Here is a 144179-nt window from a genome sequence, read left to right on the forward strand (position 1 = left end):
TGAAGACATCAGAAAGTTCAAAACCTGATTCTAAACCCAACATTCAGAGAATGTTTTCCAGTTAGCTCCAGGAAAGCAGCAACAGCAATGACGAAGATAGAGCGAAACAGAACAACACTAACAATGAGAGAAAACCTTAAGTAAAATGCTCTATGTTTGTTGCATAAAATATACCACAATGACAAACATCCTCTGCACTCTTCTTTACATGGTCAAGCTGTTTTTGCTTGCAACACTAGGCAGGCTGCTGCTGCAAAAAATATGTCACCTTCTAGCAACAAGTTTAATACTATTCAGTTTGGGGGGAGTTCTGCCTTGGCTACAGCTAAAATGTGGAATAGTTTGCCTAGTGCAGTTGTGGAATCTTCTGATCTCCAAATATTTAAGCAAGTAGCAAATTCATTCCTGCTTTCTGCTGATGTCTGCTGAATATCAGTTATGTTTTATTTTCTATTCCCTCATATTTATTTATTTATCACCTTTTCCTATAATCTGTCTCTCTCTGCAGGTTGATTACTTTGTGGAAGCCCTCCTGGGTTTTCAGCTTGAGATTTAAGAAATAAAGACAGAAAGAAAAGAAAAATACTAAACTTGCAGCTCCATAACTCAGTATGGCTGAGTTTGCAACACTGGACTGTACATTTTTCTCAGATGGAAGAAGTCTCTTTTCCTTCCCTAACTTTCTGAGGGGAGAATATAAACTCTAGCATTCAGATTTCTGCAATTTGCATAAGAAGTGGCTTAAAAATCTTTTTATATACACTTAGTGTTTTGTATGAAAAGTACATCACTTTTACAAAAATGTTAATTCAAACATACTACTATCACAGAAATAATTATGAGGATATGCAATTCAGTGGAAGAAATGTGTGATTTGAATAGATCTATCTTTAAAAAAATAGGTCTGACAGCATTGTCAGCTACAAAAAGACATACTACCACCATATGTACACATAAATGCAAAAAATAAATAAATGAATAAAGAAATAAATAAATAAATAGGGTAACATTAATAGCCAGATAGAAAATTCACATCTACTGTATCTATAGGCACTATAGGAACTGAGTCAAAATCCACTGACTTTTAGTTTGGTAGATATTTCTGAACTTTTTGAAGCACTGTAGTATGTTTTTAGACAACTTTATCTGTCAAGAAACATAAGGGAAATAATGTGCCCCGTGAACAAAACATGTATCAAATATCCCCAATGGATGCAATTTACCCAGTTGGCCAAATGCACCCAGTGCACTAAAAGTATCCAGAGAACAAAATCTACATAATAAAATATTACCTATTGAACACAATTAACCAATAGCCAAAACTTACCCAACACACAACACATATTATATAGGCCAGTGTACCCAATGAACAAAACGCAATAGACAAAATGTGTCCAGTGAACAAGACATATTATATAGGCCAGTGTACCCAATGAACAAAACGCAATAGACAAAATGTGTCCAGTGAACAAGATGTTCCCAATTAACAAAAAGCACTCATCTGATATATTCATTACATCAATTGGGCACAATTTTTTCACATGTTGCATTTGGCCCCTTTGGGTTATGTTTTGTCAACTGGGTAAATTTTGTTTGCTGTACTTTTTGTCTATAGGGTACATTTTGTTTATTGGCTTTCTCAGCAGGGACCGCTGGTTAAAAAATAACATTGGAGACTGGGAGCTTGGCATATTGCTTCTACAAGTTTGAAAATATCTCCACTCATCAAAACCAGTGGCTTTTAACTCAACTTCTGATAGTTTAACAGATATATTCATTCCTTCTATCAAGAAAGTACTGCTCCTTGATATATACAATTGTTTACATTCAACAACGAAAATCACGATTACAGATGGCACTAGTTTGTGTCTCAATGTCAGTTGAACTATGTTCATTCTGTATCAAAAATTTTAAAAACAAACCTACACTAACAGATTGCAAAAAAAAAAACATCCCATGGGGTACATACCTCATAAAAGTCCAACATATTTCCCCTACAAGACTCTTGGACTTAATATTAGTAACTGAATTTATCTATGAGACTTGAGTGGGGCAGTTCTTAGTCACTTGTCAACCTTCCCTGAAATTTTTATAAAATTCATTGAAAATCAATACTTTTATTGCTTTATTTATTTATAAAAATTCATCACACTGAAAATATCCATCATACTAATTTTATTTTTTTGTAAAAATTCATCTGCAATAAAAACCTATCACATTGAATTTTTTTGTCATAAGCTCATCATGTAGACTTTTCTCAACAAAACAAATACTTCAATATAATTTCATAATGAATTTTTTTTTTTGCAAAAAACTTATTTACAAAAGGTGAAAATTTCATGGAAATTCCCATCATGATTTCTTTTATATTAAAGGGCTCCCATTACTCAACAATTGAACAATGACTTTAGAAAGGAAGATCCTTCCAAAGTGTCTTTTCATTTCCTTACGGCAGGTCCCAGGGGCCACCTTTTCTGCATTCCTCTATAGCTTTGATAAACAACAAAAGCACTTGAGCCTGAGTCTTGATGGACACCAACATTTAACTCAAAACATATATCTGGTATGGTTCATAAAGGGTTCTTATATCTGCAGACATGTAATTTTATTGAAACATGCTTTAAGTCTAGACTAGACTGCTTAAAAGGTTTTCCATTTCATAATAATAATAATGATGTAGCCCATGGTCAAGAGATGTTACGTTGAGCCACCTTTTGTAAATAATATTTCAGTGTAGAACTTCAACTACCTTTTGGGCCAAGCTTCATGTTCTCCAGTGTCAACTTCCAATTACTGCTGAGGTATGATGAGGTTACACAGCCTTATGACAGTCTTTATTTCCTGTACTTCAAAAGTTTGGAAGTTTTATATTCAGTGTTCAGGATTTTGATGTTGATAAGCCTTAGGGAGACTGTAATGTCACTTTAAAAGGCCGTGCACCATTGTCATAGTTATTCCTTTACTTTATCCACCAAATGTCTATGCATACTTTATATATATATCTTTGGGTGAATCTTTTACCTTATTATCTTTATACAGTATTATTCTGCTGTGCTTCTCAACATTAGAATATTACTTCACATGTGAGGCTTCTATTTTGTATAAAATTCTTGTCAAATTGATATAGTAGCCTCGTTTTATACTTGCTCCATATGAATTGGTTCCTTTTTTATATAGGAAATATTGTCTTATACTAAATTCAATGTTTCCTATACCTTACAGCAGTGCTTATGCTGCAAATCTGTGAGCACTGCTGAGGATAAACAAACACTTGTACAGTTTTCAAATATTTATTAACAAAATATATTGCTACAAAGGATTACAGTACTCTTACCACATTAATACATGTGATTAAAGTTATTTCATCTTAGTAATATTAATTTTCCATTGTTTCCACCTTAGTCAAATTAAATAAACTAAATGCACTGAACTATATCACAGATGTTCATTAGTCACTGAATTGAAATCCTTTGTCTGTTAAAAAACATAATAAATAATACAGTATCACCATTTACGGATTGTTCCTTTTAGATCTTTTAGGTGATTTACCCGGAGTACCAACACTCTTCCTCTTACACTTTCGACCTCGTTGGCGTTGCCTCTGTCCTTGATGAGTCCTGAAGGTGATGCACTGGCAAAGGCAGAGATACTTTTATCCAGATCATTAAATAAACTGAGTACATGCTTATTATTATCATTATTCTGAAGGGTCTAACCAAACAAATGAATTGTTGATAGACTTATAAGGATCTTCTTTCGAATAAGGGGTATAAACTGGAGCAAAACAAAGTTAAAGAAGTTGGATAGCTAGTTGGGAAGATACTACAAGGAAATGATGAAAAAAGAGACAAAAATGTAGGTAGCTCGGAGCAAATGGGTGCTGCAAAGAACCTTCTGTAGCACATTGTGCATGGTCCCCCTACATAGATAGAACCAGCTTATCTCCGTACTAAATTTTCAATTTAAGACGACCTCAGCAACACAGACCCAGTGATTTATTAAAAAAAAAAAGTATATGAATAATCATCATGTAAGACTCAATAAAACTAGATGCAAATACCATAAAACTTATAAATATGCCCAACTTTTATCTTAAAATATTTCTCATTGATAATCAAACTCATTTGACTTCTGTACCAAAGCCAGTAAGTTCTTGGCAACATAGTAATCAGGCTAGATTTAATACAATATAATGGACATTAAATTACCATTTCAGTACTGTATAGGATGACCTAATATCTTATAAGATAGACATTTTCACCATCAAAATCTATTTTACAAAGAGAAGTTCATGATGTCCACATCAGGCACTTCAGTAAACTTTTAATTCTGTTTCCAAACAATGGCAAACCATTGTCTTAGGGAGGCTACTGGCAATGCTTTTGTATAATCTGGATGATTATTCAAGGCAGGAGTTTGTAACTACAAAACAGAAAATTCATTTTAAAAATTTTCATTGCCTAGAAGGTAGACCACCTTACAATGGTGGGAGACAAGCCCAGCTTCTTTGTTTGTTCCTGATGATGATGATGATGATTATTATTATAATTATTATTCAAAAGATGAACCCTATTCATATGGAACACGCCCAAAGGGCCACTGACTTGAAATTCCAAAGAATATGGTGCTCATTAGAAAGTAACAGAAAGTAAAGAAGTAAACACAGAAAAAAGAAAAAGAAAAATTAGCAAAAAGAAAAAGAAATTAGCAAATTAACAGATACGAAAGTCAGTATATTATTAAAATACAAGGAGAATTGTATTAGGGTAGTAATGCATTACATCTTTACTTGAATTTTGAAGTTCCAATTGCACGAATCTTCAAGGAGACTGTTCCACAGTCCAAAAGTGTGTGAAGAATAAAGGACCTCTGGAACTGAGAAGTTTGACAGCACGGCATATTTTCTACATACTGGTGCAGCTGTTCAGCAGATCTGGTTGCTCTCAGCACAAAAAAAGGGTCAGGGATCAATTGTGAATGTGGAATATCTCTGTTGAAATGCAACTGAATACTTGACAGATCTTATCTACAAGGCTCTGGCAAATTTGCTTAGGCATTTTGGTCATTTAAATAACAAAAGTACATATACCAAAGGCAATCACACACAGTGGACTCCCGCCTATTCGCGGTTACAGATTCACGGTTTCATCTATTCACGGATTTCTCTGTGGAACATATATACACATTATTCACGGAAAATTCGCATATTCAAGGTATTTTTCATAGAGAAATATTCACATATTACTGTATTTCATATAATTTTACTAAATGCACTTTTTGTGATGAAACTATTAAAATATTCATGTATAAGCATTTTTATGGTTTGTTTTGATGTTTTGAACTATCAAAATAGGCAGTTATAAGTGTCTTTAGAGGGTGTCAAGCATTCGTGGATTTTAGCTATTCATGGGGGTAGTGGTATGCATCCCCCATGAATACCGGGACTAGACTGTGTATATATGATCCTAAAAAAAAGAGCAATAGCAGCAATATTCAAAAGTCAAAACAAATGATTTAATAATGAGGTGAACAAAAAACTTAAATTGAGAAAAGGGCATTTTCAAAAAGGTGATAATAAAGTAGATTTACAAACCAAACAACAGCAGACTGAAGAAAAAGGGAAGAGAAAAAACAAATAAAAAGAAATTCCATAATTTCTCTTCAAAACAAAACTGGGGAGAATCCTAAAAGGATATCTCACGTTAATGGAAACACTCAAAAGATTGAATCCAGCAATTCCTTCCTCCCACTGGGTTAAACATGCACATACTGCCACTCTCTTAGTAATTTTTTTAGCTATCATCCATATGCTATACTTCAGAAGTTATGCATCTAGGAAATTCATCAATGTGAACTGAGGCTAATTATAACTGACTGGTTTGTTGTGAAACAATAAAAAATATGTTAAACAATTTCATTCTTCATGTATGCACCACCAATCTTAAAAATTTTGCAGTTTTCATGGCACAGAAATTGAATCCTTATGCCTTGCATTGCAGTAGTAGGAAGTTTCATACAGTCTATAGCAATGTCTTCAGCCTGACATGAGTACTTTGTACAGTTCTGTAAGTTTCAAAAATAATGATATACAAAATATTATGTACAATACTTTATCAAATACAGTTAATCCTGTAATACATACTTTAATACTACACCAACAGGAAAGGTACCTAGTATGAATAAAAAAAAGACAGAATAAACTACATAAGTGAGAGATAGCACGGGGAAAAAAATTAAGATATAAATTCTATAAAATGACATTCATGTGAACCTCCTCTATGAAAAAGCCATTGCACCAAGTTTGAACCTCTCAAGTTTCAACAATTCGGTTATGTGACTATGAAGATCATTTCATTATTTGGCCATAATTGGAATAATATTTCTTAAAAAAACAGTGAGGTACTGAACCTAACAGACAAGGCAAGGCAGTTGTAATTAACTGCACATCTAGTAATGTCTGGGAAGGTCTGAATGCAAAGGGACCCCAGAATTATGAAAAATTTTTATTAAATATGAGTACTGATCTAACTAAATGACAGTGCCAAAAATTAATAATAAGAGGAAGTCAAATTTTTATTCAACAATTTAAAGGATGAGTCAGCTACTGAAGATCAATCCAGAAATAAAGAATAAAAACATTTACCCATGATCGAAATGTCTTCAAAGATCTCGCAAGACTAGTGCACCAATTTTTTGTGCTATTGAAGAAGAGATGGATTAGATGTTTCCCTAATGAGAATTTAAGTTGAGAATGACACTTAAAATGCTGAATGAGTTACATTCTAGGTGAGAAGAGTTCAAGAGGAACTGATGAAAAGCACAACACACGAAGTACTCTACACTGCATCACATACAAAAAGCAGAATTGTTTTTGGCAGTGTTATGTAAATCAGTGTTATTCAAGTTTAATTGAAACTGTAGTGTTACTTTCAAATGCAATGATGCTCTTCCTTACTTTTCTGGTTTCTTTATTTCCCAGTGCCTATTCTTTTACATTCATTATCTACTTGAACACTGTTACTACAACTCTGATCTGCCTATAGTAAAAATGTAGATGCATGTGTTGAGGAAGACTGAACACTTAAAACTGTAGTTTAACTAACCACCTGGTCCAAAAATTTACATCCACATGTACATATTTTTTCCTTGACTGCTTCCCATAAGTCATAAATGTAAACCTTTTATTAGAGTTAAATAATAAACAATATAATTTTATTTCTATTTTTTATATTTTCCATTTTGTTTCCTCTATAACACTGTCTTCTCTATAATGTAATTACTTCTTCCTGTGTTATCAGATCTATTTGGTTAAATTTATCAGTACTTCTCTATACTTCTCATCTTTAGACACTGATTTTTTCCCTTATCACAAGTACAGACTATTTTGTGGCTACCACCTCAGTAACTTAATTTACTTTTTACATTTTCTACCTGAGGCCTACATGAATACTGCACACAAAAATTATCAAAGGATCATTATATTACCCTGAAAGCATAACCATTCAATAATTTGAGATTAACATGATTTACCTGAAGTAGAAAGGAAGCATAGGCTAAGGTCATATTCATAGTTCTTAGCAGACTTATCAACCAGACAGCACAGTAATCCAAAAATATTTCCTACTAAGCCCCAATAGAACTAACTGTTAATTCACAGCCTTGATTTCAACAACTTTTGTCAAAGCCACAAGATCATATGTCATGAATTTGACAAGAGGTGTTTCAAAAGTGCATTTACAAATTTTACCTTCTGTGTTTCACATGGAAAAAACATTTGACTAGTTTTAAACCAAACTCAAAGCTGACACCCTATGATTCAGTTTGTTGAGTACCTTATCTACTCACTCTCACATTGCACATAATGCTGGGGAACAATCTTAACTGACCAAGACATGTAATAGTACTGGCAGCAGCACTAACGATGCCTCAGATACTTTGCTGGCCATAGACATTCCTCAGAACAGCATCTGACAAACTGGACAGACAAGGCAATATCCATGAAAGCATTCCTTATCTCTTATCAAATACAATTAATATCAAGCTTAATGAAACCTAGGCATCTGCGGGCCAGGGAGAGTATGCCACCCCAAATCAGTACCAGTCCCAAGCCTGAATAAACAGGGATAGTTAGAGTCAAGACAGGCATCGGTCTGTAAAACACCTGCCAAAACCAACTGTGAAATGAGCTAAGATAGAAACTGCTGGAAGAGGCTCATTAACCCGACTGGACGTATCGTAAGTCGAATAAAATTGTCTGTCGGGTGACGAGTGGACGTACCGTACGTCGACTACAAAAAATTTCAACCTTCGGTCAACTTTGACTCGACCGAAATGGTTGAAAAATGCAATTGTAAGCTAAAACCCTTACATTCTAGTAATATTCAATCATTTACCTTCATTTTGCAACAAATTGGAAGTCTCTGGCACAATATTTTGATTTATGGTGAATTTTTGAAAAAAAGTTTTTCCTTACGTCCGCGCAAGGTAACGCGGCCGAAATTTTCAGAAATTCTTTCGTCATTTTGTCGTAATTTTTGCACCGTTTTGTATTAACCATTACATAAGTTTTATATATGAAAATGTGTGCAATTTCATGTAAAATACAACAAAAAACAACCCATGGTTGTAGCTTTTATCAGTTTGGAAATATTTTCATATAAATCACGATAAGTGCCAAAATTTCAACCTTCGGTCAACTTTGACTCGACCGAAATGGTTGAAAAACGCAATTGTAAGCTAAAACTCTTACATTCTAGTAATATTCAATCAATTACCTTCATTTTGCAATAAATTGGAAGTCTCTAGCACAATACTTCGATTTATGGTGAATTTTTGAAAAAAACTTTTTCCTTACGTCCGCGCACGGTAACTCGGCTGAACATCTCAGAAATTCTTTGGTCACTGTGTTGTAATGTTTGCACCGTTTTATATTAGTCGTTACATAAAGTTTTATATATGAAAATGGGTGCAATTTCATGTAGAATACAACAAAAAATAACTTATGGTTGTAGCTTTTATCAGTTTGGAAATATTTTCATATAAATCACGATGTGCCAAAATTTCAACCTTCGGTCAACTTTGACTCGACCGAAATGGTAGAAAAATGCAATTGTAAGCTAAAACTCTTACATTCTAGTAATATTCAATCATTTACCTTCATTTTGCAACAAATTGGAAGTCTCTAGCACAATATTTCGATTTATGGTGAATTTTTGAAAAAACAGTTTTTTCTTACGTCCGCGCGGTAACTCGGCCGAACTTCTCAGAAATTCTTTCGTCACTTTGTCGTAATGTTTGCACTGTTTTATATTAGTCGTTACATAAAGTTTTATATATGAAAATGTGTGCAATTTCATGTAGAATACAACAAAAAATAACTCATGGTTGTAGCTTTTATCAGTTTTGAAATATTTTCATATAAATCACGATAAATAGAAAAAATTCGACCTTCGGTCAACTTTAACTCGACCGAAATGGTCAAAAACTGCAATTTTAAGCTAAAACACTTACAGTCTAGTAATATTCAATCAATTACCTTCATTTTGCAATGAACGGGAAGTCTCTAGCACAATATTTCGATTTATGGTGAATTTTTGAAAAAAACTTTTTTTTACGTCCGCACGTTACGAATTCATGCATCATTTTGTGATAATATTTTCTCTGCGTTGCTTTGATCGTTTTACAATTTTCTCTATATCAAAATCATTGCATTTAGTATACAATACAAAGATAAAAAAATAACTCATTAGCTTTAACCGTTTTGCTCATAGCGCGATTTGTATACAATTATATATGAAATTTTTTTTTGCGCTGTCATATATTTCAATATTTATATATGATAATATTTTTTTTCATTTCTGATGGTTGCATACTAAACTTCAGGCAATGACAAAAAAAGGAGCCAAAAATGAACTCTTAATCTTAAAAACTAAGCGTGCTGTGATTTTTTTTAAAAAACTTTTTCCGCAGCGCTAACTCCCAACGCCGGCATACAGCAGACACTTTTTGTAAATAGAGGCTCGGCGTTTAAGGGTTAAAAACATCAACCCCAACTACAGATTAAGTGAGGATGATGGACAGATCAAGCTGGGTTAAGAAAGACTGAACAGTACCAGGCCAAACTAGAGATGTACAGGTCATAATCTGATCAGCTTGGAACAACAGTAGACATTCAGCAATGCCATAGACACAGGCTTCACTGATGTAGAGGCCTAGAAAATTAACTAAGAGCACTTTTAATTCAGGCAAGAAGTACTTAGTTTAATGGACTTGAGTAAAGGTAGGGGCATACCATAATTTTCTCCAGTTCAAGGAACTGTTTCTCAGAGCAGACTTAAGATGGACTATGTAGCATGCTACAAAATTAGTATGTATAAGAGAACAAATGTAAATCCAATTATCATTTTTATAACATCTCAACAAGACAGCTCTCTTACTTAACATCAATCACCACTAGCAGTTCAAACCAAGAATCCTTAACTCTGGATGCTCTGTATCAGGCCCTGACTGATTAAAAGTTTTACATTACACAGTACAATGGTTACTTTTAGAGTAAGGACTTGAAAATAACTAAATTTAATCTTTTTCTGTTGCAAGATTTAAGCTCTAGTTTCAATTCCTTACCTGATCATCAAGAATATCAAGAAGGCCTCTCATGTTGCATTTCACTCCATTAGCTTTAAGTGAAGCCTGTAAATCTTCTACGAAGAAGGGTTCATAAAGTAAGACTTTCTGGTGAAATTCTGGGTCACTTCTAATAAACTGGAGGACTTGGCTGGATAAGCAACCTGCACAAAAAATGTGAATAAGTTAATTTCTCTGGCGATTTGACCTATAATTCTACTTATGAAATCTCTGCGCCATGACAATCGTATTAGAATCATACATTTAAATAGCATGTTATGTCAGCAGTTCCCAACCCTGAGGTCGCGACCTAAATGAGGGTCGTGAGACTTTTTCTTAGGGTTGTCGGAGGGTCTTAACCCTCTGGTGATCTGATGACGCGAAACCACATCAATAAATTTTTTGCCGTAAGTGCTCCGATGACGCGATTTCCGCGTCATCTGAGTTATTTTCAGGGGGAATTCACCACAAAAAAAGTCATCCGAAGAAAACGAGACCTGCGCCATTGAGTGGGCAGATCTTGGATCTACAAGAAAACGTAAACAGGAAACCGATAGGTATCGACCATGCGCCACAGTCCTCCCCGAACTCAAGCACTTCACCTCCTGTTTTGACTGGGTTCAGCATGTCTTTTTAGCACTCTCACGTTTTTTGCTTTGTCGTCATTTATCTGCGTTTGTGAAGTGCTTTCTCTTTTGTTTTTGTTATAAAAGTGTTTGCAAGTGATTGTTAAGTATTTTGAATAATATTTCAAGCATTTTTTGATAAGATAAATAGTGAAGAATTTACTTTTTTTACATATATTTCTGTCTTTCAGCTTCAATTGCTCAATTTTTTCTGGGAACACTTATTGCTTTTATGTGGGCTATTTATAGAAATTTTATTCAGTTTTCCATTGCAATTTTCACTTTTTTCTTAACGTCATTCCTTACCAAGTAATTACAAAAAATGTAAGCGTAAATATGAGCACTCAAGAACCCAGTCGAGCCACGTAGTTCGGCCTAGGGTTTATGAGTGCATGAATAATTTTTTGCACGCCTGTTTGTGCATCTGTAAGTAACTTCAATGTGCATGTATTATATATCATTCGAACAGCCATTCTTTGTACTTTATCATGCTGAATGGCAAAATGTAAAAATATCAAAGTTTCTATATAAAAACCTTTAGCGAACAATTGACTTTACGTGAAAAAACAAAACTTACGTCTTTAAGCTTCAATTGCCTAATTATTTACTGGGAACACCTATTGATTTTAGGTAACATATATATAGGAAATTTATTCAGCTTTCCATAGCAGTTTTCACTTTTTTTCTAGCATTATTTATTACCGAGTAATTACGAAAAATGTCAGCAAATATATATGCATTGAACGCTGTAGTTCGGCCGGAATTTAAGTATGCATAGATAATTTTTTGTATGCCTGTTTGTGCATCTGTAAATAAGTTCAATGTGCATATACAATATTATATATCATTCTTTGTACTTTATCGTGCTGAACAGTAAAATTTAAAAATATCAACGTTTTCTATATAATAATCGTTGTTGTATATTTTCTTAGAAAAAAAAAAATTTTCCATAATCTAACGACAACTGCTCAATTTTATTCTAACAATACACATATCTTTCTTTTCTGTGTTTTATAGGAAATTTATTCAGCTTTCTAATGCCACCTTTATTTTTTTCTATCTTTATTCCTTACTTAGGTACAATAAGAAAAGTCAACATAAGTAGGTTGGGAAATCTGATAATTACACTCCATAAAAAATTAGCACTTTTTAATTGGTAACAGCTAATTAGCAAACATATTTATAGCAAAATGATTGCTTCCACGTGAAAGTTCAAACATTCCCACACAATTTACGTATAAAATAAACTCCCCAAACCTAATTATTATACTTTTCAAGATTTCAAAAAAATATCCATGATTTTTCTTAAAAATTTCACATTCATCACATCTTTTTTATTATTTCTAGGCCTTGCAAAGATTTTCTGATTGCTTTAGGAAAAAATTCAATCATTTGCCAACATCATAAAACAAACCAGAAGCCTATGTCAGTTATAGTTTGGATGTACTGATTTTTACGAAGAAACTTTTCCGCGCGAGCCCCACTTTTCCCTCCACGGCATAAGTCGCGTACCGGGTAGCACTATAGGAACCCCTGTAAGCACAAGAGGGTTAAAAAAAATATTATAATAATTCACAACTCATCACATTCTGATTTTTAGTAATGTAGCTGATTTACTTCAGTAGGACACCGTGAAGATTCTCCTAGACACATACTTTCAACAGAAGAGTGCTGAAAAAGCACCCATACCCGTGCAATTTCAAGGTAGCCACTGAGAAAACTTTTGAGTTTCTATAATTTGTTGTAGTCTTTCTTTCAATGTGGTCCCTGGTTATTCCCAAGGTATACTACTTGGGTCTTTCACTAGCCATTTTTTATATATGATTCACTGTATTAATTTTATGAATCACTGGAATTTATCAGCAAAGTATAAAAAGCTGTGATTGCTATCCACTGACAAAAATCTTATATGTTTTTTAACATTTGTTTTCTTTTCCTTTTCAAATTTATTCAAATTCATTGTGTTGGTAAATATAAACTAATATAAATAGAATAACGTTAACTCATAAACATTTGCAAGTATAACTGTAACATGAAAAGGGGTGGGTTTATTACTACATGTTCACACATTTAGGATTGCTGGCCCAGGTTAATTAACGACTGTATTTAGGGTCACAACGAAAAAAGGTTGGGAAACACTGTGTTATGTGTTTGAACCTTGTTACATTAACTATGAAAAATTTTTAAAATACAAATAAAAAAGCAATTTGTCTAAGGGCAGCAACATTATATCAATACTTCGGAAATTATATAATGTACTAGTTTATTTATATCAACAATCTGACAGTGATGTATGAAATAAAAATGAAAACTGAAATTCAATGTTCAATCATTAAGGAGTTTAATGTAATGCAAGTATTTTTCAGATGTCATAACAATCAAAAGAAAACGATGTATGAAAACATTTGCAGAGATAAAACAAACAAGCTTTTCTAACAGGAATATAATAACTTGCACCACCAACCTTGGTGAGTAGCACTAACGGCAATGTCATCATCGAGAGCGCCCAATAACATTGATTCCTCAACACACTCCAATTCAGATACCTCACTGCTGTTGAAAAAAAAAAAATGTATAAATAATGGGGACCGTATGTGAGCAAGTAGTCAAGATGTTAAATGGAAAGTACTACTACTTGACAGAGTAATTATCATGGGCTGAAATTTTTTTAGAATAACAACAAATGCAGAAATATTTTTCAACACACTTGCAGATAATCTGTATCACCTTTCATGTGGTCTGGATAAACAGAAAAAGAATGTTCTATGTGCACTCAACACTCATTCATTTAAACCTAATCCTGAATTCTAAAAAAGGCAATGTTTCCATACATACAAATTCATATTCTAATGTGTCTTTGTCTGTCACAGCTTATGAGACTAGGCCATTAAAAATTGACAAACAATACCATGTGGGTACCAACAGTGTTTCTTCATAGAGGTCCCGTTAGCAGGGTATCTTACACATTAGGGGCAGTAGTAGGGGAATTTTTAATGCCATCAATTCCCCGTTTCATTTGTTTCTACCTTTTACTTTTCCTTGTTTCTTTTGGTCTCTTCCCATTTGGCTGGCCAACTTCATAGCCAACTTAACTGCGATATGCTTCAATATCTACCCTTCATTTAAAAAAAAATTCCTTCAGCCACCCACAGGAGTATCTAATAATCATTCATTGGGCTTGTAAAATTATTTTATAATAATAATAATAATAATATAATAATAATAATGAGTGAAGTGGGGCTAACCAAAAGAATAATAATAATAATAATAATAATAATAATAATAATAATAATAATAATAATAATAATAATAATAATAATAATAATAATGAGTGAAGTGGGTTAACCAAAAGAATGAACCACTTGTTCATTCATATAGTCATGGATGCCCAAACAGCGTATCTGATAGTTTAGATAATTATTACTTTATCCATATATGAATTTACTGATGATTATGATACAACTCCTGAAGGAAAGAAGAACCCCACCTATTTTAGCGAAGAAGGAAATCTGTTAAAAGAATTTAATAAATTTGCTGGTAGGTTTGTAGTTTGCTGTGGACTGGTGTATTTTGCATGTAAATGGATGGATGAAGTGGGGTGTATGCCAGTGTTTTCTGTGACTGATGCAACTGGAATGCGTAAAGTTGTGCATGATGTGTGTGGACACATGGGAAAAATTCAAACCATGGAAATTTACGACAAGGATTTATACATAACATCCAAGTATCACAAACGGAAAGATCAGAGAAATTATATGTCTATCTATTCCATGATTACACATGTATATCTATTCCATGATTAAGTATGAATGAGTCATGTGAAATTATTGCTTCACTACCTGACTGCAACAGGATACGCAGGTATGGTGATAATGGCATACCCAGTTATCGGCACTATTATCGCAGATTTTCGGTTATTGGTGATTTTCGGTTGTCGTCAAGCCATCAGGAATGGAACCCCCGCTGATAACCAGGGACTTCCTGTACAGTACTTGTGAACAATAAGAGAGGGGAGAATATTGTGAGAGTAGTGAGACACTTTGTTACCAATGTGTGTGTGTGTAAGCCAATGAAAATGTTGAGTGGCAATGGTCCTGAGTTTGTAGGGAGAGTATTGAAGAACATGTTGCAAAAATTGAATGACGGAATAACTGATTTCAGCAGATTTAAAATATGTGAAAAGAGTGAGAGAATGGGGTAAACATGAAATTCTGGATGGATGTCAGATTATAATTAAAAGTGAATGATATTCTGATAATGAATGAATTGACTGAAGAGATGCAGTTAGTGGGTGCTGCATTAGGGGAATTAGAGGAAATTGCAGTGAGTAACTCTAATTGATTTGCACAAGAGGGAGACTTTTATGGCCTACAACTGGTGAGTTTGGAATGAGAAAGGCTGATAAGTTTGTAAAGAAAATGAAATGACATGAAAGAGTGGTGAATACACATAAGCTATCAAGATTATAAAGAATTTTCTTAACATCCCTAGAGCAAAATCCAGATTTTGTAACAACAGGTTCAGGATGACAAGTATCAGGTTAGATGGAAAGCTGGTTAAGCAAACACTAGTTATACTGGCAAGAACATTAATACATGTCTACCATAAATATTAGTCAAGAAGTGAGAGTTTTCAGCAGAAGAGAGGTGCAGGCTCCTCTAATGAAGGTCCCATTCATCTTTCAAGCACCAATTCACACACACTTTACCTTGTGATTCAGCATTTGGTTTGTCCGTCCTAGCTGGGTGTTAAGGCTTAGGTAAAAGTTCAGTCTTGTAATCTGTATGAAGATGACTAAATTAAACTAAGAAAACATCATGTATCTTAAAGCATACCTTGTGCTGGAGGACTGTGACAAATTTAGAGGACTGTCCTCTTCCTCCTCTTCTTCAATTCTGTCTTGAACGTTGACAACCTGGGACACTTTGTTGTTTTTAGTTTTTGTGGCTGTATTCTTCTTTGGCTTATCATCTGTATTTTTAGTCTTCTTGGAATTTTTTACTGCCAGCCCTTCTTGAAGGGATGCAGTGACTTTCTGTTTACCTGTAATAAGGATTTAAACTGAGTAGTACTTCAGAATCATCTGTGAGAGATACATGACACTATGCTACAATGGATTTTGGAAATAATAAACTATCAACCACTCTGGCAAACATAGTACAAGGTTCCCAAAATAATCTATCACTAACCACAAGCTAGGAAATTCACAAAGCACCTAAAATCTGAGAATGAATAAATCTTACTCTGGAACCCAAGTGTTGCAAAAATACTACTGAGTTTCCTAAATTAAGATTTAGTTCAAATTAATAAAACCTTTTAAAAATTTCCTTAAAAATATATCACAATACACATAAATCTATGTAAACTCCATAAAACTGCATCATTTTAAAAGGCTGGTAAAATAAAAATACTGATAACTAAAAAACATCTATAGCTCATGATGAAAATTTTTTCAGAAACCAGAATATACCAGTAACTGAAAGCAACTTTTTCTATAAGTATCCAAAGATAAAGATGATTGCCATCCTCATCTCAGCACTCTGAGAGAACTGACAAGACTGGGGATGCTCAGCAAACTTACGCCTCACAGCCAAATAGCCTATGCATCATGAATCAATACTCAAGGACTTACCATAATTTATAAGGGCATAACCTATCCCCACCTGATGCATTCCATCAGAGAATCAACCTAGTAATTTAATGCCTTTTATGGTCGCCACAAAAAAACTTTCTTACGAGTCAAGTGTTCCTTATTTTCATCTTAATTGGAAAAAGTCCATACTTAGGAAAAGAATTTCTTTATAAAATTACACTGCTGAGTGGTTTGTTCTTTACTATCTACCCACGGCAGATGAACTAGCGCCTAACCAACACTTCATTTCCTTGCTTATAGACTTCAACAATAATGGGCCCTGTAGTGTCTAAATGCTTAAGATTCAGTTTTCTCATGGACTGCAATACATTTCTGTAACCGCAAAAATATTTTAGCATTTTTTCTTTGTCTGGTAAAGTTTTTTGGTAACAAAACAAAACTATCAATTTAGCAATAAAAAATAAAGATCATCTGCAGATCTCAAACTGAGTATGGAAATGTAGATTTTGAGGAACTATATGTGTTCAATAACAGTTCTGAATGTTTCAACAGCTTTACCTACCCAGATTCTAACATTTCAAATTGAGTTTATGGCTTCATAATTAAAGGAGCTGGAAGATGTCAAAGACACATATGATAATTTTGGTAAAGGTAATATCTTCTGTTACTTCATCATTACAGAAAAATGAATAGGCCACCAAGTGTACGACTTCACACATAGCATTCATATAAACCTGAAAGGAAGTCCAGGAACTATGGGCTGCTCCAAAAGCAAGAGCTCATACTGTCATAAGGCCAGCTTAATCTAAAGCAACAACAACAACTCCAAGAAAGTCTTACTGAATAAACACCTATGAACTTTATGCTGTGATTAAGAAACTCTTTGTTTATTTACAAAGAGGTCTGAATGAACACCTCTTACAAGACATAAATGAACCACTAGTAATATTGTACCTGATAATCTGCAGGTTTGCTTTTCTGTTGTTATAACTTTAATTTGCTTGTAAATAAGTTGCAATTCTACTACTGCCATCTACAAAACATGTGAGAAAAAGTCATGGAAATCTTGAATTTTTAAAATGTATCCTAAGAGATAATCTTCACAGTGATACTTATTCCTTATTAAAAGTTTACCCAAAACAACCATAAAATCATTAGAGAACTACTCAGCAAATACTTTTACATGCTGTATACTGGCACATATATTTTTGCAAGTAAAAGACATGCATAGACCTTTATCATAACAAATCAGCTTGCTGACTTTTATTGAAAGAAAAAAAAAAGGATCTACAAACAGAAGGTTCTGCAAGCTTTAGTTACCTCAATATGCAAAAACTCACATTACCCTTCAAAAGCACACACCAAATTTATAAGTATACTGCACAGTAATACCCTTGGTGATTGTAAAATAAATACAACATACAATAGAATACAAAACAATAAATCAAATTGCAACACTGAAGTACCAGATCTAATGGCGATCAAGAGGGTGATACAAAATGGAAGTATTACGAGCACTTGATTGGTCACCAATGAAAGTTAGTAAAAACAATCTTCTTTGGCAGGTGTTACCATTACTATGAATTAGTTTAATGAGAACACCAAGTCAAATTTCTAATCTATCAGAGGGTCATCTGAAGGGACATTATAATGAGCTTAGGCTATTTGCTGACACCAAGAGGTATATATAATGTCATAACAAAATTTCTATTATTATTAGTTTAATCAGACAGGAAGTAAAATTCTAAGTTTTATTGCAAATTCAAGTAATTATTTCTTTTATTGCTACAAAACAGACATTAACTGAAAGCTTAATACAGGGGCTGTGTTTCTCTTTTATCCAGTCTTGGGGATCAACCTAGTTTCTGACGTTTTATACCTGTTCCCCAACCCGCCCCCCACAAAAGAGAACAGATAAAAAGTCAAGGCTTTGGTAAGTCATCTTCTATTATGGGGACAGGAAACTAGATTATCCCCAAGACTCAATAAAGAGTAATGCTGAACTTTGAGTTAGTGTCTGTTTTTTTAATAGAAAAAACTGAATTAAAATAACTATTGGAATTTCCAACAAAGCTTAGCTTTTTCCCTCTCGTCTGGTTAAACTAATAATATTAATACATTTTGTAATGGCAGTATTTATACCTCTTGCTATCAACTTATACCATAAGCTCAGTAAAATGTCTCTGTGAAAACAGCTTTATACTGCATGGTTTAACTGCATAAATACAAGATTGTCTTAGCTATGGGAGGAATATCCTTTCTAGTATGCCTCAATATGACAATTACTTCTTCATTTTTGACAAACACCAGAGATTTTGTAAAGCAAGGCATGTCTATAAAAGGCAAAATCAGCTTACAATACATATTAATGATATAAATAACAGACATAGAGCATACTATCATTATTACTCAAGCTGAACAGCATGCACCACTAACCTAAGGAAGTTAAATAGATAAATTTACCAGTTTTTGTCTTAGCATGTTGTGGCTGTAATGGAGTATCACAGTAACTACTATCAGCCTCACTATCAGTAACCAGTGGATGAGTCTTTTCATAGACGTGTTCCAGTATAACAATTGCTTTCTTCCGGCTAATGGGCTTAATCCCATATCTCTTGAGCTCTTTCTGAAAAATCATCCAAGATATTATAATAAGAATTTGAAAAGGTAGGTATTAGAGCTAAATTAATAAAAAATGACATTTTTATAATAAAATAAAGTTTTATATATACTTACCCAGTAATTACATAGCTATTAGTTTCTTTTAACTGGCAGCTCAAAATTTTGAAATTGCTGGTCCGCTAGTTTGTTATGGTTATGGCAACAAGCCCCGCCCACTTTCCGGTGTAAGAGAAGGTACAACACAGCAAAGAGCCTCAATTTGTTTATGCCCTTATGTCCAAGTGAGGGGAGGCAGGTGGTCTTCGATTATGTAATTACTGGATAAGTATATATAAAACTTTATTATAAAAATGTCATTTTTATATAAGTAACTTACCCAGTAATTACATAGCTGATTCCCACATTGAATGGAGGTAGGAATGTTGGGCATATCTACCCCAAAACACCATTAACAGTAATGAGTTTGAGAACAGAAATTTGCTAACATTGAATCAATGTTGTTGAACCTTTCCTGATAAGAGAGTTGCTACTGTAAGATACTGCCTCTGGTTGGCGCTCATCTTATCAAGTAGAGGCGAGGCGGTAAAGCCTTGAGAGCCTACTATTACAGTGGGTGCTTTGTAGCGATGGACTAAATTCCGACGGCTAGCAAAGTACAACAAGATGCCCCTGCCCAGGGCACAGTACCACACGAAATAACCAGAGTAAATAGTCACCATAACCACCAAAAACCAAATTAAAAACACCAATACCCAACCATACCACCAAAAGAATGGAGGGTACTCCAGGTACATACTACTCCCAGGCTCCCCAAAACTCAACACCCTAGGCAAGGCAGAGACTGAAGAAAGGACATTGCTTTCTATGTTTCCTTCCCCAACACCACTCCAGCCGCGTAAAACGGACCCAAGGTACTGCATTAATCATAAGTCGTCTTGATATCCCTTAAAATAATGCGATGCAAACACCGACTTGCACTTCCAAAACATCGCTTGTACAATTGACGTAAGGGACAGATTGCGCTTAAACGCCAAAGACTTAGCAACTGCTCTTATCTCGTGGGTTTTATCTTTAAAGATGAGAGTGAGTCTTCGTTCACTATGGAATGTGCTTCAGAAATCAGATTCCTCAGAAAAATGCCAGGGCATTCTTAGACAGGGGTCTAGAGGGATATTTCACAGAACACCAAAGGTTTCTTGAAGTACCACAAATGTCCTTCGTTCTGGGAAGATAAAACTTAAGGGCCCTTACTGGACAGAGAGTTCTTTCTTCTTCAGACAGACCCACTATCTCGGACAAGTTCTTGATCATAAAAGAACAAGGCCATGGATTCGATGGTGATTAGTTCTTAGCCAGAAAGTCTAGGGAAAAGGAGCAAACTGCCCTCCCCTGAGAAAATCCTGTGTTTTCTGTCTAAAGCATGGATTTCACTGGACCTCTTAGCGGTGGCCAGGGCGACCAGAAAAAGGTCTTCCTGGTTAGATCCCTTAAAGAGATAGATTACATGGGCTCATCACTTCGAACAACTTAAAAATATTTTTTAGAAGGTGCGCAAGTTCCGAGGCCAAGAACATAATTTTCTACTTCCTCCAGTGCCTTCTTAGCTGAAGAGGGAATAGCTGGCGAGAAGCAGCTTGGATAAGTTGCTAGCAGGAACCTCAACAGTGCCAAGTACACCTATGAAGGTGGATCTTGATCGGGAACAACCTCTTCCTCAGAAGAGACAGGAGAAAGCGATAAGTCCGCTGTTGTCTGAGCTGTAGGAGGAGCCTTCTGAAGCAAACTGAGAATATATCCAGTTTGCTCTGAATCGGGTCAACTGGAGTAGGAACAATGTCCAAAACGGCACTACTAAGAAGCGGTGGAGGAGCAGGCGCCAAGGGGCACTCAGGGGCGCTGTGGAGATGGGAGCCAGTAGCGAAACTTGTCCAAGAACGGGCGCCAATGGGTGCTCGGGGGGGGTTTGCTGTGGAGACAGAAGCCAGTAGCAAAACTTGTTGAAGAACGGGCACCCATGGGTGCTCAGGGGACGCTGTGGAGACGGGAGCCAGTAACGAAACTTGTCAAAGAACGGGCACCAATGGGCGCTGTGGAGACAGGAGCCAGTAGCGAAACTTGTTGATGAATAGGCGCCAGTGGACACTCAATCGCAAATGGGAGTTTGGGTGCTTCGACACTAGTTGCTGGTGTAGCTGATTGTAGAGATGGAGGTGCTAAGTGGGCAACTCCTGATGCAGTAGCTCCTTTATTCGATGACAAACGTCTCCGCGCCACAAGGCGCTTAGGAGCCAATTTACGACCATCGTCAGAAGAAGCAGAAGAGAATTGTTCTGGGGTATCCCAGTGACTACACGATGGGCACGCTGAATCCTTGCCCTTCTTAAAAGGAACAGGGGAAGAAATCTCAAACTCCACTGCATGCCACCTTAGCAGGTGGGACTTGTCCGCATATCGCCGTGCGTGCCTGGGACTAAAATCTTCAGAGCTGGAGGACATACAGTGAGCACTCACTTGAAGACTTTTCCAGTGGCCTTTGGCTGCAGTCTGGGATTCATCAACAGACTGAACCGAGGGGGAACTGCTTGGGGGCAGATGCCACCGACCTCTCTTAGGCTGCCAGTATGACTCCTCCCAGGTGCTGGGGAGTATGACAGGGAGCTTGGCCTGGGAGAATCAGCGGGCCGAACAGCCACCTCCTCCACTACCACTGCAATTGCAGTGGGCGCCACAAGGTGCTCTGACTCACTTTCAGACTGAACTGAGGGGGCAACTGCTCAGGGGCAGACCCCACCGACCTCCCTTAGGCTGCCAGTTTGCCTCCTCCCAGGTGCTGGGGAGTATGACAGGGACCTTTGGCCTAGGAGAATTGGCGGGCCGAACAGCCACCTCCTCCATTACCACTGCACTTGCACTGGGCACCACGGGGCTCTCTGACTCGCTTTTATCCCTAAGCACTTGCACCAATGACACTAATTTAGCGATCGATTGCACAATCAATTCAAAGCGAGTGTTGATTTTCAACTCCAGACTGGCGATGGTGTTGGGGGTCGGAAACATGAAAGCCAGGTAAAGGAGATGGTTGCACAAATGGAGATGGGATGGGACTGGAAGAAATTACAGGTGCAATTGCATCTGACTTAGTGGATGAATCCTGACTAGATAAAGCTTTACTAGATTCCTTAGCAATAGCTTTCATCTTCCTATCTCTAGCTAGTTTCTGAGATGTGCATCTAAAGTCTTCCACTTCTTAATATCCCAGTCATTATACTCCTCACAACATAAAACTACTGAACATGTTTGTCCCCTACATGGAACACAAACAGTGTACGCCTAATGGTAGCACTATTAGTTGACATCCTAGAAAGTCTAATACAAGTCCAAAAAACGGGCAAAGAGTCGTCAATCAATTCAAAAGCCTAACACTATCTATGCCGAAATTAATCACCAATTAGTCAAACAACCACAAAGTATACTAGTTGTCAGACATCCTTCAACCACAGCTGGGAGAAGTCTACTTCTCTTATACAAGCCATAACCATAAAAAACGGGCAAAATTTTGAGCTCGATTCAATCAATAATCAAAATTCTTTGCCTAACACTATCTACAAAAAATTTCAATTATGTCAACTTTGACTCGACGAAATGGTCGAAAAAGGCTAAAACTCTTACATTCTAGTAATATTCAATAAATACAAATTGGAAGTTCTAGCACAATTTTGAAAGTCAAACAACCAGCATTTTATCGTAAAGTATAAACATAAAGTTTTATATATGAAAATGTGCGCAATTTCATGTACAATACAACAGAAAATTCTCACGGTTGTAGCTTTTATCAGTTTGCCATATAAATCACAGATAACTGCCAAAATTTCAAACCACAGCTGGTAAAAAGCAATTGTAAGCTAAAACTCTTACATTCTAGTAATATTCAATCATTTACCTTCATTTTGCAACAATTGGAAGTTTGCAATATTTCGATTTATTGAATTTTTGAAAAAACTTTTTCCTTACGTCCGCGCCAGAAATTCTCACTTAATGTTTGCACTGTTTTATATTAGTCGTTACATAAAGTTTTATATATGGAATGTGTGCAATTTCATGTAGAATACAACAGAAAATAACTCATGGTTGTAGCTTTTATCAGTTTTGAAATATTTTTCGCCGATAACCATCGACCGAAATGGTAAAAAACAATTATAAGCTAAAACTCTTACATTCTAGTAATATTCAATCATGTACCTTCATTTTGCAACAAACTGCAATTTCTGAAAAAAAATTTTTTTTTGAGAACATCTCAGAAATTCTTTTCGTCATGTTGTTGTAATGTTTGCATCGTTTACATTAAAAGAAACTTTTATATATGAAAATGTGTGCAATTTCATGTAATTAGCTCTGGTTGTAGCTTTTATCAGTTTTGAAATATTTTACATAAAAATTATAATTCCTTTCTTTAGTAATATTCAATCGTTTAACTTCATTTTGCAATAAATTTTCTAGCACAATATTTCGATTTATGGTGATTTTTTAAAAACATGAAAAGCGATAATTTCGCCAAACATTCAGAAACAGTGAGACGTTTTATACAGTCGTTACATAAAGTTTTATATATGAAAACGCAATTTCATTTACAATACAACAAAAAATAACTCATGGTTGTAGCTTTTATCAGTTTTGAAATATTTTCATATAAACGATAAATAGAAAAAAACATACTTTAACTTGCGAAGTAAAAGTTTAGTAAATTAATTTCTTCATTTTTGAATACTAAAATATTTTTTATGGTGAATTTTTGAAAAAAAAAAAAAATTTTTTAGGCAGTTTTTGCATCAATAATATTTTCTCTGTGTTACTTTGATCGTTTTAAAATTTGTTATATACCAAAATAATCGCAATTTAGTTACAATACAACTAAAAAAATTGTCATTAGTTTACATATTACAATTATTTTTTTCAATATTTATATATGATGATATTTTTTCACCATACTAAACTTCAGGCAATAAAATGAACTCAACGTGCTGTGATTTTTTGAAAAAAGACTAACTCCAAGCCACCAGTCGTTTTTGTAAATAGGGCTTCAGCGTTAAAGGGTTAATATAGTGAGACTACAGTACAGTATACTGTACACTATTGCTACCGACACTATAAAACATACACGCAGTAAAAGTTTGCAATTAATTTCTTCTGAATACTAAAATATTTTTGTCAAACTTAGGCAGTTTTAGAAAAATCTAGGTACCAATTTATGTACAAAGCTTTTCCAATGCAAGTACATATTAAATTTTTCTTCATGGTACCCTTAATAATGACCAACTGATAGACAATCCAAGGTCGTAAGGAGGTTGATAATTCCCCCAACTATGTGTTCTGATCTAGTCTTGATACCCCCAGCGATCAAATCTGTTTATTTTGTCAACTTTAGTTAGCCAGTCAGAATTCACCACTATATTTGTGCAGTTAAACCATCCTGTATAACTATTCCCAAAATAGTAATACTTGTTCTTAGTCTTCCCCAAGCTTATTGTGGAAAGTTTTATACTGGAATGTTCAACTGGACAGATACAATGGTAAATGCTAACTGGCTGTAGATCTACTGGATACCAAGTACATCTGTTTTCTTCTGTTGAGAAAATATACAGATCTTAACTATTTACACCTTAAAAGAACTAAATAAAATTTATAAAACTGAAAGCAAATGATAGCTGTATAAAGGCAGAACAGTCATGAAAGGAATAGCAACCACAGAATTGCAGCATGAGGCACTGCAGGCACAACAATATATTCTACAGCTACCAAGCCATACTGATTAGTACTCTTTTAAACTTACCTGAAGTTCTGGTGAAAGCATTTCTTTGTAATTTGGCAGTGGTGTTATCATATTCTTTGTTTTTGCTTTCTGTTTAGGAGTTTTCATCTTGTCATAACCCGACCATATTCCCTCTATCAGAACACTCCCTTTCTATCATTTGCTCATCTTCAAACACTGGCTCAAATTCTTCTTTCCATAAATTAGAATCATCCAAGTCTCCTGCTACTTTAGCCATTGTATCATCACTAATGGATGAAACGCAAGCACTGGCCTTTGTACATCCCTGGTCAAACCTGCTTGATTTTTGGTTATCCGTTGTACTGGCTGCAAAGTCCAAACTTCTCTGGTCTGATAAACTAGGGGGCGCCATAGGTAGAGATGATTTGAAAGTGTTGGACTGGGATTCACTGCCAATGATACGTTCGTTGTCCTTGGGATCAACAGCTCTTTCCTCCTTTTCAAGAGATGGCAAATCAAGGCAACTGACATTTTCAGCACTTTCATCTTTGTTAGGTGTCAGTGGCATACCAACAGAGATTCCAAATCCAGCATCATCAAAATCATCCCACACATTGCTTATGTAAGAATGATCATTTTCAGCTCTGCCAGATCTTGACTCTTCATGGTCATCTTTGTCACTAACAACACTGTTTGGAGACGGACATATGATGTCAATTGCTATTTCATTTCCTTTTCTAGCATCCTCGTTTTTATCATCGGTTTTGACTTGACAAGAAACTTCATCCACTTCCTTTTCACTTTCTTCACTTTCCATTAGCTTAAGAGGTTCCATATCCTCCTGAGAATATTCAGGTGTGGCCGTTTTGCTACTAATTGTAGTGTTATCCACAATGTCACCAACTGCACAAAAACTAGACTGTGAATCATCTGAGCTATCATTTGTCAGATCAATCACATTATCGTTTTTTGTCTCATCATTAGTATAACTATTGTCTTCAGTATTTAAAGACTTTGCTAAATCAAACAAATTCTCTTTCTTTGCGTCCGCATCTTTTGAAATATGACAGTTATCATCTTGACACTCATCCTGATTATGCAATACACCACTCTCATAATTTTGTCCTTGGTCGTTTCCAAGTTTAGAGCACACAGAACTCTCATCACACTGAACACTGAAACTATTTTGCAAATTTGGTGATTTCTTATGACTAGATAAAGAGTTTGAAATTCCAACTACATGATCATCAACAGAATCCTTCGAATGGCTTTTCACTGTTGTATCTTCAGGTGATGAAACTCCAAGTGGTGATTTTGCTGGCATGCTTATAAAACTAACATTTTCTTCCTGCACACTGGACTCAAACAGGTCTGGTGACTGTGACCCATAAATACTACAAGATTTTTTCTTGGGACTCTTGCTTGGTTTATCAGGTGAACTAATGTTATTTGTCCTCAACCCATCAACTTGATCATTCCCATCTGAATAAAGAACTGTTGGTGACAATGCTTTATCAATGGGAGATAGGTCAAGGCATCTCCTGGGGCCACACCTATTACTTCTGTCAGCTTTAGGAGTACTTAGGATAGAAAGATTTGTGCTTATCTCGAATTCATTACTCGTCTGCTGTGGTATGGCAATATCCTCAGCAGAGTTCATCTGTGATGGTCTGACTGCCGTGCTAGTTTTTCCTGGCTTCATCTTACTACTGGAAAAACTACTACGAATTTTGTCTGGTTCCTTCCTTCTCACCCCATCACCACCTATGAGAGTGTTTTCTATCATTCTTCCTGTTGATTCTAAATTTCCGGACAAGACTTCTGAAACACCAGAATCAGAACCCTTCTGTAACAAACTTTTTTCTTTAATGGGAGAATTCCCTATTTTATAGAGAGACTCAAGGAAACTAATGAGTTCTTCACTTTTATATTTCAAAGCAAGATCAAAAACATCCATCCAAAAAGGATCGTCTTTTGTTTTTATTCTGCAGTCACCAGTGTATAGATATGCTAGAAAGATGTACGCTCCATCATATGAAACTCCATTCCAAGTAAGTTGTCTTTTGCTATTTTTCACATCTGCATATAACTCGGGACATCGGGCTAAGAGGACAATAGAGTGAGCATTTAATTCTTCACCACCATTTGTTATGATAGTTACATCACTTTCTTCACCACTAGCTAAAAGGGAGCCCCAATCGTAAATAAGCCTTGTAAGCATGCTGCCTGATCTCTTGTTGATTTTTGAACTCTCTTTAGTACTACTCAGTTCAGGAGAAACATTTGAAGTGCTACTTTTTGTACCACAGTCCTTTAAACTTCTATTATCACCTTCCACACCTTGGCTCTCATGTTCTTCACTACTGTAGTTGGAATCATCCTCCATTAGCAAATTTTTGTCAATGACCACTGTTTTCTTGGAAGCACCGCAGTCCCCATGTTGGTGAAGGGCTGTGGTGTTTTTCTCACTTGAAGCTCCATACTCTAAGGTTTCATCCAAATCCAGTTCCTTGGCAGATTTAAGAGGAGTCATTTCCAGTAACTTTTCCACCATATCTTCAGACAATGTATCATCAAGCGAACTTGAATTCTTATCAGGCAGAGGTTCTTTTGCACTAACCCTATTTTTATACAGTATTGTGTCATTTGCTTTATTTGTTTCATTTAAATATCTGCTGGGTATGGTTTCTTCAAAGGCTTCAAGAATTTGATTAATAGCCTGTCTCTCCCGCTTTGCTGTACTCTTCAGTGGGTAAAGTTATGCCTAACTTTCCTTCTCTTGCTTCAGGATCTGAATTATCTTCACAGGCATTTTGTGGAGTTACTGCTTTTTTACTCAGACATTTATCCATGTTGGGTTGGTACATCACTGTACTATCATTGCAATGCCTAACAGTCTTGGAGTTAATATACATTCTGGTTTCATCCATATCAACTGCACATTGCAGAGATGAAGGAACATTTGTAACACCATTTTCATCTCGAAAGTCTAAAGACCCTTCTGAAAAAGTGTGGTGTTTGTTTATGGAACAAGAGTTCTTTGAAGCACAGGAGGTAACATTCACTTCTTTCTCTTTACCCTGGAATGGTGCAGCAGTTTCTAATTCACAAATACTTTCACAAGGTTCATCACTCGATGGCATAGGCAACATTCCGTCACCTGTATTTTCATCATATATGACAGTCCTGGCATCACCATCATCACTTTCACTATCATCTTTACAAGCTTCATCTTCTAACAACAATGGAGAATTACAGTCATCAGCAGAAATATCTTCTCTCTCGTCCGACTTTTCCTCAGTTGTTTCCATGGATACTAAACCTGACTTGCAGTTAAAACTTTTACTAGTTAATTCCCCACTTTTTCCTTGTTTTATATTTTGTTTCTTGTTTCTTTTTTAATAGAGGATCCATGATCTGACTCCCAAGCAACTGAATCCTGATTATTATTTCCCTTTGCTATGTTGAATATTTCTGTTCCGTCTGAGTCACATGAGTTATCTGATAGCTTCCCAACTTCATCAAGTGTCTCTTCCTCTACATTTTCTCTTGAACAAAGGGATTCCTTTTGGGATGATGTGTCACATTTTCTATGTAGAAAGGAGGTGGAATTTAATGAATGATAATCTGGTGAGCTATCACCTGCAAACACTTTGCCCACAGGTTCTCCTGACTGGTTGGGTTTCCCCTGTGATCTACTCAGTCTTTTTGGTAACCCTTGAGACCCTTTTGTGTCTTTATCAATAGTTGTGTCAAGTAAACACAATATTTCACTGTCTTGACTTTCAGCTAATTTTACTTCAGTTATCTCTTTGCTTATTACAGTTCTCTCACCACAAAGATTACTTTTATGGCTACTACAGGGTTTCTGCTCCTTACTACCATCACAGACTTGAGCCAACGAATCCTCTTCTTTTTGTGCATCGCTGTGTAAACTACTAAGAATGTGGCCAGACAAAGAGATGCAACACAGCTTCTTGGGAGAACTTACATTACGGAAAGATGAGAATAAACTATCATTTTTTCCACAGTTGGGTTCTGAATTAACAAAGTCCTCATTTTCAGAACAGGTTAAAGAGTTAACTAATGCCCCTTGTTCACTAACTGTTCTGCATCTGGAATCATCTGCATCTAATACAGGTTTTGAGGCTTCAGAAGAACAGAAATCGCTACTAAATTTATGAGCGCCATCTCCATCTATAGGTTTACTATCTTCCGCACATAATACCTTGGCTGAAATTTCACTTTCACCAATCACCTTTGCTCTGTTTTCTGTTAAAATATCATTTTCCTTACCAATAATCTGACTGTTACTACTTTCATGAGTCTTTTCAAAATCCACATGAGTGTTGGGGACTTTGCATGTATTGACTTCTGATTCTTCAGCTGTAGCAGTATCATTAGAGTCTTGTTTTGTTTCTGTTGGATGGATCAACCAGAAACCACTAGCAGCTTCTAGGGTAATGTTTGAACTAGGACCTTGAAGGTCACCAAGAGAAGATAAGTTTGGTGATGTAGGGCCATTGGCACGAGTTACGTTCAGTTCTTGAGAGCCTAGGAGTTCTGCCATGGCAAGCTGTGTGCAGTAATCATTAAGAACAGATGCTTCTTCTACATCAGATTCACTATCAGAGTTCTGGAAGGACAAGATAAAATAAACATTATTTTCCATAAAACTTTGCTACATATACATGAACACTAAACTTGAAATTTATACAAAACGGTTTCACAGATACAAAAAATTATAATAGTTCCAAATAATGCAAATGAAATAGTGAAATATAAAAAGCTCATCCAGCTTCTAGAAAGCTCCTCTGAACTTGTTCAATGAGGTTCATGTTTTATGGAATCTTATGTCAAGTATACTTAAACTGGACAGAAACCAACAGCCTTCTTTATATTCTTAAAAACATGTCTTGACTTTGAACATTTCACTAAAATTATTTAGGAGCTCTCATTCCACAAAACGCTGCTTGTACGTCACATTTTTATGGCTCTTAAAGAAGTACCTGGTTACAATTGAAAGTGATAAAGAAAAGATCTACTGATTTGCAGGTAACGACTGTATATACAAAGATACTTAATCTACCACTCCCTCATCCTTCTCTCTGACATGCACATAGCCCTCCAGCCAATCAGAAGGCAATTGTAAGAGTGATATTGAAGGCACATTTCTATACTCATAAGGGGCCACCTGAAGGATTTCCTCACAAGTGAGATAAATGAGAAGTGAAAATTTAAGCAAAGTAAAGTCAAAGAAATTGGACAGTTAGCTGGTAAGAGATCAAAGGTAGCATGCGAAAAGTTAAAGACAAAAATCAATGTAGCTAAGAATATTTAGAATAATCTACTTTCTTCTGCACAAGGCTCAAAATACATGGTAATATGAAAGGATTCAGTGCATTTACATGGCCAAATATCAACAGACAAACATAATTCTATGACACAGGATACAACCATGAAACTGACTGACAGGAGACATGGAAAGCATTTAGCTTTGAATGTTCCAAACCATCCATCAATCCTGCTTGGACTGATGCCACATTTCTGCAGGATGACTCATTTCAGGAATGTCTAAAGAGATCATACCAATTTATGACTGTACATTCTTTTCTTAGTTACTAAGGGGAAAAATTAATAATATACCGCACGACTGAAACACTTCTACAGTTGAAAAAATTCAAACAAATACTCTCGACATTTTTCAACTTCATTTTCTAAACTCCCTTTTTAAAGTTCTTATAAGCCCTCAGCAGTCCAGCTCTAATCCTGGCATGACAATATCTTGTGATGGAAGGAATCAGGAGTTTTAATTGATGATATAGACACCTAAGTACATATCAATCTGAAAATGAAACCTAAAAGCATGGGGATTTACTAAGTCAAGAAACCAGCGCAGATAAATTCCCTTTTAGTGCATCTGCACCATAAGCAGCAACGTTGTACAGCATAACTGGTGAAAACTTTAGAGGATGTTGAACACCATAACACAGTGATAGCTTCGAGTAATGCCTTGGAACCTGGTGAACAGTTACATGGGGGTGTCCTCCAGGTCTACAAATGAAAATTCCATGTTAATCCTGGATCAACTATCAAAAAGTACACCACTTCTTTGTTGATCGTGTAGACCAGTGTGGCAGGTGAAATCAAAGGCTGACATAAACAACTTAGTTTATTTACCTCGGAGATCCGACCTACCAAGTGCTTACATCGTGATGCTTCGCTCAGGCTGCCTCACAACATAAACATAAAAAAACGACGAGCGCGAAGCGCAAATTCAGACATTCTCAACAGAGTTAACACTCCTTCAAAATTTTTCAAGTGACCCCTGATGGCACTTAAGCAAACCCAGAGCTAAAAGCAACATTTTTCAGTCCAAAAACACACATTTCATATAAACCCATTAATCATAAGGGATTATGCTTTCCTCAAATCCTCATACTCATTCAATTCCCAGTAGCACCCAACAGAATAAGATACAAGTGATAGTAAGGTGTCTGCTGGACAGACCAGGTGCATTCTTTTCAGAAAATGGTTATACCAAGATGAGTTCTATGCAGAATAAGGCCACTTATGATTAATTACTATAATAAGTTAGCAATAAGTGTTTTTGAATTATAAAAAAAAATTAAGTTTCTATTATCAAATACGTGAAATTTCATAAACAAGATAACAATTACCTCATTAATGTTTTGCATAACAGTGACATTCAGTCGTCCTGGGATGTCTGACAGCCTCTTCAAAAGCCTCCCAACTTCAGCTTTTTTGGGCTTGATGTGTGACTCGAGATCAGCAACATAATATTTCTCAATGGGTTGCTCAAGATTACAAGATGATGCACTCCACAAAGTACAGTTCTGTGATGAGACAAATGAAATACACATACACTTTCCTTCCAAACCATCTCCCTAGGAAAGGCATACTCAATTCACATTGAAAATTTGTATGTGTGCATTAATATACTGGGAGGTGATTTACAAAGTACAGTACAATGCAACAGCCACAGAAATAAAAATTACTTAATGGTGCTTTGTTTGGAAGTCCCTTTCACAACTGATTGAACAGACTTATAAATTTCTCAAAAAGCACAAGGTATTACAAAATAATTACAATATTTGACATTTATATAACACACTAGAGATATGAAATACTGGAGGAATCAACGAAGCTATTTTATTAGTTTCTTGTGCAATATATTATCTCAAATCAAGACAATTACCACAAATGTGCACTTCATACCTGAAGTTACCTTTGGGGTATAATAATATAGTAAGGAAAATAGGCCTTATTTTATAGCATAACAGCTCAGTTTTATTATACTGTATAAGTTTTCCTCAGAGAATGATCGCTATCTACTGACAGAAAATCTACCTACATATAATTTCAAACTGATAATCAGACTTGTTTTTTGATGCTTGCCATGGTTTATCACACTATCAAATGTGAATAAATTTAACTGTGAATTGTCAACAACTATTCAATTATATATAACAAAAGCCACTATATTTACATGTCAAGAATACTTGTTCCCTAAGCAAATGGAACAAAATACATAAAACCAAAAACCCTTTGCTGACCTTATCCTGAAATTTGGCGAGGCACCCACGTCCTCCATGAGTGCTGTTTTCTTTCCAAGCCATATTAGTTGAAGCTTCACTGGCTAAAATAGTAGCAACTCTTTCACTTACAATCCTTTCCCTTTCTGCAACTGAACGAGTAGCTAGCACAGTATTATGGAAATTTCTCCGACCCCTTGACCCTCGACCCTTCTCTTTAATATTTGTCTTCATGGAATCTGCAATTAAAATCTCATTAAACGTAACAAATACGTACAACATCCACAAAAATAAAATTTTTTAAAAACTGGTTCTTTTCATACAAAGCTATCATTATATAAATCCACATCTGTGGCCTTCGAATGCCCCAGACATTGCATTCTTTTGCTTCATGGGACCACTTTGGGGACTTAGATAAGTAAGGAACCCAAGGCGGATTCATAATGAGGATGGACAAGCCCCTTTAGTGTGTATTTAGGGCACCTATAATATATGGTACACATGAAAAGAGGAACTGTACTATGTAAGACATAGATGCTAGTAGCCCCAGAAATCTATGTACCTAAGATGCCATATATAAATAAGCAGGATGAAAGAGAATCCCCAAATCACCAGGTAAAATCAAATAAAAGTAGACTTGAGATTTCCAGCTACCTGCATTTAAAATACTGTAGTATATTCAGATCCAAATTACAATTAAAAGCCAGAGTATTAGTGAGGGCTCTAATGTCATATCCCAGAACTTTTACATGTGCTACTTCAGCATCTCCCGCATTGCTTTAGCTCTAAATATAACCTGCTTGAGCCAGCAAGAGACTGTTTTTTGAGACCTGCTTCTTGGACTGACCTGTTGAAAGAAAAAGTCTATAGGTGCTGCTTCTGGAATCTTTGGTTTTCTTAAAGTAGTGGTGGACTTCTTTTAATAAGAAAAAATGATAATCATCTTCATTAACAGTGACAAGAGGCAAGGTAAGGGATGGTGCAGGGAGATTTGGAACAATCCTTGCTGATTAAAATCTTGGTCTCTGCCGTGATGTCAGCTGCAGAAGATAAAACCATAAAACTCTGACCTGAAGAGTGCAAGAAAATGCCAATTACAAAAACCATCTTCATTGTACGGAATGGGAGTGATAGCTACTGTAAAAGTTCATATTGGGACTAGATGAGACCCTTCAGCACTACGCAAAGATCTAAGTTTGGAGGTTGGATGATCTCTGAGGAAGATCCTTCTGAAAATGCTGGAAATTCCCTCTAAGTTCTACTGAAAAACCCAGATCTATGCCATAAAGCCTAAAAACTTGGCAGAGATATGGCCCTGGAGGTAAGCACAGACTTCTTCCTATGACATTTTTAAAAGAGACGGAGAAAATATGTAATAAGTAGCACTTTGCCTGGTAGAGGTTGATGGTCAAGTTCTGAAAAGTCTGGCAATAGCTTCACTTGCCTCTGCAGAAAATCCTTTGGCTCCTGAGACTGCTTATGGCTCCTAAGACCAATTCCTGCTTTTTTGCCATGGCCTTGAATTCCCATAAAAATCACTAGTTGTGCCATGAACCTGACTGATGGAAAAAATTCAGGATATGATAGAAGCAACGCAGTCAATGGTCCAGTAGCACAGAGAGGTGAAGGGTGGGCACAGGTCTTATCGTAACCCCTACCGGATCCTCTGCCCTTCATCTGCACTTTTATATCTATGACAGCATCCAAAGTTGCACTGCCAAAGGGTAAATTAAAAACACAATAAGCTGAGCCATCTTAAAACCGTTGGGCCTGGCTTCACAACTGAAACCTTCTCCTTTGGCTTCTAGTGCCTCTTCAAGTTGCAAGAGGTAATGTAATTACCTTTATTAGACATAATTTAGGACATAACCATAAGTAATAAAATCACACAAGCCACTATATATGTATATGTAGAACTAGACTCTTGACCAGGTAGAAGTGTTAAAATCATTTTTAAATGTGCAAAACTAACGCTACTACATACCTCCCACGAAGCTTTAAGTTTTTTTTTTTACATAGCTTGACAGTTTAACATTAAAAAAGTAACAGTAAGGTCAATGATGGACTACATATACACACAAGAGGTGCATGTGTATTTATAAAATTCTTGTGCCATCCATCAGTGTGTCCACTTTTAACAACCACAAGGTTTAAAGCAAATCCCAGTCATCAACGCCTTATAGTACCTGCAATTTAAAATTATATAAACGTGAACCCTAAGTCATACGTACCGTACAGTATACACTAATATACACTTAATTATCATAGCTAATATTAATATTAACATTCTATAATACATAACTAAATACCAATATTATACTACTGAGTCAGCATACCTAATGTACCTTCATAAGCTACATAGTATGGTTGTTACATATGAAAATAATTAATTATATTCACATGTATACAAAAAATATATGAGTGTATGAATGCTATATTTCAGATACTGGAGAACCTATTCAAGTAATCTAACTTACTGAAATTATAGTTATGCTGATACAGGCCTTCTTCAATTCAAATTCACTTGTAAGTTTTAATGTAACCATATTGAAAATTTATCACTTAACTGACAAAGTTGACAATTGAAAATATCTAAGAAGGCCCCTGTTGTATAAGGGTCATTATTGATTAAAGGAAACTTTAAGTACAGTACTCTAAGATATACTGGTTTAAAATCGACCTATCTCTATTACTTAATATTAGTAGATCATGTATAAACTTAAATGTATTTTTATATCTAAGTCTGTCTTCTAAGGGATTATTATGTAATAATTTAGATTCATAATAATGTAAGTATAAACTAGCACTGTTATGGCCAAAATTAGCACCAACAGGGATACAAATGGTTTTGCTTATATTTCTATTATCAAATTTAATTACTGTTAATATGGAATTTTAGTATTTTAACAAAGTTGATTTTACTAGCAGTAATTCTATAATTTTCAAGGTTTACCTCTAAATTTGAGTCAATATATTTATTATACATATAAAAGGCAAAAATGGATCACCATGTGGCAACATAGTATACAGTACACAGAATACGAAATTCTGTCTGTTGGTTTTGTGACCTTTTACTTTTAACAGTGTCTACTACGACTTCTGTAAAATAAAACTTATAAAGCACAGTGTGAGTACCATTGATGGTTGTGTATACATGAAATCAATTTTAAACTACAACCTCATCCAAAGTCCAGGTGTATTGGCAAAACTAGCAGCTTATAAGTTTTGGTGCCTGTGAGTTTTTGCTCCTGTTAGTTACAGTATTATATTTTTTTGTTATCTACAGTTTGCCTTATCAAAATTATTTTTCTCGCTTCATTATTTTATTTACCTATCCTTTTTCTATATAGTATATACTTACTTTATTTACTTAAATTACTTGCTTGACCTCATATAACTTTTTTCACTTATCTACTTACTTATGTTTGATGAGCTTAACACAACAGTGTAACTAGTCCTCCTACCTGACTGCCTTTACTTATATCCTTTTCTTCCTGTTCTACGGTTTCTGTTTCTTGTTATTATATACTGTTACTCTATGTTTTTCTTCTTTTATTACTCTTATTCCTTAAACAGTAAATCATCTAGCACTGATTATCAATGTTAGCTTGCCACTGTATATTTGCCAGTTACCACTAGGTAATTCTTTTACTGATAATTAGTCCTTATTAACTTCAATAGTTCCAATTAACATTTATATGTCTACTTTAGTTCTTTACTCTTCTTTTACTGTGTCTACTACTACTTAGCTCAAATTACTATCGCTTTCCTTTTATCTAGTTTTATCCTTATCCATACTGTTATATTTAGAATTCTGTTACTTCTACTTCTATAAAGTCCTTTACCTCTAAAAATATTTACTTACATGATGTTAAAGTGTAAACATAAAAGGTATAAGCCAAATCCACCTATCTCCAATACTAGGTATGTTAGTGATTATAATAATGTACCTGTATTTACCAGAACAAGAATTGTCTATTTAATTAAGTGCTGTTTATGTGGTATGAAATAAGCAAGGCCAACTGGTTCCCCTTTACACCTGAGAATTAACAATCATATGAATCTATGTACTGTACAGTATAACAACAACTACTTTGATAACGATAGCTATCAACAAATATGAATACCAATACTTTAAAGAACGTCCCTTTAAACGTGCAATTATTATTTTTATTGATATTGTTGATATTAACAATCTAGACTAGATGTAGAAAATTCCTATATTATAAAATTGAAAACTGCATATGCATATGGACTTAACAATAGATTTAATAATAGTTCTGTGACCTCAATTATTAATAAAATTTGTATTTATCACAATAATTTTGAACAAGAAGTCATAAATGAAATAACAAATTTGTTGATTTTAACAAATTATTACATGAAATTAACAATACACTCAGTCCCCGGTTTATGATGGGAGTTCTGTTCCTACGCCACGTCGTAAGCTGAAAAATCTTCGAAAATCGTCAAAAATCCTACAAAAACCTTACTTTTAATGCTTTGGGTATATTGAAAACAATGTAAACTGCATTTTTAATGAGTTTTTCATAAAAAAAACTCCAAATTTTGATTATTCTGCCGTTTTGTAGCCATATTTCTTCCGTCGGATCGGTGTCGTAACCCCTGAACATGCTTGTAAACTGGGAAATAATTTCTGATGAATATATTTGAAAAGCGCCGTAACCTCGGAATGTCGTGAGCCGGACATGTCATAACCCAGGGACTGCCTGTACTGCTCTTAAAAAATAACTTAGTAGAATTTGTTAAAGGTAAGATTTCTGGATAAAGATGCAGCAAAGCTAAAAAATGCAGTTTAACTACAGCCTCTTACAAGATTTAGAGCCTGATCTACCTAAATACAAACTTGTTGACGATATGTAGTACCGTAATTAATAATTAATTGTAAATTTTTATCACAAATTCAATTATCTTCTATATAAATGTGAATGTTTGTATGTTTGAATGTATATTTGTGCTACAAAAATCCGAACATCTTGACCGATCTACACAAAATTTGGCACGTGTCCATCATTTGACCCAACTTACATAACAGGCTATGTTTCAAACCCATACCCCCATGACAGACAAACATGAACAGACATAACAAGAGATCCAAAGAGATTCGCTTTCTGTAGTAACAAAAATGTGCTCTATAGAAATCCGAACCACTTGACCGATCTAGACAAAATTTTGCATGCGGCCCTCACTTGACCCCAGGAAGGTTTTCGCGTAGGTTTCAAACCCATAACCCAGCCCCCTTCCCCTTTGTAACTGATGCAGGTACATAAACTCTATGGGTTTATCATACCTCATTTCATGTTCTCAAGACCATACAGAATTATTAATCACAGGAAAGAAAAGCATTTTCAATAAAGAAATATATTAAAGAAAATGCTTTTCTTTCCTGTGATTAACAATTCTGTATCATGGTTTGTACTTAGGTTTAGTGGGGGGTGCCTTTAGGTTTAGTAGGGGTGTTTGTTCAGGTTTAGTGGGGATGTGTTTAGGTTTAGTGGGGATGTGCTTACGTTTAGTAGGGTATGTGTTTAGGTTTAGTGGGACTGTGTTTATGTTTCATAGGGATGTGTTTAGGTTTAGCAGTAGGTGTGTCTAGGTTTAGTGGGGATGTCTTAGGCTCAGTGGTCTGGTTAAACTAAGATATACTTTTTAGGCTTAGTGGGGGTGTCTTTAGGTTAAATGGGGGTGTTTAACTTTAGCAGGGGGTGTGTATTCAGGTTTAGTGAGGGGTGTGTGTTTAGGTTTAGTGGGGGAGTGAGTTTATGTACAGTAGGGGTGCATTAAGGATTAGTGAGGGTGCATTTAGATTTTGTGGATGGTGTATTTAGGTTTAGTGGAAGGGGTGTTTATATTTACTGAAGGATGTGTTTAGGTTTGGTGAGAGGGGTGTTTAGGTTTAGTGGTGGATGTGTTTAGGTTTAGTTAATGGGGGTGCATTTAGGTTTAGTGAGGGGTGTGTTTAGGTTTAGTGGGGGATGTGTGTTTAGGTTAAATAGGGTTGGTTCAGGTACAGTGGGAATGCATTTACTGTAGGTTTAGTGAGGGGTGTGTTTAGGTTTTGTGGGTGGTATGTTTAGGTTTAGTGGGAGGGATGTTTATATTTAGAAGAGGATGTGTTCAGGTCTGGTGGGAGGGATGTTTAGGTTTAGTGGTGCATATGTTTAGGTTTAGCGATGATGTGTTTTGGTTTTGTGGGGGTGCGTGTAGGTGTAGTGAGGGGATGTGTTTAGATTTAGTGGGGTGTGTTTCAATTTAGGGGTGTTTATGTTTAGTGGGAGTGTGTTTAGGTTTAGCTGGGGGTGTGTTTAGGTTTAGTGGGGGATGTATTTAGGTTTGGTGGGGGATGTATTTAGGTTAGTGGGGGGTGTGTTTAGATTTGGTGGGAAGGTGTGTTTAATGGATGATGTATTTTGGTTTAGTGGGGTGTTAGATTTAATGGGATATGTTTTTGGGAGTGTTTGGTTTAGTGGGGATGTATTTAGTGGGGATGTTTCAGTTTAGTGGGGTGTGTTTAGGTTTAGCTGGTGTGGGTTTAGTGGGGATGTATTTAGGTTTGGTGGGGATGATTTATTTGGGGGGTGTGTTTAGATTTGGTGGGAAGGGTGTTTAGGTTTAATGGATGATGTATTTTGGTTTAGTGGGGGTGTTAGATTTAATGGGATATGTTTAGGCAAGGTGGGAGTGTTTTGGTTTAGTGGGGATGTGCTTAAGTTTAGTGGGGATGTTTCAGTTTAGTGACGGGGTGTGTTTAGGTTTAGTATGGAGTGTGTTTTGATTTAGGGGGTGTCTATGTTTAGTGTGGGCACGTTAATCAAAACCAAACCATGTGTTACTTCCTTTCTAAGGTAAATGATTGGCTGTCACTCAGTTTTCCCGGGCAGTGCTGGGTTGGTCAGCTACTACTAATATTTCTAAATTAATTCACAGTCCTGAATTAATGTTGATTTTCCCCTAAAAAATGCATACCCCAAAATTATATTCAAATACTTACAAACCTCAGGTAAGATTGCATTCAATTATATGAAGGTTAAGAATTAAGATATGTAGTTGATGTGAAGATAGATGTAATGTCATATTTTTATACCTAAGTCTACCTTACACACACACATACATACATACATACGTGTGTGTGTGTGTGTGTGTAAGTTGAAATAAAAATGACCACATTACAAATATAATGACTGAATAACAGAGTTCTCCCTTACCACTTGTATAAGGAAGCAGCACAACAGGCTTCACTTTTCTATCTTCCTCAACAATATGATCCAACCCTAAAGCCAAGAGTTTCTCTTCCTCTGATGCTCTCTTCTCTGCCTCCTCCTCAGCAACTGATCTTGAGAGAGCTATGGCCATTGCTAAATCAGGATCTTTATTGTTAACTGGATTTTTTCCTCTTCTTTTACCCTGTGTAATTAGAGCTTCACTGTATTAAGTGTTTTCTACATCAATCAAAATACTCCAAGGTACAACTTGTTGCCATATATCAATAAACAGACTTGAATTACTAAACCTTATCATTACTTTCAGTCACTAGGACTCACCAAGTCCTATCTGTCCCAGAACCATAGCTGCTATGTGATATTTTACTTAGCATGCTTTCTATAAAACTACTATTCATGTTATGATACCCAATCAGGCGTTATTTCAGAGTAAAATACTTGTAATTTATTGTGGTATAATTTGTGAAATGAAAATTTTATTTATTGCGCCGTAAGGTATTTCTTTTATTATTATTCTGATGGGCTTCTATAGCATTTCTGGAGTTACTGACAATTACAAATTTCTGTATCTTTAATCATTTTGATGGCTGATCCTATTGTATACAATTCTGCTGTGAAAACAGAAACACTCTTAGGCAAGGAAAATTGGTATATTTTGTTGGGTGATATGACTGCAAATCCAACATTTGATGAACATTTGGAACAATCAGTTTATATTGCACAGGGTGAATTTCATATTGTATATATTTAGTCTTATCATCTTAAGTGTTCTATGTTGTTTATAATGTTCTGAGGTATATGTACAGTTTTGATAGTGTAACTACTGTTCATCCTTAAAGGAGTTACCCTTTTGATCCTGCCAGGGGTCCTAAGACAGACCGACAAATATCAAAAAATTCTCTCATAGTTGGTTTTGGCAAGAATAGTGCCAGTTGACACAGTGACTATATATAGACTCAAGACAGGAGGGCTCTATCCCCTACCTACAGTGATTACCTCAGTCGTTCCATTCACCTCTCTCACACAGATATAGCAACAGCACATGAGTTGGCCATGGTCTGCCAGGGAAGAAACACCAAGTTGGTGTACTCTTAAGTATCTCCTTATTCATAGTGCTTTATCAACAAGATGCTGGAGCTATCTGCTGAGGAAAGTTAAGTGCACCATCCTAAGCCCCCATAAAAATCTTCGCTCCTTAAGTTTTCAGCAGTTAGGCATAATTTTCATATTGCTGGTTAGCATTATCCCTCAAGGTGGGGATTCTGGATTAGGCTACTAGGCTAAGTCATGCTCTCTGTGTTTCCCTTGACTTCCTTTTTAAAATCACATTGATTAGAAATTGTGTTATCTAAAGGTGCTAATCAACGGTTTTTCACTATAGTCATATAATTTTAGTTTACAGTATAAGGAATAATGTTACAGCTTAGGAATAATGTTACAGCTTAACACTCCTCCTGAGTGAGGAAGTTCTGACCATCACTTACAGTCCCCGTAAGGGCTTAACTTCATGGCTTGTTTTAAACCAAGTGCCCTTTTTTCTTCTTAGAAACATTACAAAGGGTTTAGCATTACAACAATCACCACCACCCCTAAACCAACTTCAATATTGGGTTGTTTTTTGTATATATAAATGAATGAAAATAAGTTGAGGCAGATATAGTTTTGGTATGTATTACTCCTTGACATAGGGACATTACAAACTTGTTTAAATCTTTTATGGCTCCTTCTTAGATGGATATAGCAAATACTTTCCAACACAGGTTACTGAAATTAAACTGAAAGTTTCAATGATAAATTAGTAACCAAGTATAAAAGTAAGAGTCATAATCCTGTAATCTTTGCAAGACATAGTTAATCATAAATTGAAGTATAGTACCACCTAATGTAGCTTGTAAGTGTGGTATTTTAATGTTAATTTTTAGGCATGCTTCAACTGACTACAGACACTCCACACATCTTCAGTCTGTCAAGATCAGACCAAGATCTGAAATAAAATTTCCCCTTGCTCTGCAATGTCAGGCACTCCAGTTTTACAAAAGGAGAGGCAGGCCACTGAATTCCACCCTTTCCCAAAGTTTCAAGAGCAGAACTTTCCTTATCCATTTCATTTTAGTCTTCATCATAAAGTTTACTGTGACAGAAAGACAGAAATTTTAAATTGTTACTAAGTGAAAAAAAAAAAGCCTGCTACAATTTGTTAAGCAACCAGCTGAGTTGCAAGACTTCCAAGGTTTTGATGTTTAACATCATCAGAGCTTTCATTCAACATTACAAGAGATCATGGATTTTGGGGGTATGGTTAAACCTGCTGACAATCAAGAAAATGACTGTTTTAGTAACAAATTTCCGATATTTATGATTTACATCAAAAGAAAATTAACTGTTACTGAGCTACCTTTTTCATGAACATTAAATCCCTATTACACTGATTATCAAGAGACCTAGCTCAATGCGTTCACTACTACTGATCAAACACTAAACAATGGTATTTCTAGAAAATAGTGTCAACTGGCCATTTTCTTTCATGGTCAATGCTGTTTAAAAACATGGAAAACATTGTACATTGTATTGGCACAGTTAATAAACCTCTCAAATCTAAAAAAATTTACAATGCTTTCACTTACCCTCTCTGTTGCAGTTTCCTTTTCCTCATGATTGGATGACTGAACAGCAACAACTGGAAGTCCTAACTGAATTCTTTCTTCTGCTTGCTTTTCCTGAAGCCTTATGGCAGAAATAACTTTCTCGGTGCTTAATCCCTTACTTTGACCACAAGTTTTAATGTGGGACTGACGCTGCGACTTGCTTTTGAAGGACTGTAAGAAAAATATCTTCATAACTTTCTCACAAAAAAAATTTTCAGTTTCATTAGTGCAAGCTTTTAGAAAATAATACTAATGCTAGATGTACAGGCACTTCCCAGTTATCAGCAGGGTTCCGTTCTGAGGGTGTGATGATAACTGAAAATCGCCACTAACTGAAAAATGCCGCTAATCGAACCTGAATTTATTTTCGGCATTTTTTTGGAGATTTTCAGCGCTTATCAGAGCCAAAAAGTGTCTTTTTCGGTTATCGACGCCTCTGTTAGGTATGCATCGGCACCAATACCCAATTATCAGTGCCAATAAGTGGAATATGGCAATTTTTGGCACTGAAAATTGCTGATTTTCGTAGCTAGACAAGCATTGTAAAACTGGATGGCCGTTAACCGGGGACTGCCTATATTGGCAAAACACTGTAAAACTAACAGGTCAAGAGGCTTCCGAAAAATGATGACTGTCTAGCGCTGGACTGTTCCTTACAAAGTTAAATGTCATGACATTGATCATCATCAGTTTTGTACCATTACAACTTTCCAGAATCTTTTAACACAGAAATAAGACAAATTTTAAATAAATTCGTAAATTTTCTGGTGCTACCTGGAATCCGGATAAAAACGACACAAGGAGTTGGTGGCAACTGGCATCAGCCACCATCACATTCTAAAGGCAGTCATATTAAAAGATCTAGAACCTTAAATTCAATATCAATGTTCATTAACATACAGAACACTACTGTTATAGTGGGTTTGTAATTAAGAAACTTTATATTCTGCCAATTTTTTCATTTGTTTGTAATGATTATGTCATAGTCTGTCACTTAATTCTAATAATTATGATATTTGAGGTTTGAGAATGAACAGTTATGGATCCCAATTGTATCCTCATACGATTTAGTTAACCGGAACAGGGAGGACTGAGAGTTGGCAGTGGCCAGCTTGAGAAGGAAGGCTGAATTCTGTTAGCGTCATTTGCATGAGCCTCTTCTGCCACTTCTGGATGTGTACCTCTGAGGCAGTTGAGGTGTGCTACCATAGATACTCTTTGATTGACAGAGAAAGTTGTAACCTCGCTACTTAAGACACCATTTTTAGACATTATTATCACTGTTCCCTCAATGCATTACTACCCTAATGCTATTCTCCTTGCATTTGAATACATTTTATCCATTTATTAATTGATTTTTTTCTTTTTAATAACTGAGATCTCTTCTTTCTGTACTTCCCTTTACCTTATCTTACTTCCTAATGAGCACCATATTCTTTGGAAGCATGAATTTCATGTCAGTGACCCAAGGGTAAACAAAGCGCATTCTGTGGGATCTCCTCAGGTGACTTGTTCCATATGAATAGGTTCATCTTCTGAATAATAAGTAGAACAAATAAGTCTGTTAATAATAATAATAATAATAATAATAATAATAATAATAATAATAATAATAATAATAATAATAATAATATTAATAACAATAAACTGTTTATTGTTGACTGTATAGAAGACTACTAGTTACTGACCTGCCAAGTCTGTGATGTTGAGAGTTGGTTCTCCCAGAAAGTGGAGTATATTTTCAGAAAAACTATATCCTACCAGAAAACACTGATTTTGTGGTGACTAATAACATATTTGTTACTGACCTGCCAAGTCTGTGAAAGTTGGTTCTCCCAGAAAGTGGAGTATATTTTCAGAAAAACTATATCCTACCAACATTTTACACTGATTTTGTGGTGACTACTATGCATATTTGTAAATAAAATATTAATATAAGTATTAGTTAGTAAACAGAACATTATCATTTATAAAAATAGGCATTGTAAAAGAATACTGTTACTTGTAAAATGTTCGTATATGAGTACAGTACGAGTAAGTGAGCATAATATTTTTTTGCAAACTTTTCTTAGTATATGAGCACCAGCTGGATGATTGTAGGTGGTTTAAGTATTTGTGTATAAATTATTAATAAAGCTATGTCTTAAAAAAACTTCTTTTTTTCTTGTATAACTCCTAACATCACAATCCAGCCCCGCAATACCATCAGCTACCAAAAACACATTATGATTTGACACAAACCCTAGTGTGGTACCAACTAGGGATTCAAGAATATGGGTAGACACCTTTGAAGACGGGAAGGTAATAAACAAACGGTTCACTATGATTGTGAATTTACCTCTCATCATGAAATTCAATCCATGGGGCTGGATAGTAGGTCTTTTGTGCAAACAATTTGTTATGACATACAATATGTTTCATGTTCCATGAACATATACTGTATATCCATATCTTTTTATACAAATGTAAACAATTTACATTATATCTGTATTCCATAAATAGAGTAAAACCTCTAATTTTTGCTTATTCAATAAGCTAATACTCAGGAATCCCTGGCCCCAACTGCAGACACATTTACTTTTAACCTCTGTCTGCAGGAAACGGGTGTATACCTATCAAGTAGTTTGGAGATGAGCACTTAACAGACAAATGGGCTTATATTTCAAAGTCAGTTCCATTTCCTTGAATATTATTGGAGGCATCTTGAAGACACACGTACACACTAGGCCATGGAATGGTAGGGTCTGGAGGCTGGCTTCTTTCTCCTCTGCCTTTGTCTTCCAGCTAAGCTCGGGTACCAGTTTATATCTTGGTGGACTGTTTGAGCCACAGGCAGGGACTGAACTCTGAGACCTTGTGAATACCAGCTCAGCACTCTACCACTGACCCTTGCTGCCTCCCAGCTAGAACATAAAAGGGCAAAAACACATCTTGAAAACACTAAAGGTGGTACTGAAGGTTTATTACAACATACCTTATCCTGCAGTTGGATTGACTTTTGCCTTTTGCTTTCCTTTCAGTCAATGACAGAGGAGGAGATGAGTATATGAAGGCACAAGCAATGACTTGTCTGGTCTCTTTCCTGGCTATGTTATCCAAGATAGTAAGGACCAACTGAGGGCCAAGCATTCCTGATGCTGGCAATGCAGGGCAGCAGCCTCTTGACCTGGAATGACATTAGTGGATTGGAAGGGACACAGAACGTTCCCTCCTTTTCAGAATGACATTCATAGGAGTGAAGCTGTCTCACCAATGCCATCAGTAAAAGTGATTTTATCTCCCAAGTCTCATTGCCTACATGCTGATATTCTGGAGGAAGGGTTGATCTCATGTCTTTAACATTCTCCATAATAGCACCCTAAGACAAATCAGCAATAGAGCACATCTCCAAAACCACAAAAAAGATTTTGCTACGCTCTTCCACATCCACAGATGGCCAAGAAGACTTGACCAAACCTCCCTATGCTTCCTTTTTTGCAGAGTTTATGAAACTCAAAAATTCAGCATCCAAAAAGGGAGAAAAATGGGTAAGACATTTCTCCTGAGTGGTAAAAGTGTCTGCTTCAAAAACAGTGGAAGTGAAATGGAAGGGTTCTAAGATGAAGAACCCTTAGCTGTGAGAATATCTTCAATTGCCATAAACCTAGCCATGACAGCATTCATCAAGGATGGTCTGGGAATAGCAACTAAATACAGCTTGAAAACTTACAGTTACATGAATGTTAATCTTCAATCAGTTTTATTCACTTTATAATTCAACAATCCTACAACTGTATTCATTCATCAGAAGGGCTTTCAGCAACACATAAGAGTCTAAAAAATTTTCATGTTTGATCTAACCATAATGGCTAAAAATCTGGCTGTTTTACTGGCATCTTAAAGGCCTACTTGAATTGGAATCAAACACAGTTCCATAGTACAGTACTGGTATTTCATGAACAAAGACAGCTACTAAAAAGGCAAAATCACACAGTAAGCAGAGACCTCCAAGTGACTAATGCCAACCCTCAATAAGTACCACCAGCCTGATCACAATAATAGCTTGTAAACTGTAAAATATGAATGGTCTACCTTTTCTGCTTTCAGTAAATAAAAGCAAACAGTATGTAAAACACTAGGGTGTGTAATCAAGTGTAAGACCAGAAAATTGTATTACAAATAAGAGAAAATTCAATATGGGTTCATATGTGTATACAAATTAAAGATCTCATCCAAAACCAATTAAAATCTGGGAACACTACAAACCTTCAGACATAAGGGACAGGGTAAAATCTGCAGATTTTCCTTTTCCTGAGCTGCAGATGACTCCTTTTCTTCAAGCTTGCCTTCTTGATGACTTGAACAAGAAAGCACTGTCTCTGTGGTGGTTCTAGTGTTCTTATGCAATCTGAACTTTTGAAAGCATTCTTTCAAGTGATTCTTAAACATCTCCACTGGAACAATATGTTTGCAACTTCTACAAAGTTTTTCATCCTTGTTTAAAAATGACTCGTCTAGTTCCAAGTCACAATTACCGTCTTCAACAATGACTACATCTTGAGAGCTCTTCTCATCTGCGCTCACAGATGCTGCATCGCTAAAATCGTCCTCATCACACGTTTCTTTAGTGCTACACAGAGTTCTGCTCGACTGGCTTCTCTTCGCAGGTCGTCCACGGGGTCGTGTGGGAGCTAAAAGCTTTTCTACTTTAGATTTTTTAGGCAGCCTATAGAATAAGAAAGAAAGGTTTAAATTTCTTTACTGAAATACTGTAATCCTCAAAATCACATGTTGAAAGGACCACCAAATACCATTTCATTACTTAACCTTGTCACTTGTCATTAGATACAAATCTGGCATTATACTCAAGTATAATGTTTGGCTACATGTTGTCCTTTTTTATATAAGCAAACAAAGATGCCCAATGAAGCTACTTGTGTCATATGCATAGACTGCACACCACTTATGTGCAATTTTACTATCTCTTGACAGGAAATTTTCAATATGTCAATATGACTCCTTTTTAAAATCATGTGTGTTAGTTGCTTCTGGAAAAAATACCAAACACCTTTTTTTTGTCATTCCTGACCTATACTAATCCCTTTTGTATTTCTAAAGAGCAAAATGTAAAGCTAAAGAGAATCATTTTGACCAGAAATAGTAGTCTCCATTTTTACTAGCTGATCCCAAACATTATAGAAAAGTAAAAAACTGGTCCTTGCAGATAAACACTGCTTATTTCTATTACATATTCAAAACTCATCACATACATAACTGGTATGCATGTGCTGCAGCCTTTATATTCTTGGCAGGATACTTTTCCTAACTGGAACAAGTTTACAGTGTGTTACAAGGCCTTGGCTCCATGGCTTGACAAATAATAGGTATTTTAATATCTAAACAGTCTTTCATGAAGTGACTCTAAAGACTGTGCCATTACATTACCCCATGGCTATGCAAATGGTTAACTCAAGATTTGGTGAAAATTCTGGTGATTTTGTACGTATCTCCAAATACTTCTAGTGAAGCTGAAAAGTGGTGATAAGCAGGTTTTCCTACTATACTGTAAAGGGCACTTTGTCATCAGCAGGTTATAACCTCATAATGACTGAATACAATAGCTAACACATCAAACAATATATTAATATGACAGCAATGGTCACATGATCAAAGCACACCACTTGCTGAAAATTATCTACAGAAGCTACTGTCAAGTAGTCTGAAAACAATTTATACAACTTATGCCTACATATAACTCCCTCATACCTCAAAGGCCCATAAAAATAGTAAAAAGTTTAAACAGTCATTAAAAAATACAACAAATGAAACTGGAATGCTTCTTTAAAAATGATGAAAAATAATACATGACATTAAAAATAATTTACTCCCAGAGAACTGCAGAAAATATATCAAAAGGTTTCTAAGTGTACCTTCGGCCACTACCATACTTTTCATCCGTTCTTGATGTAAATCATCCATTTTAGAACAAACCTCATAGGTGAGCACCACTAGTCTAAAAACATCTCATTGGCCTCTATACAATTTTATATTAAGTAATAATTCAACATACTGTGATATGGTTATCAAAAACATGACAGCCTAATTTCTCATATTAAAAAAAATGGCAAAGGCATCTTTTGCTGGAACCCAGTAAAAATTACTTGTTTATTTTCTATGACGCGACAAAAAGCCAATTTAAAATCTGTAAAACTAATGGATGACTGAACTGAAATTTTTCATAATGAAAACACTGCACTCAAAGAATTATTATAAATAATAAAATTTATCTCATCACAACTCACTAATGCCTTCAAAACTATGAATACAACATGCCTTTACATATGGCACCACCCAGTTATATTTAGACTACAGCTAACACAAATGACGTGTCCTCTTAATAAATGACAAAAACTGAATTGAGACAAAGTCAAAGAAGTTGGACTGTTATATTGTACGTAATACCTCCCTCGAAGACAGCTCTGCTTGGTAACAAATCTTTGCATTCACAGGTTGCATTGATTTTATCACTTTTATAAATATATGAGGCCTTACAAACAATACCTAACCTTTGTGTGGGATTTGCTGAAACTTTCATTAGATGTTTCTCAAAAATTAGATGTCAAAAGTTACGCCTAGAATAGTTAAAGCTTCAGACTCATTCAGCAAAGTTCCATTCACTGAAGGAAGAATGTCTCCTAATTTTCAATTTAATACCATTCTGTATTGAACCTTATCTTCTATGGGCATCGCAGTTATGGGCACTCAGCATACTGTCTTGTTAGCGTGGATTTACATACAGATAAACTACTGCACCACATAACTTTGCTTTGATTCAGTAGGACCAACCAAATATTCAGTATAAAGAAAAGTCTCCTTCTCTATCAGGGTGAGATCCACCTCAAAAAGAATAAGACCCCAATACCTTTTACCCCTTATTAAAACTGCAGTTTGCATTACTTTAGTCTTTCCTTTTTGTTAATTTTTCTGGAAGCATATGTGTTGCTCTCTTTTCTAACAATTTTATACTGCTTAGCAATTCTCTTGTGGTTAATTTTCTTCCACAGTTATTATAAAAATGTAAATTTTTGTAAATAATGCCAATTGCTTGTTACCTGGCCCTGCTCGTTTACATTACTATGTTGGTACCAAAACTGAAGGTAGACCTTAGTGGTTTTACCTAAATTACGTTTTACTGCCTAAGAAATATTGGAGCTTTCCTAGATAGTGACCCCCAAGGGTTTTCAGGGGGTCGTTATCTCAGACTAATATATCTTGGGGTCATTATCTTTATGATATTTACAGTCTTTTGCTGATGTTTTTATGGTAATCCCCAACGAGCTTGTACTAAGCACGCCGCAGAGGTAGATACATACCAGGTTAAAACCTGTGGGGGTCACTATCTAGGGAAAAATCCAAAATATTGATACAACAGAAGCCTTAACTACTTATCTTTGATGGTTTACAGTGTTCCTCTATGTCAAATGCCCATTACAGTACTAAAGGGTTTTCAGGCCTAGCCAAAATAGGCTTTTGCTAGTATCAGACTCTACTAATAAACCTTTATGGTAGGCAGTTAAATTTTAGAAAGTAAATACTGTATGTAAATACTGTAGTTCGTACTTGTAAAAAAAAAAAATGTGTATTATACCACCTAACATAAGCATGATCACAGGAGACAGCACATGCCTTATCACAAACAATTCAATTTTTTTTATTTGTTTTTTGTATAGAAACCCATTACTTGATGACAGCCTGAATAGCTCTTTAGATGGAACAACTTTGGTATCCAGATTTTCTTGGGTAGAAAATACTTTTCTGTAGAGGTACTGTGTTACCACTGCTGTTGACTGAGAAAAGCGCATCTAATGGGAGTCTTGAGTCTAAAGCCATGTCCACACTAGCGGGCACTGTCTGACAGGCAAACATTGTTCCCATAACCCATTCCACTATACTGACCGACCTAGTATGGAACCAGAACGATGCAATTGTCTGGTAACACTGCTTCAGAAGTGAGAGAAAATATAAAGAGCTGGAAGTGCCCGACGGGCATACCCACTAGTGTGGACAGGACATTAGGGACCATGACTGGGCAAGGGTCTAATTGGTAAGATCACAGTTTGTAATTAGCTTTTAGCTTTCACTTTACCATAGAAAATCTATACCTAACAGTCAGAGGATAGCTTAATAAGGTTGTCTTCCTCACCACCACCCTCCAACTCCTCTTTAGACTATGATGCAACTCGATCTGCAGCCACTGCTGGACACACAGGGTATACTAATCCTTTAAGACTTAAATATTTCCTTTCGCATCTCAAATTTGTTAAAATTGCAAGGGGAACTCCACGTAGCCATATTCAAAACTCTATTAATACTTACATTTGACTTACAAGCCACTGAGGTTTGAATGGCTTTGACTATAAGAGCAGATGCCATAGACTCCAAGGTGGAAGCATATTTATATAAAATAAACTTAGCCTACAGGACACTGATTTTCAAAACCTCCACCTCCCACTAAATGCAGCTGGTAGATAAAACAATTGTGAACCACCCTTTCTAAACTATTTGATTCTTTTGAGGTAATACCTCACAACTGACATGGCATAAGGCAAGGTCTCCTTGGTTAAAGCAGACGAACTGCTAAGAACTGAAAAGTAAACACAGATGTTGGCAGAAGGAAAGCATTAGATGTTTGTGTTTTGGCCACACTAAGCCAGTTTTCAGAATGGGAAACTAGGCTAGTGTGGGCAAGAAGCAGTCTCCAGCATCAATTCCTTCAAGGAAGACTATGGGAAGGGCTCATAAATATCACTGAGTCTCTTAAGCACCAACAGTTTCAAACATCAGGGTGAAGACTATCTTTCAAAATGTCAACAGACATTCAAGGTTAACAGAATAGGATTAGTCACTCAGCCTTTGTATACCTGGGACAGAGCCAATCTGCATCCTTTTAATGCAGACAGACAACTCCTTTGAACTCTTTTCAAGGACAGCTGAAGTTCAGCCACTGCAAAAACAGTAGCCTGGAAAGGATAAACCCTTAATTGAACTGCAACAATTACAGAACATGTGCCCTTTGGATTGGTACAATCAATTCCTTTTCTGTTCTGGAAATAGCCTCTGCAAAATGATGAAATTCTTCCTCGAGATGTTGCTTGATAACCTATAAGCCTATAAGAAAAGGTTGGAGTTTCTGGCAAGCAACTGACATGGAATTGCCCTAGAGGCTTTAGTTCTGTGATGGAAGAGTTTTTGGAAGACCTTCCAGGAGGTTTAGAAGGTAAAGAAACTAAGCTCACTGTGGCCACAACAGTTCTATTAGGTTATTAAGACATTTACCAGTGTTTCCAGTTGATCCTGAACTGTACTGATTTATCTGATATGGAAGAAAGACGGAAAAAATATGAACCTCCTTGTTGACCCACAGAATCATAAAGGCAATTACCTGTCTGCCATGGCCCCTGATCTGATTTTTGGTGCTCATACCAAACCAATCAACTAATGGCGTGCCCAACAGCTTTCCTTCACCTCTCTGTAAAGGAACCACTCTCTTGACAGACCTGGGTCCCTCTGACTAGGGAAACTTTCCAGAATTTTGTTTCCCTGGCAAACCTTTTAATAAGGGTGACACTTCTTTCCACTACTCAAAGAAATATCTCCACTGTTATCTGGCAGAGAGAGGGACATTTGTACTTCCTTTTTTACTTTTTTGTTGGGCAAGTGGGTTTCGTTCTCAGATAGCATTCTGCTGGACGCGAGTTCGAATCTTCGACCGGCCAGTGAAGAAGAAGAGGAATTTATTTCTGGTGATAGATATTCATTTCTCGCTATAATGTGGTTCGGATTCCACAATAAGCTGTAGGTCCTGTTGCTAGGTAACCAACTGGTTCTTAGCCATGTAAAATAAATCCAATCCTTCGGGCCAGCCCTAGAAGAGCTGTTAATCAGCTCAGAGTTCTGGTTAAACTAAGATATACTTAACTTATTTTTTCCTTCATTGTGTTTGTGTTATTATGGTGAATCTGTTTGGTACTCCTAAAATTCAACGAGACAAGCAAAGGGGCTCACGTTTAATGTAACAGTATAGTTTATAGTCATCAGTTTGCTAAATTTATTCACTCAATGTGCTCCCCAGCATTTACACAGTACAGGCAGTCCTCGGTTATCGGCGGGGGTTCCATTCTGGGGGTGTGATGATAACTGAAAATCGCCACTAACTGAAAATCGGCGATTTTCGGGCTTATCAGCACTGAAAAGTGCCGATTTTCAGTTATCGGCGCCTCTGTTAGGTATGTATTGGCGCCAATACCCAATTATCGGCGCCGATAAGCGGAAATCAGTGATTTTCGGCGCTGAAAATTGACGATTTTCGTCACTAGACAAGCCCCATAAAACCAGATCGCCATTAACCGAGCCCGCCGTTAACTGGGGACTGCCTGTAACATAGGTACGTTATTTAGAAATAAAGCAAAAAGCCAAGCTATTCATGTGGGACAAAGAACTACCTCTTGTTAGGGTAATCATCTATAGACTTAATAGCATTTATAACTCAGGGTCCATCCAAAGTAATTTGCTTACCTTTATGTTCAAGTTTTGCTAAAGAGTAGGTTTGATTTCCCTGGTTTACAGCCAATTTGTATTGTTACCATTCAGGAGTAAATGGATACTTGATTGAAGATCACTCTTTGATGTGTTTTTGAGTTAATATTGTATTTTAAACTTATAGTCTGTGGAAAATCATATTTTGATATCACTATTAAATAGTTTAATAAGACCAGTAAGCTAACATTCAGGGTCAGCAAAAAGGGTTTGTTTGTAATAAATTATTAGATCCCATTAAATAAACAACTGATCAGATCCCATTAAATAAATAAGTCCTTAAAAAGTAGCAATGAGACAAATTTAAAATGTTGAAATTTGACAACATTTCTTTCTATGACTTGTTCACAGCACTTAAGATGTCCATTGCTGGTTGTAAACTGAATAATCCAATAAAATATGCTCAACTGTAAGTGTTGCTCTCCATCTAGTGGATTCTTAGATAAGGTCAAGAAAGTTATTCATCCAAGTCCCAGAGGTCAGATGAGTTTGAACATTTCAGAGATGAGATATTTCAGTGTGGTGCTCTCTCAGGAACAAAAAACACAAATCAAATCAAAATTGTGATTGCTCTACTTTATTTTTTATCAGATTCATCATTCCTCAAAGATGGCCTGCTTGAACAGGGATCTCACCCATGTCAGCATTTATATCAATTTCATAAAATTTGTGGAATGAAAACTTAATCTTTTAGGATATGATCTTTAGGACAATAACACTGAAAGGCTTCTAAAGCACTACCAATCACTGAAAATTACACATTAATAATCTTACATATTTAAGAGAGTTCTGCTGTGAAAACTGAAGCATATTTGGAAGCATATTTGGGCAAAGAGAATAGGCTTGTCCTATTAGATGATACTGAAGCCATCAGTCTAAACTGTATAATAAGGGCTTTTATGTTTTATAAGTACTACTGTGTGCTATTTATGATGTTCTGGAGGAAACGTTATAGTAATTACACTTACTGACTCAAGAATTCTGTTGAGTCTAAATGATAAAGGTAAACTTGTGACAATTTACTGTAATTGCTGGATACAGATTTGTTCTGTCAAAACCATCTTTACCTGGTAACGTCTGTACTGCCTGTAATGTTAGAAACAAAGCCTCGTTATACTATAAGGTTGTAACAGTGTATAGTATATATTAAATTTTATTTTTTAACTACAATATTTAAGATGTTCCCCTTTGATAAATTACTCCTTTGATACACTGTAAAAGTACAGTACAGTGTTTCATAAAAAAAAAAAAAAATTCCCTATTGTAAAATTTTAATATAATGACTAGACTGGTCACATGGCTTAAAACACGATTCCTGCCAGACAGACTTCAATACTGTATTCTCTTCCTGTCTGCTGTAAGAAAAGGCGGAAGCTCTTGGCGATGACTTCAATTAATAAGTCTTCGGGGTAAAGGGAGGAGGAAGGTAAACTGTATGTGTCTTGGCCTAAACTTAACAGTGATTATGTCAAGAATAGTACACTTTGAAAATTTCTATATTTTTGTATTACTCTGTGCATTTCTTAAAAGGGTTATATACACACATTTTGTTCAATATTCTATGTGACATGGAGGATGTTCAACCACACTGGGTGAAGAAATTGTAAATTTAGGACAGATGGCTGGATGTATAAAATTTAAGGGCGTAGCCCAAGCTCCTGGGACCCTAAGGTCATTCTGCACTAAATACCACAAAATGGTGAGATGACATGTTTTAAAACAATGAATACTTTAAAAACATTCTTTTCACTGGGCTTTCAATAATTATTCACGTTCCCTTCTCTAGTCATTCCTGCCACTTACGGCTGCTACATAAATAAAAATAACTAAATGAAAAATGAAGAGAAATTAAATTAGGAAAATGATGACATGGGTGGCCTACAATTGTAGTCACTGAAACATGACCCTAGACTTTACACATCAAATCCCATTTGATACAGAATCTCATGGTGGACAATTAGTTACGACTGAACATAATCCAACCATATTTTATCACTGAGGTAGAAAGCATCAAATAACTTACGCTTCTTGGGCAACATAATACCTGGGCCTAAATAAAGAGTATGCTCAGCTTTATAGGCTGTTTCTCATCTTAATTATTTACTGCACAAGTGACATTATCTCAAACCACTTTACATGTTACAATCACTTTTATAACCTATACAATGTAACAAAAGCCACAAAATACAAAGGGCAATAATGACACTATATGGATACAAATTTCCCAAATACCTTTCCCATGGTTAAGTAATATGAATGGCTTGGACAAGAAAAAATATTAAGTGCATGCTAACCACCTGACAAAGTGTTACTAGCTAGAGCATTAAAAAAAACATGGTTACCCCTTACCAATTCATAATCAAATTGTGAGCACACTTTCTTGTCACTGATAGCACTTCATCATAGCAAATCACAACCCAGACCTTGTGGCTTTATCTCATGTCAGGTTCGGTCGTTTCTTTGCGGGAATGATGTTAAAGTAGTTTCCGTTTCTCCTTCCCTCCAGTGTTTTCGTCAGATTGGCGAGTTTTCGTCTGTCACGGTGTGAGTGACAGCGGCAGTCAGGTTTTGGGTGGCAGACAGATCGGTTCTTGGCGACACTCAGCCAAGAAGGCAGCAGCAGCAGCATGTTTTGATAGAGCAGCGGGAAGTCACTTTGTTTGGTAGCAGGGGTTATGGACCTGTTTACTTCGGCGGGAGGATGAGGTCCTCTACATGTGTGATTTGACTTCTGGAGTAGCAGCGAGAGGATATTTCAACGGTAAAAGACCATCTCGACGAGTCGGCGAGTTCATCTGTGCTGAGGCTAATTGCTGTGTTCGATGAATCACCGATTACGTCTTCTGTTTATCCTGGTTGGCGGCAAAAGACTGCCTCGACAATTCTTTGGAATTTGATTTTGTTTTAAACTACCTTGGTGATATGTCACCATTATTGTTTGCTGCCTATCTTTGTATTTTATAATGATTTAATTGACCATGTTATGATTGTCTATTTCATTATTATTTAGTGGTGTAGAGCAAGTGTATGGCTCTGGAAATTTGCTGTTTACATTTACAGTATGTATTGAGTTTGATGTTTACTGATTTTTGACTACTGCTGTTAAGCATTTATTTGCATTTATAACTGTTGATTCTGTCTTTTGACTAATTTAAATTTAATGGTCACTTGTTTCTGCTTAAATGTTATGTTAATGACCATTTATTGTCTTTTTGCTACCTAAAACCTGAACTCAGTTGTAAATATGTAAATTTGTATGTAATAAATTAGACTTAAGGTATTTTTGGCATTTATTTTGCACCCTCCTCTGGCTTGTCCCTGGTCCCTCCAGCCATTCCAGTCCCATATGAGTAATTTTGTGTAATGGAACCTGTAGAACAAAAAGTGGTTCATAACACTCAGCAAATCTCTATCCAGCACTTGTGATTCTTTGCCAAAATCATACCAGGACAGACTTAATTCAATGATGTAAAGGAGGAAGAATGACAACAGATGGAGAAGCTCTTCTGTTATGTGTACCAGCCCAGAGAGCGACAGGATAGTTTTCTTTAAATAGAGCGACTGGATAGTTTTCTTTAAATAGAAATTCAGCAGCTGCTAATTATGGCTTTGAAATCATCAAGTAAAAGTAAACAAAGAGATTCCTCTATTGCAGCAAAAGTAATTTATGAGAATATTTTGTTGCATGCAAGTACCACATTCTTTATGACTTATAGAGATAAAAAAAAAAATAATGATAGATATAGATATTAAAAGTATAAAGGTTTATGGTGAAATAAAACATTCCCCTGTTTGTGAGTACCAGCAGAATAGTCTCTACAACAACCTCTACTGACAGTCATATGAAGCAGCACTAGTAGCTGTGATGTGGACAGAATATTTTTCTCAAGGTACAATTAAATGTTTTAAAGGTATTGATTTGACTGACCAGAAACTTTGTGACAGGTCACAGCATAAAAATTTTAGTATGCTAACTACTTGTACATTCAAGATGCAATACACTAAAAGAAATATATATACATATATGTCTTCTGCAAACTATGAGTGAAGAAATAACCGATGCAGTGGAAAGGTTTTCTTATAATTGTGTACAGTACAATACTAAAAAGGTTTTCTATATGGTACGAATTTTTAACTAACACCCTTAATCATAGCATTGATGATAAAGGCTGCAATTTGGTATGTTTGATGTTTGGAGGGTGGATGATCAACATACCAATTTGCAGCCCTCTAGCCTCAGTAGTTTTTAAGATCTGAGGGCAGACAGAAAAAGTGCGGATGGACAGACAAAGCCATCTCAACAGTTTTCTTTTACAGAAAACTAAAATGCATTAAATTTGTAGCTCCTGTGCTTGAATCACTACATCCATAACCTTACTACTTTAACAATTCAAGGACCCGAAAAGGTTGTGTTACCAGCCATCAATGCTCCACTTAACTCCAAGAATAATAAAGAAATTAAGTTACCTGAACACTGTCGATATATCTTCAAAATCATCCGTAATATCGTGCAATGCAGTGGCCAACTGAGACTGTGAACTATCTTCATTTTTCCTTTTCCGCGAGAGACGACCACTAGTTCCCCTACTGGCACTCATCTTGGGGATTGTGTTTTTAGTTTAGTTTATCCTTTATTTACACCTGTACAAGTCCATAAAAACTATACACTATCCATTCCATATATACACCATGTGCTACTTGAGGCTTAGGCAGGACCTCAACATGATCAGATAGTCTTTACCATAAAGCAACATATGTCCAGGATATATGTGAACCATATGGGCAACAAATGGAATAATCAACTGTGAAAAACGTAACAATGCCATATGGTGTAAAAAAACTCTCATCAGCCAGTATTTAACTCTTGTTGTATAATGAAACGAGTAGAAAAAATCTGGCGTTTTCACTATCTTTGTCTGCTGCATGGTATATTCTGCGAATGAAATGGCAATCTTCAAAGATGCTCAAGTAATTTTTCATGTTGTTCAGACTCTTTCTTGATTAGTTTTCAGATTCTGGTTCTTTTTCATTTTGTTCCTGAAGACGGTATGCAGCCCCAGTCAAACTTTCTTGAACTAAAAGGCGCCTGAGCTCAAACTCTTCAGTGTTTTTCTTACCAAACTCTTCAAGTTTATTTAGCACTAACTGGGTAGAGGGGAGGAAACTGAAAAGAAAAACCACTATTAATTCAGTTCTACCCCTGACAGCCTAACGATCATTCATCTTTAAAACTACCATGGTACTCGCAACAATGATTTTAATCACTGCAACTCTAGTCACACACACAGAAATGCACAAACACTAACAACAATTGTACACTGCAATGTTTAATAATTTGTTTAATAGCAAAGGTCACACTTTAATACCCAAAAGTAGAACAGACATTTAATTACTCCTGTAAACATTCTCAACTTCTTTGGATAACTTTAGTATTTCAAGTTTTCAGTTACGATGACAAAATAGGGACAGGTATGGCAAACCAAATCTACCTTTGTCACAGCAAAAACACGTAAAAGTACTTTTATGTTTCATAAACAAAAACCTCTCTACCTAAGTTAAACTGTCTAGTATGGAATGGTGTTATCTGAGAAAGGCATCATCGGCAGACAAAAGAAGTCTCAAGCCATATTCTTATCATCATTATAAAGTAAGGTAGTTCAACAACACCACCAAATCACATTTCTACCATTTTATAATGCTCGCTTGGACTTGCTGAGGAAGGTACATCCAGCTGAATAAGTTTAGATTTATGGGACATAAGTTATCTAAATGTTTACATACAAACAATGCACAAAATTTTTTTGTGCTACTTACCATTATTATTACTGTCAACCACTACGAACATTCAATACGAAAGAAGCCTTTAAAAACCTGAGATCGACTTCTTGGAATTTATCACCACATCCAAGTTGTGACACAGTTTGAGGAGACAACCTCTCATTAGATACCTCAATGACATATCCTGTGTGAATGGGCTCAGGCTGAAACCAGTGTGAACACTCACATGAAACAGTGGCCGGAACTGAAAGATCCCCCCCACCCCCTGGGTAAAGCAGAGGTACTTTCAAAAAGACTGATGGATGGGTATTTGAAAATAAGCATCCTTTAGGTCCACTGAAAGCATGGAATCTAACACTCAAAAAAAAGTTTCCATCTTGAACCAGGCCTGACAAATGAACCAGTTAAACAACTTTTTGCTTTCTCTACTAAGAACACACAGCTTGAAATGCCATTAGGCCGACTATGCACGACTTCTATTATGCCCTTCCTCAGCATCACGTTCACCTCCTCCCAAAGGGTGAGGTCCTCTGGGCTGGGAATGTACCTATGGAACTAGACTGGATTGAAAGTGAGGGGTGGTGGGTACTCGAAAAGTAGTACGTATCCTTCCCACAGGACATCCACTACCCAGGTCTCCGTTCCGTGTTGCTGCTATGTTGCCCAACAGATCAACAATACCCTCACCATCGGCAGCAAGCCTTGCCTCGCTTCCAAGACTGAACAGGGGGCTGCAAGGGGCGCAACCCCGCACCTCTCCTACTAGGGCAAAAGAAGGCAGGATTTCTCAACAAGGGGCAGAGGAAGTCTGGGACTTTCTCTGACCCAACAAGGAAGGGCCAGCCTCACCCAAAGGCTGGGCTGCAGTACCTCATGAAGACCAAGAGGTCTTTTATGACACTGCCTGATGGGAGCTAGTCATTATTCTTGACTCTATGCCTGTCCCCATGGCCTCCACCTCACTCTGAGGAAAGAGGGAGGCAGATCCCAGCGCCAGTCCATTCAAGTGCCAAAGCCAACTCTGGTCCAACATACTGAGAGAGCTGAGGCAAAATAGCATCTCACCTCTTCAACACCAGATTTGACCATAGGTTGGTTGTCTAATGGGCAAGGAAAGTGATCACCCCACCTCCAAACAGCAACAGTCTCTAAAGTGTGTTACCATGGCAGTCGACTCCAGTGCTGCAGACCCATCTGCAAAACGAGACTCCCTCCGCGCAGAGACAATCAAGTGCTAACACAGGACAGACGAGTCAAGTTGGGTCCGCCTGTTTGGTCAGCAGTATACCCTCAGATGGAACATAATACTTCCTCTGGTAAGCAAGAGGCAAAAGTAGTACCTTACTAGACCAGCTGGACCTAACCAAATTGTCTTACCCAGAAACAAGCGAATTCACCCGGTCCTAAACCCTTCTAGCAAGTCTAGCCCACAGCAGGTCTATTGGGGTCTTGGGTTCCTTCTGGGGACCCATAAAGGACTCAATGGCCAAGGGCCTATCTGCAGAACAAGCCACAGTCTCTTTCTCTAAGTCACCAAAGTGATGAATTAACCTTATGGCCTCTACAAAATGCCTCTGTAACTTGGGGGTGTCCAAGACCTGGAGTAGAGGACCCTCAGGTCCCTCTGGTACCCAATCCTCTCCAGTTACTCCCTTAGCAGTTGAGGGAAACTCACCAAACCCCCTGGAGATCTAACCACTCAGGCATAAGACCTGTCTGGCCATGAGGACAGCACCAGGAATGTATGCTTCCTTAGTAGGAGTGGGCTGGGATGGGATCAAGGACAGTCTCTGTCCCGGCCCTAAGACTCCTGGTAAACCCCAAAGAGGTGGAGGTGACAGCCTGGCAAAGACTGAAACCTTGCTAGGTAAGCGAAGCTATGGGCGATCATTAACCCACTCAGACAACATCGCATGGGTTGGGGAAAGCAGTCCCACTCATGTGAACATAAGCAGGTGTTATCCCTCAGTCATGCCCAGTTTTCCATGAAGCCATAGCTTCTACAGGCAGATGAGACTGATTGGGGGACCTCCTTTTGCTTGGCCTGGTAGATTGGGCCAGGCAGGCCAAATCACTATCCTGGGGGCACTGAACCACTCTCTTCGCAGAGAGGGAGGGGGTGAAGAAACACCTGCATACTCTCTTCATGTTCTCTGGCTGGGTAAATGTGAGACCTTTCTCTTTGTTCCAAGAGTGTCTGCCAGAGGAAAGCTCTCCCTCAGAGTGAAAGGAGGCTTCTCAAGAAATGCCAGAACAGGTGTCCTCTCCCCTTCAAAGGTTCTCCATCGAACATTCAATGGGAGTCAGCAAGGGGAAAACTGCTCCCTTAGGAGTAGTAACAGCAGGAGGAAGTTTTGCTGGTGGAAGGAAAATTACAAAGATGACCTTTATTGTCGCCCGCGGAGTAGAGGCAGTCCCCAGTTATCGTCAGGGTCAGTTATCGGTGATCCGGTTTTTCAGGGCTTGTCTAGCGACAATAATAACTAGATTTTCGGGGAAGATAGCCGGATTTTCAGCACCAATATTTGCTTATTGGTGCCAATAACCAGAGATCAGCCCCGATAAACACCTAATAGAGGTGATGATAACCACTTATCGGCACCGATAAGCACCGGAATCGTCGATTTCTGGTTATCGGTGATTTTTGGTTATCATCACGCCGTTGGGAACGGAACCCCCACCAATAACTGGGGACTGCCTGTAGTGAACTTCAATGACACAGAGGAGACTCTTATTTTCCTCTTCATAGCGAACTTCAACCACTGCTCAGATGGCCAGACACAAGACTCTGAACATGGACCATCCTTATTAAAAACATTCTCCTGCACGATGTACGCACAGTATGTGGGTTCACCTCCTTTAAAGAAAGGAACCTGTCACTCAGCGTGTCCTTCCCTAGGCAGTGCCTAAACATTGGGGGGTTCCCTCGGGAGGAAGGTGGAAGGCTGAGATGAGTGAAAATTGTCAATTTTCGTTGCTATACAAGCGCCGTAAACCGGAGCGCCGGTAACCGAGCCTGCAGATAACCGGGGACTGCCTGTATATAGCTTTTACTACCGCTGACGTGGAAATAAAAGCTATATTATGGAGAGATAAGGTTCATTTAAAAAAAAATTAAGTGGGGTTTATGTTATAACTGTCTCTGTGTCTAGAATCTTTTGTCCTTATGAATAGTTGACAGTTTTCTGTCATTAGCTATGGACATATTGGCACATGACGAATAGCCAATGGAGGATTTTATCTTGTTTCACTAAAGAGGGGGAAGATTTATATCTAAAACCTTAATTTCATGCCATTATTTCCCAAACAGCATGAGGCTTTAACCTAAAATTTTTTCAGTACAGTTGTATCGGGAACATACTAATTAACTGATTAAATGTCCACTGTTATGCCAATGGATGTACAGAAAAAGAACCTTTGATAAAAGAGAAGCCTGTTTCAGCAGGATCCAGCACAACAGAATATTAGCAGAACAAAAACATTTTTAATTAAGAGGTAATGTGGCAACTTTTCATTTTTCTTGTGGGACTGAAAATCAATAAATTGGCAAAAAAAAAACATATGGATATTTGTAACAAACTGTAACCTATTTGGTTTTTGTTACTATAGGAAGCTTTTAATTTAAAGCTATTGTCGTTATGACTATTGCAAGCATACTGTACACAATTATGCTACTTTAAATTTATATCTGTTTACACTTACCTCTTGACAACCGAACAGTGAATATTGTGAATAGCCTATTATCAGCCTAAATCAAAGCACCTCACGCTACCTTCATACCAGTGATATGTTTTTAGACTTTTCAATTGTCCACTAGTTTTCCTTTGCAAACACAATGCTGTCATATAACTGAGCAAATACCTTACTAAGATTTCCTTACTAATACAGGCTGTTCCCTGGTTATGGTGGGGGTTCCATTCCAGCGGCGTGCCGTAAGTTGGAAAACGCCATAACTCAGAGAGAGAGAGAGAGAGAGAGAGAGAGAGAGAGAGAGAGAGAGAGAGAGAGAGAGAGAGAGAGAGACTTATCATAAAGCTGGGGAAACAAGCAGATTTTTAAGCTTTGCCCTGGTATTAAACCAATTTTCTCCCATCCTTATAGGAGGGACCTCCTTATAGTGAACCCTCCAGGTGGCTACAGCTTCCTAAACCAGTTTTCTCACCTTGTTATAGTACCTACAGCTACGCCACTCACAATCCTAGTTACGGCACTTACAGCACTGTAATCCGGAACATCAGCTGTTACCCAGAACTGATTTTTTTATGAATATATTTGAAAAAGCACTGTAGGTCGGAGCCGCTGTAACCCCGAAGACTGCCTGTATTGGGGCTGTTGTGTCTGTAGACTATAAAGCATCCATGACTCTTGAATACCATGGATAAATTATCCTGACTTTCCTAACATTGCATTGTAGCCTACCTAAACTTTCCCAAGTTATCCATTTAAGAAATGATAGCAAATGCTAAACTTCCACAAAACCACATAGGCCTAGCCTAGACTTACACATATTTCTCTCAGTTGTCTAGCCTGATGATGTAGCCTACGCTTGGAAATGATGTTATCATCTTCACAGGGAAAACAGGTTTCTTTCTAAGTTATCAATTTTACATTAAACATAGCATTGAATATACTTATCACCCTTTTAGGCTAGACATGGACTAGCATAGCCCTAGGCTAGACATGGACTAGCGGATTTGCATAGCCTAGGCTACAAAACTAAGATTAATACGGGCAATCAAGCTGAAAACAACTCAATGCAGTTTAGCCTAAAGATCATCCTATTTATGAAAATAAATCATCTTACAGGTGACACCTGCTTAGACCAGGTGGGTTGAGGGATTCAAGAGGAGATGAAGGGAGATTAGTTATAAAAATTAGTAAGGGGGAAGGGCCTGTTATGGACCAAGTGGGTCACCATGCTGGTCTGTCGAAGCTTCTCCACCTTTCTCCACTTGAGCAGCACCTCCAAAATTTCATTGTTGTGTATGCTTAGATCTTTCTTCTGATGAAGGTTTCTCAACTTTTTCCCCAACAGGAACCAACTGGGGCACGGGAGATTGAGGAAGGGGATGGGGGTGAAGAGAAGGGCTCAACATGGGTTCCCTGGACATGTCTCTCTTCTGCTTGCTTCTCTCTCTCTCTCTCTCTCTCTCTCTCTCTCTCTCTCTCTCTCTCTCTCTCTCTCTCTCTCTCTCTCTCGCTTTCTTTTTTTTTTTTTATAGGTCCCGCTGGGGAGAAAGTCACCCCTCACATTCTACACATATGGAATCCTTTACACACTTACTTTCTCTACAAGAAATAGAAGCATAATGCCTGCCTACTGCCACTGGAGACAAAACTATTGTAGGCCTGTCCTTCCCTGCACAGTGATGAACCCTGAATTTTGCCTCCATACTTCCAATACATAACTAAAGTTCAAGTATGTGTCACACCTTTGTAGAACCTTATTTATGATCACACTAGCATTTATACAACACTACCTCACTGTTATATATCATAATCTCGTCACAAGATCAACCACAAGACACAAAAAGTACACACCAAAGGTCACTAGTATGTACATCATGCACAATATCCAATACATCTGAATGCAATCATGGCCAGAATCACAATGGGAAGGTAGGCTGGGAAAGTAGGCATCATGCCCTAGGCCTACCTGCATTGTTCTTAGTAAATGTAAAGCAGATAACCGCAAAATGATATACAGTAATTCATTAATATAATTTTTTACTGAAGAATGTATAAAAGGATGTACTTAATGCAGTACAGGTCAGGTAATTTGGGAAATATACCAGGATAATCTGAGGAATTTACTAAATCAAGAGAAATTTACCATCTTTTGCTTGTTTTTGCTTTCACCCCCATGGGGCTGGTCCTGAGCACGACACCCTGCAGAACTTTCTTACCGTCTCTGTAAATTTCTCAAATTATCTCACCTGTACTGCATTATATATACCATTTACATATTCTTCACTAATAAAAATATATTAGCCTAATAAACGATATCTTTGTGCAGCCGTCTCCTTCACATTTTCCTTGTTCTTTTGTATTCTCAGTTAGCATATGGCTATCTGCATAGCCTACAGTATACGCAGTAGGATGCCTCCATGTGAAAAGTGGAGGTTTGTACTCTGGTAGGAACAACTATAATTTAGTAAGAAGAAGTTATATCATCATTAACTATAAAAAATATTTAAAAGATTGGTAAAAGTTGAAACTAGGGTAAACGCTCGGGACATGAGACAATGCGACATTCCTCCACTATTTGGCCACTTCCAGAAAATGCATTCGAATGCACCCCCATCAGCATCAGTGAGACTTGTGGCCCCTCTACACAACGTGCCGAGACCTCTACGTTCCTATCAAAGTAACAGTTTTCTTCTAAATTATGAAATAATGGCATATTTCCAAATAAACAGAGGTTCGCTAAGATTTAGCCGTGCGTGGTGCTAACTTAGAAGCCATGACACTCAAAACTTTTACTTAAAACACTTTAAAAGTGGAGAGTGACGCCATCTTGATAGTTGCTGAGTCAGTTGCGTAAACAAACTGCCCATTTCCTATGTTAAATCTGCAAAATCTTTATACCCATAGACGCTGACACTGTTTCCTTGACATCAGTGGTACACGCTGGCACGTTTCGGGGCTTGGACGGGGAACTCTAGCGAATTTTCGGGACGCCAGAGCGCTAGATAATATTTAAAAAACTAGGCAGCTAAACACCAGAATAAGGTAATAAATTGAGTAAATGTATTACATGTTCATAATAATTCATTTGAAAATATTTGTTGTTGGAGCAAACCAGATTCCCGAGACAAATTTCAACGCTTTAGGTGTGAACATTATGATGTAACTATTTTTCGCGTTTTCCTATTTTTTCATCAATTAATATATATTACATAGTGTAATATATATATCACGTACACAGTGTAAGTTTTGTCAAATACAATGGTGTTTTAAGTGACAATTTTGGATTTAAAACCTTTATTTCAGTCGTGCATTTTGACGTCATGGCATCTTGACTCTCGTACCAGTTCTAGATAAATTGTCATACTCAACTTTCTTGCATTTTTGCCAAAGTGGAAATACTCATATGTACACAATACATGTCTCAGAAGTATACATAGTAATACTGACTTAAATAAATGAAAAGTCCTAACAACAAAATACTGTACTACATTTCTATTGTAAACAGTTCACTAATGCGTCGTCCACTATCGGATGTTTGTGGCAGCCAGATGTACTGTACAATAAGGCTGAAAAATTGTTCCCGCACAGTTTCACTACTTTGATGGAGTAAAGTACTGTAATCAAACAGTCTCACGTATTTTAAGTGGTATTGTGAGTGAATTAAGAACAAAATGTGCATAATTACAATCAAATAAGCACTGTGGAGCTTCAGTTGTGATGTACGTATGGATAAAACCACGGATTATAGGTAAAAATGTATTTCAATTCAACCACATGACAGACGGGAATTCCATGTCTCATATTTTCACTAGTATAGGCAACAAAATGTTATTGTATTGTGCTGATTACGACTAAAATCTTGAGTAATATCTATAAACATTACATATGTATGCAATTAGTGTCAGTAAACCGTTAAATGAGTGCTGGGAAGGATGTGTCCAATCACCATCCATTTTGTCACAGTACAGTATTAAGGAAGATGCCATATTGGATTCAAAATTGCCTTCAACACCTATTTTACAAAGACTTCACATGCTTATTTTAGTTTATTTAGCAGTTTCCTATAGCTCATTTTGTTAATGAAGCTTCAATCTTTTGAAATGTTTTCTCAGTTTTAATTTTTATGTTATTTCTCCAATTAAATATCGAGTGAAAAGCAAAAATTCTGCCACCCATGTGTCTCAACCCCGATCATTTACCCTACTTACGCAGCCTGGTTCCTGCTATTCGCCAACAGGGATATTTTCCACCTTTTGTCCATGTTTTTGTTAATGTTTTATATTTACCATTATTGTTTTATGTTTTATATTCATCCCCAAGGGGCTGGTGCTAAACACAGCGCCCATTTTGCACATAAACTGGAAGTTGCCAAACCTGGAAGGGTGCAGTGGGCTAGTAGCCTAGTTTCATATTTTATACTAGCCTAGTTTCACATTTTACTAACAGATTATAGCCTAGGTTATAGCCTAAGGTAAATCTAAGCCGGCTGTCCGCGGTGAGCTAGACTATGGCAGGTGACGTTTTCCTATGTTATTTTACTTGTTTTACAAGAATTTAAACTACACGACTTGAATTACCTAACGCGGGGTAGGTCTAAGCCGGCAGTCATGGCGAGCCACCACCCCCTCCATAGCTAATACAGCAAAATTGTAACCAGTAAACACCCTAAAAATACCAACCTAACGCATCGTAGGGATGTTTACTGTTTACAATCTTGCCGTATTAGCCATGGAGGGGGGTGGTGGGCTCGCCGCGGACTGCCGGCTTAGACCTACCCCGCGTTAGGTAATTCAAGTCGTGTAGTCTTCAAAGGTCAATTACAGTTTAGTTACAGCCGGCCGACAAAATATTACGCTAAATTCTTGTAAAGCAAGTAAAATAACATAGAAAAACGTCAATTGCCACAGTCTAGCTCACCGCGGACAGCCGGCTTAGAATTACCTAGCCTAATGAATCAGTGACGAACACAGCAAGACATCTACGCAAGTGACCCCGATGAAAAATTACTGGGATACCGAAAGGTGCGGCAAATGACCCCACACGCATCAACCCATGCCCATCATCAGTTAGGCCTAGGAACCTGGTTACAAACCTTCAACCACCTTAACATTTCTAGCTCACAAGGATGAGGTAGATTCAATCCTACATATAAAACGAACATCCATATCATCGCAAGACCAAAAATAACCCCTTGCAGGAGCACGTTCCACGGTACTATCCTAATACCGTTGACTAGCAAAAATCTTATGCTTACAATAACAGAAAAACTTATAAAAAAATATAATAACCACTTAGATAATAGTTTTCTAAAGGCATATAAACAACACTCCTTTAAAAACAGCAAACTCGTGTTACTTACTAGAAGCCGACTCCCACCAGACAGCTAACTCCCAAAAACGCAAATGAAATTAAATTTCGGAGGCGATGGAAAGGGGTGCCACGGATTCGACGATTATAATACGGGTCTTCCCTCGGATCAGTCATTTTATAACGGTGTAAACGGAGAATAAAGCCTTTCAAGCTGGTGTTTTCATATTATATAATAAAGCGAAATGGTTCTTGCAAGTGAGAGAGACAGATCACGACTTGTTTACTTTTCTGCGGCAAAGTTGTTCCAAATGCAGCCGCTCAGATGTAGAGTAGCTTTATAAATTAGTATTGTATCATATAAAACTACCCATTGTAAAACATTAAACGAGCAAAATTTCAACATTTATTAACCTTAGTTCATTTTATAGTATTTTTCAATATAATTTATTTATTAATTTATGTTATATATCGAACTTCATGGTTGAAATATTATTTTATCTGTGACACCCCTCTCATTTTCAAGGTCAACACCTTGGAGGGTATCAGGGTACGGTTATAATTGTTGGTTTGAACCAAGTTTGAACCGCACGTATAAGAGATGAGTTAAGTTAAATGGTAAGAATGTTCTATTATATTTATGCTGTCTAAATGTGGAAGCAAGGGAATAGAGTGGCTGCGAAAAAAAGATACAATACAAGCGTTAATAATCATGGGATATGTATTATTATTATTATTATTATTATTATTATTATTATTATTATTATTATTATTATTATTATTATTATTATTATTCCTGCAACCCCTGTTCGAAAAGCAGAATGCTACCAGCCTGAAGGCCCAGTAATGGCCCAATACGGAAGAAGAAATACAGGAGGATAAAATATTTGAGAAATAACAAATAAACAAACCAGAAATTAACCTCGCAAAAGTGACACATGTGCACCTGTTAAAAATGCGCCTTGTTTGAACACCTGAAGTTTCAACAGTTCAACTACACCCCCTAAGAAGACCATTCCAAAATCTGGTCACAGGCAGAATAAAATGAAATGGGCGTTTAAATTTTATGAGAAAACGGAAAAATATTGAAACTGGAGGTTGCTGGAAGTCATCAATAAGCACTGACTAATTTTATTGTAACGAAAAATGCGACGCAGCATAAACTTGGGAGAGGCACAACAAAGTGCTATAGTCCTTGTGTTAAAAATTGGATAAAAAGTCTATTAGTAAGAAAACGATAGCTGGTCTAATGAAAGTCACATTAATGTAAATGTAGAATAAAGAGTAAACTTCATGAAGAAGAAGTGAAGGGAAGGAAAACTATAAATAGATACAAGAAGGGTTACCGAGTTTGCGAATACATATGTTAAATATTACTGAGAATACTACAAAAAATTATTTCTTTTACATTGTTTTCAGTTTTATATATTGTTTTTCTATCTATGTCATTTTTTTCTTTTTAGTTTTTTGTAAAAGAAAACTATTGAGATGACTTTGTCTGTCCGTCCGCACTTTTCTGTCCGCACTTTTTCTGTCCGCCCTCAGATCTTAGAAACTACTGAAGCTAGAGGGCTGCAAACTGGGATGTTGATCATCCACCCTCCAATCATCAAACATACTAAATTGCAGCCCTCTAGCCACGGTAGTTTTTATTTTATTTAAGGTCAAAGTTAGCCATAATCGTGAGTCTGGCAACGTTATAGGACATGCCACCACTGGGCCGTGGCTGAAAGCTTCATGGGCCGCGGCTCATACAGAAAACTCAATTATACTGAAGAAACTTCAGCGCATTTTTTACTTGTTTATTGGAGGTTACCATATATTCATGACAATTACTAGGCTATACGTAGCCCAACAACCGGTAGCGTGTGGTTTGTGCTATGCATTTGTATCATCCAAACTGGTCTATATAGGCTGTCGGTATAAATAGCAATTCTAGCCTCTGCCTAGGTAGGCACAATTGAAAGATAATGTCTTTGCTGTAGCTGTCACTTATTATTATTATTATTATTATTATTATTATTATTATTATTATTATTATTATTATTCAGAAGATGAAACCCATTCTTATGGAACAAGCCCACAGAGGCCATTGACTTGAAATTCAAGCTTCCAAAGAGTATGGTGTTCATTAGGAAGAAGTGAGAGGTTGGAGACCAGTGAATCCTCACGTTCCAGGTTACTGCTTCTGTGCTCTAATGATATAATCTTCGTCATCCCTTTATGAAATTAATCTTTTATACCGCACATCCTCAACACCCTCTGCATTGCCTCACAATCGATTTTATTTTGAACTTCATCTAGGTCCGTCTACATTACATAAAACCTTTTTCCTTAACTTTCAAACTTCTCACACGGCTGCTCCATAACAAACATTCTATTCCCACACCCTCTTCCTTGTCTAAACTCACGCTGTTCTTCCCCATTAACCCTTCTGTCATCTTTCTTACTTTCTCAGTGAGAACCCTACCATACAACTTCACAGATAAATTAAAAAAAAAAAAACATTATTTCCCCATAAGTCTTACATTTTCATCTATCAATTTTACTCTTAAATAAAGAAACAATTATTATTCCTCTCAAACATTCGTTTGGAACTTTTTCCTCGTCCAGGTGTACCTTACACACACCAGTCGGCCACTCAGTCACATACTGAACAGTCACTTCCCAAAGAATTCACATCATTGCATTTCTTTTTTCCATTCTTGCATCATTCAGCTCTGCCTCTCCTCCATTTTCCAGGTTCAGCAAATCTTCAAAATATTTACTCCGTCGTCTAATAACTGCTTTATCTTCAGACAGCCTTTGCTCATCACCTTTATTTATTCTTGTAGAACAACATCTTATTTGCCTAAAAGACCTCACTCACCTTCTACTGCCCCTCCAATTTTTTTCATGCTTTGTTTTCCTCCTTTACCTTCTTCTTAACAACCTTATCCCTCCTCCATGATCTTCCCTTCTGTCTTGTAAACGCATTTCAAATAATCTGCTTTTAATCCCTCTTCTCACCTTCCCAACACCACAAATCTCCCTGCTGGAATTCTACACATTCTTCATCTATTCCTTGACCTTATGAGCCTTTACCCCAAGGTCAGTTTTCATCCATTTTCTCCCTGTGTTCTCCTGAATTCCTTCTTAGCCTAACAGTGCATTTGCACTGGTTCGTCTCCAGGTTAAACTTCCAACTGCATTAACTTTTGCTTCAATCAAAATAATGATCAAATATACCTCCAGCCACTCTTTGACATTACGTCCACCATTTGCTGTTCCATCTACTTTGTACTAATGCAGACCCTAATAAACTCAGAAGGAATAGTTCTAATACAATTGGTCATGGTAAATGAATTTATCATATAAGTTATAAATAATTTCGTTCGGGTGATGGTTATTCTAAATGTAGAATTAATTCGATATCAAGGGGTATTTGAGCCTTTACACACACATATGCACACACAATTCCAGCTAATGAAGGTTGCCTATAAAAACAAACAGAATACATTTTACAGCGTAAATTCTATCCTCTTTGGTTTTTTCTAGGCAACCTCTGCACACACACACACACACACACACACACACACACACACACACACACACACACACATATATATATATATATATATATATATATATATATATATATACACATATACAGAGAGAGAGAGAGAGAGAGAGAGAGAGAGAGAGAGATCCTTCAGAATTTTCGCAAAGGAGGAAGCGGTGTCCTTGCATGCCATTTAAAGCAGTGCTTGGTTCCGTTAATTTAATCTAATCGGATAAACGAAACCTTTAGCTCCTAATTACGTTATCTGGGCTCAATCTTTCTCCAATTAAGCCTGCAACGATCTCTGATAAAGAAGATAGGGCGAGAATTTTCTCTTTTTTTCTCTCTCTCTCTCTTTGTAAGTACGTAGGTATGTGTATGAATTGAATAAGCCAACACGTTCCTGTTGATATGTATCGACCTCACCTCTGCGGAAAGTGAGATGACGAGTAATTCATGTGTGATCGAACAAGTTTGGTTTCGTAGCATAATTTCCTTCGTCGATGAATATCACCTAAAATTATTGCCTCATTTACTTTTCTCTGCAACTCTTAAGGGCATTTCGAAAAAAAAATGGAGCCGTTAGGCCGCAGAAATAATGAACATCTCAAATGAGTTCCATACTTTTCGGATGGAAACAGTCAGCAAATGTGCCATTTCATATTATCATTTCGTTATCTGTGTTATGCGATAACACCTCAATGATAATACTTATCTCTTTTCCTGAGTTTTACGATGTTTTCCTTGTTCTGATTTATTCTTTTTTTTTGCGTGACTATGATCTAATTACCGAAAGTACTTACCTTAGTATGACATATTCTTATTTAGAAGAGCATTCTGTTGTCAAGACACAATGCCTTGATAACTGTTTAATTCCTATTTTTTCATTAAAATTCTAAAAGCATTCATCGTCTCCCTCTTGTTATTTGCACCTACTTTTCCTTTGACGTTTCTAGTTTTTCTTACGCAAAGAAACCGATAAACTTACTTAAATCAAAGTGCGAGTTATACATTGTACGAAAAGCAAAGTCGTCCAGCTGAAATTATGATGTCTTTTTCACGCCAGATTCGGATACCGGACGCAAGCGAGGAGCAAACGTTCCCCGACTTCTCCTACACTCAGGAGTTACACAGACGTCGGTTTGTTTATGCGATAGACCGTGTGGGTGGACTATAAACGTGTATGTACAGTATGTGCGTGCGTGCCTGTGTACCACATGACACGAGACTGATACGTCGTCTCAGAAGTGTTGCCATCCTGTAACGGCAAACCGCAGTCGTACTTAGGCAAGTGAAGTTGAGTTTTTCTCAAACAGTGGTTGTTGTTACAAGCTGCGGCAGATATGTGGCAACCTTGGTTGAGAGTGAGTCTCTTGTCACTCTTGGCGTTGATGCCGTCCATGTTGTCTGTGGTTTTGTTATGGTACTTCGAGGTATTAAACAGAGGAGGACCCCTGATTATAGTCCTACTTGTGCCAGCGCTGGGATGGTATGTCACACAACTTATCAAGATTAGTCACAGCCGAAGGGAAACAGGACAGGTATGTTATATGAGCAAGGTGCTGCACATACGCCATACTGTACATATGAATCACCCCATTTTATGTTGACTTTCTTGTACCGTGTCTTAACATTTCATTGGTCACCTTTTAGTGTTTTGTGTTTGTTAGTGAAGATGCACACATGTACTGAGAAAATCAACGTTTATTTCCCCCTTCAGATTGTAATCTACGAAGCAATTATTACGTGCCTTTGATGGTTTTGGTAAAACTTTAAATCCACCTCAAGGGTCTTATAATTCTTCCCAAGGTCTTCGCTAATGTTGTTATTCTCTGCTTCCTACATGCGTTACCCAGTGAATGTTTCCGCCAAATTTCATTCAAGTCCTTTATCGAAGCATTTTTTCTTTTTTCATTTTTTAAATAGACATACACACAGACGTAGGTGATAAAAGATTTGTGTTCTTAGGAGTTTGTACTAGTTGTGGTAAACACTCTTTTGCTGAACCTCGGTAGATTAATAGTTTTCGGTGGGTGTCAATGAGGATTTGATTATGTCGCCTGAATTCCGTGTATGTATTGGTATTGCTTTATGGACGAATGAAAACCGGAGTTTCAGCTCCATAGATTTTGTACCAGGGAATTAACAATAATAAAATTAAAACATTCGTAAATAATAAAATAATAGACACACGAGTACGTGGTGATTTATTCCGTGATAATGGCCTTTGTGGAAGTATGCTTTCTACTGGGTGCACTCGAGTCTTGCATTTGTCGTGTTCCTCATTAACATGGCGTTCAGTATTATGTTTTTTTTATCACAATTCTAATTTAATGTGGGGCTCAGAGTATCACGTTCGTGTTTTCTTTTTTTATCTAATTTTGTGTCAAGGAATAATTTTCGTCATGTTTCTCGTTTCTTTTTGAGTAGGATTACAGTTTTGTCATGTTTCTAATTTGATATTGAGTTAGATTACGTTTTTGTTATGTTAATAATTTGATTTGGAGTTCTTGATTACTTTGCTGACATGTTTTTCTTGTAATTTGGAATTATTACTTATGTCGTGTTTGTTATTTAAAATTTAATTCAGGACTGTATTACGTGTTTCACAATTGATTTAGAGTTCAAGAATGAATTTTTGTCATGTTGCTGATTCCACGCAGAGTTCAGAATAATGTTTTTTCGCGTTTCTTATTCCATACATAGTTTGTGATTACTTTTTTCATGTTTCTCATCAAATGTGGAGTTCGGGATTGAAGTTTTTTCATGTTTTTGTAGTTGGGAGTTCAAGATTATTTTGGTCATGTTTCTCATTTGGTATGGCAACAATCACTTTCTGGCAAGTCATTTAGAGCGAGTTCAGGATCAGGTTTTAGTTTTCTGTTAAAGAAAACTGTTGAGATGGCTGTTTGTCCGTCCGTCCGCTTTTTTTCTGTCCGCCCCCAGATCTTAAAAACTACTGAGGCTAGAGGGCTGCAAATTGGTAAGTTGATCATCCACCCTCCAATCATCAAACATACCAAATTGAAGCCCTCTAGCATCGGTAGTTTTGATTTTATTTAAGGTTAGCCATGAATCGTGCATCTGGCACCGCTATTGGTGTCAACAACACAGGCCACCACCGGCCACTCGATTGCGCCGAAGAAACTTCGGCGCAATTTTTACTTGTTTTTGTTATGTTTACCATTCAATATATACTGTATAGCAAAGACGAAGGTGGAAATTTCACCGGTACTTGCTAAATATTTTTACCGAGCAATTTTCTATTTCGTTGGCGTCATCGTTTGTTTAACCACTGAAACATGTTGAAATTTTGATAGACACATTTTCCTTCGGTAAAAGATTAATTCTTCGCCATGTATGAGCCTTTAGATTTCATGTGCAAGTAATCATGATTTTAATCATTCAGATCATCGATGAAGTCTGGCTATTCCGCAATACAAAACAAAATCTTACTTGATTCTGAACTATTTACAGTTTAAATAGAGTTCATTGTGCACAACTCAAACTATTCACAAATTAATAAACAAGAAAATTGTATCAGTTATTTTCTGTTATTTGTTTGTATCCTTTTTTCCCTTATGTACTCAGTGGTGTCGCTATGGGGGTGGCCAGGGGGTTGCCGGACCCCGCCAGACGGATGCTTGGCCCACCCCCCACCGGGCCCCCAGTAGAAATTCCCTCTGCAGCTAACTTTAACTCTTTGAGGGTCAAAAGCAGAATTACATTTACAGGTTTTAAACACAAATGACATGTTTGTTCATTATATTTTAATCCAACTTGATGTTATCAGCTTATGTATGAGTATAAAGTGATTGAAACTATAGATACAGTTTTGAATAAGTGCAATGCAATTTGCTATTGCTGCTTAGAGTTAATTTCCAGGGAGAGGAGATGAAGAAGAGGGAATGGGATACGTTGAAATTTTGAAGAGATTTTGGAGGGTCATAAGTCTTTTGTGTTATTGATGATATGCGCTATTTTGATCTATTTACATGGCAAGGGTATTACTATACTATAGTTGAAAATTAAAACTTGATAATAGAAATTAGGCTAGTGTTGAATATAAGGTTGAGGAAATTTACATTTATAGTAATTGATACATTTGCATATAGTAAGAGTTGAAAATTAATTGAAAATTGAGCTCTATCATTTCAAATACAGGTTTACTAATACTATTATTTTTCTTCATTTACATGGATATATGCATTCGAGAATAGTATATTTTACTAATTACAGAATTGGTACATTAGTTTTGTGTAATTTTCTTTGACCCCTCCCAACAAATATCTTGGCCCCACCAAGGCCCCCCACACTTATGGAATGCCAGCTACGCCACTGTATGTACTAAACCATTTTTAATTTTACTATTTAATTTTCTCATTCATTTCAGGTTGGGACGAGCTCGGATCCACCCCCGAAGTACGAGAAGGTCATGGCAGAGCCTCCACCCTACAGTGCCCTGTACTCTGAGAAGCCTCCTGCGAAGGCGTCGATTGCTAGCACCAAACCGGCCACAATTTCGGATAAACTGCGACCCGCTTATCGATTCTGCGACCCGGTAGCCACGATTTCCCTGGACAACACACATTTTTTCCCGCCAGAACCTAGCCACCATCGGATCTCGACGAGTGACTCCTCCGTCGAGGTGGAAAATGAGCCTCTTCTCGACAATACCTTCTTGGAAAGTGGCGTAGCGATTTCAGTTGTTGCTGTAGACGAGAAGCATGACCCAGATTTGCCCTCTTATCAGGATGCCGTTAGGACAGCTGCGGCACTGCCGTGAATACCCCGGGCCCTCTGAGAATGTGCCCAACTCTGTGTGTTTCGTCAGTGATGTTAGCTGAGAAATATCTCGGGTTTGGGGTAGTGTGCGTGACTCACTTGCATCCCAGAAGAGACGTGTGAATAGTTTTGTCTTTCGTATGGTGTAGCGGTGGACTCGATTTTACTTTGTTTTGTGTGTTTGTCGTGGAAAGGAATTAAAGACATTTATTTTTATACTGATGTCGGGATTAGAGGGCGTATCCACGCACGAGAACAAAGCACTTTGCTTTGTACATTGAGCAGGAGGTTACGTTCGAACATTAGTACATATTCAGAACGCTTGTTTACCCAAGTTCTGTGTAGCAGTGAAGCGTGATACAAAAGTGGGTTACAAAAAGATTAGTAGTATTAGTAGTCTCCTCTCGTTGAGTGTCTTATACTGCATGAAGAATATGCCTTAATAAATAATGTATTTTACGTATAATTCTTTACGCTCGTGGATGATATCTCAAATGTACCTGTATCTATTAGAAATAAGTTTGTTCCGTACTCAAAAATCACTTCCGGACGGAGAGGCGCTTCCTTTACCTAGATTATGGCCAAAAAATGTACAATAGGATAACACTGTCTTCATAGCTGTCGTAAAATAAGCAATAAAAATTTTTATGGTGCAGAAAAAACTCATTGATCTCCTGGAGCTGAAGGTAAGACAATTTTCGTGAAGAGTGATGGAAAAAAAAAAATTAGCCAGAGTTCTTGTAGGAGGTATTTAAGATCCCAACCATATCTTTGTATATGTGTACAAAAGGTAGGCTTTTATTGATTGTATGGACAGATGACAGACAAAATGGTAGGAGAAGAACAGTGAAGGCTTAGATAAGGAAGAAGGCGTGTGGATCAAGTGTTCGCTATGTGGAAAGTTTGAAACTAAAGGGGAAGGAGCAGTATCTGGCAAACATTAAAGTTGTTCTGAGACAAGGGTGTATTATTATGTTTCTATTGCCGTTTAACATCTTGATAGGTGGAGTGATGTGAGGAGTTAAAGAGATTACAGTAGGCAGGTGTACAGTTGTGGGATAAAAGAATGAATCATGAATGGTTTTTGCAGATGGTGCACTAGTGATCGGGGATAACGAAGAGAAACTACAGAAGCTAGTAAAAGACTGAAAGCGTTTGTAAGATGAAAAAGTAAAAAATGCACCGAAGTTTCTTTGGCTCAGTCGAGCTTTCTGTACAGCGTAAATGCTGTATGAGTTGCGTCCCATGAAATTTTCAGCCATGGGCCAGTGGTGGCCTGTCTTCCAGTGTTGCCAGACGCACGATCATGGCTAACTAACAAAAACTAACCAGGCTAGAGGGCTGCAATTTGGCATGTTTAGATTATTGGAGGGTGGATGATCGACATACCAATTTGCAGCCCTCTAGCCTCAGTAGTTTTTAAGATCTGAGGCCGGACAGAAAAAGTGCAGACGTACAGACAAATAGCCATCTCTATAATAGTTTTCTTTTACAGAAAACTAAAAGTAGAGAGTAATTATGAGCAAGAAAAGGATAAGGGAGATCAAAAGAAACCAGGAAGGTGAAGCAATAAAGTCTGATACGGATGGTCGAGGAATGGAAACGGTTAATTTGTAGAGGTATTTAGGGAGTAAATATAATTCGTACAGGTGGCATAAAAGAGGAAGCAGGGGAAGCAAAGAAAAAAAAGAAGGTAGCAGGATGTGTGCAAAATACTAGGAGGAAAACTGTTTGGAAGGAAAGTGGGAATGTGTGTATATAGGCCTATCGTTGAGCCAACTTTTCTTTATGGCTTAATCAGCGTTTATTCCAAACTGCTTTGCTACCAACTAGAGACCCCTTCAAGAAGGAAATCGAGTAGCAAAAATGTTCTTGATTTTGTCTCCCTGGAGAAGCGATTAGTCACAAAACTGTTAGCAAAAAAGTGCGGACGTTAAAAGTAAATAAAAGAATGGAGCCTGAAACCGTTGAAGTATGGCCCAGAGTGTTTTGAGATGGTCTAATAATGCAGAGAGAATGGAGGACAATAATGTAGTGATAAGAAGCTAGGCTTGGGAAGGAGAGGATGACCTTGAGAGCACTAGTTGACTGTTGTTGACAAAGGTATTAAAAAGGCAGAACCTTGATAACCAGGAAATGTCGGAGCGGGTCCAGGATAGATTTGAACGATGCACAGTGTTTAGGGGGTTCGACATGCTCCTGCTGAACCTTCTTTGCAAATGCATGAAGCTGCTAATTGTGTGGAAGTTTTCTGCACAGGGAACTCATTCACGAATGTATGCTTCTCGTTATTATATACTACGCATTATTAGTTCCTCGTTGGGAGACTGGGTGCCGTTCTCAGCTAGCACTCTGCTGGCCGCGAGTTCGAATCTCCGACCGGCCAATGAAGAATGAGAGGAATTTATCCCTGGTGATAGAAATTCATTTCTCGCTATAATGTGGTTCGGATTCCATAATAAGCTGTAGGTCCCGTTGCTAGGTAACCAATTGGTTCTTAGCCACGTAAAATAAATCTAACCCTTCGGGCCAGCCCTAGGAGAGCTGTTAATCAGCCCAGTGGTCTCTGGTTAAACTAGGGTATACTTCTTACACATTATTAGCTTCTCACTGGGAATCTGATTATTTTTTTAAAGTCTAAATTTGGAAATAATGAAAATTTATTCAAGAAAATTGTATATCGCTTTACCCTGCTGGTGACTCAACCAAAAAAAGCTCATACGACGCATTTCATGCTCACATTAGTATGTTCCTGTTGTCAAACGAAAACGGTTGCCCCAAATACTCTGCCGCGATAGTAATGAGCTAAAGTTGCTGAATGAAAGTTCGTCTTTAATATTGCTTTTACGCTGTAACGGATCACAAGCATTTTTCCTTGCACCTCGAATGTCCTATTATCCGTTAATGCCACCAGGTGTCAGCTCGGGCGTCCATTGTTTGCTCTCCCATGTCAAGTCGTACATCACCCATCACGCGAGGTGTTTGCTGCTTGCATTTTCATGGAGTCTGTCCTGAAATTCGAACACACGAAGTCACCTGAGAGAGAAAGAGAGGCAGAGGAAGACTGTAAACCAGGCCATTTGCCCGTCGTAATGACAGTTCAATTAGACAGAACAAAAAAATGGTCTGGAGGAATTAAATGGGTCACTAATGTAGAAGAGATTTACGAAAGGGATCCTGTTTGCTTCCTTTGCTCTCTAGAACGCTTTGTTTTCTTCCGTGTTCCCAGTGGACTATGATCTGCTGTTAATATACATAAATACAGAAGTACACATGCACACACACACACACGCGCAGTATGTGTGTATATATCACGAAAAATAGAACTAAAGTTTGAAATAACTGAATGTTATTTCTCTTGAAAGATGAAAGGTTAGAAGAGTCACGGAAAACAGAAGTAGGGACGAAATTCCGATGTTAGCTTGTTGGGGGAAGCAACAGTGCAGTTCAAGATTTACTGATCTCCACAGGAACTATGGGAAAGCACTTCCTGGCTTGTGCTCCGTAGAAGACCAAACAAAAAAAGAAGGAAAGACAATCTTCTTGAATTCAACAGAACAACAGCCAAAATACTACCTCCACCAAAAGCGACAGTGAGGCCACCTTTCGTCTTGGATGAAAACGAGTGAAACTTGGAGTTGCTGACCGGGTGAACTACAGGTCTCTGAAAAGAAGAGAAGAAGAAGATTGGACCTCTAGATGTTTTCCAGAATTAGTCACCAAAGGATCATATTTTTTCATCGAGAGACGGAATCAGGACACCAGATTTTCTCTTCCAACAAAATAAATAAATAAATAATATCTTCGAAGTAGATATGCACAACAACACCTAGCAGATATAAGAGGAGCGTGAGCAGACGATTCAACATTCGGTGGCCCAAAACAACAATCCCACAATAGAACATCAAGGCGAAAGGCTCGCAGGTTACTGCACTGATGAGCAGTAGATTTTATGTTTGTGTGTAAGAGTTTGATGACACTGCATTGTTGCGCAAAGTTTGATGACATTGCATGCTCATATATTAAGCCATAAATGCCCTTCATATAGACTTTCCTTTACTTCGGGAATAACTTAAACCCAGGGGGTTTTAAAGCGATATGTGATAAGTGCGTCTAGCCAGATACACTTGTCACTTAAAATTCCTTCTGGGTTCAAGTTATTCCCAAGGTAAAGTAAATTCGACTTGAAGGGGTATTTGTGGCTTAATATTTGGCAGTATAAAAAAAAGTCACGCGGAAAACAAAGACATACACACACACACACACACACACACACACACACACACACATATATATATATATATATATATATATATATATATATATATATATATATATATATATATATATAAATATATATATACACACTCCAAAAAAACACATTCATTGCATAAAAAGTTATTACTTTCACAGAGGACCTAAATGACACAGAAGATTCAAAAGCGGAGATTCTTTATTTCCAAGCTTTCAGAGGCCAGTCTGCCTCCATCGTCAAGGAATGAGACTAGTCTCTGAAAGTTTGGAAATAAAGAATCTCTGCTTTTGAACCTTCCGTATCATTAAACGCCTCTAACAAGATCCTTGTGAAACTATGGACTGAGACATGTAAGAATTATTCTAGATCTGAATGGGGGATTTTCCTCTTGAGAATATGATGTCCACTACCATCCACACTCTTGTACATACTTTATTATTTATATCCTCCTGTGTTATCTGTTATTTACTCACAGTCTCTCGCATGAAGGGGCATTATGGATTTGCTATGTAGATAACAATTTCTGCATTTTGCCTAATATTGCTGGTTTTCTAGACATATTCATTGCACGTGACCTCAACTTACGGTTAAAGAGGCATAAGGCTCAATGATGTACATCTAGATGCATAAGTCGACAGATACAACAAAGAGTATATATAAAAGTGTATATAAAAACCAATAAATATATGTTCTCATATCAATTATCCTCTGAGAATCACAGTTATGTTAAATCATTCCTTTTTCACGGTTTTAAGAATATTAAGAATTTCAGTCTAGAGTTTTTAGACACACTGACAGAATATAAATTGGAGAAAATTTTAATGGCCAGAGACCTTTATGGGCTAAACACATCATAATGTTATAGCTTTATTCGACCACAAATATCTTTATTACAAAAGTTGTTTGAGATGCTTTAACGTCAAATAGTCTTGAGAATATATTTGTAAAATAAGCCGCCCTTTCACCTAATGGGTATTTCTTATCATTTTATGTAGAGGTTTTGGAAAGAATTATATGGGGCAGACAGGGAAAAACTTACCCACTGGAGTACAGCAACATAAATACTCATAAATGCTCTTTGTATTTATCTCAGCTATTTTGATAATGCTGTTGACCGGATGAAAAAATATAAATTTTATTTTGTAACAAATACATTTGTGGAAGTGATCAAATCTGATTTGATAATGGAGTTCACTGAAAAACTGAATTTGAGCCTAAGTTTGTACGAAAATTAGATAATCTTGTTGTTGACATAATAGCAAAGAGTCCCAAGATAATTACGATTGCTTCTTGGTATAGGCAACAGCAAATATAATAACAATCGATTCTTATCGCAAGTTTAATGAGTATGGAAAAGAAACAAAACAGAGACACTTTAAAGACAATGGCGTGGACTAGAATCAGGTGTTGCCACACGAAAAAGAAGGCTTGGTAACCATTACATCCAGAATTACTTTAAATGAAAAAGCCACAATAGGCATTGTCGAAATATTTCCAGCATTTGAGTTGGTAAGTAGAAAGAGCTAACAGAGAGGTACAAAACACACACAATAGCAAATCAGTCCATGGGAATATAGGAGCGTTCTTCGTCTAAACATGGCATGATGAATCCAGTGTAACAAATTTCTTCATGCAGAGGATACCGTGGTTGAACTATATGTTTATTCTCGCGTGCAACTTGCTTGACGATGGAAATACTGGACGAAGCAGACACAGGGTTCAAAAATTGATGGGTTCATTCTATCTCACACACTTGAATGAAACATATTATACTTAAAAGGAAGCCTGATTTGACGATGAGGAAAACTCATGATCCGTAGAGCAGAACAGATCAAGATCATATCATTATTACACTGAATATCTTGATCAGCGTTCATAACAGCACACATTCTTTAAAAAATACGCAAAATTCCATGTACCGGCATTACAAGCCTCCAAAGAATAGAATTCCCTCATGTAAAATATGGGAAAAAGGGTAAAATGAAAAGGCTTAAGCAGTAAAGGGGCCAAGAATTAAGTAGATGCCTTATAAAGCAAATACAAAAAAGCTTTGATTTTACTGATTATTATTAAAGCAAGTAACAATAAATAAAATGAATATGTGTAATATGTAATGATAACGAGCAAATTACAAATATATTTGATGTGGTATGAAACAGGCACTTGAGTGTACCCTGTGGAAAGCCATGGAAAGCCCAAGGCCCTAGAATACAAATTGGTCACGTGTCCACCATACGTCATAAAGCAACTGAATGTAACAGTGACATCTGGATGGCATAACAATTGCAAACAGCAGCATACTGACTTTCTACAAATAAGCAAAACATAACTGACACGAGTGGGATGTTGAACGCCTTCGATTACCGCTTTACGCAGATAAATAGATGTGAAAGTAAATTTATTAAATTCTCATTATGATATGGGAAAATGAAGATTTAGGACATTGCTTATTAAACAAGTCCCTCATATGAAATATGAGAATGGAGAAGCAAATCCACAGTTATGTATGGGTACATATATTTGAAAATAAATCTCCACAGAAAGCTTCCGGGAATCGAACAGATTCATGAAAGCTCTATGTAGAGATAAATAACTGTCTTCTTCTTCTTCTTTTAACGTGCTTTTATTCCCATTTTTGTATGGGGTAAGCACGATGTATACATGCATAACTGTGGATTTGCCTCTCCATTTCAAGACTCATGCTACTCATGAGCCTACCTTAGTAGGAAGATAAAGAACTAACCATATCCAACACTCCTCTTTTTGCACCTCAGCAGCGAAGGAAAAAACCGAAGAAATAGCTAGGGTGCTTTGGAATCAGAACTGTGAAATAAGCACAGGTGCAATTTCAGACACGCGCGCAACCAAGCAGGCATGGAGCCGTTGCAAAGAGCAGCTTCACTACTACTTGCATTATACACGGGTAAAATATGCGCTGTAGTAAAAATATTATTTATTGACATTTTGCTATGTTTCTCCATCACTACTTTATGTTCTGCTCACTGGTATAATTACAAATTACCAGAGGCTAGCAGCTTCATACTATAATGATTCGGTATCCCTAAAGCATCAAATTTTATGAAACCGAAACTAAACACCAATACCACCAGCAACAGGAATTAGAGATTAACAAACAGTAATGAAACAAATATTATGACGAATAAACAAACAAACAAATAAATGCTGACACGACGTATGTCAGTTTTACAGTAAAGAGAACAGAAGACCTACGGTAAGTTAACTGGCAGCAAGACATTGTGTCATTTCATCAGAACTGCGCAGCCTGACGCTCTAAAGCTCTTTGTTACAATAAGTTATGAAGCATGGCCAAACGGGAAATCTTTTGGCATAGTTTATGTTGGTATATACGTTATTTATTTATCTCTTTTTATTTTATTTATCCATCTACTTATTATTCTACCTGTTCAGAGTTTAATTTCTTTACATGTGGCGTTTCTCTCCTATAGCAGATTTCTTTGCAAGTTGAAGGACTTCTAGGTTTGTTCCATGTATTGTAATAATAATAATAATAATAATAATAATAATAATAATAATAATAATAATAATAATAATAATAATAATAATGTGGCTATGTTTTCTTTTTCCATTACGTTAGGCGAATAGGAATAAGTTGTCTCCGAATGAAATGGTGTTTATTTTATCACAGTGAACCTCAGAAGCCCACTTTTATTAGAGTGCGTTTAGATTTAGCTTATAACTTCACTAAAACTTTTATTTCAGTCGTAATTATTGTTACGGAATAACTTACCCCTGTTCAAAATGTCAGACGGCTATGTTGAACTGTAATTAATACAAATACACACTATACTTCTTCTTTATCTTGTATCAAAAACGAATTTCAAGGCTCATCTACTTTTCACACCACGAAAGAGAATAAACTTGAATAAATTCATGCTCTTCGATATTTTGGAAACAAATTGTCAAAATATACGACTAAGGCATAGCTTTTTAACTAAGGCGTTCTTAATCATAATCATATTAATCATTCTCACCTCGCAAGGTTTCCGAGCTTAAGTGTGACCTGTTGTTATTCGCACTAGATTCCCAAAGGTATGTTGCAAGTTCAGTGGATGGGTAAACTTACAACTGAAGTAAAATAAATATATTAAACACTGAGTAAAAATGGTGATAACATTTCATAAGCTTATCATAACGTTATTTTAATCCTTATTGAAGTTAGCGAATAGGCTTGCCATTCAGCAATTAAAGTTACATTAACTCTTAACATAAGATTTGATTGATTCGCCCCAAGTCCCAATTCCAATACAAAGAAGAGAACCTAATAGTCAGCCATATTTGTTTACGATGACGTCACTTCCTCAACGTCATCTCCGACACCCGCCATCTTGCCCGGTCCACGCGGGATATTTCCGTTATTTTGGCTTTATTTATCCACCCTGAGGCCATTATTTCCATCATTAGCCTCAGTGAGAGATAAAAGAAGATGGACCCAAAAAAGCAACAGCTGCCGCCTAAGGAAAATGCGCTATTTAAGCGGATATTGGTGAGTATATACCAGGCATGGTCGACTCGGGATCCCCTCCTGCTGCAGCCAAAACAAATCTCAAAGTTTATATGATTGATGCCCCACCATTCAGCCGGTGCAGGGACGTCCTCCGACTACCCTACCGATCCTATGCTTTGACACGACTTTGTAGGGCAGGTCTGGTCATCCTCGAGTCGGTTGCTGGGCAGATGCGTGCTCGTGCTCGGCTGCGGGAGACCTCGGCATCTTCTGCTGCCGAAGTCGCGGAAAGTCGGGCCTCTCGGCGATGCCCTCGTGAATACGGGCATTTTCCTCCCATGTCATGGGCTCTTTACATTTAGGGAGTGACTGACCCACCACGACGATGATTTAAAATTGGATTATTCAGTCTGCCCTAGCCTACCTCTTGTATAAAGTACCTTGCCGTAGCCTAAGGTATCTCAAACCAGTCGCCTAGATTTTCGGGCCTAGCCCTATTTACTATGCCTAGATGAAGCGTAGTATTTGGTTACACTTTGCTCTGACGGGATTTGGTTGTAACTGTCGGGGTACAGCCTAACCTTATCCACCCGCAACATAACCTAATCTAGTATTCAAATTCATCTTGGAAGCAAGTGCCTGACTAAAGCATCTTGACGTCTAACTTGACTGAGCCAAGGACCCAGTTTATGCAGTTATCTGCCAGATATCACAATATAAAAATTAATTGACCTGTCCTCTTAGTCTGATGAAGCTAGGGAATGCACCAACTAATTATTCATATAGGTACTAGAGATTATTAGAAAAATATAATTTTCATTGTTATTGCTTTTAAGCTGAGCAGCCGAATCCACATGCCAGACAAATTTATCGTAAGGCGAAGGAATAGGCTACAGTTGCCCAACAAAATACAAATTAGGTTGTTAGGCACATCATGCTTAGGCAACTAATGGATGACCATGACAGCCCTTTTACAATATGCGAAAGCAAGGCTTGGGTTTTGAGATTCTATTTGCTTCTTGGTGTCCACCTAAAAATGTGCACAGATGGACAATTATTGACTTTTAGTTGGACAGATAGTTAAAATTAGGCTGGGGTAGTTTGCCCAACTCTGAACAAAAGCTATGTCCCTTGTCAACAATGATTAGTGTTACTTGTTGGGTGGGTGGGGCAAAGCCCCCCTGGCCAGGTTAGGGCATTGCACCCCACCCACAGACTGTTAAAATTGGGCTTTTTTATATAATCTGCTCAGCCTTTGACATCAGAATTCAGTGAAACACCCTGACGACAGTATGACACTTGACTGCGTTAGTCAGGTTAATGATCAGAAGCATCCTGGTACACATTTCCCAATGGGTTCCTTCTAAATTCATTAGAAACTGCACAGGGTAAAGTGTCAATGGGTAGTGTCAATTAGAATCTGATACCTAATGAGAATACGTGATTTATACAGAACCACCTTGAGTACTGACCACCCTTCCCCTTACAGCCTCAGAGGGCATTTTAATAACCAGAACAGTTAGTTTCTTAGTTATGTTGTTATCTAACCAAGCATGCACTTGCCATTTATCACTTATAAATTTGGCATGGTAATCCATCAGTAAAATATTAGAGTTTTCAGTTTCTGCCATGTTTTATCAAGTGCCTTTCAAATGTCAAAAGTGACACCAAAAGAAAATTAGTTCTTTATGTAATAATCCTAAAGGTGTTCAGATCCAGCTTTTGTGAGAATGCCACTTTTTTTTTTTTTTTTTTTTTTTACATGAACTTTTATCAATACCAAGAGGTCATAAAAGGTGACCTGTCAATATAATTGTTTGGTATTACTTTACTCTAGTGCCACAACCATGTATAGTTGTTTTGCAGAGTTCTGAAGTCTCCTTGATATGCTTAATATGAAAATTATATTAAAGTCCATTGCAAATTTACTGTTAGGGAAATATTTACCAACAAGTGTTTTTACTTTGGTTTTTTGTTTATGTCTCCATGGTCATGTGGTTGGTGCTCTTGACTAGATTTTGTTTTTCTTTGTGCAGTGTGGGTAAAGTTGGCTAGTGTATATAACATCTTTAGTTATTAGTGGAAAATATAGGTACTTGAACAAAGGTGAAAGCTGATAGGTTTTAAGTTTTACCAGTATAGTGCAGTTTCGGAATTCATGCATTCTTTGGAAAAACTGGCTTCAGTTCGCAGTCATTGTACTTTTCAAGCGGACATGTAACTCTTGCCTCTTGCATTTTTTTGTTTCTTGTATTTTAGTGTATCATACATTTCTGACATTCATATCTGTATATTATTAGCAGTTTAACGATAGAGGAAATCCTTTTACTCTAGAATTATGGGGGGACACGTTGGGAAATTGAGGTTTTTTAGGTAGTGGAAAATACAAAATGAGTTAACTGTAGCCACAGGAACAGCTTAAAAAATTTATAGTGCCAGTGATATTTACTTTTTACCCTGAGGATGTGTTGTTAATGCAAAAGTATTTGGCACTCTGTCTTTTCTTTTTAAACTTCACTGTGGCTTTATCTAATAATCAAATGGTGCATATCTGTGATTTTTTTTTAATTTTAGTAAAATGATGTAAATAACAAGGATGTATTCTTGACATTGCCATGATAGCCTACTTCTCCAAGTTCTGATTCTGATGAAGGTAAGGTCTGTTGAACATTTGGCGTTTTAATTTTTACTGTACACCATAATTGTAGTCTGGGATTGAAAGTACAATTTTTCTATGCTATAGTGTGTGTTTTGAACGTTTTGGATGTTCATTTTAGAAGCAAATTAGTAGGCTAGGCTTAATTTTAGAGGAACTTGCCCTAACAATTGTGGGGACCACAGAAGGGAACCAAGGTTTTTGGATTGGGAAAAATACAAAACAGTGAAATAGAAGGATGTATTCCATTATGCCCATGATACATCTGAAAGTTCTGATTGTGATTAAGACAAGGTTTATTGAATGTAAGGAAGGACCTGGTAACCAAGATTATGTTAGTGGTAGGTCTGAAGATCTGGCACCCTTAGTTCGGGTAAGTTGCAACTTTGTTATATATGATATTTTATTGTACCCTTGGTTAGGTTAGGTTGGGGAGAGTCCAGGAAGTGAAGCCTGTCCTTGACAAAGTAAGGACCTAGAGCCTTGGGTTAGGTAGGGGTGGGGGTCAAAGCCCACTGGATAGGTAAGGGCCTGGTCCCCTAGTTAAGGTTAGGTTGGGGTGGGTCCAAATTTCCCCCCACCCTCAACAAGGGTAAATCTATCTTTGCATTTCACTCACATTGAAAGCCCTGCTTTCCCACTGTGGTCCAGTCTTAAACTACTCATTTGGGAATGAAATGAATCTCAGAAACTTTCAGAGCACTTATTAAAACAGGAAAATCATATTTTCAACTCCAGAATGCAATTACAATGTAGAATAAAACTTTACTATATGTCTGATTTTTGCTGGAGTGATGTGTAAATATGAAATAATTAAAGCTTAAACTGAGAGTCATAAATGCAGTCACCATATATTTGACCCACAGCAGTTAACTAACAACTAGTATTCATTGCTTAGGTCAAGGGTGCATAGTGGATTGTAGGGATTCTTCCAATTCATCTTTTCCATGGTGGTTCAGGATTTGAATGCTGGTTATCTAGTTGAAAGCCAGATGCACCACAACTATGCTTTTGCAAAGAGAGAGAAAGACAGGAGCAATGATGAATGAGTGTTGTCAAATGTATGATTTTGAATATGGAATTATATTTAATCAGTTTATCGATAACTCTTTCATTCTTATTTTAGGGGTTATTACATACACCCCTGATTTGAAGAAAATTATGTGGGCAGTGTGTAACGTAATGCTGGTGTTTATTCTTTTTCTCTCCAGTAATGTTTTAAATTTATTCTTGAAGACTTCGGTGCTTACTCATTTTCTCTCCAGTAATATTTTAAATTTATTCTTGAAGACTTTAATGTGTAAGGAGAAATTAGAATTGATATTGCTATGGAAAGCTGGTAAGGGCTTACTGTTACAGTGAGAGTATTTCAAGTGGAATAGATTATTTAAAATGCACAAAGAATTATATAATTTCAGTGCTCTTATGTTTTCGCCTGTCTCCTGGTTTTCATGTGGTATTAAGCGTCAAGAAAGAGATAGAAAGGACATTTACATGAAATAAAGTATTACCGTATTTTTTTTTTTTTTTTTTTTTTTTTTTTTTTTGGAAAGAGGTACTAGACTGAGCTACATAGTATGAATTGGAACTCCAGTATGAACTCTTCAGTACAAATAGAGTCCATGGTATTTAATACACAATACTAGGAAAAGCTATAGAATGAAATGTGCAGTAAGAATTAGAAAATGCTGCTCATTTAATACATAGTACATTCAAAATGATGATTATAAAAAAAGGTAACAAATGGAAAGGTAGTAGGGGCTAGGCTATATGGGCTACTGGTTGTAGTTTGCTACAGTTTTGTGAAGCTCAGCAATTGGGAACCGTGGGATTTAGTTCTTGATTTATATTAGCAGTAAGATGTCATTAAACTTTTATCCATGCTTTATGGTTATTAACGTTTTAGTATAATGCCAGAAATTTAGTAAATACCAGCACCCTTGTATTGTTGTCTTGCCCAGATTTTTAGGGACCATTTTAAAGGCAAATTGTAGAAATTTTCAATTGTTTCGCTACTGAATTATTTAACGAAAGCAAACATTAAAGATCCAAGTAACTTTGCTGTAATTTATAGGAAAGTTAAGATATAATTTTTTGGTATTTGATAGATACATAGACTGTAGTTTGTAGCTGAAAGACAAGGATTAAACTTGTTGGGCTGACATTCAAGAGAGCTGGATCTCTAGGGCATTTGGAAAGCTATTTACATTTGGATTTGCTTCGGGGTGCATGTGGAGGTCTCTGAATTGCCTTCTTTGGTAACATAAACAGTTATTGCAAAGGAAGTAATCATTTACCATATTAAACAAAGAACAGTCAAAGGATAGGTAGAAATATGGATGTTATAGTGACCATTGGAGAGTGAAAGTTCAGCTAACCTAAAGGCTCTGTATGAGTATCAAATGGATTAAAACAGATTAATAAAAGCATGTAAGTGAGACTGGAGTGCAGGCATGAGTCAAAATATTCATTCCTACACTACAGTCAGCTAGGCTTACGCCATTGGCTTGCCAATGAAGTGACTAAAGGTTCATTTTTTAACTTTTATTATTATTTTGGCCTTCAGGGACTAGCAATCAAAATTACATAAGCGCATTCCTGACACTATCAACCCATATAGCTTTTAATTTGTTCAATAAAAGCAAGTTCACTGAAGTAAGATGCTTACAGTATTAAGAATTTGTTGATATCAATGTGGTCCCTCACAAAAGTCATGTAGCAAGCAGGTGTCATTACTGAGTTGAAGCTGTGATGTTATGAATCTTTAGTTAAATTTTTTGTTTCTGTGCAATTTGATGTCTAATTTTTATATTTGGATTAGCTTAACTGTAAAAATCACTCACTCGGACTATAATTAAGCTTAGTAGAATGTAATTGTTTGCATTCCAGTGGTTATGAACATGTCAGCATGGTTTAACTTTTTCTTGTCTAGTCTAATGAATTTACTTCCATTTCAGAAATGTTATGAGCAGAAACAATATAAAAATGGGCTCAAGTTTGCCAAGCAGATTCTCGCCAACTTTTCAGACCATGGTGGTAAGTACTTGTATAAAATAGTTATCCTAAGAAATGGTAATACTTGTTGATTTGTTATTTTGATTTTTGTGTCTGCAAATGTGTAATGTGAATTCATAAGAACAGTTGTCTGCAGAGTATAGGCATCCAACATTGTAGGAAATGATCTGAAATGTTTCACGTCAGAGCAGTCTCAGGACATGGTTTGTTGGATAATTTTTTATTACTTAATAGATTAATTTATGTAAAAGTTTTACTTAGTGAGAGGAGTAAAGGGCTGTAGAGTTGAGTATGGTAATCAGAGATTGACCACTAGTTAATGTGGGTGAAGCCTGTGGCTCGCCCCATGCGGTCAGCGCGTAATCGAAACTTGTCCATTATGAAGTATATTGTTATTAATTTTGATAATTGTGCCTCTGAGTCAACTTAATTTCAGTGTGTTTGTCATTTTTAGCCATAGCTATGGCTGATGACAGTTGAAGGATGCTTTATTAGACTTGATGGCACTGTTCTAGATGGATAGTCCAGAACTCTTGTAATTCTCAACTTGCTTTATATTTTTATACAGTCTTGTTTTTTAAGAATATGAGGGTGGACAAGGTAAAGGTTGGAAGGTGATTATGAAGTTTCAAAAACTGAAAAGGTTTGTGAATATAAGTAGCCATTCAAAAAGTCAAATCCATAGAAATAATGGGAGGAAGCTCAGTAGGGAGTCCCAGGAAATCATGGAGAAAGGACAGATGTCTGGTCAAGATGGGAATTCTGGCAGAAAGTAAACAAGACAGAAACTAGGAGCAACCATTGAAGTATGTTTTATGAAGCAAGAAATTATGTTTATTCTTGTTAATGACAAGCAGTAGATGTATTAATTATGCTAAATGGTGAAACATTAATGCCATAGGTAGGGCAATAAGCCACTGTTGGATGACACACAGTTCTTCAACACATCAGGGTGATAAATACTTCATGTACAGTTATAAATGTATTTTTGTTGGATAGGAAAAGCAGAAGTGTTGTAATTTGTTGGTACAGGCAGTCCCTGGTTAATGGCGGGCTCGGTTAACAGCAATCCAGTTTTATGGGGCTTGTCTAGCGATGAAAATCTGCAATTTTTGCTGCCAAAAATCACCGATTTCCTCTTATCGGCGCCGATAATTGGGTATTGGTGCCGATGCATACCTAACAGAGGCGCTGATAAGGCAAATTGGTGATTTTCGGCACCAATAACCCCAAAATCACCAAAAAGGCACCGAAAATTGCCGATTTTCGGTTGTTATCACACCCTCAGAAACGGAACCCCGCCAATAACCATGGACTGCCTGTAGTTGTTAAATTGCACCGGCCAAAGTATTTTGCAAGCTTCTGTCATATGTTTCTCCCAAGAGGATTTATGCTTCATTTTTTTTTGTTTTTATTTTTTTACCAAAAAAGTATATTTTTATTGCACTTTTGCGATCCTACAAAATGAAGAGATTGAATATAACAGGTACCAGTAGAGGATGCAGCATCTGAAAAGACTGGGAGACTTGATAAGCAGATCACAGCTGGTAAGGCTCAGACACTATCAGGGACAACAATCAACTTGTTTAAAGCATCAGGAGAACCTGTTATAATCAGAGAATTTTATATAAGTGACTTACCAAGTAATTACATACCTAACGTTTCTGGTATCAGCAGCTAAAATTTGAAACTCGCGGTAGTGATTCTTTTGTTTTGGTGTAGGTGTCTAGCCCCGCCCACTTTTGGGGAAGAAGAGGAACAGCTAAGCAGAAAGTTTCAATTTGTTTCTGCTGGCTTCTAACTCGGGTTGTGAGCAGCAGCTGGATTTACAACTCAATACTTTGCTATTTTTTGGTTGTATCTTAATTGGTGAAGTATTCTTTGCTTTCGGTAGCCTTTTTGCAAATAGATAGATAGGTTTTTAACATTAAGCCTTGGAATTTCATGTTTCATTATAATGACTACCAAAACACTGCAAAAGCTTTTATCTCTTTAAAATCGACACTTTAGATATAAATTTTCAAACTTTGTTTGTTTTGCGGAACAGTGTCAGGAGACATACCCATAAACCCAGGTCAGTATGAACATTCGCACGTCCGTCTACCTCAAACTGTTTGGGTTCCTTTGTCACTTGCATTTAGTTGTGGCGTCTCTCCTTTGTGAAGTACTCAATTGCCTGTTTATTTATCTAGCTAGCCTAGCTCTGGGAATTCGTAGCTATGTGATTCTCGGGATCCAGAGTTTTCAGGGAATTTGTGCTCCGCCAAACTAGTCTTTCGATCGCCATTCTTTGTGTACAGCATGAGGGGTCAAGAGTGTTCCCAGGAGAACACATGCAGTGAATGTATGGAATGGAGTCAGGAGTTTTGGCAAACATACAGTTCCCATCAGATAAAGCTGGTTGGGATCCAAAACAATGGAAGGCTATCATCTTTTTCGGTGGTAGCATTGGCGTCACCCTCCTCACCGGCTGTTCCTTCCTCCTCTCCTACCCCTCCTCTGACCGCTGCTCTTTCCCCTCTCATATTCCCCCTCTTCTTCACCAGCTTCCCAGTATGTTTTTTGCCCAGCCTCGAGGCTGATAAATCAGAATTCGTTCTTTTCAGAAATCAAATGGAAGCGCAAATGAACGGTTTCATGGAGTCGGGTCTTAAGTTTACAGTCTGGGACGGTGATGACGCCAGTGCTGGTGTTGGTGATGATATGTGGTTGTTCGCGATCGCGTTTCAGGAGTCTGCTCGCTTTTTCTGAATCTTTTGAGCAAAGGCAAGTTCGCCTTTGAGGCTAGAAGACAGTCCGGCGCTTAAAAGGTCAGAAATTATTGCCCACGAGCATTGTAGTCCTGGTAGCGGAAGTAGTAAGTTTGACTCACCTTCCGAAAGCTTCAGGGAGACGTGAAAGTGATCCATCGATGTTACCATCTCGCAGGATGGTGTCTTCATCAAGGCGGTCGAGTTTAGCTCTTCAGTGAGAGTAGCAGCAGTTCATCTTCAGTCTCTTCATATTCCAGCTCTTCGGACCCCAATGGGATCAGACCTCTCGGCCCTTAAAGAGGCATTCTCGGATAATTCCTGCCCTAGGGTTACTAAACTCTTCAAGAAAAGGACAGCCAGTCCTAACCTGGTTGCTTGGGGATCCAATCAAGAAGATACATTTCAGTACGCTTCCTCCCAGGTCATCTAGTGCAGTCAAGAGGCTAGCCTCTCCAGGAAGTTCAAGTGGCCCTCTTACTCCTCCTCCTACACGCCGAAGTGTCTGCACCTTTGGCTACATCCTCGCCTCCCAGGAGTCTATTCTGTTGGAAGGAAGCTAGAAAAGGTGCAAAGTCCTTGGTAAGAGATAAAGAAGTGTCGCTCCTCCTCAACTCCTAAGAGTGAAGTGTTCGTGGATGAGCTTGCTGCCTGTCCCGCTGATTCTCCTAGGCAAAGGTCCCTGGCATACTCCCCTAATCCTGGGAGAAGGCATACTGGAGGCCCAAGGGAGATTGGTGGAGTCCACCCATGAGTGGTCAACCCCTCATTCACACCTGTTGCAAAGTCCAAGGTGTCGACAGTGCATGACAGCCAGTGGGAAGGAGCTCTGTCACAGGCTCACCGTCTTTCTTCTAGTTTAGAGGCTTCCAGCCCTGAACAAAAGCGCCAATGGTGCTTCAGTGCCGTGTCAAGACCGCTGAAAAGTCTGCAGTGGAGTTGCATCGCTCGCCTCAGATACCGTGCAAAAAGGTGAAGGAGTCTTTCCCTTCTTGCGGTTTTTGGGATAGCCCGGAGCGTGTTTCCCCCAATCAACCCAACGTTCGCCGACGCAAGCGCCCAGCAGTGCCAGTTAGCACAACAGTGTCTGAGTACTTATCTCCTACCCCCGAAGTTCCTAGATTCAAGTGTCTAGTGGTGCCAATAGCTACAACAGCTTTCTTCTCCTGCTATGTCTCTCAACTCAACTCTCGTAAGTGCAATGAGCATAGCAGCTCCTGAGCGCCTATCGGCGTCTGAGTTACCAGTAACCCCTGGGCACCCAGTAGCACCCGAGCTTCCTTTGGCGCCAAAGTAGTCAGTAGCTGTCATATGCCCAGTCTCTTGAGCGCCCAGTGGCTGCCAAGCAGCCAGCAGCTTTCAAGCGCCCTTTAGCGCCCACTCGCTCACAAAGTCATTGTGTAACGCCTTCTGGTTATCCTGACACCTCTAGGTATTCGCCGCCAGCTCCTTCGACAACAGCGCCTTCTCTTCTGGAGCAGGCTTCGACTGCGTCAGATGAGTGGTCTTTCTAGTGAATCTACTGAGTTACCTAAGATGGTACTCTCCACCTCTGCAAGGAAAGCACTGAATGAGGTTGAGACTTGGCTTTCAGACAAAAGGGAGAAAGGGAAGGCTTGTTTCAGTTATCCCCTTACAAGGCTGTTGAACAGAAGGTATAAATGTTATGCCACCGAAGAAGCTCCTTCCCTGGGGGTTCCTGCCTCCTCCCAGAGCAACTTCCCCTGTCTCATTGACTCTTCTTGAAGATCAGCCTTTTCAGCAGCCAAGATAATGTTCTCTGCAGCTGAGCTAGACTATTTGCTGAAGAACATGTTTAAAGTGTTTGAAGTGGTCAAATTTTTAGACTGGATGGTGGACAGTCTAGCGTGTAAGATTCAGGAACACCCTATGGTGCCGTCGGATTTGTCTTCAGATCTTCTTGGAGTTCTCTCGTGCAGATAAGGGGGTTAGAGATAGTTCTCGTGAATTGGCCTCACTCTACACCATGGGGATTTTAAAGAAAAGGGAGCTTTGCTGCTCTTACATCCCAAAGGGAGTCACCACAGCTCAGAAATCCCCCTTCTCCTCTTCCCTCTGGTGTGCGAGTATTTGTTCCCACAATCAGTGGTGAATAATATTGCTTCGGCTTTGCAAAAGAAGTCGACGCAAGATATTTTGGTACATTCCTCAAGGCGTCCTAAGGGGCTTCCTCCTTTTAGCTCCAAGACATCTTCTCCTTTGCAGCCCTTTCCCTTTTGTGGGAACAAGTGAAGGGCTCAACCAAGAGGCCATGCGAACATGTGTTTCACCCTCACTCGATCAAGAAGTCTTCTTCCAAGTCTTCAGCCAAGAAATGATCCCAGTGTCCTCAGTGCCCCAGTAGGTGCCAGGCTCCTTCTCTTTTGGGAGATTTGGAAGGAGAAAGGGGTAGAACAATAGGTAGTGGAGGTTCTCAGGTGTGGCTACTCAATCCCATTCACAGATTGACCTCCCTTAATCAGGAAGCCCATCAGCTTGACTGCCTACTCCTTAGGCTCTAGGAGGTTTGCAGCCTATCAGCACCTCTTTGCTCAGGGATCTGACTAAGAAGACCCTCTTCCTGGTGGTTGGCAACAGCTAAGAGGGTTAGTGAGTTACAAGCAATAGATAGAAGGATTGGTTTCTCTGGAGGAGACGTGATCTGTTCTTGTATGCTAGGATTTCTCACAAAGATTGAGAATCCTTCTAAGCCCTGGCCTCGTTCTTTTAAGGTCAAGAATTTGGGTGAAATTCTAGGATCTGAGGAGGAAGATTGAGTTCTTTGCTGTGTAAGGGCATTAAAGTTTTATCTGAAGAGGACTGAGAAGTTAAGAGGGCCCTCAAGTAATCTGTGGACTTGAGTCAAGGATCCTTCATGTCCTCTTACGAAGAATGCCATACCTTTTCTTAAGGAACTCATCAGAGAAGCCCACTCTCAAGTAGAAGGTAAAAGCTCTTCTACCTTCAATGCAGGTTAAAACACATGAAATCAGGGTAGTGGCTACATCCTTAGTATTTAAACATAATCTCTGTCAGACATTCTCCAAGCAATGTTTTTGAGATGTAATTCAGTATTTCCATCCCACTATTTAAGGGACATGTAAACAGTTTTTAAGCGAATGCAGTAGTTTGGGTCCTTTGTTGGTGGCTGGCATGGTGTTGGGGGAGGGAATTTAGGAAGCATCCCTTCCATCCTTTCTCTTCGCCTTGACCTGTGGTGTTGAGTCCTAAGGGAGTCTGGGGATACCATGTACTTGGATACCCTCCAGGTTTTTTTTTTTTTTTTTATGTTTGGGGAATGGTGGTTTTTAATCTTTTTGGTGTAGGTAACAGCGTTGTTATCTGGTTGTCTTATGTTAGTATTGCGCCTGGGCAGGGGCAACTTTGCATAACTTACTGGCATTCGATGATGTCCTTTGCTGTAAGTCTCCTACTGATGTGGTAGGCAATCCAGGGTCATGCCCCCTCGCCTCTACTGAGTAAGATGAGTGCCAACCAGAGGCAGTATCTTCCTGCAGCAGCTCTCTCACAAGGTAAGGAAACAACAGCATTGTCCCAATGCTAGCAAATTTTCTGTTCTCAAATTCATTACAGTATACAATTTTTTGGGGGTAGATTAGTCCATGTATCCCACCTCCTATCAATGTAGAATCAGCTATATAATTACTTCGTAAGTCACTCACATAAAAATGACATTTTTATAATAAAGTTTTATATATAGTTACCAAGTAATTACAGAATGGGAGCCTGCCCTCCTCCCCTCACATGGACATAATGGCATAAACAAATTGAAGGCTTTTGCTTAGTTGTTCCTCTTCTTCCCTGAAAGTGGGCGGGGCTAGACACCTACGCCAAAACAAAAGAATCATTACTGCGAGTTTAAAATTTTAGCTGCTGTTACTAGAAACGTTAGCTATGTAATTACTTGGTAAGTATATGTAAAACTTTAATTTATTATAAAAATTTCATGTTTACAAGATTATATGGAAATAATGGAACCAGGAGAACAGGAGAAAATTATTACAATAAACCTTACTCTATTTTTACACCTTTGTTGTGAAAATATAGAAATTTCTTTAATTGGCAAAAGGCCTCATTGCAGAAAATCAGCTACAGGTAATCTTGTCAGTAAGGCAACAACTTAAAGTTGTCAGATTTGTATGAAGAAGGCTTTCAGCATACTTTAATAAATAAATAAGCAGTCAGATTGACAGTACAGAGCACAGGGTACCTGATAGACTCCTTGAATGAGTGATGGCAATGTATAATTCTTGAGCAAACACCAATAGAGTTGATCAGAGTAATGGATGGAGTGTAGAAAGGGAGACCCTTAAGGTTAATTGTTGTTAAGAATGGAATAAAAAAAAAAAGTCTTTAATATGTGAAAATCAGTGTAAGGTAAGCAAGGTACAGTGACAGGAAAGGAAACAAAGGAAGTGGTATAGTCTGAAAAGTGACCATTTTGATGCTGTGAATATGATGTAGGAGTGACTGCAGTGTCGTGTAGTGAATGTAACAGATGATGTCACAGGAGATGCTGAAGAATTAAGTTTGTCAGGTCTGGGATTTGACATGTAAAGCATGTTTAAGTGTCTAGCACATTTAAGATTCGATGGTAAATAGGTAAGAGGAGAAGGCTTGTGTTGTTATGGAGGGTTAACCTTAGGAGGAGGTAGAACAATAGGATTTTCATGCTTGAATTGAGAGTACAGTAAAAAAAAAAAAAAAAAAAGTAGCATATCCAGCCTTTTGAGATTCTTAGACAAGGTCACTATGTAAGGTTTTTATACAAAAATTCCCATGAATCACTGTATAATGTACTACATTGTACTACATTTCATTCTTTAACATCAAAAGGTCATGAATGAGTTTTTGGTCTCTCCTGTGACTGTAGGGCTATTTATTTGTGCCATGTTCTTGGCTATGGTGGATTCATTGGAAGTGAGAAAGCTAATAATGAGGCAAGAACTGCAGAATTATTGTATAACGTATAGGTCATGGAGAACCAACCGGTGCAATGTTCCAGACAATTTCATTAGCACCATATGCATCTCCAGGTTAAAAACTGAATAACCTAGCCAGATGTTCTAGTGCCAGGTTATCAGACAAGATTCATAAAACATCTGTAGGGTAAATCAGCAGCTGACATTTTTGGGAATTACTGTGATAGTGATGCCCTTATAGTTTGACTAGGTTGTCCAGTTAAAGAATAATTGATATCAGTAGAAACAAAATTAGAAATTTTATATAAGTGACTTACTAAGCAATTATATAGCTACTAGCTTTCAACATGGCAGTCTAACAAAATTAAAATTTTCTCAGTGGCCCTGCCATCGCTAGTTTAGGTGACAGGGTCCTGCCCACTTTGGGGACTGATAGGTACAACTCAGCATAGAGCTTCAATTTATTTTCTGCCAGCTCCCAGTTAACGTCGGTAATCCTGCACAGTCGCTTCTTCATCTATTTTTGATTTTTTGTCCTGTACTTTTGGTGAAGCATTCTCTCATTTCTTTGTTGTGGCTTTTCCTATCTTAGTAATATCGTTAGTTAACTTTATTTCTAAGATAGACAAATATGTCAGACTCCAGCTCTTCAAGCATTTGTCATTGCATTTAGGGGTGTACAATTAGACTTATTAAAGTGGCTTATGATTCACACACTAAGTGTGGCAAGTGTAGTGGGCAGGAATGTAGTAGAGAGCTTACATGTCCAGAGGGTCATGATTGGGAAGATAGCAAAGGGAAGCCCTTGAAATCCCATCTGGGTAACATAGACTGAGATAGGAAAAGGAAGGTGGCCCTTAGAACCGAAAGTAGCGCTAGACATGAGAATCCTCCTTTACCTGATGTGGTAGAAGATAGCTCTGTTTCTTCTCCTTTGATTCATGTCATGTCTCCCATGTACACATTTACCCCACAATCCTTTACCAGGTTCCCATGCTTCTGATCCCGACACTGTTGCCAGTCTCAAAGCAAAATCCTTACCAATACTGTTATGGAATTAACTTCCTCTTTCAGGGATTTTGTGTTGAATATGGCGCCCAGTATTAGTATTGTGCCCAGTGACAGTATTTTGAGTGTTGATGAGGTGGCTGTCCATCCCCAGGTGCTCCTAGATTAAGGTCACTGTCCTGCTCCCCCACAACGGGAGAAGACATACTGGAGGTCCAAGGGAGGCCAGTGGGGTTTGCCCTTGGGCAGTCCCCCCCTCCGTTGAGCCTGTTGCACAGTCCTAGGCTATGACAGAGTGCCACTGAAAAGGTGTCTTGTTCAGTGCTTCTCTTCTGTTGTCGGATTTGGAAGACTCTTTGTTGGACATGATGCGTCAGCGTTGTTGATCTTCCATCTCTCGGCCTTTGAAAAGACAATTCAACATGGTAGATAGCTCTCCTCCTTCTGTCAAGAGATATAAGGAGGCTAGTATTAGTGAGCCTTCCTGCAGTTTTGCTGTTCCTCCACCTCATCATTAACCTTCTTGGGAAGGTCCAGGACCTCTTTGAGTCATGACCGCCCATTTTTGTCTTTAAGTGACATGATACTTCACGTAAGCTCCTGTCACTGTCTGCTAAGCGCGCTCTCAGCATGGAGCACCCTTCTATTTTGACTTGCTTGGTGCCCGCTTTTGCACCTGACCACTCAGCGCCAACTGTGGAGGGTTTGACGCCAACATTTGCACACTCGGCGCCAACTGTGGAGCGTTCAGCGCCAACTGTGGAGTGTTTGGCACCAACATTTGTGTGCTTGGCACCTCTTCCTTCTTCATCAGCTCAGGAAAATTCTCCTTTAGCCCTGATTAAGTGTCAGCTTGAGGAACTTTTGGGCTTTTTAAAAAGAAACTATTGCTTCCAAGAGGACAAGGATGAACTGGAACAAGATACCACTTCTTCGTCTACTTATACTTTGTTGCTACGAATCTTTCTGGTGAATTTTCCAGAATTCTTCGAGTTTGGGGAGCCCTTCTAGGGAGTCAGAAGATCTCAAGGGTGTGGCCTGCAGATCAGAGAGCTCCACAGCTATGTGAAGGAACTAAGGGCCATTCGACTGAGTCTCCAGGTTTTTTCTTCTTTAGTGTCTGGCAAAGCAATAGTGGTTTACACTGACAACACCACGGTGCTGTCTTATGTCCGCAAACAAGGGGCACCCACTCCTTCTCTCTCTCTCCTTCGGGCCAGCCCTAGGAGAGCTGTTAATCAGCTCAGTGGTCTAGTTAAACTAAGATATACTTAACTTTTTCTATCTCTCTGCGAGTTGGCGAAAGACCTCATTCTATGGGCAGATCAGTACCAGTTGAAGATTATTACTCGCTTCTTGCGGGGAAAAATGAACATCATTGCAGATGAATTAAGTCATTGCAGTCAGATGTTGCTGATGGAGTGGACTCAGGACTCCCTCGTATGCAACAATTTCTGGAAACTTTGAGACAAACCAACTGTGGACCTCTTCGCAACATGGAGAAATGAGTTTGCCCTCTTGTTGCTCCCCAGTCCCAACCCTCTCACAAGGGCAACGGATGCCACCTTTCGGATTGAACAGGGAGGCAATCAACAAGTTCTTCTCTCACCAGAATGTCTCAATGACCTTGATCACTCTGTTCTGGCCCTGGAAGGAATGGTTTCTGGATCTACTGTGTCTGTTAATGGAATTCCCAAGACTTCTGCCACAAAGACAGTCATGTTCGAACAGCCTCACTTCCTCAGGTCCCATCAGGGATTGTCCTCTCTGGCCCTGACAGGTTTCAGACTATCAGGAGCCTCATCAGAATGAAAAGGCTTTTGCTAGGTGCAAAAGATCTGCTAGCAGGCTCTACCAGTCCAAGTGGTCAGTTTTTAAGAGGATGGTACCAACAAAATAACATCATCTGAAACCTCTATAAGCCAGTTAGCTGACTTTTTACCTTTCCTGAGAGCCGATAGGAAGTTGTCTCCCTCTACCATCAAGGGATATAGGTTATTGTTTCAAGATCTCAGCGACCTTATCAGTTCCTTCGGAACCTCCAAATTAGAAAAGCCTGGATTTCTCTCCTGGAATTTGGACATTGTTCTGAAGTGGCTTACAAGCTCAACTGTTTAACGCTTCAGCTTGACCTCTTTTAATAATCTCACGAGGGAGACCTCTTTCTTGTGGCATTAGTGATCACTAAACCAAACTCGTTAGCGAGCAGCAGGCCTTTAACATGACAGTAGGCTTTTCAAATGGAAATGCAGTATAAATGGAAATGCAGTATACTCTCTCTCTCTCTCTTGGTTCCTCACCCGGAATGAGGACGTTTCCAAGCCATGGTCTCGCTCTTTCGTTAATAAGAGAGTAACGGACATCCTCAGGCCAGAGGAGGAAGAGAGACTTCTTTGTCCTGTGGGAGCCTTGAAGTACTATTTTCAGAAGACTGAAAAGATCAGAGGACCCTCCAACAAGCTTTGGTGCTCATTGAAGAACCCTTCATGCCCTCTGTCAAAGAATGCACTTTTTCTTCCTGAGAAGTTCGATTACAGAAGTGCATTCTCAAGTTCAAGATGTTTTATCTTTCCTTAAGGTCAAAGCTCATGAGGTTCGAGTGCTCGCACTCAGCCTGGAGTGCCCCTCTTTTTCGACTCACTTGGCACCTGCTTCGTCAGTCTTCCGCACCCAACTGATTGGCGCCAACTTCTGACTGGATCGTTTGGCGCCAACATTTGGGTGCTCGACGCGAAACTCCTGGCGCTCGGCGCCAACTTCCACGATCTGTGTTTGGCATGGTTTGGAAAGGAAGCATAGGGGGCTCTCTGTCCTGCTACTGTCTCTTCTCCTTTCTGTAAAATCTTTGAGTTTAAGGGAAGCCTGGTGGTACAGTGTACCTGGAGTACCCACCAGTTTTTAATGGTTGGGGTGGTGGTTCTTAATTTTGGTTGTAGGTGACAGTGTTGTGTTTATTCTGGTCTGTGCCCAGGACAGGGGCGCTATTTTTTGTCTTTGTCAGCCTTCAGTGAACTGCCATGGCTGCAAAGTACCCAGTGAAGTAGGGGCGACTCCTCGCCAATACTGCCACGCCCTTTACAGGTTAAGATGAGGAACGACCAGAGGCGGTACCTGCCAGATAAGGTACAGCAAGCACTGACCCAGTGCTAGTAGCAACCTTTCTAGTTCAAAGTCATTATCTTTATTAATGTGTTGGATTAGAACATGTCCATGATTCCCACCTCCTCACAATTTGGAATCAGCTATGTAATTGCTTGATAAGTCACTTATATAAAAATGACAATTGTATGATAAAATAAAGTTTTATGTATACTTACCAAGCAATTACATAATTGGAGCCCACCCTCCTCCTCTTAATGGACATTTAGGCATCAAACGAATTGAATCTGTATGCTGAGCTGTACCTATCTGTCCCGAAAGTGGGCGGGACCCTGTTGCCTACACTAGCGATGACAGCGCCACCGTGAAAATTTGAATGACTTTAGACTGCCGTGTAGAAAGCTAGTAGCTATGCAATTGCTTGGTAAGTATATATAAAACTTTATTTTATCATAAAATGTCATTTTTCTATAGGTGGGATATTTGACAGAGTGAATATGAAGTTAAAATTTGTTTTAATTTTTTTTTTTTTTATACAAGTAACTTACCAAGTAATTACATAGCTATGAGCTCTCTACCTATGGCAGTCTAAAAATGCAAAATTCATGATAACACTAGCATTTGTTTTGGTGTAGGTATGTGCCCCGCCCACTATCAAGGACCGGGAGGAACAACTTAGCAGAGAGCTTCAATTTGTTTTCTGTCGGCCCCGGATCAACATTGGTGGTTTTTCCTGCAGTGTTTTTCACCGTTTTTGGATGTTTTAAAGTTTTCTTGGGGAAGTACTCTTTATTTGTTGTAGCCATCAAGCCTTAGCTATTGTGTTAGCTTTTGTTAACGCCAATTTTAGCAGGATTTTAACATGTCTGATTCTGTCTCTTCAAACATTAAATTTTGCTCTGAGGGATGTAGGACTAGACTTACTAAATCTTGTTATGATTCCCATACCAAGTGCATTAATTGTAGGGGGAAAGATTGTAATAAGGATAACACTTGCATTGAATGTCACGGTTGGAAAATTTGCAGTCCTATCTGGACAAATTAGATAAAGATAGGAAAAGGAAGGTGGCTGCTTGAGCCGAGAATAGGGCTAGCGTAGAAACTCTTCTTGTGACAAACTGTAGTGGACAGTGCTGTTTCCTCTCCTTTAATTCCTGTTGCATCCCCTATCCTTAGCCCTCCTACCTCTATTCCACGTACTCCTGTTCCAGGTTCCCGTGCTTCCAATCTTGACACCATTGGCAGTCTCGAATCTAGGTTTGACCAAAAGTTCGAGTTTTTGGCCAAGACAGTGATGGAGTTGGGGACCTCCTTTGTTGAAAAGTGCAATGCAAAAAGTGTTAGTGCAGTGCAGAGTGAGTGTGTTGAGTAGGTGGCTGCCCGTCCCACCGGAGCTCCTAGCTGAAGGTCCCTGTTCCTCTCCCCTGCACAAGGGAGAACACATACTGGAGGTCCAAGGGAGGCCAATGGGGTTTGCCCATGGGTAGTTGCCCCCTCCGTCAAGCCTGTTGCACGTTCCCAGGCTGCGACAGAGCGCCGCTGGAAAGGCATCTCTAACAGTGCACATCGTCTGTCATCGGACCCAGATGATTCCAGTCCTGGAAAGAAGCGTCAAGGGCGCTACCTCGTCGCTTGCACCCTTTGAAGAGGCATACCTTCTGTGTGGACAGCTCCCCTCTGCCTACTAAGAGATCCAAGGAGGCTAGTCTTAGCCCCCAGCCTTCTTGCAGTTTCACTGTTCTGCCTTCTACTTCTTCACTCATCTCCTGGGGTTGGCTTTGGACAGTTTGTAGTCGATTTCGTATTTTGACCACCCCTTTCTGGCTCCCAAGTGCCAGGAAGAGTCACACAAGAACCCATCTTCTTCGATGAAGCTTTGTCTCGCTCCTGAGCTCCCATCACCTCTTGGACATTTGATGCTTGCTTCTGTGCGCCAGCCTTGTGCTTCTGACTGATCGGCGCCAGCTCCTGGGCACCAGGTGCCATCGAGTGTTGGCTCTGCGCCAACCTTCCTGCCTCCTAGGCTGTGCTTGTTGGCGCAGGAAGACTCTTTGCTTGCTGCTGTTCAGCATCAGTTGTATGAACATATAAGTTTTTTGAAGAAAACTCCAGCAGTCCCTAAGCCTAAAGACACAACATTATCTCCTGATTCTTTGGACGAGGAGGATGCAGGATAAGACTGCATTGCTTAAATACTTCCTGGGTAATTATCCAGATTTTTTTTGCTCCTGCTGCCCCAGTTTCTCCTGCTTCAACTTTCCTCATGAGAAAACTCCAGGCTGACCACACCCCTCACAAAGTTGGTACTTTCCTCTTCTTCAAAGAAGGTGGTGCGAGAAGAGGAAGTCTGGCTAGCCTTTAAGAGGGAACAAGGTAAGGCTACTTTTGGTTTTCCTCCATGTAAATTTGTGAAGAAGAGCTACTGCTTTTACACCGCTGAGGAAGCTCCGTCTCTTGGAGTTTCTGCCTCCTCCCAAGGCGACTTCTCTGGCCTGGTCGACGCAACTTGTAGATCTGCTTTATCCTCGGCGACCACTTGACAAGGAATAGTTTTAAAGTTTTAGAAGTTTACAGCTTCCTTGACTGGACCTTTGGTATGTTAACCAGGAAGATTGAGGGTTGTCCAGTTCTGGCAGAAGATTTTGAAGCGGATTGGTTGGGCATTTTGTTGTGCGCCAATAAGCCTGTGAGAGATTGCTCCGCTGAACTTCCTTCCCTCTTTTCATTATGCATTCTTAAGAAGGAGAGTTGTGGTGCTCTTTCACCACTAAAGGGGGTACCACTACCCAGAAGTCGGCACTCCTGTTCTCTCCTCTGGACAGATCCCATCTTTTTCCTCAAGATGTCGTCACGGAAATTCTGTTGGCCTTACAGAAAAAGTCTACCAATGACCTTTTAGCTCAGTCTGTCAAGCGGCCGAGAGACTCTGCTTCTGTTCCTGCTAAAGTTTTTTCTCCGCTTCAACCTCAGCTCTATCGAGAAGGAAAACAGAAGACCCAAAGAAGACCTTGCACCAATTTACATCCTCCCTCAAAGTCAGTCAAGAAGTCCTCCTTCAAACCAGAGGTGTGGAACCCTGGCTGTTCAAGGTATTGAGAGGCGGCTATCCATTCTTTTCAAAGAGAGGCCCCTATAACCAAGTCGCCAATTGTCTTGCCAGCTTACTTGACAGTTCAGAGAAGTTTGGGCACCTTTCCCTAGATGTTGACTCTCTTCTGCGCAAAGGAGCTGTAGAGGTGGTCAGGGATCATGGGTCAGAGGGATTTTACATACGTCTCTTCGTGGTCCCCAAATCATCGGTGGGCTGGAGTCCCGTCCTGAACGTCAGTGCCCTGAATCAGTTCGTCATGAAAACGAAGTTTCACATGGAGACAAATCACTTGGTCATGTCGTCCATCCAACAGGGAGACTGGATGGTCACCCTGAACATGCCGGATGATTACTTTCATGTCCCCATACACCTGGACTCCAGAAAGTTTCTCTGAGTTGTCTTCCAGGGCAGGGTCCTCCAGTTGCGGGCCTTGTGCTTCGGCCTATCCACGGCCCGCAGGTTTTTACTCAGATTCTCACTCCTTTGGGCAAATGGCTGCATCTCCTAGGCATAAACCTTGTGCCTCTAATTAGAGAGAGAGAGAGAGACCTGACAAGTGATCCCTACTCAGAATCATCCCAAATTCTCTTTCCTCAAGACTTAGCTGGACTCTTCGTCTTCCCCATCTTGTCAGAGATCAAGCAGGGTCTTCATTGGTGGTTGTGCGAAGAAAGGCTTCTCGAGGGGAAGTCACTTCTTCCGTTGAGCCCAATCTAGACTTCTACTCCGACGCCATAGACCTGGGTTAGGGGCTCTTCTGGGATCTCACAAAGTGTCGGGCACGTGGTCAGAAGACCTGAAGAACTCCCATATCAACATAGAAGAGCTGAAAGCCGTTCATCTGGGTCTCCAGTCCTTTTCAACCCTGGTTTGTGGCAGAACAGTTGCAGTCCATGCCAACAACACGACAGCTCTGTCATATATTCGGAAACAGAGGCACCCAATCTTTCTCTCTTTCTATGAGTCAGCAAAGGAACTCCTCCTCTGGGCAGAGCAGAACCAGGTCTCAATCATGACTCACATCATCCGTGGGAAACTGAACATCTTAGCAGACGAATTGAGTCGGCTCAAACAGGCTGTTTCAATGGAGTGGACCTTGGATCCTCTTGTCTGCAGTGATCTATGGAGGTTGTGGGGCACGCCAGCCATAGATCTGTTTGCAACTTCGAGGAACCATCATCTTCCTTGCTTCTGTTCCCGTCCCGGACCCTCTCACATGGGCTACGGATGCCATGCTGGGTTGGACAGGTCTCGATGTCTACGGCTTCCCTCCCTTCGGGATGATCAGGGAGGTGCTCAACAATTTCACATCACACCAGGGTCTTGATGACCCTATTCTCTCCTTTTTGGCCAGGGAAGGAATGGTTCCCGGACCTGTTGTATCTGCTAGTAGACTATCCGAGGCTCCTGCCTCAAAAGAGGTCTCTGCTCAAACAACCCCACTTCCCTCAGTACCATCAAGGATTGCCCGCTCTGGCCCTGACAGGCTTCAGACTGTCAGGCTCCTTGTCAGAGCGAAGGGGTTTTCGAGACAGGCCGCACAAGCTGTTGCTGGACCCAGACAACCTTCTAGCTGTTTTCAGAAAATGGTGCAGATGATATAACATCTCTTCTTCTGAGACCTGTATAAGCTAGGTAGGTGACTTCCAGGAAGCTTTTGACCTCCACCATCAAGGGATATAGGTCTAGACCTGTCCTCTGACCAAGACCAAGTGATCTAATCAAGTCCTTCGATTCCATTAGACAAGAGAAGATGAACGTTGTCTCCTGGAATTTGGACATTGTTTTAAAACCATTCTCAGGTTTCCGCTACGAACCTCTTAGCTCTGCCTCTCTTAGGAACCTGAAAGACCCGCTTCCTTGTGGCTTTGGCTACTGCCAAAGGGATTAGAGAGCTCCAAGCTATTGGTAAGAGAGTTGGCTTTTCTCAGAGGGATGCAGTTTGCTCCTTCTCTCTTGGTTTCTTTGCCAAGAATGAGGACCTTCTAAGCCGTGGCCTCGTTCATTCACCATTAAAAACTTGATGGACATGCTCAAACTGGAAGAACAGGAGAGACTTCTCTGCCCCGGTGAGAGCCCTTCTTTATTACCTTCATCAGACAGAGATCAGAGGGCCATCCAACAACCTCTGGTGCTTGGTGAGGAGCCCTTTTCGTCCTCACTCAAAGAGTACTATTTCCTTCTTCTTGAAGCTTGATTTCCGAGTCTCACTCCCTGATTATTGAGGAAAATTTACTGGTCATTAAAGTGAAAGCCCCCAAGGTCAGGGCCATTGTTACCTCTTTGGCCTTCAAACACAATATGTCCCTGTTGAGTATTCTCCAGTCTAGCATTTGGAGGTACAGGTCAGTCTTTGCCACTCAGCACCTCAAGGATGTGGAAACTACTTAGGGCCTTTATCCGTGGCTGGCGTGGTGTTGGGAGAGGAAGGATAGGGGGGCCTTCTGTCCCTCTACTATACCTCACCTTGACTTAAGGTATTGAGTTCATGGGAAGCCTAGGGTACTCAATACCTAGAGTGCCCCCCAGATTTTAGTGTTTAGGGTGGTGGTCTTTTTTATTAAGGTGTAGGTGACAGCATTGCTGTTTAGTTCTGGTCTTTGCCCAGGGCAAGTGCATCTCTTAATTTTGCTAGCCACAGGTGCACTTCCCATGCTACAAAGATCCCCCTTATGTAGGGGCAACTCTAGGCTATACAGCCTTGCCCACTACAAGTCAAGAGGAGCATTGGCCAGAGGCAGTAATTATCTGCAGTTGCTCCCTTGGCAGGTAAGGAAACAACAAGCATTGTCTCAATGCTGGCAGTTGTTCTATGTCAAAGTCATTACCAAGTTTAATGGTTTGGTGTAGAATAGTGTCCATAGAGCCCACCTCCTTTCAATGTCGAATCAGCTATGTAAATACTTGGTAAGTTACTTACATAAAAATTACGTTTTTATAATAAAATAAAGTTTTATATATAATTACCAAGTAATTACATAATTGGAGCCCTCCCTCCTTCTCTCATATGGGCATATGGACAAAAACGAATTGAAGCTCTCTGCTGAGTTGTTCCTCCCTGTCCCCGATAGTGGGCGGGGCATGTACCTACACCAAAAGAAATGCTAGCGTTGCCGCTAATTTTGAATTTTTAGACTGCCGTAGGTAGAAAGCTCATAGCTATGTAATTACTTGGTAAGTATATATAAAACTTTATTTATCATAAAAATGTCATATTTTGGAGATTTTGAACAATCACCTCCTTACAGACTATACTGTATGATTCAATTTTGGTCTGCTCAATAGCATTTTTCTCCTCCAATACTAGGACATGCACAAGACGATAAAACTGCAACACAGTTATCTTGAAGCCTTGATCACAGGGGCTGCTCTGAGTTTAGAATCCCTCATTTTTAAAACCTAGCTTCAGATGTAAAGCAAAAATTTTAAATAATAAAAATTTTTTGCTTTATATCGGAAAGTTGTAGATTTTTGGACATTTTATCAGTGACCACCATAGAAAACGTTAAAATTTGGAACTTGTGAACCATTGATTTTCATTAAGGACTAAATCTATTGGTTTTGTTGGTCTACAAAGGGCCTTTTTACCATATTAATTTCATCCATGTAAAGCAATTAGTATAGGAGGCTGAGGCATAGTATGTTTTCAATAAAAAGTGAAAAATAAAGGTGTTTTGAGAATTGTATTTTTTATATTTTGGCTTAAATTTGATACAATACTAGAAATACTTGATAGTCTTGACCCTCCACTTGCAGTGATCTCTGCCTTGTAATTTGCTTTACATTTCATCTCATTTAAGAATAGATCCTGTTGTTGAGCATTTTAGAAGCTAAATGTGACCCAGTTATTGGTTAGAGTGGCTGTCATGTTTATCTCTTAATACAAAGAAGTTGAATGTTACTGTATTTGGCTTTGTAAAGCGACTGTATTTGTTGCCAAGGTTCACGTGACTCTACTTGAATGGTTTTTTAAGTGTTGGGTTTTGGTAAGTGCAAAGAATACAGTATTTTGTTTATTTTTTTTATGGTATGTCAAGAATAATTTTTTAATGTAAATCCATCGATATTATGCAGCTTGAAGTTCATGAAGTGCACAATATTTTTTTCTTTTTACAGAAACGTTAGCAATGAAAGGCCTTATCTTGAATTGTCTTGGGCGCAAAGAGGATGCATATAATTTTGTACGCCAAGGCTTACGCAACAATCTGAAGAGTCACGTTTGTTGGCATGTGTTTGGTCTTTTACAGCGTTCTGACAAAAAATATGATGAAGCCATCAAATGTTACCGAAATGCCCTTAAGTGGGACAAAGACAATTTACAGATCCTTCGAGATCTGTCTTTACTTCAGATTCAAATGAGAGATCTGGAAGGCTATAAGGTGAGGATCAAGTGAATGCCATAAGCACTTGCAAAATATCATTGTGGTTTGCAAAATACAGTAATGAGTTAAGAAGTTTTTGTATTAATCCCCTTGTTATGTATTGTGTGGAGTGAGTACTTTAAATTAATTACTTGCTACCAAAAATTTAGCAAAACCCTTCACAGTTAGCAAAAAATGTATTGTGTGTTGCAGCTCATTGATAAGGGTATATGCTGCATATATACTGTTCATGGATCTTCCATCTTACTTTTTCTCTCATCTATTCCTTCCCATTTTATATATTTATAAGTCTCTCTTTATTGCAGGACACACGGTACAAATTATTTGAATTACGACCAACCCAGCGAGCTTCATGGATTGGTTATGCCATGTCTTTCCATTTACTCAAGGACTATGATACAGCATTAAGGATATTAGAAGAATTTAGAAAAACTATTCAGGTTGGTTTTGTGATTTGTATAATTGTGCTTTCATTCATTAATCATGTACTACGTAGGGGGGTTAGTGCTGTGGGGTGCATTGCTAAAGGTTCTTTGCTGCGTCCTTTCGGCCCCTAGCTGCAACCCCTTTCATTCCTTTAACTGTACCTCCATTCATATTATCTTTCTTTCATCTTGCTATCCACCTTCTTTTAACAATTATTACATAGTGCAACTGCAAGGTTATACTCCTGTTACACCTTTCAACCCTACCTATTCTCAATTTCCTTTCCAGCGCTGAATGACGTCATAGGCCCAGTGCTTGGCCTTTGGCCTAAACTCCATATTCCAATCCATTACATTAATCATGTGAATTAGTATTATTTACCTGTCAGTGTCACACAAGAACAGATTGTCATGGTTGAGCCAGTATTTTTCTTATCCCCATTTCCAGCTAGTATTAATAGTATTGTATTGTGATAATAGGTGTAGGCTGGACCTATGTTTTAAAACTATTGTTTTACAGAATTTTAAATAATATGCAATCTTTAGGTGGTGGGTACACACTCCTCTTCATCCCAATAAAAAGATTACACAAAATTCACTGAAAATATTACTGTACGTATAAAAAAAACTGAAATAGGCATACGAGGAATGAAATTCATGTAATATGGGGAAGAAATGGAATAAGAGCAAACATTGTCCAGCATTGAAAGCTGATGTCATATGTATATATTGGAACACTAAACATTGTTTTCTATAGGCTTGAGAATTCTGCAGGTGGTGGTGCCATCAGTGCACCTCACATGGTGCACTGTAGGCATTACTTGAGATTCTTTGCAGCGTCCCTTCAGCCCTTAGCCTCATCCCCTTTCATTCCTTCTACTGTACCTCTTTTCAAATTCTCTTTCATCTTACTTTCCATCCTTTCCTAATAATTGTTTCATAGTGCAACTGCGAGGTTTTCCTCCTATTACACCTTTCAAATTTCTCAGTTTCCCTATCAGTGCTAAATGACCTCATAGGTCCCAGTGCTTGGCCTTCAGCCTACATTTTACATTCCATTGCATTCCATTCCATTCCATAGGATTGCATAGGAGACACTGCTGTACATCAAATTATGCAAGGACTCGTATGGATAAAATGTGTTTTATATTGGCATGATCTTTTATCCGTACACCAAAATTTTGAGATACCAGCATGTATATAATTTGGGAATTCCTCTCACCCAAAAACTGGAATAAAATCAGTTTCATATAAGTAAGATCTGAACCAGTAAAGATATCTGATTGATTCTTTTTCTTGCATAATCTTTACAGGAAACAAAGTCTGATTGATTCTTTTTCTTGCATAATCTTTACAATAAGCAAAGTTTAGTTGCTATATTGTCATTTTGTTTTTGCCAGCCTAGAGAAATTAACTTTTCTTGACTGCTGTGTAGATGATCGAAAAATCTGTGTAGACTAAAGAAAAATTAAAAGGCTTATGCATAATATTTTTCAGCTTTCAATTGATGGGCAAGTATAACATGAAGTTTGCCTTTGAAACTAAAATTTGGGTCTTGCCTGTGGTTAGGCTTATAAGTGTAACCTTACACTTTTTTGCCAGTACAGTATTCGGTAGTCCAATATAGTTAGAAAATGTTATTACAGTTTTTAACTTATTTATAAATCCTTATCTGTAGCTCTGAACATCATCATCACTTGCTTCAATGCTGTATGACCACAGTGCTTTGTGAAATTCCTCCATTCATATCTTTTCTGTGCCTTGTCTTCCACAAATTCCCATTAATCAACATCCTTTCATCTCATAGTACACATCCATGTAGGTCTGGGTCTTACAACTCTGGTATCTGCAGGAGCCCAGCTGACATTATCACGTGTTCTCTTGGGGGTTGTGCAAAGGGAGTGTTTAAGCTATCACCATCTTCATTATTATCTCGTCTATATATGGAACATCTGAGATTTTCCTTATGGTATCATTTCTCACAATTCTGCCGTGTGACTCCTAATCTTTTTAATATTCTTCCTGAAGGTTTATTGTCAGACCAACAAAATATTTTAGATTTAGTTCATTGTCATACGATGATTCATGTTCAGATATCAATACAGATTGCATTAGACTTAAAGTAAAATATTACTTTTGTATGTCATAGCAGTCTGTTTAATTTCCAAATTTTATTCAGCTTAGTGTTTGGTTTACCTTTTTTACTCACTAAATTCAAACTCAAGAACTACTGGATGTTATTTTTCTTAAATATTTAAAAGAGTCAGTCTCAATCCCTTTGCTTTCTAATTTTATTTGATTCCATTGAGCGTATTCTGCCCTCATTCTGTTTTTCTTAGATTTTTTGTGAGTTCCATCTCTTGATAGAAATGCATTCTATTAAGGAAGCTTTGTAAATCTTGTGTTTTGCCTATTAAAACAGCATCATTTGCATATTCCAAATGTTAAGTGTATATCATTACTTCAGTCTAAACGTGTTCCATCTTCCACCTTATTTTTCATTATAGGAATGGTAAAAAGCAAAGATGAAATTACATTTTCTTGTGCCCTCTGGTTATTGCAAATTTTGTAGTGTTGAGAAACTTTTATTGTTGAAATTCCATTGCAGTGTAACCCTCTAATAGATTGGCTTTAATTAGGCACTGAGATTGTTTAGGCTGAAATATTCAATAGTTATATTACTAATATATGCCTTTTTCCCCTTCAGAAAACTACATACGATTATGAGTACAGTGAGTTACTTCTGTATCAAAATCTTGTAATACGGGAAAGTGCCAACTTACAGGAAGCCTTGAAACACCTCAATACCTATGAAGCAAATATTTGTGATAAGGTCACACTCCAGGAGTTAAGAGGTATGTTGTCTGTCAGAGTCTTTAGCAAAAGGCTTTATTTGACCATGTAATTTTTCAACATGATAATGGTGTATCTATTACATTTCTGACATGGAAAATAGCATTTTGCAGAGCAACATGACAGGGAGAGTTTGAAGAACTGCAGTTGTTCCCACAAAATACACCTATGTTTTTCTTATAGAAATATTCCAAGGCTCCTGCAGGAATCAGTCACTGAAGATTGTATATTTGATTAACGGCAGAATGGTGAGGGATAGGGGTTGCCCTCAACTCACTGATTATGCAACTGACTTTTCTCCAACCACAGTATAGAGAGAGGAAACACTGCTGCTGTGGCACTGATTATTTATGTTGTCGGAGAGTTTTGTGAGACTGGATGAATTTTTTTTTTCTTAGTTGTGGCTTTGGCTTGTTTTTGTGGTGTTCTTTAAGTTTTCTTTGGATTTTGTTTGCAATATGGACAGCTCTTTGACAGAGGTTCTGACCAAGTATATGGTCACTTGTGTGTTATGTGTGATTGATTTAGATCCTCATTCTTTAGGCTCTTTTTGCAGAAGGCAAACTGAATTGCTGAGCTGACTTGTGAGAAGCTCTCCTGCTCTTCAAGCTGAGTTTGTCCCCTCTTGTTCTTTCTAGACTTCTCAGTCCCAGGGGGTAAACTTGGGAGGCTAAGAAAAGTATCATCTCTTGCCTTCCATTTTTGGTGAGAGACAAGTGACAGGTTGGTGTCCTTCCCCAGTACAGGTCTTGACCATGCACCAATGCCCAATACCTCTACCCCTGGATTTCTGGCTGCACCTTCTGTTCCATTGCAGTTGTGGGAGTCTTGTCTAAGGACTTCTTGATTGCTTTCACTGTCTGTCTTCCTGTCTTTAGCAAAGCATTTCATTGCAAATGCTGGTGTCCCTTTTCTTGCTCCTGCTCTGGTGATAGATGTAGCTGCTGGGGAAATGCATGATATGAAGTGTTAGCATCAGTGGCCTTGGTAGTCATGATGTATAACTTCTAATCATTCATTCATTCATGCCAAGTGTTTCATGGTTGCTGTCAGCACTTGCCTTGACAATTGCCACTGTTATAGTTGAAGCTGGAAGTAGAATGTGAAGTGGGAGCTTGGAGAATACGCACAAGTGTGCTCCATTTACCTCTTCCTCAAACTAATCATCTTCCTCCTCCTCCCTTGGTAAGAGGTCCTGTATGGCTTCCTTGGAGTGAGATGGATGAGAGTTCTTGAGCCTGCTTGTTCCTCCTTGTCTAATGTGATGTCCACCATGTGCCCACATATTAGTATTCACCCCTGCGCAGGTCTCCATGCAGTGCAGTGCACATGATATTCATGACCAGTTGCTCATACAGTAACAAAGAGTGCTCCTCTACCTGGGCACTTGCGATAGGTAACATTCATGGCTGCTATTCATAGTCCAGGATCAGTTCTCATAGATGCAGTTTTACTAAAGTGCTTTGGACAGGTGACAAGAATGTTGATTGTGCTTAGTCTGCACTAACATTTTGTGAGTGTGATATTATTAGTTCCATCAGCTTGTTGCCACAGCCCTGGAGGCAGTTAGCAGATGTGGTTGATCCTTTCTTGCCCTCTTATGTTGGGAGGGAGATGCTTGGACCAGAGGTTCTGATGCCCTCTGAGCCCTTACAGGCTTGAATTGGAAAGGCGTAATATATTCTCTGGGAAACTTTCACAGCAGTTCTTTTGTTCTTTTAAACCCAATCTTGTCTTTTGAGTATACATTAGAGTGCATTGTTAAAGTGAGACTGTTGTTCTACTGCACTGATAGGTGCTTGCCAGGGGAGTGAAGGAGCAAGTTAATGTGATCTCAGGGTCAGAAAGTTCTTTTGCATCCAGTTATTCCTCCAAGGTACCTCTCCTGCCTCTGATGCTTCAGCTAAGGTACTGCTTGTCAGAGGACTGGTGGTTGACAGATGACTTTCCCCCTTGCAGAATTAACATCTCTTCTAAGCAGGAGCCATGGAGTTGGATACTTTAGGCTCTTTCTAGGGAACATTGTGGTTATGACTAAGTGCATTAAAGGACTTACACCTTTACAGGAGTGTCCTCAGCTGAGGATAGTGGAGGTTCAGGAGCTTGTTAGTGGTGCAGGAAAGAAAGTGCTGCTGACAAGATGCAATGCTGTGCGGGACTACTCTCCAGAAAAGTTGCGGATTAGAGCGTACTCTGTCTTAGGTGGGTTAGTGTTGGACTGTTTGTTCTTTCCAAAGAGTTAGGTTGAGGTAGTGCTAATCCACCATGCAGTCACTCTCAAGTTCTTCCAGTGTTCTAGGGAAAGTACCTTGTTTGGTAGATGTACTTGCATTGTTAGGTTTAGGAAAGGCTCAGTCCTTCAAACCTCAGTAAAGAGTTCAGTTGTCTCCTTCCTCAAGAAAAGGCAAGAGCCTTCCCAGCTCATCCAACTTCTTCTTCAAGCTTGAGGAACAGGTAAGGGGAAGGAGTTGAGGTAAACATGAGTTCATCTCCAGCTGTCATGAATAGTTGGATGACTGTTATTTCAGTGGGTAATGTGAAGGTGACAGGGAGCAGAGACCTGGGTAGTTTTGTCCCAAACTACCATTCTTGGGGAAAATGCATCTCATGAGCCAACCCCATCCCCTGCCTACTTACCTTCATCACCCAAGGCTCTGACCTGATCAGTGGAGTTAAAAGGGGTTATTGGGGAAGAATGTGCTGAAAGTTTTAGACTAGTACTAGTCTTTGGGCTCCTCAGGTCAATTTTTCCTGGTGAGTTTGTTGGTAGTCTGGAGGCTGGTTAAAACATGTCAGCATTGAAGCAAGCTGGAAACCCCGCATTCTGTGTAGGCCTCCATGAGAGAGGGTGACTCCATACTTTCCATAGATTTAAAAGATGTCTTTTTGAACACTGTATCCACCCACCAAGCCTTCGGGAAATACTGCTTTGTTTCCAAAGGAACTTTTTACCAGTAAAATTGTGCATCTTGGACTGGAGAAGGACTTTAAGATGTTCTTATGAGCATTCAACCTGGTTTCTGCATGTGCCCATTTGCATAGGATATTGTTGTGTCGTATCTCAACAGTTGCTCAGTCCTGGCATTGTTGGAGTTGCAGTTAGTATGTAAATAGTGTAAATGATATTTTGCCTATTTATTTTGTCATGATCAGGGATGTTGATAGCTTGGAAGAAGTTGGATATCTTTCTCCAGGCAGCTGATGAAGCATCTTAAGATCTTGATAGACACTGCAGTAGTGAGAGACTTTTTCCCAAGGACTCTCGTTTCAGCAGGCTTATTTAGGTAACAGTACATTTCCTGTTTCATCAGTAACAACCAGCTCGGTTTGGCTGGTCATTCTCAGTCACGTGTCATCCTAGGAGAAGTTAACGTCTCATGGGTGACTCCAGCTGCTTTCGCTTTGGTGGTGCTTAAAGTTACACTGGATGGTTTACAGATCCTCCTGATCTCCCTCTGTCTCTCAGCCAAGAAATAAAGGATAATCTTAATTTGTAGCTAGAGGGCAAAGCAGGTGGGCGAGCCGCATGGTTCGATGTACAAAAGCTCAGGGTTCCCTCATTGTCTCATGCATCCTTGAGTTTGTGTCCAGTGTTGTTGTTACTTTTTTAGTACTGGCATGCACAAAAAGGCATTTTGAAATGATCAATCAGTCATACTGGCAAAACAACCTTTCATTCATGGCAAGAGCTCACAAAGGTAGGGCCATTGTGCCAGCATTTGTTTAGTAGTACCTATGGTGACTGCTCAACACGTGTAGCAATCCTAGTTCTTCGTGGATATAAAAGCATCTGGGCATGGGTTTTCATAATGCTGTAGTAAATGGAGGAATGACTTTCATGTCTTTTCACCTACCTCTTCTCCTTCAAAAACTACATGGTCAAGGGCATGTACAATGTAGGGTTGGTGAATTTCTCAACAGAATGTTCAATCTTAAGGTTGAACTCCTTTACTTACCAAGTAACAATGAGTATATGCAGATCATTATTTTCCTATATCATTTAAGATACTGACTATCCACCTTCCTACATCTCTCGTGTGCTTAGTAAGGGATGGGTTGTCTGATTTTTTTACTGTCAAGGTTTATCAGGATTTTTACTCTGTTACAGGTCCCTATCAGACCTGGCATAGGATGTTACAGGTCCCTATCAGACCTGGCATCTTATGCCAGGCTGTATATGTGGTCCAGGAGGTTTATTTTGTTTTATGTCTTGCTCATCATGTGTAAGAAAATAACTTTTTAAGGTGGTGAAGAAATTATATCAGCGACGTCCCACTAATTACTTCCCACCTAAGATTTTTTATTTATAGGAACAAATAAATTATTATCATTTTTATTTTCCTAAATTTACAAACCTGAAGTCTTTCATCATTAATCCACCTCAGACCAGACCTGCGTTGTCCTTGGTGCCAAAAGAAAGTGTGAGAATAGGCAGTAACGTGAGAGTACCCCCTGTCCCCAACCTTTCTGGCTGTAATTAACTGCTATTAACAATCTGAAACTTATTACAGCTGATGCCCTGCAGTATTTCCATACCTGGGCCGGGGTTTGTATATCTAGGAACTTTGCAACCTCATCGTTTGTTATGTTGTCATGTTAGGAGATTTATAATTATGCTTTTCTGTGTGGGAGCAAAACAACAGAAAAATTATTGTTAGCCTGAGGTGTTTAGAACTAAGGAGGCAACTTATTTGCTTTTATTTGTAATTATGTAAGCCATCCCTTTTGGTGATGAATTTTTTCAGCATTATGTTTTCAATCTTTGCTTTGTATGATTATGAAAATTAACCAGGTCTGTCATTGGAAGTCAGTCACAATGATAATACAAACCTCATATCTATATCTTACATCTTTAAATGTTCTATTTTGAGTTTGAAGTTCATTTTACTTTTAAAATAGTTTCTTGTATAATTATACTTTGTTATTGGTGTGCTTACTTTTAATTTTATTATAATCGAAATAACTCAAGTTACCTCAGGGAGATACATACATTATTTCCCATTGTATTCATTTTAGTTATAAGTACTGATTAGTACAGTGTTCATTTTTAGCCTTCATAATCAAGGGTGATGAAGTTTGGGTTTTCATTTATAGATGTGAAAGGCACATTTGAATCATTCCCATTGCAGGCATCTATCATTGTTTCTCCTTTTAATCCTTCGTGGTATTAGCCCATTTACATAGTTGTGGTCCTAATTGTACGGTATTTCATTTTCAGGCGAATTGTTGATGAAATTAGGCAGAAAAGATGAAGCTTCAGAAGTTTATAGAGGTTTGATAAAGCGTAATCCGGAAAACCGTAACTACTACCTCAATTTAGAAGAAGCCCTTGGCCTATCCACAGTTGAAGAAAGATTAAAATTATACGAAGAGCTCAAAGAGAAGTAAGTGCCGTATAACAGATGCATCTGTATAGCCTGTGGTTTGCAGTATTGCAGTTATACACAAGTAGTTTTACCTTTGTGCAATTCAAGCAACATAATGAGTGCTTATATGTTTTGAATACATCAGGCCAATGCTGTCAGCAGTGAATGCAGTAATCTGGTTTGGAGTGATAAGAGATATTGTTATAAAACTTAGTGTTGTAGAAAAAGTGGCTAGATCATAGATTGAATACAAATTCATTGATATGAAAGAGAAAATGTAGCACAGCAAGAACACACTTGTAGAATAGGTCTGATTAACTTAGTCAAGTGGGCTTGTGGTAGATACTTGCAAAATGTTTGAGTGAGTTGGAGGAAGTTAAAGAGTGGGAAATGTTGGCTCTGTTACCCAGGAAACAAAGAAGCCACCTCACAAGGTTAAATAGGAGAGTATTGGTTGCATTTGTTTGAGCATCCACCATGTCTTTTTGCTTATTAGATTATTCTGTTAAGTAATGAAATATTATTTTAATTCTTTCAGACTCAGACATAAGTGCCAAGTAATGAAATATAATAAGATGAAGGCTTAAGTTGAGATGCCAGTGTGAAAGTTTGTGCAGGGAATTGGGAACAACAATCACATAATTATTAGATAAAAACTCGTTCAGTGATGTTTTGTTTTTACTCATGTTGGTATAAATAAAATTTCAAATGCCTGTTGTATGAAAGAAGTTCGTTTGGTACAAGGACCTTGTTTATACCTTCAAACAATAATCATAACTTTTGTCAGAATCACAGGTTTTCTTAATTTAAAATTTCACCACTATAGATGTATTGTTTATGGATATTTATTGGTATTGGTTTAAAAATTGTGGAGGCTTAAGAGCTTTTAGTTATACATCTTAAGTTTTCAGGAGTAAGTATGTAAAAGTTTGAGCAGGTGACCTTGGGTTGATGTATTACAATGTAATTTGGCAAAGGTGTAAGGATAACTGGGGCTTTTGTATTGAATTTAGTGCCATTAGTGAATTTTTATTTTACTTTCAATAAAATTCGTCTTGATTTATCGTAACAGGCAATTAATTACGTCATACCTTTCAGTTTGTAAGGATGGGGATCCCTTAACTTTTGATGTATTTTGATGAAATACTCAGTTCAGAATGCCAAATACTGTGCACAAACTTTAGAATAATATCAAAAGGTTTAGGTAGGTTTTCCTTGGTTAACATTTTTTCAAATGGTTGCCAACCTTCAATTGAGAAAGTCACTTTTATCTCTCTGTTATTTGGAATATTTTGTTGCACTTCAAGAGTTTTGTGTAGTATTGCATGTTCTGCCATTCAAATTTTTATTAATGTAATGTTTTCCTTTCAGATTCCCCCGTGCTCAAGTGCCTAAACGATTACCACTCAATTATGCCAAGGGGGAAACATTAGAAAAACTTTTAGATCCATACTTACGAGCATCATTACAAAAGGGTGTGCCACCATTGTTCACAGATATACGGCCGCTTTACAATGACTCTGAGAGAGTACAGATAATTGAAAAACTCATGAACCGCTACCTTAAAAACCTTGAAGAGACGGGACATTTATGTGAAACAGGTAATAACCAGTTTACTTTGAGTAATACGATGGATATTAAAGCATATTGTTACTTAGTGTTTTTTCCAGTAATCTTTTGGGATATGATTATTTATTTCTATCCATTTAATGTTAATCATATTGACATTGTGTTGTTTGTGATAGTTGAATGAGGCTTAAACTATGAAAGTTCAGTGTAACTCAGTGAAAAAGGTACTTTTTAGAGATTAGCACTTTGCAAAACTTTGCAAAGAATTCATAAAATGTCAATTCATATTTTGTTGCCTTTCAGATAATGAATACAAAGAACCGGCATCTATATTATATGTTTTGATGTACCTGGCACAACATTACAGCTATTTAGGCGATTCAGAGAAGGCATTACAGTTAATAGATCGGGCATTAGATCATACTCCAACTCTCATAGAGTTGTATATAGTTAAAGGAAAAATACTAAAGGTGAGCTATTTGAAATTATATTCTTTTGAGAATTAGGATATTAGATTATTTAGATATATCAAACTGTAATACTGTTCATTAGAAATATGTTTCACTCTTGTATCCAGTACTTTCTTCTTGATGCATGAAAGTTTTTTTTTTTTTTTTTTTTACAAGAAACATTTTTTCTTGCTAACTCATTTGTCATATTGAGCCTTCATTTGTAATTTTGAATGTTGTTGGGCATGTGTTCTCTTATAATATATAAAACAGAAGTAGGCATTAAAGGAAGTGAAACTGATATAGCAGCCAGAGCTGGAAGTGTTATGACATACAGTGTAATCACAAACGGATATTCCTGTTAGTGATGACATATCCTTTAAAACTGACTATAAGCTACAAATGGCAGAGTACTGGGAACATGATAGTAACAAATTAAAACAGTTCAAGCCAATGTTGCAGTATGGAATGCTATCTAAATTTCATATACACACAGGTAATTTTAACACATCAGAAAGATTGGCCACTCTTGTTTGACCCATGGATGTTTGATGAATAGCCAACATAATCCAGTCCCTGTATATACAGACTGTAGGCTAGCAGTTGAACTTTTTTGAGAAAGCCCAAAATGATAAGCAAATGTTTGGTTTTGGAAAAAAATAAGAGAAATTTTGTTGTTCAACTAATCCAATTATGGAATTTTTAAAAAGAGCTTTAATTTAGTAAATAAAATCTAAACCTTCTCATTAATAAAGACGTCTTCAAGTCCTTCAGGCCACCCAGGCCAAGTGTGGGATAGCTAAATGAATTAGCTCAGTGGTCTCTGGTTAAACTACTTGATAACTGGAAGTAGCAAAAGACCTAAGTGACTGTGCATACATGAGCACCATAGACTCATCCTGGTTAGCAACTGTCCTTATAATTTGCATAGACTGGATGTGAAACTGCCAGAACAGGGGAGTGGAGGTGGCCACTCCATGTATGATTGATGAGTATGTTAGGAGGTCACAAACCTATTACAGTAGCCAATATTGGACCTGAATCACTCTGTTCTGACTTGATTACAAGCCTATGCTTTCATGAATGGAGTTACGCTTGCAAGGCATGTGAGGAACTGTATTTATGAAAGTGCACTTTTGTATCCTTGGTAAAATACAAATTTTTTTAATCAATTTGTATTTTTCATAGCTAACAAACCTGCGGTCTTAACTTATAGGGCCCACCTCTAGCCACCCCTCAAGTTTCCTGGGATGGAAGAAACTTGCGTGAAGGAACTTGATGGTTAGCACCTAGGCCTATCAGCCTACCTCGTTGCTGCCAATTCCTAGTTTGTTATTTTTACAAGTTTCCAGCTGGCGCTAGAATAATTATCCTTAAGTTAAGACTGCAGGTTTGTTAACTGTGAAAAATACAAATTGATTAAAAAAATTTGTCTTATTACATTTAAAATTTGTTACTTGAGGAGGGAGTTGTGAGTTCTAGATTCTTGCAAGTGTTCTGTGGATCCTGTCAGGCACTTGGGAACTGTTTGAGGTAGAAACCAATTGTTCAAGTTCTACTGGAACAAGTAATAAAAAATTGAAAATAAAACAAGAATTTTGTACTTGACAAGTTGTCAAAAAAGAATAGGTGCTAGCTAAATGTTCAGGTTAGACATAGAAGCACACAACCTTGGAAGACTGTCTTTTGAGGATGTATAAAGTATATAAAGGAGAAGGAAGTGGTGTCTTTTGAGGATGTATAAAGTATGTAAAGGAGAAGGAAGTTGATTGCCTTGCATTTTCCATCATTGGTGATAATTGTATTGCCTTGATTATTAGTCAAGCTCCACCCCATCCCTCTGTGTTTTACATGTCTGAGATGAAAATTGACAGTTGTAGTGTGGCATCTCCAGGTACCTGTCCGTGAAATGGCTGAAGGCTCAATAGTCCTCTTAAAAACTAAGGAAACCTAAGAGGTCCATGAACAGCATCTCTTGCCTTATTGACAAATTTTTATATATCTGCATAGGCTTGAAAAATGATTCTCAGCCAGAAGGGCACTTGCATAGAAATGTGGTTTCCCTGTTGGCCTGCGGGCAAGAAGTTTGGAGTTATTGCCTTTCATGTTTCACCTTCATGAAGTGGTAGATTGCTTGTATTGGGTAATGGTTCTCCAAATTTTCAGTTACAACCATAGCCTGGGATGGCAGATGGAACATGGTGCAGTAGATTGACAACTATGGAACTTGCAGGTGCAGGAAGAAATTAAAATCATGGGTTTGGATTAATGCCCCATTCACTGCATCAGATGCTGAATCCACCCCACCCTCGGTACAGGTTGATTGTCAAAGTTTGGTGAGACTGTGCATTGGGTGTAGCAGCAGGGTCTTCTAAAGAGCCCCAACCTATTGAACCTCTCTCACTCTTGGAGGACCATGGATACATGAAGTCCCCTGCTGTGATTCCTTCCAGTTTCATAAACCGAGGTACTGACAGAGACTGCATGGACAGTGTAGATATTACCTCAATTCCATTGCTATCTTCTGCATTACTAGCCTGTCATGTAGGTTTCTCCATAATTAGACTTGTCGCATTATTGCTAGGTCAAGACAAGGCACGAAACTGTAAATATCTTTTCCTTCCAGCAAGAGCAAAGTTATTTCTTGGGGTGGATATAATCCGTCTTGTAGGTCCAATACATTCAAGTGTGATAGACTACACTACTTACTCCATTTTCCATCCTGAAGGGATTTTGATGCTGAAGGCATTCAGTGATCTGAGGTTGATGACCAAATACCAACTCCCTCTCACCTTTAGGATTGAAAACAGATGCCTGTAAAATCTGGGCAATCTGTCTTGTGCTTGTTCTCTTGCTTTTTTTAGTCATCGACTTTACCTTGTTTTCCAAGGCCTTGAACTTCTGAGGGTCACCAGCACACATCTGTAATCCACTTCTGTTATGTGAGGGGGACGTTCTTCAGAAGGAGTAGCCAGTAACCAGGTATTACCCTAAATGTCCATTAACTCACAGCTCTGTGCCTTCCTCTTGCCAGGACCTCCAGTGTTTCTGGAGACAACCCCCCACTGGTGGGAAGAACTGTCTTTGGGCAGATGACCGTTCTTCTCATTTGAGTTGTAGAGTGATGAACAATAGTCATCCCTTCCTTGATCGAAAGGGCAGCCTGTGCTCAAAATGGTGTATGCATGGTAGACATCAAAAGATTCAACTTTTCTGGGTGGGGAAAATTCTGATGCTGATCTTGAGACTGAAGTTGAAGACTCAGAAATTGATGGAGGAGACACTCCCATGGAGCATGGCTGTCCCCTGGCATCTTGAAGTTCTCCACTTGAAGAAATGCAACCTGCCTCACAGGTGAAATTGTTAAAGCACACCTGTTGTTGGAAGCTACTCCACTTGAAGAAATGCAACCAATCTCACAGGTGAAATTGTTAAAGCACACCTGTTGTTGGAAGCTACTCCACTTGAAGAAATGCAACCAGTCTCACAGGTGAAATTGTTAAAGCACACCTGCTGTTGGAAGCTACTCCACTTGAAGAAATGCAACCTGTCTCACAGGTGAAATTGTTAAAGCACACCTGCTGTTGGAAGCTACTCCACTTGAAGAAATGCAACCAGTCTCACAGGTGAAATTGTTAAAGCACAGGTGAAATTGAAATACAGGTGAAATTGCACACCTGTTGTTGGAAGCTACTCCACTTGAAGAAATGCAACCAATCTCACAGGTGAAATTGTTAAAGCACACCTGTTGTTGGAAGCTACTCCACTTGAAGAAATGCCCCCAGTCTCACAGGTGAAATTGTTAAAGCACACTTGTTGGCAGCTACTCCCCTTGAAGAAATGCAACCTGTCTCACAGGTGAAATTGTTAGTTGGCAGCTACTACACAGCAGATGTGGGTTCATATATAGAGGTGACTTGAATGCAAAGCAAGATTACCCGGCAACCCCTTATGCATTTGCTGAGTATACTGTATATCAATGAAGGTCAGCAGATAAACAAAAGAATTAACCTGCACTGCTCAAAGTAATTCCAAATTCATATCGCAGACAAACCACTACCATTACATCATACACAAAGGTATTGTAGTATATTGAATAACAACTATTATAAAATAGGGTTAATTATAAAGATAGTTCATTATCACATAATGAAAAAAGAAGCACATAAAAGAAGGCATAATACAAAACAAACTGATTCATATTTAGCTTAATTAGTGAATGTAATACACTCATTAATACTAGGAAGGTGAAGCCTATAAACACTGCAAAATGCAGTACAAAAATTATGGATAAAGCTACCAAAATACAAATAAGATCAAAACTTTAGTATGGAGAAGCAAAATGCAGTATAAAAATTATGAATAAAACTACCAAAATACAAATAAGATCAAAACTTTAGCATGGAGAAATAAAGTCTCTTTGCTTACAGTACACCTAAATTTGAACTTGAACCAACTTTTCAAGCAGTAACTAGTTACTTGTCAGCTAGTGATCAGTAAATACTAAACCTGAATAAGTAGGATGCAAATGTGACAAAAATGCACACAAAAATACCAGTTGCAAAGAAGCATTGTTTTCAGAAGGCCCAGTTACTTATAACAAGTATGTGCTGTACTGCAAAGTGTATAATTCAAAACAGAGGCTGGCAATGAATAACTACCAACTTAGGTATAAAAATCACAGTTTTACCTTTTCCAAAGATGAGAAAGGAATGACAACCCTGTAAAGAATGAAATAAGAGGAATAAGTGAATTAATGAGTTAAGAATGTTGATGAACACTGGTGATCCTGTAAAGAAGACAACAATCTTGAGAATTCTACTTCAGGCTTAAAATTGTGAGGCTGGTGATTGATTTGTACTCGAGGCTTCATATGGTACAGGGTACCTGATGAGGCTTCAGGTGGTAAATATGCCACGCTCTGGTCTGTGTTAGACAAAAGGTTGCAGTTTGGGGGTATATGAAGCCTATGAACATGGCCATAAATGAAATCTTATATAATATGATTGTGGCAGATTGGGTTTTTTACAGTCTTACATGGTAAAGTATTTGCATTGTAATGTCAAGTTAGACTGGTTAGGCCTTTGTATAAATCTGTACCCTACTTTCTAGTTTGAATTAGTTGTGACATAAGTGGTTTGAATGATTTTTTTCTTTACTTTTTATAATATTAAGTATTCATATATATATAAGTATTAATATGTCATATCATATTATCATACAACAGCATGCTGGTGACTTTGTGGGAGCATACGAGGCCTTACAGGAAGCCCAAACATTAGATACTGCTGATAGATATGTCAACTCGAAAGCTGCCTCTTACCTTCTTAAAGCTAACTTGGTTAGACAAGCAGAGGAAATGTGTTCAAAATTTACTAGGGTAAGTGTGTTATCATAATTTAGCACTTTTCTTATATTAGTAAATTTTGATTGATTTATTTGGTGATTTTCTAATTAATACCGAAGTGTGGTGTTTATATAGATATTTTTTAAAGGATATAATAGTGAAACCATTTTTATCCATCTAAGGAGGGAGTGTCAGCCATGGAGAACCTTAATGAAATGCAGTGTATGTGGTTCCAAACTGAGTGCGCACAGGCATATTACCGTTTGGGGCAATTTGGGGACTCATTACGAAAGTGCCACGAAGTAGACCGACATTTCCAGGTAAGACGTGATTAAGAGAGTACACTTAGGAACATGCTCGTGTGTACTGAGTGTGTGAAAAGACTAGCTGGTATGAGATTTGTTTCATTATTCTTTATTAAAATTATTTTTAAAAATTCCTTTTGACATGACAAACCCATCATGTACCTTAGCCTGTATTGTGACCTTCCCAAAACCTTAATACACCTGAATAAAAAGAAAAATTAGTTTAATGTATACTGTTTGAGAGGGAAAGAAACTGGTTTTTATATCACATCTAAGAAAAGTATAAATGAATTCTGTTTGTGAAATAACTTGTCATTGATATTTAGCAGTATTTTTTTCTCCATTAAAATATATGTATACTGTTTGAGAGAGATAACTGAAGTATTTATATATCAAAGCACAGTACTAACTTGCTGGGGACGAGAATTCAGAGGCACTTATACTATGACTGGGATGAAAGTGATGAGAGTTGCTTATGTATGAAATTCTGATTTTAAATATCTTTACGGTCATTAAGAGATGAAACATCAAGTGATAAAATATTCTCTTGTGTAATGTTATAATATGTGATAATCATAGTCAACTAAATTTGTATTGAAATATGGTATAATAAATCTGACAAAGCAAAAATATGGTAACATTACCTCCTTGATCTGTTGTGAACTTGCTGGATTTGTTTATTTTCGTGTTTTTTTATGTTTATGGTACAGTAATTGATATTTTCATTAAAGGATTTGTACAGTACAGTACTCATATATTAGAGAGAGGAGAGAGAGATATTTTATACATTGTCACAGAAATATTGCTGCAGTAGTACTGAGGCCTGGATGTTTTGAGTTGCCTACATATGAAATATTGGATTTTAAATACTTTTATGGTGATTAGGTGAATACAGTATACGTACAGTAAGTGGATTCTGTAAGTGAAATAACATGTTACAGATGTTTTGCTGTGTTTTCCCATTAAAGTATATTTATACTGAGAGAGAGAGAGAGTGCAGAAGAATTTTTTAATAAATTTATGCATTACGACGTAAACCTAGAACTTACTGTAGTAAATAATTTTTTTTATCATGAATGTATTTTTACGTAATCACAAAAATACTAGGACAGTGAATATCATTTCAAAACCATCTTACAACAGAGGAAAATATCAATACTATACACAAAGTGTGTGCCCAGTGCATTACAGTATGCACAGAACAATGCACAAAGTTACGTAGACCACAGAAAACGTGCGTGTCTGAATGATAGGCTGGTACTTACTTCTGCAAATGACTTTGAAATGATGTTAGGGTGTTCTGGGATGATAGTTGGAGGTATGTTTTTGTTTGAACTGTCAAGTTTGGCGATGAACTGTGAAAATAGGCAGGTATAAACATTTTAGGGGTGTGTATAGCCTACTGCTCATGTGGTTTTCCAGAATGCAAGCTGCTAACATTTAATAGGAATAAGCCTTATCCCCTTCCTTATTTTTTTTCCCTCAGACCTTCAGTGCATCAAGGCATTGGATTTATTAAATCAGATGCTGCTATATTGAAAATAATTGTTTGCATTAACCCTTGTTCATAAGGGTATTTACTTACCTTTCTATGTTGATTTATCTGGAACATCCCCCTCTTTTGTGGCCTACTTAAGTTACCCTATATGCAGGTTGTAGTTTCTGGTCTTGTGTTTGCATCATTGGTCATGGTTTCACTTACTGATGTCAGGGTACTAGATCTTCCAAAAGGCTAGTGGTTCTGGTCTGTCATCATAGTTTTAGCATATTACATGAGCTTTTCCCTTTGTGCCGTTAGACACGAAGTGAGTTATAACAACTCTCTTGTGTCATGGTCAGTGTCAATTTCTCCCAAAGATTTCCATCATTTCTGGGTCATCTTGGCCTTTTCAGTGCTTTCCTGGTTGTTCTGATGTGTCTGTATTGATACTTTCCATATCTACCACTGTACTGACTGTTCTTCAACCCTTCACACCACATACAAATGATCTGTCTTTGAGATCTCTCATTGATATTTCAGTTGCTGGGCACTGCATTTTTCTGCAACTTCATGTATGATCTTCCAGTAACACAAAGGCCTTGACTCTTACTATCCAGTAGTTACAGCCGTTTAAAATCTTGTCCATATTGAATGTCAGGGTCATCATTTTTCCAGCTTGTGGTTGCGAAGTCTTATGTATTCATCATGTCTTTTCTCTCTAAAAATGAGATATTTATATTTACCAAGTGTAGCTGTCTCTATTTCATCCAGTGGGTTGCTACTCTTTTCTTACAGTCCAGTGTCTGTGTCTTCATGATTTCAAGGCCAGCATTCTTTTAATTGTGTGTACTAACATCAGGAAAGGTGATGTCAGAAATAGAAGTAAAAGTAGGCATAATAAGGCACTAGTGGTCATGAATTGATAAACATTGAATGGTTTTTGAGACGGGTAGATTCATTAAAGTTTTGTGTCAGAAATAATTTTGTTACCGTTAACAATGGGATTTATAGTAAAGAAATGAGAATCTTTATGATGCTATAATAGCTCTAATATTACCAGTTTTTATAAATCCAAATTTCTATTTAACTTTACCATCTAGTGAAGACTTGTTTATGTTCTGTTTTAGTAAGACTTCGGTATTTTCTTCAAATATACCATCTAGTGCACGTACTTGCTACACATGCTTTTTATTGTGGAGTGTAACACCATTAATCTTGTGTACAGGTAGGTACTCTTTTTAACCTTTTTTCCAGCCCATGCTCTAAATATGATGTACAGTACTCCATTTTATAGAAAATCTTTCCAGCCAGAAGGACAGCAGCTTATTGTTTATTCACAAAATGCATCAGTGTTTTTAATCAGGTGTTATTTTTTAGTTGCTTTTATTATTTTCAGGAGATAATCGAGGACCAATTCGACTTCCACACATACTGCATGAGAAAGATGACCTTGAGATCTTACGTTGAGCTGCTTAGGTTAGAAGATGTCTTGAGAAATAATAGGTTTTACTGGGATGCAGCGAGGATAGCCATTACCACATATCTACAGTAAGTTTGAAATCTTTATATTTATATTCCTATTGATGTGTTAAGGTTATTTGAAGTTTTTTCACAACAAGACCATCTTTACATGACCCCACATTTGAGGCATCTGGAGGTAAAGGGGTGACATTGCCAAATCAACGATTTTGGGTTAGTCAGAAAATTTTCTCTGATTTTCATAAACTGGCCAATCAGTATTGACCCTTAAAACCATTGAACAGAGGGGTGGCAGTCCACAGGTTTTCACATGTATTTCTTGGTTTCATGTTCTCCCTCTGGGAAGGAGAGGGCGAATATGTCCATGGTGTGCGAGCCAATGAGCAGCTCCCTTTCATCCAGACATGTTTATAGTTTCGCGCTCAACCAACCACAGCCCAAGCAGCACACCAGCACGGTAGTATTAAATAACCGACAATAATCAATGAACCATTTACATTGGGAACCAAGGTAAAAATACTGTAAATGTGTGGTATGTTAAAATTGCCAAGCTATAAAAACTCATAAAAAATTTGTTTTACTGAAAAATAGGGTTTGGCGATGTTGCCCCTTTACCTCCAGACACCTCATTTGTGGTCTTCACAAGTTCTATAAACATTCCTGTATTCTATAAACATTCATGTATCCTTGGGTTCCAGTCAGGTATGAGTCACCTTTTTGTGTCCTGCTAATTGTGTGTTCATAAACTTGGCTGTTTTCTGTACTGAAACAGACTGCTTTATAATTATTTAAAGAATTTTTTTGTTTTATTATTAGAAGAGTCAGCTGTGTCAAGTTTGCACCTGGGGAGTAAAATCTCTGTTTTTCCTTTATTTAAATATGCTTGTCTAATGGGGGCTCTGTTTTTCCTTTATTTAAATATGCTTGTCTAAGGGGGGTTAACGTTAACTAGTTAATGATTGGTAGGGAACATATTTGTTCTTAAATTGAAGTCTGTCTGTTGCTCTTCCTACTTTATATTGCATTTATTGTTTTAGCATTAATGGCATATTTCAGTGCTTTTAGTTCTGTTTAGTTCTGTATAACAATTGGTGATATACATCAATGCTTTTCAGTTGTAGCAGAAAATTTCTGCACTTTTCTGTTTTTGCCGTCACTTACCTTGGTAGTTTGAAGCTGATTAGTTGAGTACTTATTAACCACCATAATGTAGTGTTCCATTCGTCCGTGTGGAATAACTGATAATGTTATTTTGTGTGTGTGAATTATATGTAGTGTTATACTTCAGCATATGTTACTCTTGAGTCAATTTAATGAAACTGATAAACAGATTTATAAAGCTGATCATTATATACTTTCAATACCAAGTTTAGTTACAGGGGTTGATTACTTTTGGAATTCCTAAAATATTTTTATACATAGTTTTCAAGTACAGTTGCCAGTAAACATTAACCTTGAAGTTTTGTGAACATGAGTTGAGAACATTTTCATTTAATATTTATTGATTTTACACCACAGTAGAGACAGAAACATAAGTTGAGAACATTTTCCCTTTTATTTATTGATTTACACCACAGTAGAGACAGTTTATTATGTTACATTATTTCATGAACTGTGGACTTATTTGTTTGCAAAATCCTCAATGTTTATTGCACTATAATTTTAAATTCTGCTGTTTGCTAACAGCAAGTTGATGTGTTGTGGCATTATTAATCTCCTTCTTGCACTCAAGATCCAAGTGTGAAAAAGACATCAACAATCATGCATGTGTCAGGGATTGTTTGCACATCTGCCAGACGATTACTCTCTCTCTCTCTCTCTCTCTCTCTCTCTCTCTCTCTCTCTCTCTCTCTCTCTCTCTCTCTCTCTCTCTCTCTCTCTCTCTCTCTCAATTGACACACACACACACACAGGGGATCCTGTCTCTCCTCCTCAATCCTGGCACACACACACACACACACACACACACACACACACACACACACATTTTCCACCAGACAGCTTGATTGTAAATCGTGAATAAAATTGATTTTTTAACTTTCTACTTACAGGAAACAAAATTTTTCAAAAACTTAACTTCGTATAACAAAAATACAAATAACGAATCATTTGTATGCCGAGGAATCACTGTGCTTGGCAGTGTAATGCTTGTCAAGTTGATCAGAATTTGCCCCTTTATCACCTATGGGAGATGCCGATTTCAACCTCCCCTTCAGGTGAATGGGACTGCTGTGAATGAGTCTGAAGCTTTAACTATTCGTGGTGTAACTTGTGACACATCCTACTTTGGAGAAAAATCTAATGAAATTGTCAGGAAATGCTCCACACAGAAGTTAAGCATTTTATGTAAGGCTTCATATATTGAAAACAGTGATAAAATCCATGCAACCTGTTTTAGGTCATTTGTCCTTCCTCTCCTAGAATACTGTTCTCCAGTGTGGATGTCTGCTGCTGCCAGAGATTTTTCCCTTTTAGATGGAGTGGTTTGTGTTGGTAGGTTTCTGTTTCCTAATATTAGTAGTTATCACTTGGACCATCTCTTTTTTTTTTTTGTCAGATTTTCATGAGTTGTATTTTAAAAGCGATCTTTCACATTCAGAAATGATTTGTGATCCTCATTTCTTGCTGAGAGCAACCAAATTTACTGAACAGCAGCATGAATATGCAGTGAATGTGCCTTGCTGTTGAACTTATCAGTTCCAGAGGTCCTTTATTCCTCACACTATTGGACTGGGGAACAGCCTTCCTGAGGATGTCATGCAGTTCGAACCTCAAAAGTTCAAGCGAAGACTTAGTATATTACTACCCTTGCATTTTAATCCCGCAAAGACACAGCGCATTACTACCCTTGCATTTTAATACATTTTTAACTATTTATCAATTTATTAATTTATTTTTTCTCTTTAATAAGTGAGATCTCTTCTTTCTGTATTTCCCTTTACCTTCTCTTACTTTTTCCTAATGAATACCATATTCTTTGGAAGCTTGAATTTCAGGTCAGTGGCCCCTGTGGGCTTCTTCCATATGAATAGGATTCATCTTCTGAACAAGTAAACACAGGCCCTTGGCTGTGTCAAACCTAAAGATCCATGGATCCCTTGCAGGGTGTGGCTAGCCAGCCTGCTAACAGTAGCAGTTGTCAGTTAAATTGAGAAAGATGCAAGACCACAAATGTTGGGTGTGTAGCAGGTGGATATATCTAGAAAATAATACAAAAATGTTTCTGTAACATTTATTGAATAATTTTAAAAGGAACCAATAAAGGTTTTATGTGATGCCAGTTTTTGCCCTTATTATATTGACTCCCATCCAGAATATGGTGCCTCCAAATTTTCAGAAATATGTATTGGCACTTAAGCAGTCCATCTCTGAAATAGTTGCAGCATTTTAATAAATGTAAAGCGAAATGTTTCTGACCAAAAAAAAAGTATGACTTACAAGTATTGTTGTTAAAAGAAATTCCATTACCTGCTTGTTAATCTGTGAATAACTTGCTTTCCACCCCTTTTGTTTTTCTATTACCTATTTTTAATATAAACCAAATTACATACTACAGTACACTTCTTTTAGTAAGCAGCACAGTATATGGTAAGAGAGAGAAGAGATAATGCACATTATAGTTTAAATGACCTATGAGGTCGATTCAGCGCTGAAATGGAAATTGACAGTGAAAGGTTTTAAAGGTGTAACAGTAGGAAAACCTCGCAGTTGCACTATGAATCAATTGTTAGGTGAGGGTGGAAAGTAAAATGGAAGAAAGAGAATAAGAAAGGAAAAGCGCTGTAAAAGGAACAAAAGGGGTTGCATCTAGGGGCTGAAGGCACACTGCGAAGAACCTTAAGCAATGCCTACAGTGCACCACGTGAGGTGCATGGATGGCACTACCCCCTTACAGGGTATAGTTTGAATGTACTGTACCTGTATGGTGTTATGATCCTAGTATATATATACAAAGACACTACAGTAGTTTATCTTTCATGATGTATGTAATTTATTAAATATATAAAGCAATAGCATTTGAAAAACATTATTGTAATACTTAAAGTACCACTCTTATACATATGTAAGGATATACAAGTACTCCCACTCAAGTCTTTCACATATTACTCAGTGATAATAAATGACAATGATGATGCTGATAATGACAACACAACACAAAAATGATCATGCATTTCTTTCTGTATAGTCATTTAATTTACACGTGATATAAATAAAAATTACAGAAATATGTTGAAAAAATTCAGTATTATTATAATTTATTCTGTTCAGTGGAGGTGGATTGACTGGTTCTTCTCCCTGTTAGTCTCTGTGTTCTGTATTAGGGGGAAGAGGAGGGGTGACTGGTCTCTGAGCTTCTGTGGTGACTGGGAAAGGTGGAAGGAGAGGTTGGGATTCTGGCTTTGGCCATTGGAAAATACATTGGGATTTCTGTTTGATTTTTTTCTCTTTATTTTCTGGACAAAAATTTATTTAATTGATGCATTCGCTTCTTCCATTTCCTTCACTTTCAAGTCCAGTAGCATCATCAGGTCACCATCATAAAAATGTTTCATGAAAGCAGGGGACCAGCACAATCCATCTGCATCATTATCTGACATAAAATTTTTTTGGGGTTACCTTTTTGTAAGTTGGAAGTATCAGTGAATTTTACAAGATCCATTGCTTGAAACCCTGCCTCATCCATATCAGGTTTAAAAGCTTTCATGGCCTTTTTGATGATGTTTATGACATCAGCAGTTGTATAAAGTCCCCAGATCTTCGTTTTGCTATCTTTAGTGAGATCATCTTCCATAGCCTGAATAGTTTTAACCATAGAATATACATTGTAATGCCCTTAAAACATTCCAGACCTAGATTTTAGACTAGAGACCACTCTTGGGTTATGGTTGAATTGAAGATTTTACACATGTATTATATGTATGATACTAGAAAACTGATGTGCTGGCTACTAAGAGAGAAAATGTGTTAATGAGGCTTGAAACTATGACAAAGCTGTTGGCATCCTGCAACAAAAACTACAGAGATCCACAGTTCATTTCAAGCTATAATTTTTAAGAAATTTTAGTTTTTCATTGTGTTTTTTCATGGTAGTATATGAAAAAGTAGTGGAAGTATTTAGGTATTTATTATGCAATTGTTAGTATCTTGTACATTTCCAACCCCATGTGGATTGTCTGCAGCTCTAAGTTTGTTCACATTTTTCTTTGACAGTGTATGTGTTAATGTAATTGTGTGACCTTTTCAACAGTTACAATTGATTTTTTTATACAGTAATGTATTGTAATGGTAAAACAGATTAATATGTATGTATATTTTAGTATTTATAGGCTGTTAAACACTCAGTTGCATTACACGGCCAAAAAGTAAAGTGAATGAATACCAACTGGATGGAGGGGATTCCTCCCCTTCCGTCAGTAGCCACCTTGTTTTAAGTTAAACTGCCAGCTCCAGCTGAAAGTAAATCCCTTATGTAAAGACCCATGGTTTTAATGTTAGGAAAACTACAAATTACTTTAAAAATATGCCTTTTTACACAAATGAATACAGGGCTCAATAAATATTCCATTTAATTGATGAAAATTTTGTAAGTAATCAAATATGCAAGTTCAAAACCCTTTAATTTTGAGTTATAAAGTGTACAAACAAGTCACTTTGATTGCTGTGACATTAGTTCATTTTTAGCTTTTTATTTTGGTTATTCCTATGTTTTCAAGTTTGACACAGTGGTGTGATTAAAACAATTTTTAATAGTGCCATTGTATTGTACTTTATAATGGTGAAAGGTGCTAATTGTACAAGGTGTAGAAAAGTATCATTTGATCTGTTAATTAATTCAGCATACTGTTGCAAACTGTTGGTTTTCTAATTCACAAATGCCATCCGGAATCATAACTATTGTCCCCTGGTTTAAGCATCTTAAAGTCACCTCTCTTGCATGGCAGAGACATTTCCTTTAAAATTACAAATAGTACAGTACTAAATTTTTCCCTTGTACATTTTTTGTTCCATTTGTTACTTTTGTTCTTCTGACATGACAGTCATACTTCAGCATCATATACTCTGAATTCCATCCTTCCTGTAGGAGCAGATCATTTTGACAAACTCTGTGAGTCAGTAAGTTGGATTGGATGACTTGGTTGAACTATTTTTTTTTTTTTTTTAACCCTTTTAATTGTATTTTTCAGGTTGCACGACAAACCATTGTCTGTAAATACTGGAGAAAATAATATTAATACAGGTAAGCAAACATAATGTTTGATATTCAAATACCTTACATATAGGTTAGAAGGTTGGATATGCTTTTTGAGTACAGAAGTTCATTAAGTATTAGTGGTTTTAGGTACCAGAACCTTTGGGGTAGCCAGATTCATGCTTGTGCTTCCATCATTGTTCTTGAATGGTATGAAATTCACTGAATCCTTAGTCCAGTAGTAAGCACAAGTAAACTTGCAGTAGTCCCTGTTAGTATAAGAATATTAGGATGCCCCTCACAATTTGCTGCATGTTGGACAGTGTAGACCTTGCACGGCTCACTGTAGATGACATTTAAAGCTCTTTGCAATGTAACTTTGAAGGCAAGGTCAGTACTTATTGCCTTGTACTTTTTGTCTGTTACTTTGGTCTCGTCTTAGCTGTCTTAAATGTTTTATTTTTTCTTGTTCTACTGTCTGTCATTTGGCATACAAGATCAGAATCCTTTAATCAAGCCCTCTGAAGTGTACCAATTTGGCTCGTTTGTCTCATTGAACACTTTTTAGTAATAACCTGGGGAAGGGTGTCTTCAGAGTGGGATGTTTTAATAGAATCTGGTGGGTTTTGATGTCATATATGCTGACATACTGAGTCAATTTTTATTTAAATAACATTTTCAGTAACCATAAGCATGAGGTTAAACAATCAAAATTATTGGATCGTCAGATTAATATCATTTATACTGTTGTTTTTTTAATTGTTACAGCAAATATGGACCCTGCGGAGCTCAAGAAACTTAGATCTAAACAGCGTAAAGCAGCAAAAAAGGCTGAACAAAATAAGGTTGAGGAAAAGAAGAAAGAGGATAAGAAATCAAAGGCTGGTGGAAACCCAGTATGTATTTATGGACCCATGTTTTATAGACTATGTAGCAATAACATTAGAAACTTAAATATGACATAATGTTTATATTCAGAATGATAGAGTCTTTCTTATTGTGTCATTTAATTGCAGGATGACCACGAAAACACGCCAGCAGAAGACTTAGTCCCAAGTAAATTGGAGAGGACAGAAGATCCTTTAAGTGAAGCCATCCACTTTCTTAAACCTCTCCAGGCTCTTGCTTCTAACCGAATTCAAACTCACCTTATGGCCTTTGAAATTTATTTAAGAAAATCTAAACCATTGCTCATGCTACAGGTGAGGAAAGCTAATATTTTAAGCTTAGTGCAAATGTTGGTTAAAAAAAGTTGTCATATTAACAAATACTTCAAAAAGATAAGACTATGCAGGGGTTCCATTTTATTTAATGGCAAAATGGAATATTTTGTCAAAATCAGCAGTTTTTTGTATGTCAGATATCATTTTCTTGTTTAACAGATTAAAGCCCAATCCTGCTGTGTATAAGGTTTGTCAAGTTGGACTAATCTTGTTCGATATTAAAAAATTACAGTACACAAGTGGTTCCATGGTTATTTATATGAATATATTGAAATTTCGGTGGAATAAGGCTTATTTACTTTCAGGCTCTATAATGGGCTTTTGTCAAGTTGAACTAATCATGTTTGATTTATTAAAAAATTCTAGTATATTTAAGTGGTTTCATGGTTATATATATGAATGTATTGAAATTTCAGTGGAATAAGGTTTATTTACTTTCAGGCATTAAAACGGGCTTTAAAATTGGAACCTACTCATCCAGAACTTCATACGTGTTTGGTCAGGTTTCTTAAATTTAGAAATGAAAAATTGGCTGGCCAGAGTGGGGCTGTCGTAGATGTCATTTCCAAAGAAGTAACAAGATTACTTCCAACAACAGATCCAACCACACTGAATGAAGATTTTTTGAATAGTCATCAAGATTCCATCCCACATAGATTACAAGGTAGATGAGTAATTTTGCATTATCTCGTCTTCTCTCAGGATATAAGTTCTGATGAATGTTAAGTATGAGGAATTTGTTTCCTTAACAGAGTGGTTATCCTGTGAACAGACTTGAGAGAGGAAAGGGAGTAAAAATAAGTACAGTAATATTCTTGCTGGTTTTTAAAAATTTTAGTGGGTAAACTTGGGACTGAATAAGTTGCTGTAAAAGTAAGTCAGTTACATAGACTTGTCATTGTGTAAAAAAAAAAAAAAAAAAACAACAACAACAACAACAACAACAACAACAACAACAACAACAACTCAGTTTTACAAAATTAGAGTCACCGTTCTAGACTTGTAAGGTTGGCCATAAGGATTTTTCTTTGGAAATTGGTGTATGGCAAGTTGGAAATTGGACAGCTTGGTTGGAAAAGATAAGAGAGAAAGGGTGTAAGTATAAGGTACAAAGCAGTTAAGCCCAGTTAGTTACAAAGCAATAAAGCTGGGCCTGAAGTATTCTTGCATAGAACCTTTAGCAATCCATGCATTAAGCTGTATAAGGCACAGTAGACAGCACTTCATATAGGTGTTGAAAGAAAATTATTAGGAAGATGTGAAAACCCTTTGTGGGTCATTGATCTTGAATCTTGCTGTGTATGATTTGACATTTTAAGAATAAGAAATAATACAAAAACTTGATTGAACTTGTACTTGAAGCTTAAAGTTTGTATTTACAAGTCAAGAGAAAATAACGCTTACTACTGTAAGGTACACCAACTTACTTTTGTAGGTGAAAGAGAATATCTACGAAGAATAGGTCATCGACAGTTATGTACACAAAATGAGAAATAACTTGAATGGGTTGATTTATTACTAATTTACTCTTTGGGTATTCCACTATGCAAATATTGCAACCTACTTGATAATTCTAAGTTTTTTGCACTATTTGCTTTTTTATATACATGACATTTTTCATCAGAATTAGGTAATTATATATACATGAAATTTGGGAACTACTTATGCACCTTCACTTTGTTGCCCACTATTAATCCATATAAAACTCACTTTTACACTAGTCTGGTACTGTAACTTGTTGCTATAATTCCAGGTTTAGTATACTGTTGGTCACTATCCGTACTTTGAGTAGTATGTGAATGATATTTACTGGTGAAGAAAATTATTTTTAATTATCAGTGTAGTAAGTTGGACATAATGCTATTTAGGTGGGAAGCCAACTTACCATGCAAATATATACTTAAAATCTGAATGATGCTAGACTTTTTGGTACAATCCATGGTATTTTTTTATTGATTATTTCTTGTTATTTAATGTTATTAAGTTCTTAAATAGAAATATTAATTTTTTTCTTTATTAGCTGCCAGATCAATGGTGCTCCTTGACAGCGTACAACGTGAGCGAGGCCTTACCATTGCAACAGCTTTAGATTCACACTTGTTAGGCAGTACTCACCAGGTAAGCAGTTTGAACTACTAACATTTCATAAATTTTATGGGGAATTAAAAAATTAAATCATCTTGAAACATCGAAATAAGGAAAAACAATATTGAAAAGCTATTACTTGTATTTGTAATAGTCAGTTATATGTTCAGTTAATCTTATAGCATTTGTTAAAAAACTAATTATTTCACCACAGACCCATTTTCTTACAGTGAGCCTAACTTGTTCTCATGAAATCAGTTTAGATGCTTCAGTTTCTCTTAAAAAGCAGTAAAAAATAGCAATTAACTGTTGACTCCCATTTAATGCCTTTACTCGTTAGGTCTATCGTTAATTTGTGATTTATATAATGGGAATTAGTGAAATTTTTGTGTTAAATTCTGGTGGAAGGTGGAAAACCAGATTGGATGGTTTCTCACTGTTGTGGAGAAATTGTACTAGCTAGTAGTGCCCGTTTTGTATGTTTAAAGAGAGATGCAACTAGTGCTGCAATGTTTCAAATCTAGTTTTAAGAATTATGTTTTAGAATAAGGATCCCTAGGAAGGCGTAAGATTGTGTTGAGTAAGTGTCACTTTTCACTAAAAATTGCTAATTTGCTCGTGTGCTGGGATTAAAAAACCAGTTACGATGATAGTATTTGAATTTTTTACTTCCATCTGTGTCCTTTTGGTTTACCTCTATAAAGTATGTTATTTTTGTGGTGTTTTATAATGGTGTATTATATACTACAAACTTTGTGAATTATATAGTATTTGGATTTATTCTCTTTGTTCTGCATTGTAAAATATGGTTTTTAATTTATTTTCATTTTTTTCTTAAAGATATTGCTGTAAAGGTGTACAGCATTACCCTATAATGCTTGCATTTGGGTCACAGTTAAGCATTGAAAAAGTCCTTGTCAAATATTTAGTAGTAGAGGGTAGGTTTCTTCACCTGGTTCCACCTGCCTTCCCTAATAATGGTAGTGGTTGGCTAAGCAATTTTACAAGAAAGCACCTTAAGAAGTGCCTCAAGAGCAGTTACTCTTCAGCAGTAGCAGCCTCACAAAAGATCTTTGCTGGTACCTTTTAAGGATCCTTCACTTTGGAAAAGGTGTTGGCTGGGTTGTTGATGGGTTCATGCCCAGTGATGCTTGCTTTTTCTCCTACTGGGCTTTCATCCAGTTCTGTTCCTGTTCCTGCTGCAACCTAAGTTGCCACTATGCCACTCCAGGTCCTGCTGCCTCTTCCGTAGAAACAAAGGTCCATGGAGGACTTTATAGGCTGTATTTGATGACTTCTCTTTAGAAACACTTGAACACATTGGATAGTGGAGACTGCACTGTCCTCTCCCTTTGTTTCTGGTGAAGCAGTAAGAGCCTGCACCAGAGCCAAGAAAGCATTTTCTGTTGCCAGAAGAACTTCTTCAGGTTACAGTTGAGGCAGATTCATAGGGTTGACTCACATCTTAGCTGCAGTGTGGCATTTTGGAAAATGCCTGGCATCACTGTAATCTCCTTCAGGGGCAAAATTTGCTTTGTATTACTTTGTAGAGATAAAAGCTTTATTGTAAATGAGATTGAGTCCTTACCTCATTGGCAGGTTTCAGACAGACAGATGTGATTCCTAGATGTTCGAGTTTTAGAGAATGCCTCAGAGTGGGTGGGTTGGATTACAAGACTCGACTCATTAAAAAAGTAGATTAATTCATCAATACTGTGAAAATCACAGAACTGCTGATAGGGTTGTAAATTTTTAGTTTTTCTTTTCTGAAAGAAAAATAGCTTAGCTTTTATGTAAAACAATTAAATGCTCTAATTTGGACAATCTGAAGACCACAGGAAGATATTTGCATTTTGTAGAAAAGAAGATGGGCTTTTTAACTGCTGTAGTTTAAAAAATTGCAAATTACAGGCAACCTTTTCCTTTTGTGAAGTCTCTTATATCAGTTTTTCAAAATGTGCTGTTGCCATTTATGGCAGGCTACACCTCATATATAAGCTTGGTTAAGCATTGAAATTCTTGTCCCAGCTGTTTTTCAACTCTTATTCTTAGTGTTAGTTTATGCAAAATGCCACGTTAAAACAGAACCTTGTTTACTGTTAGATTCCAGATGAGAAGGTTTTTTTATTTTCAAAAAACTTTAGGATTGTTTTTAAAGGAAATTGAATGTCTAGGAATGTTTTTAAAGGAAATTATGTCAAGGAATGTTTTTAAAGGAAATCGTGTGTCAAGCTGTTACTTGTTAACACTATTAACTATTGTGGAGTTTGTGGGATTTATAAACATTAATAGAGGTTACATGGATTCACAGTCATTAACATGGCTATGTTGGCAAGTTTTGTGATTATACTCTTTGGAAGCTGGAGTTTACCAATACATTTAAAAACATTTTTGTGTTATTACCCATGTTTCATATGATAAAATGAGTTGCAAATATTATACAAAAATTCCTTGAAATTTTGTCATTCTTTAACACCTTTAGTCTTTGGGTAGTTTTATTGGCAAGTTTGTTTGGTTTCTTTTAGGTGACCTCAATCTTTTTTAGTAAGTGAAGTGGAAGTATTTTTGCTGTCAATGTATTTGTTTGCCACTAGGTGTTTTTCATATTTTCACCACTGCATTTTTGTTACTTCAGATAGTTTACTATTTTTAAGTTTTATTGTTTCTAGAATTAACAAGACTGCTGAAATTGATGTGGTGACAGGTTCCTTGTGTGAGGTATCCATTTATGTTAGCCTAAAAAGGCTCAAGTGATCAGTTTTACAAGGGAAATTTTGTATTATAATTTTGTAAGCTCATGTTAATGATATTTCTCAGAATATTTACAATTTTTCCATTAATGCAAATATTTTGTTGACAGAATGCACAGTCAGTCCTTAAGTGGTTAGAATCAAGTGAGTTTAATGCTACTGCTGAGGAAATTAGCCATTACAAAAGCCAGTGCCACGAAGTATTCCCAAGGGCGAGAGCCTTCTATCCTCCTCAGCCATCAACGACCGAGTCCAGCGACCCTTCTTCAACCTCCACATCGCAATCCACTTCCACCGCCAACCACAATCATGTTGACTCTCCTAGTAGCTGAGGCTCATTAGTTAATCTTAGACAATGCAGATTAAAGAAAAGGCAGGGTTTGAATTAATGTGACAATGGGAACCCTCACTCAACACGTGTGGAGTGTGCTTGCTTGCTGAATCAGACCCAGTTACCATGTATAGAAAAAGACTGTGAGAAAGAGAGATTACTATCTCAGAAGAAAGCAGTAAGTTACTCCCAACAATGAAACAGCTGTTTATCCTGGTGTATTTAAACTTGGTGTTAACCAAGATCATACTATTATAAATATCATGAGTATTCCATCTCATGCTGTTGTTCTCGCCACATTTTAATTAATTCACATTGATTTTGGAAAAAACTGCTTTGTTAAATATTGGCGAAGTATTTTTATATATATATATTATATATATAATAACATTTGAAATCACCTCTGAACATAGGAAATCATTGAACATTATGAAGTTCCTGTTTTAAATGCTTATATTGAACAATTACTTTAAAAATGTGTATTTATTACCTGTAGATAATTTTTTCATTATCCTGAATTGACATTGCTTGTGTGGAGGCCCCACCAATCCAGATATGTGGAAAAAAGGCATCTGTGAAGGACACAAAAGAATTGCCTTAGACCATGTGATGTCAGTGATTATCAATTTTTCTTTCCCCTCCTTTGGTCAAAATTCTAAAATATTTCTTGAAACTAAGGCAGAGAATGTACAGAAGTTTAGGTCTGCTGTCCTTAGTTTTATGAGATTATGCTGTTTAAAGCTGTGTGTGGTATGTTCATGAAAAAATAAATCAACCCAGAGTGAAGCTCCATTACTGTGTATGGCTGTTATTTCAGGCTGAAAATTTGTTTTTAATTCCTTTAGATTTGAGTAGGAGTGACCTTTAATGGTGCGGTCCTTTGTTTTGTTTAGTGCACATTGGAGGTTTCTGTTGTTGGTGGCCGTTTTTCTATGGTACATTCCACAATTATTAGTTGAATGTCATCATTATCATTTTCACAAAAGACTACCATTGATTATGTGCCTTTTATTCCTCTTATCTCTTCTCTTTTATGTTGAAAGTGCCCATGCCAAAGAACCTTATGATTGAGAGTTTCTCCTACATAAAATGATTTTAGGATGACAAAGAGAGTGCAAGTTCCCTCATCTTTGTATAGGTTTTGTCGTAATATCCATAATCAAACCAGCAAAGGAAGTTTCCTCTTTTAACAACATATCTTAAGCTGTAAGGGAACTGTGTTTTTTAATAACTTCATTGTTTTTTCATGTACTGGAACTTTAATTTGGAAATAACTCTGGACATCCCAAGTCTTCAAATCAAACTGTTATGCAGTGTCTTAATAACTCCACTGAACTGAAATTCTTTTTAAATGCTCAAGTATTCCTTGCTCTCACTTGTGGTGTTTTAAGAAATTGGACCAATAACCCCTCCCTCAATGTTCATTTTTTGTACCTAACTTGCCATGGAAAACAACGACATTGGTGCGATAAAGTATTTGGCTGTCATGACTGATTCACTTCTCTTGCTAGTATTGTAAAGCTTAAAACATCAGTACGTAACCATTGCTGCTCGTTTAATGTAGTTTTTTGTGATTGGTTTGCATTGAATATCTTGCAGTAAGCCAGTAAAATAGGCTAATAAATGTACGCCGGAGAGAAGATATACATTTGTACAAGCACAAATTACATATTGTGATACTTGCTTATGTACATCTATGATGTATGTTCACTGCGTAATTTAAACCAGTTAAGCAGTATTAACTGACACCAGAAACCAGCATCAATCTACTAGATCTGGTTTATGAATATACTAGGATACAGCTTTGATTATTGTTTAAATTTGCCTAGTACAGTACATTACTTTCTCAAGACAATGAAAGTAACAGTAAATATCATGGAAGCCAAAGACTATATCCAAGAATTCTAGTAAAGGTGGCTTAGGGAAGGTGTAAAGGCAATGCATTTATTCTATGTCTAATACTCGAGTCATTTTGCATTCATTTGTATTTTTTTCTATTGTATTAATTGGTCTTGCTTATAATTAAGATACTTTAACATTGTAACTGTAATACTAGACGATAAATTTTGCTGAATTGCAATAGTACAGATTACTAATTTTTAAAGCAAGTCAGGTTTTGCTTTGATGCCACTGTTATTGTTATTTCGTCTTTTTTTATTGCCATTATTTTTCACTTAATTTATCAGGCAAAGAAGTTCGGTTGTTGCTCTGATGTGGTTCAGCTAGTCACAAAGGGGTGGTGTTTTCAAGTGCTTTATTTGCTTATATTGAATTGTATATATTGGTTTAATGC

At 37.6% G+C, this 144179-nt stretch overlaps 2 protein-coding genes and 1 long non-coding RNA gene across 5 annotated transcripts; 2 read left to right on the forward strand and 1 right to left on the reverse strand.

Annotated features, from left to right (window-relative positions):
* Positions 1-3276: 3276 nt before the first annotated feature.
* On the reverse strand, positions 3277-68338 carry mus312 (mutagen-sensitive 312). Its single transcript, XM_067081159.1, is given in 16 exon segments — positions 3277-3631; positions 10624-10787; positions 13714-13802; positions 16085-16292; positions 19306-19468; positions 25292-25393; positions 25395-27989; positions 28126-28466; positions 28610-29867; positions 31912-32088; positions 32809-33026; positions 40014-40212; positions 42653-42844; positions 46919-47378; positions 57716-58412; positions 68076-68338. Coding segments are annotated over 15 exon segments (6417 nt in total). The 5' UTR covers positions 57847-58412; positions 68076-68338; the 3' UTR covers positions 3277-3511.
* Positions 68339-72772: 4434 nt separating this feature from the next.
* LOC136825315 (uncharacterized) lies at positions 72773-77011 on the forward strand. The gene is made up of 2 exons (XR_010849299.1): positions 72773-73105; positions 75958-77011. It is a non-coding gene; the product is annotated as an uncharacterized lncRNA (long non-coding RNA).
* A 7927-nt stretch (positions 77012-84938) lies between these two features.
* On the forward strand, positions 84939-142251 carry Naa15-16 (N-alpha-acetyltransferase 15/16). 3 transcript variants are annotated; one of them, XM_067081461.1, is made up of 18 exons: positions 84992-85129; positions 87665-87743; positions 90704-90782; positions 109769-110031; positions 110340-110474; positions 113167-113314; positions 118531-118696; positions 120050-120279; positions 120551-120717; positions 125924-126076; positions 126226-126363; positions 129225-129376; positions 135493-135545; positions 136266-136393; positions 136514-136699; positions 137162-137384; positions 138741-138838; positions 141666-142037. In XM_067081461.1, exons 2-18 carry the CDS (start codon positions 87738-87740, stop codon positions 141885-141887), a joined length of 2547 nt encoding a protein of 848 aa, XP_066937562.1. In that variant the 5' UTR covers positions 84992-85129; positions 87665-87737; the 3' UTR covers positions 141888-142037. The 3 variants fall into 3 exon arrangements, with proteins under 3 accessions (XP_066937560.1, XP_066937561.1, XP_066937562.1); XM_067081459.1 differs by lacking the exon at positions 87665-87743 and having other exon boundaries at positions 84939-85129; positions 141666-142251; XM_067081460.1 differs by lacking the exon at positions 87665-87743 and having other exon boundaries at positions 84950-85129; positions 129228-129376.
* The last annotated feature ends 1928 nt before the right edge of the window (positions 142252-144179 follow it).

This window comes from Macrobrachium rosenbergii, chromosome 37 (genome assembly GCF_040412425.1).
Source record: "Macrobrachium rosenbergii isolate ZJJX-2024 chromosome 37, ASM4041242v1, whole genome shotgun sequence".
In the NCBI taxonomy this organism is placed as follows: Eukaryota; Metazoa; Arthropoda; class Malacostraca; order Decapoda; family Palaemonidae; genus Macrobrachium; species Macrobrachium rosenbergii.

Bases quoted from the DNA above. Each gene is read 5' to 3' on its own strand.
- Naa15-16 (XM_067081459.1), top strand. From the start codon at position 85,070: ATGGACCCAAAAAAGCAACAGCTGCCGCCTAAGGAAAATGCGCTATTT. The intron at 85,130-90,703 runs GTGAGTATATAC...CTTCCATTTCAG, and splicing joins CGCTATTTAAGCGGATATTG to AAATGTTATGAGCAGAAACA. The intron at 118,697-120,049 runs GTAAGTGCCGTA...TTTTCCTTTCAG, and splicing joins TACGAAGAGCTCAAAGAGAA to ATTCCCCCGTGCTCAAGTGC.